We start from the raw sequence: 109,524 nt of genomic DNA, 5'->3' as shown, positions 1-109,524 counted from the left end.
CGACGGCTGACAGGTGAAGGACCAGGGAGTTGTTTTGGGGGCAAAAGGGGGTGGGGCCTCCATCCCCTCCTCCTCTCCCCACCTCTTCAGCAGGCAAAATTTACCTGCAGACTCACCTGCACCGCAGTGCCCCCTCCCCAGCACCTGGGCGCCGGGTGACCCCAACGGACGTCGGAAGGGTCTCCAGCCTGCTGCTTTGGGGTTTTTTTCAATTGCCTTGTCAACTTGGAACGTCACTAAATGGACCGTTGTAAGTCAAGGAAAAGCTTCGTTCATTTCAACGTTCCTGCCTAATATGGCAAATGTCAGACTCCATGAATTATTCTTTCCTGAGCTGAAGTGGAGGATGGGCTTTGGTAGTTCTGCAAATTGTGGCCGTCAACTCCCAGAATCCCCAGCCAAAACACTCATGCATGCATGTACACAGAACAACCACTTTTTCTACTTTTAATTATTTATTTTAATTAATAAATAGCGACAAATTATTTTTAGCAAGACCAGTTGGGCCTCCATCTGCAAGAATTTGCTGTTTTTTAGAAACACTTCCCGGTAGGACTTAGAAGGGTCGACCACAACGCCTCTGTCGGCTGACCGCAAAAGTCGTGCCGACAGGATGTGGTTTCTACACTGCACCAAGTCGCACGGCAAGTCACACCCTTACCGGAATTAAACAAGGTTGACGTGGCACTTAGCTTAAGCTATGGTTAGGGGCATCCGGATGAGAGTCAGGCAGTGAGCAAAATTGATCATTGGCCTAATAAAAACAGACATGTAATTTGTCAACTTATATTAGGGCCTGACCAGGTGTGGGGTGGGGAGGAGGGTGTATGAGTGGCAGGACGTACCCTGCACTTGCCTGAATAAAACTTTTTGTGCGAGTACAGAGTTCTTGCACTCATGCGTGAAACTCCACTTGCATGAGACGCAGGCAGTTGCGTTCACACATGAAACTCCACTCAAGAATGAGGCAGACTCTTGCACTCGGACACGAAACTCCACACTTGCGCAACAGGCAGGCACTTGCGTTCATGCACAAAACTCCATTCTCACGAGAGGCAGAGACTTGTGTCATACACAAAACTCTTGGCCTTGCGCACAAAACTCCACTCAGAAACAAACGGAGGTTCGCACATGTGCATGTGCTTGCCTACTGCTTGAATGAGTCGAACTTTACATGCCCTCGCTTGCTCATTTCTCCCATGGCCCGGTTTCGAACAAGCCGTAGCCCTAGTAGATAGTGGACTGCGGCCCGGGGTGTGTGGGGAACACTGAGTTATATGATAGGTAAAAGAAATCCCTGCTGATTTCACTCCTAGTCGTTGCCAAATATAGAGGGCGGTGACATCTCTGTTTTAAGGCCATTGAGCCAGTGCTGTCCAAAGATATTTCCACCGTCATGTGGCCAACACGACATCATGGTGCTCTGTTACCTACCCACCAAAGTGGTACCTATTGATCTCCTCGCATTTATATGCTTTTGAACAGGTAGCTTGGCAGGAGCTGAGGTGAGGACGGGAACTAGCCCTGACCCTCAGCGCTCGGGTCTTGAACCAGGGCTGCAGGTTTCCAGCAAACCTGCCATTGAGCCACAGTGCCACCATACTTTTATGGTTTTAAATGGGTTTTATTATTTATATGGTTTTAACAATTCGGCTATGGAATAAGTTTTTTACTTGTTATTTTAGTTTGTATTTATGTGTATTTTTAAGTGCCTGTGAACCGCCCTGAGTCCCTAGGGAGATAGGGCGGTATATAAATGTGAACAATAAATAAATAAATAAATAAATACTTACGTGATAATGAAGTAGAGTTAAATACTTGATGGAGTATAATGGGATGGCGTTGCTTTGTATACATGTGTAACCGGTCATGATCAGTAGTGGATTTCAATTTAGTTTGCTACCGGTTTGCTTGTGTGCGTGCACATGCTAGCGCGCCTGACGCTTCTGCGCATGCACAGAAGCATCTGGGCGGGTGGGCGGAGCCTCCCGCCACCACTGCTACTGGTTCACCTGATCTGGGGCGAACCGGTAGTAACCTGCCACCGGTCATGACACTTTGTCACCAATGAGCAATTCTCTTTAGTTTCACTTTTGTAAATTGGCATAGGTTTTCCTGCTTGAGCAGGGGTTTGGAATAGATGACCTCTGAGGTCCCTTGTGACATTATAATTCTGCAAGGGTCACTTGGCTTGAGCCGATGGTTGGACTAGGGTCCTTTCAGGGTCTGTTTTTCTCTTATTCTAAATGGTATCTGGGCTCCTGCTTGAGCAAGGGGTTAGACCAGAAGACCTCCAAGGTCCCTTCCAACTCATTTATTCTGTAAGGGTCTCCTGCTTGAGGAGGGGGTTGGACTAGATGACCTCCAAGGTCCCTTCCAACTGTCATTCTGTAATTGTGTAAAAACTCCCCAAATGTCGGCAGGAAAGCCGAGGGCCAGAGAAGAGGTCTCCTGGTTGTCACTTTGGTGCCAACACAATTCCCAGTGGATCTCAAGAGTAGAAAAAGCAAAGGTCACACCTTCCACACTGTTGCCAATTAACCGAGGGAATAAAGAGCAGCATGTTCCCTGGGAGCTTTGGAGAACCAGGCCGGCGTTTTCCCCATGGCACCAAGAAGAGTCAACAACCTTGAACCTGGGGGGGACGGCCTGGGCTCAGCCAAAACACTCACGCAAGTACGTACGCAGAGCCTCCAGCGTCTGTGGAGAGGTTCCATCATCCACATCACGGTTGTCCACAAAATGCTTTTTTCTAAAACAAAACCTTAACAACTGGCTTTGCTTGATTTTATTTTGTCGTTCGAAAGGGTTCGCTTCTTCATTTCTCGTCCTGGAACTGAGGATGGGTCAGTCTAGAGAAAAGAACAGGAGGTGGATGACAACAATGACAACGTGATAATAGTCGTCCAGGATTTGAGGCGCTGCCCCAAAGAAGGAGGTGAGGGGGGGGGTTTCCACTTGTTTTTCAAAGCACCGGAAGGCAGGATGAGAAACTAACTGAGGAGAGAAGCAACCTGGAATTAAGGAGAATCTTCCTAACAGGGAGGACAATTACCAGTGGAACTGCTTGCCACCAGAAGTTGTGGCTTGCTCCATCAATGGAGGTTTTAAAGAAGAGATTGGACAGTCACTTGTCCGGAATGATCTCGCTAGGGTCTCCCGCTTGAGCAGGGGGTTGGACTAAATGACCTCCAAGGTCTCTTCCAGCTCTATTCTGATAGAGGGGAGAGAGAGGGAGGGTGGAAGGGTGGGAGAGAGAAAGAAAGATAATAATGAATAGATAGATGGATAGATGAGGGATGGATGATAGATAGATAGATAATAATGAATAGAGAGATGGATGGATAGATGGATACATACATACATATTCCCCATCTCCATGTCTGTCCCCTCAGACCCATTTAAGAAGTAGACACCCCCCTTGGCTGCCCTTTTTCCAGACTCCGCAATGGCGATTTGAGTACAGATCAGAGGGTAGTTCGTGCTTGGAGTGCCCCACCCTTTCCTCCTATGCAAAGGGCTGATTTGGCTTTTGGCCCTAGGCTTTGACCCTTTGACCTTTGAGCCCAGATGGCTGCCCCCCCAATCCTTTTACCTTGGTGGGCTGTCCAAAGTGACCACAAAGATCAATTTTTGTCCAGGACATTCAGTCCCTAACTTCCCTTTTCAAGACCCCTCCCCTCCAGTTGCTGAACAGGACCCCCCACCTGCCCCACTTTGCTGATGGGTGTCCTCTTCTGCTCTTCCCCCCCATCGTCTCCCCCCCCAGGAGAATGGAGGTGTTTAGAGAGCCGAGCTCTTTGTCTAAGGTGTCCAAAGGAGGATAATTTTAGAGCCGCCATCAAGCAGTCTGTGCAAAGGAGAAGCCGAACAAAAGCCAGCAGAGGAGGAATTTTTAGGATATCAGCCCTAAAATAGATGGGGAGGAGAAAAGGATGTGCCAGGAGTGGGATTAAAGGAATGAGAGGCATGAATAGAATGAAAGGAATGGAAGGAAGGAAGGAAGGAAGAAAAGAGAAAGAGAAAGAATGAAAGAAAGAAAGAGAGAGAGAGAGAGAGAGAAAGAAAGAAAAGAATGAAAAAAGAGAAAGGAAAAAGAAAGGGAGGGAGGGAGGGAGGGAGTGTGGGACGGAGAGAAAGAAAGAAAGAGAAAAAAGTAAAAAGGGAGAAAGGGAAAAAGAAGAAAGAAAGAAAAGAAAGTGAGGGAGAGAGAGAGAGAGAGAGAGAAAGAAAAAAAAGATAGCCAGAGGGTGGGAGGGAGGAAGGGAAGAAGGGAGAGAGAGAGAAAGAAAGAAAAAGAAAGGAGAAAGAGAGAGAGAGAGAAAAGTAAAAAGAGGGCAAAAGAAGAAAGAAAAAAGAGAAAGAAAGGGAAGGAGGGAGAGAGGAAGAGAGATAAGTAGGGAAAGAAGAAAGAGCGGGAAGGAGGAGGAGGAGGAGGATGAACAGGACCAGAGGATGGATGGAAAGGGAGAAGGAGGGGGAAGAAGAGAGGAAGAGGAGGAAGAGGAACTTGAAAACCAACACAGCTACAACCATAGGACAACCCTGCTTAACGACCCCTGATGTTTTGCTTAATGACTGTTGGCTGAGCCCTGCAGGGGCCGGCCCCCATGATGGTCATTCAGCAAGAACTACCCTTCCATCAATTGAGGCAAAGAGTCGACAGCTGGCTTCTTCTTTCGTTTTCTTCAGCCTCCGAGAACCGAGGACTTGGGCAATGCTGTCGAATGCCTTTTTTCCAGCTGAGCCTTTCGGGCCCTTTTGGCTTCTCGCGCTCATTCATTTTCAGACTTTCCACTTCATTCATTTAAATAACAAAATTGACACATTCGGATGGGTTCCACACCCCCTCCTCATTGGTAGTATTTCCCCTCCCCCATTGGAGAGAGGGCTGGTTTGAGGTCCCCCCCCCTCTAGTTATTCATCGCTTCGATGGAGGATGGAAAAATTGCTTATCAACCTGCAGACAATTCCAGAGTTGGGAAATCAACATCCAGAATGATTCTCGCCAGGACGTTTCGCTCAGCAGGTTATACGACGCTGTAAAATGAGCCTCGATAAAATATCAGCTTATCGTCGGGATCTCTGAGTCAGCAGCATGGGCTGGCTGCAGAACAAGGCTGAGACAGTTTGAACCGGCCTCACCTGAAGGAGCGTTTCCAAAGCATTTAAAACAAGAGACTTGTCTAGTTGGAAGCGACCTCATCCAGTCCAACCCTCTGCCAAAGCAGGAGACCTTTACAGAATCATAGAATGACACAATTGGAAGGGGCCTTGGAGATAATCTATTCCAAACCGCTGCTCAGGCAGCAACCCTATATCATTTGAGAAGAGAGAGAGAGAGGGAGGGAGGGAGGGAGGGAAAGAGAGGGGGGAGGGAGGGAGAACATAATCAGTACTAGAAGGGACTGGGGTTTGAAGGGAGGAGGAGGAGGAGGAGGAGGAGGAGGAGGAGGAGGAGAAAGACAACCCCCTCCCTTCTAGTACTGATAATGTTCTTTAGTTTGAGTAATGAAACATCTGCAAGAAAAGAATCAAAATCAAAGAGCCGCCAAGGTCATTGCCACCCTGAGCTCCGAATAATCTCCTTTATTGCGGACTGGTTTAACACCAGTTAAACAAAGGGAGAAAGGGAGAGAGAGAAGCAGAGAGAGAGGGAGGGAGGGAAGGAGGGAGGGAGAGAGAGGGAGACCGCCATGTTGTGCACACTCACCACTCCCCCTCCCCCTCCCCCTCCCACAAAACTCCGCCTGGGGAGACCTCGGCGGCCCGCGAACCATCGGGCCAAGAAAGCCGAAAGAAGTCGCGGCCAATCTCGCTCCCTTTCGCTGGAAACGCGGCCGCGCCTGCGCGCTCGGGCTCGTGGCGCTCTCCAAGGTGCTGAAAGCGCCGCCGTCTCCCAGTTTTCTTTCGTGTGTGTGTGTGTGTGTGTGTGTGTGTTGGGAGCGAGGGAGATGCCAGGGCGGCCCCTCTCTCCCCTCCCCAGCCGGGAAAGGCGAGCTCCACCCCCTCCACACACACACACCCCGCGCCGGGGCGGTGCCCATTCAGCGCCTTCCCGGAAGACCAAGTGGGGGGAGGAGGGAAGGGGAGGCCGCGGCTTGTACCTGGTGGGAGGTGTCTGCCCCGGTGTCCCCCACCCACCCAAGGCTGGAGAGTGAGTTCGGTCAATTCCTGTCAGTCGAATGCCCCCTCCCTGTCTCCCAGAAACGGAAATCTCGGAATAATAAAGTGGGAGGGGACCTTGGAGGTCTTCTAGTCCAACCCCCTGCTCAAATCTTCACGAATCATAGGTGGACAGAGCTGGAAGGAAGCTCAGAGATCGTATAGCTCTAGTCCAATCCCCTGCTCAAGCAGGGGGCCTGATTAGATGATCTCCAAGGTCCATTCCAACACTGTTATTGTATAATTCTGTAAGATTTCCCACTTGAGCAGCGGGTTGGACTAGATGACCTCCAAGATCTGGAGGCTAAAACATATGAAAAACGGTTGCAGGAACTGGGTATGTCTAGTTTAATAAAAAGAAGGACTAGGGGAGACATGATAGCAGTCTTCCAATATCTCAGGGGTTGCCACAAAGAAGAGGGAGTCGGGCTGTTCTCCAAAGCACCTGAGGGTAGAACAAGAAGCAATGAGTGGAAACTGATCAAAGAAAGAAGCAACTTAGAACTAAGGAGAAATTTCCTGACAGTTAGAACAATTAATAAGTGGAACGACTTGCCTTCAGAAGTTGTGAATGCTCCAACACTGGAAATTTTTAAGAAAATGTTGGATAACCATCTGACTGAGATGGTGTAGGGTTTCCTGCCTGGGCAGGGGGTTGGACTAGAAGGCCTCCAAGGTCCCTTCCAACTCTGTTGTTATGTTATGTTATGTTATTTCCACACAATCTAAGATCTTTTTTATTACTTCACCTTCACCGTCTCTCTAACTTGCAATTTTGTGCAAATGCAAGTCTTGCTACTGTTATTACATGGATAATTAAATACATTTCTTCTTTGCTATATCTTTCTGGCAAAATACCCAATAAGAAAATTTCTGGCTTTAATTCTATGGATTTGTGTAGCGTTTCCTTTAACCATGTCTGTATTCTAAACCAATACTTTTTTGCTTCTATACATGTCCACCACATATGATAATATGACCCTGGCAAATTTGAGCATTTCCAACATTTAGTTGATTTATCTTTAAACATTTTTGCTAGTCTTTCTGATGGCATGTGCCATCTATAAAACATTTTATATAGGTTTTCCTTCTATGCCGTTGCCACTGTCAATTTATAATTCCTTTCCCATAGTTGTTGCCATTTCTCTAATTTTATTGCATATCCAAAATTTTTCACCCACGTTATCATTATCTTTTTACTTCTTCATCTTCTAGTCTAACTTGCAATAAGTAATTATACAATATTTAATCATTTTTTCATCCTTTCCAGTCAGTATCTGATCCAACTCTGATTTCCCTAAATTAAAACCATATTGTTTCAAGTCTTTATTATATCTTGATTGTATTTGCAATCTTGTGTACCAATCAGTCTCAATCCCTTATTTTTCTAATTCTTGCTTCTGTTTTAACTCTCCCTTCTCAGTTAAAATGTCTTTATAACATACAATTTTGTTCATATTAATCATATTCGGTTGTGTCAACGCTTCTATTGTTGAAAGCCACATTGGTATTTCCATGTAGTGTTTTTCTTTCACTCTCTCCCCTATTGTTAACACAATGTCTCTGAAAGTATCCATGTATCCTATTTTTGCCATACCATAAGAAAGCATGCCAACCTAGTTGCAAATCATGTCCTTCCAAAGTCAATTATCTTGTATTTCTCAATAAAATCCATTCTTTAATCCAGGTTAACATTGCTGCTTCGTGATAAAGTTCCCAGTTTGGTAGGCCAAATCCTCCTCTAGTCTTAGTCTTGAAGCAGTTTAATATTAATTCTTGCTTTTTTTCCTTGCCATATATATTTCCACATCATTTTATTCAAAGTCTCAAAATATTTCTTCTTCAATCTTATCGGAATTGTTTGATAGAAGAACAAAATTCTCGGCAGTATATTCATTTTAATTAATGCTATTCTTCCCCTTAACGATAGTTGCAGATTTTTCCATTTTTCCAAATCTATTTCAGTTTGGTTCCACAATTTTATAGTAGTTATCTTCCTTCAGTGTAATACATCTTGAAGTTAATTGAATGCCCAGATATCTCACTTTCTTCACTATCTAAATATCTAAGTTCTGCATTAGTTGCTTCTTTTGTTTTTCTCTCATGTTTTTGACTATGATTTTAGTTTTTTCTTTATTTTTTTCAATCCTGCTATCTCTCCATATCCCTCTATTTGTTGCATTAACTTTAAACCCATTTCCATTGGTTTTTCTTTAATGAATACTAAATCATCCGCAAATGCTTGTAGCTTGTATTCTTCTTTTTTAATTTCCATTCCTTTTATTTCTTTATCTTTTCTTATTTTTCTATTTAAAATCTCTAACGTCAAGATAAATAACAATGGAGATAATGGACATCCTTGTCTAGTTCCTTTTCTGATATCTACTTTTTCTTCATTTCGCCATTTATTATTACCTTTGCCGATTGATCTTTATATATAGTCTTAACCATGTTTACAAATCTATCCCCAAAATCCATCTTTTGTAATTCTGTAATCATAAATTCCCAATTCACATTATCAAATGCTTTCTGCGCATCTATAAATAACAACGCCATTTGTTTTTCTGGATGAGCTTCGTAATATTCCAATGTATCCAATATGAGGAAGGAAGAAAAATAATAGATCTCAAAAAAAAACAGCATGGATGCACAAAGAACTATCTGACAAATTGAAAGACAAAAAGGACACATATAAAAAGTGGAAAGAGGGGCAAATAACTAAGGCAGAATATCAGCAAATAGCCCAAGCCTGTAAAAATGAAGTGAGGAAAGCTAAGGCTCACAATGAACAAAGGCTAGTGACAGAAGTAAAAAATAACAAAAAAAGCTTCTTCCAACATATTAAAAACAAGAAAAAAGTCAAGGAAACAATTGGCCCATTGCTGGGAGAAAGTGGCAAGAAGATGACAAGCAACAGGGAGAAAGCAGATCTACTTAACATATTTTGCATCTGTCTTTACACAAAAGGAAAAAACAATCCAACCTATCAAAAACAGCACCACAAAAAACAGATTAGAAACACAAGTTAAACTAGGGAAGAAAATGGTAAGTGAACACCTGTCTACCCTAGACGAGTTCAAATCACCAGGACCGGATGGATTACACCCCAAGGTTCTGAAGGAACTGGCAGACGAGATCTCAGAGCCACTGAACTATATCTTTCAAAGATCCTGGAGCACAGGGGAACTGCCAGAGGACTGGAAAAGAGCTGATGTAGTTCCCATCTTCAAAAAAGGAAAAAAAACAGATCCAGGAAACTACAGACCTATCAGCCTAACCTCAATACCAGGGAAGATTCTGGAAAAGATAATCAAACAAAATAATAACTAAAAGCCAACATGGGTTTGTCGAAAACAGATCATGCCAGACTAATCTTACTGCATTCTTTGACAAAGTGACAAAATTAGTGGACCAGAGGAATGCTATCGATATAATTTACTTGGACTTCAGTAAAGCATTTGATAAAGTAGACCATAACCTACTACTAGATAAAGTAGAAAAATGTGGGTTAGACAGCACCACCACCAGATGGATTCATAACTGGCTGACCAACCGCACTCAATGTGTAGTCCTCAATGGAACTATATCCACATGGAGGGAAGTATGCAGTGGAGTACCCCAAGGCTCTGTTTTAGGCCCAGTACTCTTCAACATCTTCATCAATGAATTGGACGAGGGGATAGATGGGGAACTCATCAAATTTGCAGATGACACCAAGCTGACAGGAATAGCCAACACTCCAGAAGATAGGCTCAAGTTACAGAAAGATCTTGACAGACTTGAACATTGGGCGCTATCTAACAAAATAAAATTCAACAGTGAAAAAAGTAAGGTTCTACATTTAGGCAAAAAAAAATGCACAGGTACCATATATGTGGTACCTTGCTCAATAGTAGTAACTGTGAGAGGGATCTTGGAGTCCTAGTGGACAACCATTTAGTTGTGAGCCAGCAGTGTGCAGCAGCTGCCAAAAAAGCCAACACAATTCGGGGCTGCATAAACAGAGGGATAGAATCAAGATCACGTGAAGTGTTAATGCCACTTTATAATGCCTTGGTAAGGCCAGTCTTGGAATATTACATCCAGTTTTGGTTGCCACGATGTAAAAAAGATGTTGAGACTCTAGAAAGAGTGCAGAGAAGAGCAACAAAGATGATTAGGGGACTGGAGGCTAAAACATATGAAGAATGGTTGCAGGAACTGGATATGTCTACTTTAATGAAAAGAAGGACTAGGGGAGACATGATAGCAGTCTTCCAATATCTCAGGGGTTGCCACAAAGAAGAGGGAGTCGGGCTGTTCTCCAAAGCACCTGAGAGTAGAACAAGAAGCAATGGGTGGAAACTAATCAAGGAGAGAAGCAACCTAGAACTAAGGAGAAATTTCCTGACAGTTGGAACAATTAATCAGTGGAACAACTTGCCTGCAGAAATTGTGAATGCTCCAACACTGGAAATTTTTAAGAAAATGTTGGATAACCATCTGACTGAGATGGTGTAGGGTTTCCTGCCTGGGCAGGGGGTTGGACTAGAAGGTCCCTTCCAACTCTGATATTATATTATATTAATATGATTTATATATTATCTCTAATTTGTCTTTTAGGTAGAAAACCATTTTGATCTAAATGTATAAATTTATTCAACAACCTCTTCAGTTTTTCCGCCGTAATTGATGCAAATATTTACCTACTCACATTGGGGGTGGCACCCTGGACCTGATTTTTGTCTCTGGTCAGTGGTTGAGAGATCTGGACTTAAAGGAAATAGTCATTGAACCTTTGTCATGGTCAGATCACTCTCTTCTTCGTCTGGACTTTCTGACCGCCATTCACCGCCGCAGGGAGACGGAGCCGACACGTTGGTTCCGTCCCAGGCGCCTGATGGACCCGGAGGGGTTCCGGACGGAGCTTGGGCCATTTCCTGAGGGTCTGGCTCACGGCTCGGCTGAGGAACTTGTTGCGGCCTGGGAACGGGCCGCGGCGGGGGCCTTAGACCGGGTCGTGCCTTTGCGGCCTCTGACCCGGCGCAGGTCCCAACCGGCTCCTTGGTTCTCTGAGGAGCTGAGAGGGATGAAGCGCCGGAGAAGACGCCTAGAGAGTTCCTGGAGGTCTAGCCGTTCAGAAGCTGATCGGACACTAGTGAAGTCCTATACTAGGGCTTACCTAGTGGCAATGAGGGAGGCGAGGCGTAGCTACGCCTCCTCCCTCATTGCATCGGCAGATAACCGCCCAGCCGCCCTGTTTCGGGTGACCCGCTCCCTCCTACACCAGGGGGAGCGGGATGACCCGTTACAGGGACGTGCTGAGGAGTTTAACGGTTATCTATACGATAAAATCGTTCAGCGTCGGGATGGTTTGGACCAAGACTGCGTGATACGGGTGAGACGGCTGAGGGTGGTCTTGGTGACATTTTATGGGATGAGTTTGACCCTGTCGCTCCCGAGGACATGGACAGGTTGTTGGGGAGGCTGAATGCCACCACGTGTTTACTGGACCCGTGCCCCTCCTGGTTGGTGCTGGCCACGCAGGAGGTGACACGAGGCTGGCTCCAGGCGATTACGAGCGCTTCTTTGGTGGAGGGTGTCTTTCCGGCCGCCTTGAAAGAGGCGGTGGTGAGGCCCCTCCTCAAGAAGCCTTCCCTGGACCCGGCTGTTTTAGGTAATTATCGTCCGGTCTCCAACCTTCGCTTCACGGCGAAGGTTGTAGAGAGTATGGTGGCATATCAGTTTCCCTTGCACCTGGATGAAACTGTCTATCTAGACCCGTTCCAGTCCGGTTTCCGACCGGTTACAGCACGGAGACGGCTTTGGTCGCGTTGGTGGATGATCTCTGGAGGGCCAGGGATAGGGGTTGTTCCTCTGCCCTGGTCCTATTAGACCTCTCAGCGGCTTTCGATACCATCGACCATGGTATCCTGCTGCGCCGGTTGGAGGGATTGGGAGTGGGAGGCACCGTTATCGGTGGTTCTCCTCCTATCTCTCCGACCGTCGCAGTCGGTGTTGACAGGGGCAGAGGTCGGCCCGAGGCGCCTCACTTGTGGGGTGCCGCAGGGATCGATCTCTCGCCTTCTGTTCAACATCTATATGAAGCCGCTGGGTGAGATCATCAGTGGGTTCGTGTGAGGTACCAGCTGTACGCGGATGACACCCAGCTGTACTTTTCCACACCGGACCACCCCAACGAAGCCATCGAAGTGCTGTCCCGGTGTCTGGAGGCCCTACGGGTCTGGATGGGGGGAAACACGCTCAAGCTCATCACCTCCAAGACAGAGTGGCTGTGGATGCCGGCCCCGGTACAGTCAGCTAAATCATGGCTGACCATCGGTGGCAGTCATTGGCCCCGATGGAGAGGGTGCGCAACTTAGCGTCCTCCTGGATGAACGGCTGTCTCTAGAAGATCATTTGACAGCCGCTCCAGGAGAGCGTTCTACCAGGTTCGCCTGGTACGCCAGTTGCGCCTTTCTGGACCGGGAGGCCCTATGCACGGTCACTCACGCCTCGTGACGTCGCCTGGATTACTGCAACGCTCTCTACATGGGGCTCCCCTTGAAGGGCATCCGAGGCTACAGTTAGTCCAGAACGCGGCTGCGCTGGTGATAGATGGAGCCCTCGTGGCTCCCGTATAACACCTATCCTGCGCAGTCTGCACTGGCTACCTGTGGCTTTCCGGGTGCGCTTCAAGGTTTTGGTGACCACCTTTAAAGCGCTCCATGGCATAGGGCCGGGTTATCTACGGGACCGCCTACTGCGACCAGATACCTCTCACCGACCCGTGCGCTCTCACAGAGAGGGACTCCTCAGGGTGCCGTCAGCTAGGCAGTGTCGTCTGGCGACGCCCAGGGGAAGGGCCTTCTCTGTGGGGGCTCCCGCCCTTTGGAACGAACTCCCCCCAGGACTCCGTCAACTTCCGGACCTTCGAACCTTCCGTCGCGAGCTGAAGACGCATTTATTCATCTGTGCAGGACTGGCTTAGTTTTTTAGATTTTAAATTTAGAGGGGTTTTTTAAATTGATTTTAATATCTATATTTTTATTTTTAATTAATTGGGCAGTAGAATAAGTTTTTTAATGATTGTTTTAATTTGTATATTGATGTTTTTATATGCCTGTGAACCGCCCTGAGTCCTTTGGGAGATAGGGCGGTATATAAATTCAAACAATAAATAAATAAATAAATAAATAAATAATCTGCGTTTAATAATGAAATTGGTCTATAATTTTTTATTTGTTGCAGGTCTGATTCTCTCTTAGGTATAAGAGTTATATATGCCTCCATCCATGATTTGGGTGCCTTGGATTCTATTAGTAAATCATTGAATACTTGTAACATTTTATCACTTAATATATTTTGCAATTCTTTATACAATTCTGCTGGTAATCCATCTGGCCCCGGAGTTTTTCCATTTTTCTGTCAATTGTCATCAGCCAAGGATTCCATGCATGGCCACAGCATTTCACTGATCCACTAATTTTATCACTTTGTGAAAGTAGACAATTGTCTGGCTTCTTTCTGCTTTTGACAAACCCATGTTGGCTTCTGGTTAGAACCTGGATTGTTTCTTGTAGTTCTTCATTTGCCCAGTAGGTGGCAGAAAAGACTTTTTGTAATCCTGGCTCTTCAACACAATCCAAAGAGAAGACAATGGATAGATGGAAGAAGGGATGGAGGGATGGATGGATGTGTGGATGGATGGATGGATGTGTGGATGGATGAATGATGGATGGATGGATGGATGGATGGATGGAGAGATGGAGGGAGGGAGAGAGGGAGGGAGGGAGGGAGGGAAGGAGGGACAAAGAGATGGAGGGATGGATGTGTGGATGGATGAATGATGGATGGATGGATGGATGGAGAGATGGAGGGAGGGAGAGATGGAGGGAGGGAGGGAGGGAGGGAAGGAGGGACAAAGAGATGGAGGGATGGATGTGTGGATGGATGAATGATGGATGGATGGATGGATGTGTAGATGGATGGATGGAGAAAAGGATGGAGGGAGGGAGCGAGGGATGGATGGATATGTGGATGGATGGATGGAGAGATGGAGGGAGGGAGAGAGAGATGGAGGGAAGGAGGGAGCAAGGGATGAATGGGTGGGTGGGTGGAGGGAGGGAGAGATGGATGGAGGGAGAGATGGAGGGAAGGAGGGAGCGAGGATGGATGGATGTGTGGATGGATGGATGGAGAGAGGAGGAGGAGAGATGGAGGAAGAGACAAGGATGAATGGATAGGGAGGAGGAGGAGGAGGAGATGGATGGAGGGAGAGATGGAGGGAAGGAGGGAGCGAGGGATGGATGGATGTGTGGATGGATGGATGGAGAGATGGAGGGAGGGAGAGATGGAGGGAAGGAGGGAGCAAGGGATGAATGGATGGGTGGAGGGAGGGAGGGAGGGAGAGATTGATGGAGGGAGAGATGGAGGGAAGGAGAAAGCGAGGGATGGATGGATGTGTGGATGGATGGATGATGGATGGATGATGGATGGATGGAGAGATGCATGAATGGAGTTATGGATGGATGGATGGATGGATGGATGGATGGAAGATAGAATGAAAGATTCAATCAGTTGGAAGGAGTGCTGGAGGTCTTCAACCCCTGTTGAAACAGGAGACCCTTAAAGAATGACAGAATCATGGAGGGGACCTCAGAGGTCATCTACTCCAACCCCCCTGCCTGAGCAGGGACCCTGTACCATTCCAGAGAAGTGGCTGTCCAGTCTCTGCTTCAAAACCTCCAGTGACAGAGCACCCACAACTTCCAGTGGCAAGCAGTTCCACTGGTGAATTGTCTTCCCTGTCAGGAAATTTCTCATTCATTCCAGGTTGCATCGGTTAGTTTCCATCAATTGTTTCTCGTCCAGCCTTCTGATGCTTTGAAAAACAAGCGGACCCCCTCTTCTTTGGGGCAGTGCCCCTCCCAACTCTCCTCCCCATCCCCGCTGCTCCTTCTTTTCTCTAGACTGGCCAAACCCCAATCCTGCGACCGTCTGTCATATCTTTGAGCCTCCAGGCCTTTAATCATTTTAGTCTCTCAAAAGGGAGAAACTGACGTAGTACCACGGTTCACCCGGCTTTTGGGAATGTCCGGCTCCCGGCCAGGCAGCCGCCAGGGTCTCTGGGGAGAGATGCCACCAGCAGGCCTGGAAAGGGCCTGTAGCAGGCCGACGGCGGTCACAGAAGAAAGCCTGGGCCCTGGGGTTGGTGCCAGGCGCCCCCACGGTCCGAGCAAGCCCGCCAGATGCTTTATTCATGGAAGTATTTATAGCAGATTTTCCACTCCGGTGGAATATCAAATATCTGGAACAAGAGAACGGCAGCTATGGAACGCCCCGTGCCGGCAGCAGTCGAGCGAGGAAACCCGGCTGGCTCGGTCCCAAAGTGGGCGTGACTCATCCAGAAAACACCTGTGTGCAGGGTGGAGCTCTCTCATCCATCCCTCTCCCTCTCTCTCTCTCTCTCTCTCTCCATGTCTCATCTATCTATCTATCTATCTATCTATCTATCTATCTATCTATCTATCTATCTATCTATCTATCTCTATTTCTTTTTTTCTGTCTGTGTCTGTCTGTCTGTCTGTCTGTCTGTCTGTCTGTCTGTCTCTATCTATCTATCTATCTATCTATCTATCTTATATTCCTTCTATCTATCTATCTATCTATCTATCTATCTATCTATCTATCTATCTATCTCTATCTAGTTCTATCTATCTGTCTGTCTGTCTATCATCTCTCTCTCTCTTATCTATATCTATCTATCTATCTATCTATCTATCTATCTATCTATCTATCTATCTATCTATCTATCATCCATCCATCTTTCATCTATCTATCTATCTATCTATCTATCTATCTATCTATCTATCTATCTCTATTTCTTTTTTTCTGTCTGTGTCTGTCTGTGTCTGTCTGTCTGTCTGTCTGTCTCTATCTATCCATCTATCTATCTATCTATCTATCCATCTATCCATCTCTCATCCATCCATATCTATCCTATCTATCTATCTATCTATCTATCTATCTATCTATCTATCTATCTATCTATCATCTATCATCCATCCATCTCTCATCCATCTATCCATATCTATCTATCTATCTATCTATCTATCTATCTATCTATCTATCTATCTATCTATCTATCTATCTATCTATCATTCATCCATCTATCATCTATATCTATCTATCTATCTATCTATCTATCTATCTATCTATCTATCTATCTATCTATCTTTCTCTTTCTCTCTCTGTATCATCCATCCATCTCTCATCCATCTATCCATCTCTCTCTATCTATCCATCCATCTCTCATCCATATCTATCTACCTACCTATTATCTATCTATCTATCTATCTATCTATCTATCTATCTATCTATCTATCTATCTATCTATCTATCTATCTATCATCTATCTATCTATTATCTATCCATCCATCCATCCATCCATCCATCCATCCATCCATCATCTCTCTCTTTCTGCCTCCCTCCCTCTCTCATCTATATCTATTAATCAGAATGGAGCTACAAGGGACCTGTGCAGTCATCTGGTCCAACCCCTGCTCAAGTAGCAGCCCCTCGGCCGTTTCAGACCAATGTCTCTCCAGTCTCTTCTTAAAAACCTCCAGTGATGAAGCACCCACAAGTTCCAGTGTCAAGCAGTTCCACTGGTTAAGTGTCCTCCCTGTTAGGAAATTCCTCCTTCGTTCCAGGTTGCTTCCCACCTTGGTGAATTTCCATCCATTGCTTCTCGTCCGGCTTTCCGCTGCTTTGGAGAGTAGATGGCACCCCTCTTCTTTAGGGCAGCCTCCCAAATCCTGGAACCCGGACTAGCCATATTCCCTGCCCTGTCAGGCATAACAACCCTGCGAGGTAGGCAAAGCTGGGAGTGAGGCTGGATTGGAAGGCTGCCTTCCCTTTGCAGGTTTTGGGGTTCTGCTTTCCCCTCCCAAACTGTTAGAAGGGACCCCTTCTGGCAAGAGACACCCAGCCCCCACGGGGAGATTCCTGGGCCAGCCACGTGGTTGGCTGGAAGGCTGTCATCAGCCAGATTTCCAGGCAGAGAGGGAGGGGCGGATGGGTGGATGGAAAGAGCCTTTCCTGCTCGCCCCCCCCTCTGGGTGACGCCATCCAACCGGTGCAGAGATAAGGCATAAGGCACGTGTGTGTGTGTGTGTGTGTGTGTGTATGTGTATGCGCGCGCAGAGGGGGGGGGGAACGTCCCAGTCGCTGGCACGGATCCTGCACTTCCCCAGGGAGCTGGGCTCTCTTTTCGGCCTCTTGGAGCAGAGAGTTGGACTAGAAGACCTCCAAGGTCCCTTCCAACTCTTTGATTCTGTAAGGGTCTCCTGCTTGAACATGACCTCAAAGGACTTTCCATTATTCTATGATTCTGTCTTCTATGATTCTTTCCATTATTCTATGATTCTCAAGGAGGGGGTTGAGCTAGATGACCTTTAAGGTCCCTTTCAACTCTGTCACTCCATGATTCTGTGAGGGTCTCCTGCTTGAGTAGCGGGTTGGATTAGATAAGCTCCAAGGTCCCCTCCAGCTCTTCAAATTCTGTAAGTGTCCCTTGTTTGAGGAGGTGGTTGGACTAGAAAACCTCAAAAGTCCCTTCCCACTTTATAATTCTCTCAGGGCCTCCTGCTTATTATTATTTTTTAATGATTTCTTTTATTTGTTATTATATTATATTACACTGCATTGCTATATTCTAATCTATTCGGCACTCTATTCTATTACATTAAATTACTATAGTAAACCATACTCTATTATACTGGTATTGTATTGTATTGTATTACATTAATTAAAGAACCTTTTTCCAACAGTGACCACTGCATGATTGATTTTCGTCTCAATATACGTCCATACTTAAATCGTCATAACAATAGTATTCCCAACTACAACTTCAAAAAAAGCCAATTACGACCTTATAAACAACGATCTTTCATTTCTGGACTGGCAAAATCTATTTGCAACCTGCATAACCGCTGAAGACCACTATAGAGTCTTCCTACTTGAGATCAATAGAGTCATTAAACTATATGTACCACAAATGACTACCATGATCAGGAAAAGCAAACTACCCATATCAATAAAAAAGCTTCAATCAAAAAAAAAATCCCTCTGGAAAAGAAACAAAAAAGGCTATGTTGCAAATTTCAAAATCCGCTACAGAAACATATGCAACCAAATAAAAACTGAATGCACAAATTACCACACCAAGCAAGAAGAGAACCTTCTGCGCCCAAATTCCAATCGTGCCTTTTATAATTTTGTTAACAATAAACTTAAAGACTCAAGATCCATCCCACCACTAAAAGATTCTAACAACAAAGAACGCAATGACAAAACAGTTAAAGCCAACCTCTTCAACATATTCTTTGGCTCAGTTTTTGTTAACTCCGATAACACATATCCGACATTCCACAAACGTACCAGCAATGATTATGATGACTTAACTCATATAGATTTCACAGAAGATAACGTTGGAAAAGCTCTTCATAACTTAAAACCATCGCTATCTATTGGACCCGATGGACTATGTGCATACTTCTTAAAAAAACTTTCCATTAATATAGCAGAACCCCTAAGCATTATCTTTGATAAAGCTTTCACTACCAGTTCCCTTCCCAAACTTTGATCACTAGCCACAGTCATCCCTATCTTCAAAAAAGGAGACCCCAGCTTAGTCGAAAATTACAGACCGATCTCTCTTTGCTGCGTCACCTGCAAAGTCATGGAATCAATCATCAACCAATCCATTACCTCACACTTAGAAACTAACAACCTACTCTCCAATAAACAATTTGGTTTCAGGAAAAGATTATCATGCAACTTACAACTTCTTCACTGTAAAAACATATGGACTACTAATCTCGATCAAGGCAAAACAGTAGATGCAATCTACATAGACTTCTGCAAAGCTTTTGACTCAGTAGTACACGATAAACTTCTCCTAAAACTAACATCCTATGGCATCTCAGGACCCCTTCACAAATGGATATCTGCTTTTCTGTTTAACAGACAACAAGTGGTCAAAATTGGCAATGCTTTATCAAATCCTGTTCCTGTCAAGAGTGGCGTTCCTCAAGGCAGCGTCCTTGGACCAACACTCTTTATTCTATACATTAATGATCTTTGTGACCATATCTCAAGTAATTGTGTTCTCTTTGCTGACGATGTCAAACTATTTAACACCACAGACAATACTTCTATCATTCAAAAAGACCTTGATCATCTAACCGCTTGGTCTAAAACTTGGCAACTCCAAATCTCAACCAGCAAATGCTCAGTCTTACATATAGGAAAAAAGAACCCAAACACTAAGTACATACTTGATGGACATTACCTTACAGATGACTCCCACCCTGTTAAAGACCTTGGAGTTTTCATGTCAAATGATCTAAGTGCCAAAGCCCACTGCAACTACATAGCAAAAAAAGCTCTAAGAGTTGTAAACCTAATCTTGCGTAGCTTCTTTTCCAAAAACACCACACTACTAACCAGAGCATATAAAACATTTGCTAGACCAATTCTAAAATACAGCTCGCCTGTTTGGAACCCTCACCACATCTCTGACATCAATACAATTGAGCGAGTCCAGAAATATTTTACAAGAAGAGTTCTCCACTCCTCTGAAAACAACAGAATACCTTATCCCACCAGACTTGAAATCCTAAGCTTAGAAAACTTGGAACTCCGTCGCCTTCGACAAGACCTAAGTTTAACTCACAGAATCATCTATTGTTATGTCCTTTCTGGTAAAGACTACTTCAGCTTTAATTGCAATAATACTAGAGCAACCAATAGATTTAAATTTAATGTTAACCGCTTTAATCTAGATTGCAGAAAATATGACTTCTGTAACAGAATCATCAGTGCTTGGAATACTTTACCTGACTCTGTGGTCTCTTCTCATAATCCTAAAAGCTTTAACCAAAAACTTTCTACTATTGACCTCACCCCATTCCTAAGAGGACCATAAGGGGCATGCATAAGCGCACAAACGTGCCTACCGTTCCTGTCCTATTGTTTTTCTTTTCTTCTTCCTATATACATATATGCTTATACCTCATTATTATTATTATTATTATTATTATTATTATTATTATTATTATTATTATTATTATTATTATTATTATTATTATTTATTTGATTTTTATACCACCCTTCTCCCGAAGGACTCAGGGCGGTGTACAGGCAAGATAAAACCAACAATACAATATACAGGTTAAAATACAATTTAAAAAACTTATTTAAATTAGCCTGGAGATTAAAATTTACCATACACTAAAAACCCCGTTTAAAAATTAATAAATTTAACATTAAAATTCCAATTTAAGCCAGCCCCGCGCGGATAAAGAGATGTGTCTTCAGTTCGCGACGGAATGTCTGAAGGTCAGGTATTTGGCGTAAACCCGGGGGAAGCTCGTTCCAGAGTGTGGGAGCCCCCACAGAGAAGGCCCTTCCCCTGGGGGTCGCCAGCCGGCATTGTTTGGCGGACGGCACCCTGAGAAGTCCCTCTCTATGGGAGAGTACGGGTCGGTGGGAGGCGTGTGGTAACAGCAGGCGGTCCCGTAAGTACCCAGGTCCTAAGCCATGGAGCGCTTTAAAGGTTGTAACCAACACCTTAAAGTGCACTCGGAAGGCCACAGGCAGCCAGTGCAGTCTGTGCAGGAGTGGTGTTACATGGGAGCTACGCGTAGCTCCCTCTATCACCCGCGCAGCTGCATTCTGGACTAACTGAAGCCTCCGAGCGCACTTCAAGGGGAGCCCCAAGTAGAGAGCATTACAGTAATCCAAGCGAGAGGTAACGAGCGCATGAGTGACTGTGCATAAGGCATCCCGATCAAGGAAGGGACGCAACTGCCGAACCAGGCGAACCTGGTGGAAGGCCCTCCTGGAGACGACCGTCAAATGGTCTTCAAACGACAGCCGATCATCCAGGAGGATACCTAAGTTGCGCACCCTATCCTTTGGGGCCAGTAACTCGCCTCCGACAGCCAGCTGCGGCTGCAGCTGACTGAATCGGGGTGCCGGCATCCACAGCCACTCCATCTTGGAGGGATTAAGCTTGAGCCTGTTTCTCCCCATCCAGACCCGTACGGCTTCCAAACACCGGGACAGCACTTCAACAACTTCATTGGGGTGGCCCGGGGTGGAAAAGTACAGCTGGGTGTCATCAGCGTACTGCTGGTATCTCACCCCGAAACCACTGATGATCTCACCCAACGGCTTCATGCAGATGTTGAACAGCAGGGGCGAGAGAATCGACCCCTGTGGGACCCCACAAGTGAGGCCCCTCGCGGTCGACCTCTGCCCCCCTGTCAACACCGTCTGCGACCGGTCGGAGAGATAAGAGGAGAACCACCGATATACGGTGCCTCCCACTCCCAATCCCCCCAACCGGCGCAGCAGGATACCATGGTCGATGGTATCGAACGCCGCCGAGAGATCTAATAGGACCAGGGCAGAGGAATAACCCCTGTCCCTGGCCCTCCAGAGATCATCCACCAATGCGACCAAAGCTCTCTCCGTGCTGTATCCGGGTCGGAAGCCGGACTGGAACGGGTCTAGATAGACGTCTTCATCCAGGTATTGGGGAAGCTGTCGCGCCACGGCACTCTCTACAACCTTCGCAACAAAGCGAAGGTTGGAGACTGGACGATAATTACCCAAAATAGCTGGGTCCAGGGAGGGCTTCTTAAGGAGGGGTCTCACCACCGCCTCTTTCAAGGCGGCAGGGAAAACCCCTTCCAACAAAGAAGCGTTGATAATCCTCTGGAGCCAGCCTCGTGTCACTGGCTGAGTGGCCAGTACCAGCCAGGAAGGGCACGGGTCCAGTAAACATGTCGTGCCGTGAAGCCTCCCCAACAACCTGTCCACGTCCTCCGGAGCCACAGGGTCAAACTCATCCCAAATGGGCTCAACAAGACGTGCCTCCTCTCCCTCGCTTGGATCATCCCAAATTTGGTCCAGACCGTCCCTCAGCTGAGCGATTTTATCGTATAGATAACCACTAAACTCCTCGGCACGTCCTGCAAGGTCATCCGCACTTCCTGATGTAGGAGAGGCGGGTCACCCAGCAGGGTGGCCGGGCGGTTATCTGCCGACACAATGAGGGTGGGCGTAGAACGCCTCGCTTCCTCATTGCCACTAGGTAGGTCCTAGAATAGGACCTAACTAGTGTCCGATCAACCGGGCGACTGGACCTCCAGGTGCTCTCTAGGCGTCTTCTCCGGCGTTTCATCTCCCTCAGCCCCTCGGAGAACCAAGGGGCCGGACGAGATCTACGCCGGGTCAGAGGCCGCAAAGGCACGACACGGTCCAAGGCCCCGGCCGCGGCCTGTTCCCAGGCCACGACCAGTTCCTCAGTCGTGCCGTGGGCCAGATCCTCAGGGAATGGCCCAAGCTCCGTCAGGAACCTCTCAGGGTCCATCAGGCGCCTGGGACGGAACCACCGTGTAGGTTCCATCTCCCTGCGATGGTGAATGGCGGTTCAGAAGTCTAGGCGAAGGAGAAAATGATCCGACCATGACATTAGTTCTGTTACTAAATCATCCAACACCAGATCATTTAACCACTGTCCAGAGATATAAATCAGATTCAGCGTGCCTCCCCCCGTGTGCGTAGGGCCATCATTTACTCGAATCAGGTCCAAGGCCGTCATGGAAGCCTGGAACTCCCGAGCTGCCATCGATGACAAGCCAACTGATGGCAGGTTGAAATCCCCCATGACTATAAGTCTGGGGGTCTCAACAGCCACAGCAGCAAGTACCTCCAACAGTTCAGGCAGGGCTGTGGTCACGCAGCAAGGAGCCAGGTACGCGATCACCAAGCCCAACTGATTCCTATAGCCCCACCGCACATAGAGGGATTCACAGCTGGCAATCTGAGGAACAGTGGTCTCCCTCGGCTCTAGATCTTCCTTAATAACAACTGCCACCCCCCCACCCCTACCTTGGACCCTCGGCTGATGAAATGCTCGGAAACCTGGAGGGCACATCTCAACAAGGGGGACCCCCCCCTCTGGGCCCAACCAGGTCTCCGTAATGCCCATATTTATATTTACTCATATATATGTTTATATATTATATAATCTTTTTGTATGGTACCTACATATATTGTTGTGACAAAATAAATAAATAAATAAATAAATAAATAAATAAACAAACAAACAAACATTTATTTATGGCGGAAGCAAGGGGCCGTATCGTTTTTTGGGAGCACGTACTCGCTGTTTAAAAGCGATTACGTGCTCCGGCCCCTCAGTCTTTACCCGTTCCCCAGGCGGCCAAGATCCTCAGAGCCTGGGCCTTCGGTTGATGTTGTGTAATGCCCGGTCCGTGGTTAATAAGGCCCCCCTGATTTGCGATCTTATTCAGGGGGAATCTGCGGACTTTATGGGCATTACGGAGACCTGGTTAGGCATGGAAGGGGGTGTTCCCCTGGTTGAACTATGCCCTCCGGGTTTCCGAGCATTCCATCAACCGAGGGCCCAAGGTAGGGGGGGTGGGGTGGCGGTTGTTGTTAGGGAAAGCCTAGAGCCGAGGGAGGCCACTGTACCTCAGATAGCCGGTTGTGAATCCCTCCTTGTGAAGTGGGGCCATAGGAATCAGATGGGTTTGTTGATCACGTACCTGGCTCCCTGCTGCGTGACTACAGCCCTACCCGAGTTGTTGGAGGTGCTTGCCGGAGTGGCGGTTGAGATCCCCAGACTTATGGTCATGGGTGAATTCAACTTGCCGTCGGCCGGCTTGGCATCAACGGTGGCTCGGGAGTTCCAGACTTCCATGACGGCCTTGGACCTGATTCAAGTAACTGATGGCCCTACGCACAGTGGGAGAGGCACACTGGACCTGATTTATATCTCTGGACAGTGGCGAAATGATCTGGAATTAAGAGATTTAGTAACAGAACCTGTGTCATGGTCAGATCATTTCCTCCTTCGCCTGGACTTTCGGACCGTCACTCTCCACCGCAGGGAGACGGAACCAATATGTTGGTTCCGTCCCAGGCGCTGATGGACCCGGAGAGGTTCCTGACAGAGCTTGGGCCGTTCCCTGAGGATCTGGCCCACGGCACGGCGGAAGAACTAGTTGTGGCCTGGGAACAGGCCGCGGCCGGGGCCTTGGACCGTGTCGTGCCTTTGCGGCCTCTGACCCGGTGTAGATTTCAACTGGCCCCTTGGTTTTCTGAGGGGCTGAGAGAGATGAAACGCCGGAGAAGATGCCTAGAGAGTACCTGGAGGTCCAGCCGTTCCGAGGCTGACCGGACACTAGTTAGGTCTTATTCTAAGACCTACCTAGTGGCACTGAGGGAGGCGAAGCGTTCTTACGCTTCCACCCTCATTCCGTCGGCAGATAACTGCTCGGCCGCCCTGTTTCGGGTGACCCGTTCTCTCCTTCATCAGGAGGGACGGGATGACCTCTTGCAGGGATGTGCTGAGGAGTTTAGTGGTTATCTATACGATAAAATCGTTCAGCTTCGGGACAGTTTGGATCAAAATTGCGATGATTCAAGCGAGAGGACGGAGACACGTCTTGTTGAGATCGTTTGGGATGAGTTTGACCCTGTGGCTCTCGAGGACGTGAACAGGTTATTGGGGAGGTTGCATGCCACCACATGTTTACTGGACCCATGTCCCTCCTGGTTGGTGCTGGCCACACAGGAGGTGACACGAGGCTGGCTCCAGGGACTTATCAATGCTTCTTTATTGGAAGGGGTTTTCCCTGCCGCCTTGAAAGAGGCGGTGGTGAGACCCCTCCTCAAGAAGCCTTCCCTGGACTCAGCTATTTTGGGAAATTATCGTCCAGTCTCCAATCTTCGCTTTGTTGCGAAGGTCGTAGAGAGTGTGGTGGCATGGCAACTACCCCGATACCTGGATGAAGCTGTCTATCTAGACCCGTTCCAGTCCGGCTTCCGGTCCGGATACAGTACGGAGACAGCTTTGGTCGCGTTGGTGGATGACCTCTGGAGGGCCAGGGATAGGGGTTGTTCCTCTGCCCTGGTCCTATTAGATCTCTCATCGGCTTTTGATACCATCGACTATGGTATCTTGCTGCGCCGGTTGGAGGGGTTGGGAGTGGAAGGCACCGCTCATCGGTGGTTCTCCTCCTGTCTCTCTGACCGGACGCAGACGGTGTTGACAGGGGGGCAGAGATCGACCGCGAGGCGCCTCACTTGTGGGGTGCCACAGGGGTCGATTCTCTCGCCTCTCCTGTTCAACATCTATATGAAGCCGCTGGGCGAGGTCATCAGTGGCTTTGGGGTGAGATACCAACTGTACGCTGATGACACGCAGCTGTACTTTTCCACCCCGGGCCACCCCAACGAAGCTGTCGAAGTGCTGTCCCGGTGCTTGGAAGCCATACGGGTCTGGATGGGGAGAAACAGGCTCAAGCTCAATCCCTCCAAGACGGAGTGGCTGTGGATGCCGGCACCCCGGTACAGCCAGCTGTAACCACAGCTGGTTGTTGGGGGCGAGTCATTGGCCCCAATGGAAAGGGTGCGCAACTTGGGTGTTCTCCTGGATGGACGGCTGTCGTTTGAAGATCATTTGACGGCCGTCTCCAGGAGAGCCTTTTACCAGGTTCGCCAGTTGCGCCCCTTTCTTGACCGGGATGCCTTATGCACGGTCACTCATGCCCTCGTGACATCTCGTCTGGATTACTGCAATGCTCTCTACATGGGGCTTCCCTTGAGGTGCACTCGGAGGCTTCAGTTAGTTCAGAATGCAGCTGCGCGGGTGATAGAGGGAGCCTCACGTGGCTCCCATGTAACACCGCTCCTGCACAGACTGCACTGGCTACCTGTGGTCTTTCGGGTGCACTTTAAGGTTCTGGTTACCACCTTTAAAGCGCTCCATGGCTTAGGGCCTGGGTACTTACGGGACCGCCTGCTGTTACCTCATGCCTCCCGCCGATCTGTACGCTCGCACAGAGAGGGACTTCTCAGGGTGCCGTCCGCCAAGCAATGTCGGCTGGCGGCCCCCAGGGGAAGGGCCTTCTCTGTCGGAGCTCCTACCCTCTGGAACGAACTCCCACCTAGTTTACGTCAACTGCCTGACCTTCAGACCTTCCGCCGTGAGCTGAAAACTCATTTATTTATTCGAGCGGGACTGGCTTAAAGTTTTTAATTTTTAATTCCTATTTTAAATATTAATTAAATTGGGGTAGGAATTTTTATACGATTTTTAAGGGTTTTTAAGTTTATCATTTTAAATTCTTGGCCGTTTGTAGAATATGTCTTTTAATTTTCTGTTTTTAATTGTATATGGTTATTGTTTTAAATTGGCTGTACACCGCCCTGAGTCCTTCGGGAGAAGGGCGGTATAAAAATCTAATAAAATAAATAAATAAATAAAATAATTACTATATTCTATTCTTACATTAGATTACATTACTTTACTATTACATTATATTGCATTTCTATATTCTATTCTATTCAGCATTCTATTCTATAAGATTGCTATAGTATACCGTACTATATTATACCGGCATTAGATTAGATTAGATTAAATTAGATTAGATTGTTATATTACATTACTATATTATATTGCATCATCTCATCTCATCTCATCTCATGTTAAATATTTTTTATTTTATAAATTTTATGCCACCCATCCCCCTTATAAGGTGCCCCGGGCAGCTTAGCGATTGTAAAAGAAATTTAAAAAGAGATTATAACAACCCAGAGTTCACATATTATTAAGAATTACTACAGGTGGGAACACTCCCCACTATTCATTTAGTGACACTTCAAAGTGACAATGGCCCTTCAAATCTGTCCGACGACCGTTTTTCACCTTTATGACTGATGCAACGTCCCCACCGTCCATATCCGGACCCTAGGCATGCGACTTCGATTTATGGCGGTCGTGGAATTCCGTGTGTGTCCCCTGCGATCTCCTTCACCCACCTTCCTGACAAGCAAGTCCAATGGGGAGGAAGCCCGATTCGCTTAACGACTGTATGGCCGATTTCCCAACGACGCTGATTTGCTTAACAACTGGGACAAGGACAGGTGTAAAACAGGGGAAAATCCATTTAAGGACAGTCCCGCTTGGAAATTTAGGGTCGTAAGTCGAGGACTCCCGTGATATAGAGACGAAGCTATCGAAGTGCTGTCCCGGTGTCTGGAGGCCGTACGGGTCTGGATGGGGAGAAACAGGCTCAAGCTCAATCCCTCCAAGACGGAGTGGCTGTGGATGCCGGCACCCCGGTACAGTTGCGGGCGAGTCATTGGCCTCAATGGAAAGGGTGCGCAACTTGGGTGTTCTCCTGGATGGAACGGCTGTCTTTCGAAGAACATCTGACGGCCGTCTCCAGGAAAGCTTTTTATCAGGTTCGCCTGGTTCGCCAGTTGCGCCCCTTCCTAGACCGGGATGCCCTATGCACGGTCACTCATGCTCTCGTGACATCTCGTCTGGATTACTGCAATGCTCTCTACATGGGGCTCCCCCTGAAGAGCACCCGGAGGCTCCAGTTAGTCCAGAATGCGGCTGCGCGGGTGATAGAGGGAGCCCCTCGTGGCTCTCATGTGATACTTCTCCTGTGCAGACTGCACTGGCTACCTGTGGCCTTTCGGGTGCGCTTCAAGGTTTTGGTAACTATCTTCAAAGCGCTCCATGGCATAGGGCCGGGTTACCTACGGGACCGTCTGCTGCCACCGATTGCCTCCCACCGACCCGTGTGCTCTCACAGGGAGGGACTCCTTAGGGTGCCGTCAGCCAGGCAGTGCCGACTGGCGACACCCAGGGGAAGGGCCTTTTCTGTGGGGGCTCCCATCCTCTGGAACGAACTTCCCCCAGGACTTCGCCAACTTCCTGACCTTCGAACCTTTCGCCGCGAGCTTAAGACACATCTGTTTATTTGCGCAGGACTGGACTAGAATTTTAAATTTTAAATTTTAAATTTGGTTTTAATGGGGTTTTATTAATTTTATTGTAATTTTAATATTTGGCCTTATTTAATAAGTTTTTTAATTGATGTTTTATCTTGTATTTATATTTGTGTTTTTTATCAGGCTGTAAACCGCCCTGAGTCTCTCGGGAGATAGGGCGGTTAAAAATGTGATTAAATAAATAAAATAAAATAATAAACGGTTCCGGACCGGGTTTCTGGGGTTCCCCACAGGCAGACGCCCCTTGTGAGGTCAGAAGGGACTTAGAGGTCTTCTAGTCCACCCCCAGGCATCCTCAGAGCAACCCAGCCCATGCTTCCCGACAAAATACACCCTCTCCCCAAATTCCAGTCCCCTCTTTCTTACTTCTGCGTCCCCGCCCATTTGGGGGGAAGCCCTTGACAATTGTCACTTTGAGTTGTTTGTTTGTGTGTGTGTGTGTGTTTGAGTGGCGAGTGCGAGAAACACCCTTCCTGTCAGTCAATTCCTGGGGAAGGAGAGACTCGTGGGAGCCTTCCGGAAAAAAGGGGAGGGACCCACCTACATCTCCTTCAAGGACACCATCAGGGTCCGGCAATTCGGGAATGGGGAGGACAAGGTGGGTGAATCACAGAGGAAGGGCATCCCTCCCCTCGGGACTCCCCCCACTCCAAGGTGACGAAGCGGCTGGCTGGCTTCCCATCGCATGACACACACCTCCCTCCTCAAAGGGACGGAGAGCGGAACATCCTGGTTCCCTGGGATCTCCGACCCTCACACAATCACAGAGTGGGAAGGAAGGTCATCTAGTCCAACCCCCTCCTCAAAAAGGAGACCCTTATGGAATTAGAAGAGCTGGAAGGGACCTTGGAGGTCATCTAGTCCAACCCCCCTGCGCAAGCAGGAAACCCTTAGAGAATCCTAGAGCTGGAAGGGACCTTGGAGGTCATCTAGGCTGACCCCTGTTCAAGCAGGAGAACCTTACAGAATCATAGAATGATGGAAGGTGTACCTTGGAGGTCTTCTACTCCAACCCCCTCCTCAAACAGGGGACCCTTACAGAATTTGTAAGGGACCTCGAAGGTCATCCAGTCCAACCCCCTGCTGAAGCAGAAGATCCTTACAGAATCATAGAATGAAAAGTCCTTGGAGGTCATCTAATCCAACCCCCTTCCCAAGACCCTTACAGAATCACAAGAGTGTGAAGGGACCTCGAAGGTCATCTAGAGATGACAAAACAAAATCTAGAGAAAAAAATTCTTGGCGTCTAGTTGTGTTGGTGTGTAACGCCTTGTAGCTGTGGAGCCTCACACGTGGCCCAGCCAGGACGCAACCAAGACAGAGGAAGGAAACGCGAGGTGCGGCTTCCCGTCTCCAACACTCTGGAACAACGACACACAACTCCTCTGGTTGTGTTGGGCGGATCCTATGGCAAGGCTGAAGATCTGGGGAGGGGGGGGGGCTTCGAGGGTCCCTCCACGGAGAGATGGATTCCCCCACTCAAAAATTAGGGTGTGGGGAGGGGTGGGGATGGGCTCCTTCTTTCCTGCCTCCTCAAATGGCAACAGGTTCTTTTGTCTTCCTTTGCCACAAAAACTGCAACACCACAAAAACCGCAACGACACAAACGAACACACATAGCAGTTCACTGAATAATGGGAGAGAACCCCTCATTTCCACGTCCTGATTCTGAGAGGGAGGCGGTGTGTGTATGCGTGTGTGTGTGTTGGAACCCTTACAGAATTATATAATAACAGAGCTGGAAGAGACCTTGGAGGTCATCTAGCTCAACCCCCTACTGAAGCAGAAGTTCCTTACAGATTAAGAGGTTTGGAAGGGACCATGGAGGCCATCTAGTCCAACCCCCTGCCCAAGCAGGAGACCCTCATTGAGTAAGAGATTTGGAAGGGACCTTGGAGATCATCTGGCCCACCCCTCGCCCAAGGAGGAGACCCTTACAGAATCATAGAATCACAGAGTTGGAAGGGATCTAAGAGGTCATCTAGTGATTCTTGCCACCTCCTACATCAATATGTCTCTCTCAGGAAGACGGGGTGGGGGGTGGGGGGTGGGGGGTGCGAACATAGGACCCTCCCAAACCAAGCCTGGCCTTATTCAGGACAGATGGGGATGGGAGAGGTGGGAGGTTTTATGACGGGCCAAAGACCGCCCAATTCCCACTCCTGAGAGCAGTGCTGCCCCTGTGGGGTAGATGTTTGGGGTTCCCGGAGCCATTGGAGACCCCCCCATGCCAACCCCGCCAGCCTTGCCGTGCCTTAGTGGGCAGCCACTCTGAGCCCCCCCACCACACTCGGGCACCGGCGAGGGAGGGGGAAGTGGCAGGATCTGTCATGATGCCATGAGGGCGCCCAGACCCCTGTGGGGGTGTCATTCAGCAGCAGGAAGGATCGGACTTTCTTCCTCCTTTTCCTCCCCCTCCCCACCCCACCCAACTTCTGGGGACCCTCAAAACGAACGAAGGGGGGAAAGACACAGGGGCCCGTCTAGATGCCCGGAGGGTACCCCGACCCCTCTGGGATCGGGCAGGATCGGACCCTCCTCGTTCTCCTCCTCTTCCCCCGGGCCCCCTCCCCACCCGCCTTTCCTGGCCCTAGGAAAACGCAGGATTTCCTGCCATTCGGTGAGGAGTTGAAGAGAGCCGAGCCATGGGGAATTGGCCCGGGGGTCCCGCGCAGCCCGGCGCCCGCGGGCGCACCCTCTGCTCCCGGCACCGGCCCTCCACCTCGGAGGAGAGCGACCCCGGCGGCAAAAGCAGGTCTGGAGACCCGGGGGGGAGGGGGCGTGCATTTTTCCAGAATCGGGACCCCTAAAGAGGCTTTGGGGCTTTGCTGGATGGAGGGAGACTCCCCCCTCACCCCCGTCCCACTTCTGCAGTGGGTCTCCCTTTAGGGGGCCAGGATTGCAAAAAAGCCCACCCCACGGAGTTGCTTTGGTAGGGGGGCGGCGGCAGAGGAGGCTTTAAACCCACGGGGGAGGGGAGGAGCTGTTACCCCAGAAAGGGGGAGAGTGGGCTTGAAATCCATGGGGAGGGGTGCAAGAGGGGACTTAACCCACAGGGGGTAAAAGAAACTATGATCTGTTGGGCAAAAAATTTCGAGCATAATATAGAATTAGAAAAGTGGGACAAATTATGGGACAGAAATTATAAATTAACCATGGCAGTAGCCTATAAACTCTGTATAAAATGTTCCATCAATGGCCACCAGCAAGACTGGCCAAAATGTTCCCAAATTTATCACCTAAACGTTGGACATGTGGTTACAGATTAGGCACATACTATCACATGTGGTGGATGTGCCCCAAGATAAAAAAAAATTTTTTTGGCATAAAATTAAAAATTGGTTGGAGGAAATCACACTACGAAAAATCGAATTTAAGCCGGAGCTTTTCTTATTAGGAATAATTAACCCAAAAATAGAGAAATCTTCGCAATATCTAATACTACATATCTTAACGGCAGCAAGGATTATCGTTGCGTATGGGTGGAAACAAAATAACGTACCAATAGAGGAAATAGTAATTCAAAAATTTTTACAATGAGCAGAAATGGATAAAATGACACTGGAAATTATGGAAAGGGAAGAGTCGAATTATTACAGAGTGTGGAACAAACTATATGAATAGTTAGAAAAAAGGAATCAAAACAATAATTTGTAATGTTAAACTAATAGGGTCAAAATTAGGAATCGTAAATTATGCTGTCAATTTGACAGTAATGATCATGTAAATAAATATAATGTAAATGTAAGTACTTAGACGAACGATTGAACAAAAATAGAGAATGTATATCTATGTTGGTACAGAAAGCTGTAAAATAATATATAATGTAATGTTACGTTTGTCATGTTTTTTAGTGTGTTTTTGACTTTGTCTTTTTCCTTATTCTGTTTTTAAAAGTCAAAAGCTTAATAAAAAATAGTTTAAAAAAAAAAACCCCACAGGGGAGCAGGGGGCTCCCCCAAAGGCTAAAATCAGCTATGGTTGAACTCCAGCGGAACCAGGGCTCAGACATGCTTGGGAATGCCCCCACACAATTCCCCTGCGAGGGGGGGGGCTCAATCCCCTCACAGGGACCCCCCCCAACCCTTCCTCCTCCTCCTTCCCGCCCAACGGGGTGGGTGGGGTGGGGTGGCGTTTCCTTTAGTGCTGACCTCAAAGAAAACTTCCTGGCAGGGATATTGGGGGGGGGGGAGGTTGCCAGGGGGTAGTTGAGGCCCAGGAAGGCCAGTTGTGGTGGGGAAGGGTCCCCACTCGCCTTTCCCCCCCCTTCCGAGCAGGAGGGGTAGGGAGGACCCATGCTCCTTGATCCTCAGGTCGGCCTGCCTGTCATCTGAGGCAGCCCCTCCTCATTTTGGAACCTGGAATGAAGACCACCTCCCATTAGGGTAGACCTTATATTTGAAGGGACCTCGAAGGCCATCTAGCCCAATCTCTTCCTGCTCGAGCAGGAGACCCTCGCAGAAGCCTAGAACAAACGTACCCCAGTTCGTTTAGTGACCGTTTAAAGTTACCACCACGCTGGGGAAAAAAGGGACTTAGCTGCCTGAAACCCCCCCCCTCCCTTGGGAAGAGGAAATGCTCCCCCCTTATGGGGTCTCCTGGGGGGAGGTCTCTGTTCCCAGGGCACCTTTGTGGGGGCTGCTGAAACTCCAGCCCCCTCCCTCACCTTGTCCCAGCCTGGCCCCATGCCCCGACATCAGTCTTCAAAATGGCACAAACTGGGCACTGCTGGGTCCCCCATCCACTGGGCTGCCAAAGGGCCGGGCAGAGTGGCAGCCAGCCGGTGTCTTCTTGGGGGTCTCAGTTGCCCAAATGCTCCTTCCACCCCCTCAACCCATCCTGGCACCATGCTCCAATGCCAGCCTTGGAGACGGCATGGACCTCTTCCGCTGGCACCTCCATCCATTGGGATGCCATGTGGGCTGGGCAGCCAGCCGGGGGCTCCTTGTGGGTCACTTTGGGCCAAATAAACCTTTGAGGGAGCTGTTGCCTTGTCCCATCCATTGGCACCATGTCCCAATGCCAGCTGTTTAGAGGGCATGGGTAGGGCACCATCCATTGTTCTGCCCAGGGGATGCTGGGCAGGATGGCATCTTTCTCCCCCTCCCATTTGGGGGGTCTCGCTGTACCAACCTCCCCTCCTCTCTCTGCTGCCCTCCCTTCCCCACAGCTTGCCGGCTGAGCGCCCCGCCGACCCTCCCCGCTACGCCCGGATCAAGAACTGGCAGACGGGCACCATTCTCTATGACACGCTCAGCGCCCAAGCCAGGCAGGTGAGGGAGTCCGCGATGGTGGGGAGGGATGTTGGCAGTGGGAAGGGGAAAATGGGGTTCTTTCCGCCCCCCCCCCCATTCCTGCCTTCTTGCCCGCCATGGAGATGCCCCCTTTGCCCCTTCCAGGAGGTGCCATGCAGTGCCAGACGCTGTCTGGGCTCCGCCATGCTCCCAAAACAGATGCTGTCTGGGCCAGATAGTGCCCGCTCAGAGGAAGAGCTGCTGCCTCTGGCCCGGGACTTCATCACCCTCTACTACAGCTCCATGAAGCGGTAAGTCCTGGGCACCCCTGAAAACATGCACCCCTTGACTTTGCCCACAACCCTCCACCATCTTCCACTTTTGGGCCGCGGCTTCACCCACAGAAATAGAGGAGAGGGTGCAGGAGAGAACACCGGTGGCAACAGGATGTCTCTGCTGCCAGAGTTGGCCTTGGAGCTATGGTGCCCGCCCTGCGGGGTGGGAGCCTGGATCCAGGCACCTCATTTTCCCAGAGGGCACCCAGTCCTCTTTCCCTGCAGGCTGGGATCTGTGCCCACCAGCCCAAAACCTGGCACCCCAATTTCCAGGGGGCATCCCCCATTCTCTGTCTCTGCATCCTGCCCTCATCCGCCAGGCTTTTGGGGTGCCAAGCGGGCACCCAGAACAAAGCAAATGAAAAAGTTTGAAACAGCAGAACGTCCCACCGCTCCCCATTAGGATCCCGAGCATCAAACAAGCCCCCGTCCCCAAATCGTGTGAACCAAAGGGGCACGGAGGCCCCCCAGGTGAGGGGGTTCTTCTGTTGCTCAGAGGCCCCTGCCTGGCACAGGAAGCCTCCTGCTCTTGTTTGGGCCGGACGTCTTATCGGAGCTCCTTCCTCTCCCAGCCCGACGTCTCTTCCGGACCCCTCCCCACCCCTCCCAGCCTGGGACGTCCCACGTGGGTCTTTGGCCTCCCCTCCCTTTGTAAAAACATTCAGTCTGGAAAATCTTATCTCACCGGGCATGGAAAGAGAAATAAATAATGAATGGGGCACACCAAGGCCCATCGTCCCTGCCCTGAGTTGGCCAATAAAGACAATTTTCAGGGGTAGCGAAAGGCCAAACTTTCCATGCCAATCTGTTTTGGAAACCCCCCCAAAGACCCCAAAGAGGGTCCAGAGACGTCCCCCACGGCAGGGCCATTCTCCTACGGTAAGCCCCTCCCTCCAGGACAGGCCCCTCCCCCTATTTCTCCAGGGTGGGGGTGCAGGGGGCTGAGGACTTTCCCCTCCCCCCCCCCATCTCCATCACTGGAGTTTAACAGCTTGGATACAGCTCTTAATACAAGGAGTCCTAGACTTATGACAGTTCGCTTAGGGACTGTTCAGCATGACCACCGTGCTCTGAAAAAAGGACCCAGGACCGTTTTGCACACTTACGACTGTCGTCGCGGGATTGACATTCGGACGCTTCTGATTTATGACGGCTGTAGCGTTCCCGAGTGTCACACGAAGTCAAATGGGGAAGCTGAATTTGCTTAATGATGGGATAGCTGATTGAAGGGCCGCGGGGATTCACTTAACAACGGGGGCAAGGAAAGTCCCATAATGGGGCAAAACTTTGCAAAAGTCTCCCTTAGCGACATCAATTTGGGACTGTAAGTCGAGAACGACCCGTAAGGACTCCTGCCTTGGGCGGGGGCTGGGCTCCGAGGTCCTTTCAGCCTGGTGATTTCAGGAGGGGGGGGGGTGCCAGTAACCTCTTAGCTGTGATTTCTGACTTACAAAAACTAACTGGCTTTGCCTATCAGTTTGCAGTTCCCTGTGACTGAGGATACCACTAGTCCTCGACTTACAACCATTCACTTAGCGACCGTTCCAAGTGACAACAGCACGGGGGGAAAAACCAACTTAGAAGAGTCCTCAGTGACGGTCACAACATCCCCGTGCTTGCAGGATCAAAATTCCGACCCTTGGCAACTGACTCATACTTACAACGAGCGCAGTGTCCCCTTTGGTGACCTTCTGCCAACCCACCTTGCAACTACCTTAACAATGCAAGTGATTCACTTAAGAAACTTGGTGCATGAGGTGGTAACAGGGTGAAGGTCCTTCACAAATGTCTCGCTTAGCTAGTTTTGAGCTTGATTATGGTCATACGTCGAGGACTACCTATGTACTATGTACTATGTACCGACTTGGTTTCAGAGTTCCTGTGGCACACTAGACTCCAATTGTAAAGCCAGAAGGGACCTCAAAGATCTTCTAATCCAGGGTCCACAATCTGTGGGCTGCGGCCCAATACCAGGCTGTGGCCTATTCGCATCTGGGTCTCAAACGCGCGAGCATTGCACGGGGCTGTGATTCCACTCGGGTGAAGGTCACAGGGGCTCGCCACTCCACTTGCATCAACGTTGAAGCACGAGCGTTGCAGGTGCTTGCGGTCCCACACATGTGAGTGTCACAGATGCTCATGGTCCCACATGCATGAGTGCCGCAGGGGCTCACGGTCCCTCTCGCGCAAGTAATAATAATAATAATAATAATAATATTTTAATTTGTATACCGCCCTTCTCCCGAAGGACTCAGGGCGGTGAACAGGCAGATAAAATATAAATACACACAATAATTTAAAACAACCCTTAAAAAACTAATTTAAATGCCCAAAATGTTAAAAAACATACTCCCCTGTAAAATAACACAATTTTAAAAACCCATCCAATAAAAATAAAAATCAGGCTAGTGCTGGCCTGCATCTCCCACAAAATCATCCCTCCTTTCCCCCACCCCGGGCCGCCAACCCAGAAAGTTTGGGGAACTGTGTTCAAGTCCCCCTGCAGGAATACTCAGATTACCCCACCCTCCCAGCGATTGGCTGCCCAACTGTTCTTCGATGCTGACGAGCATCATTGCGGTCGTAAGTCAAAGACTCCCTGTACAAGCCGACGGGTGGGCACTTCATCTCCGGTGTTTCAGCTGCTTTCCAGTCTGGTTGGGCGTTCACCCAGCTGCACGGAGGGGGTGGGGTGTCCTTGGACTATCATAGCCCACCTGGCAGGGATGGTAGAAGCCGGCCAGTTGGAATCCTTGGCTCAGAAGCCGGGAAAGAGCAGCCGATGCTGGCCAGCTGGGCACTCTCCCAACCTTGTACAGCCGTTGTCTTGAGATGACAATGCAGAGAAGCGCCGTATGGAAACCTCTGTGGTCCTCTCTTTCCTCCCCAGGGCCGAGTCCCAGGCCCACCACCAACGACTCCAGGAGGTGGAGCAACAGATTGCCACCACCGGCACTTACCAGCTGGTGGAGGCCGAGTTGGTCTTCGGTGCTAAGCATGCATGGCGCAATGCGGCACGCTGCCTGGGCCGCATCCAGTGGAACAAGCTGCAGGTTCGTCGGGAGTGGCTGGATCAGAATTGTTCACCTTGCTGGGCTCCCACGGGCAGAGCCAACCCAACTGCAGGAAGACCTGTGTCTGTGATAAAGGCTCCCCGATTCCAGCTGGCAAGGGGATATCAGGCTGAAGGCTCTTGCCCTCTTCCTGAGCAATTCTTCCAGGATCACCCTCCCCTTTCTTGCCTGGATCCATCTCTCAGGGGTCCCCACTACGGAGAACTTCCAAGTCTTGGGCCCACTTGATACCCACCGGCGGGCAAAAGACGGGGCATCCCTGCTCCCCATTTGACTCTCCTTCCCCCTAGGTCTTTGACGCACGGGACATCACCAACGCCCAGGAGATGTACACTTTCCTGTGCACTCACATCAACTACGCCACCAACCGCGGGAACCTCCGGTGAGCCCTGCAGGCGCAGACTGACAGTTGTGTCGGAAGGGCCCCCTTGCAAACCCTGAGGTTTCTCCCTCGCTTCCTTCCTGCCAGGTCGGCCATCACCATTTTCCCCCCGAGGGTAGCGGGACGAGGGGATTTCCGGATCTGGAACCAGCAGCTCATCCGTTACGCTGGGTACAAGCAGCCCGATGGCTCCGTCTTAGGAGATCCGGCCAACGTGGAGATCACCGAGGTGAGCAGGGCAGGTAGTCCTCGACTTATGACCAAAATCGAGCCCAATTTTTCTTGTTCGTTGAGTATTGTCCCATTTCACGACCTTTCTTGCCACAGCTGTTCAGTGAATCCCTGCTGTTGTTAAGTGAGTCACATGGTTGTTAAATGAATCTGGCTTCTGCACTCAATTTTACTTGTTGGAAGGTCCCGAAACAGGATCGTGTGATCCCGGGACGCTGCAACCATCATAAATACGAGTCAGTTTTCAGTGTCCGAATTTGGATCACATGACCACACAGACATTACAATGGTCATTAAGTGTGAAAAACATTGTGTGAAAAGTTGAGGTAGTCCTCCACTGACAGCAGTTCATTTAGTGACCATTCAAAGTTACAACAAAACTGAACGATGTGGCTTTGGACCATTTTTCATACTTACGATCATGGCAGCATTATGTAACAACTCCAGCAAGAAAAGTCGACCAAGGGGGTCATATTCACTGAACAATTGTCTCATTTAATGACTCAATTGTGGTTGTAAATCCACCTGTACTGAAAATCAATGACGAGACAGGCTCAACCCTGCGTCCTCAAATCCTACCCTCCCTTTAACTTGTGTCTGAATGAGTGGAGGGCTCCTTCTGGGCCCTGGAAGGGGCCCGGACCCTCCATCCATCTCCATCCAGGTTCAAACACAGGAGCACCCTCACCCCCTTTCGTAGTCCCCGCTGCAAGACTGCCACCTTGGCCCACAGGGTCTCCCTGTAGGGTCTGCATGTGGGGAGGGGCTCAGGACTGCTGGCAAAGCTGGCGAGGGGAGGGTGAGCTGAGCCGACTCTTGGGGGCCGTTTCCCCACTGTGGTTCTCTTTGCACCCCCCAAGCTCTGCATCCAGTATGGCTGGCGTCCCCCCTACAGCCGTTTTGATGTGCTCCCGCTGCTGCTACAGGCTCCGGATGAGGACCCCGAACTCTTTGTCCTGCCCCCTGAGCTGGTGTTGGAGGTGCCCATCACCCACCCCACGTGAGTCCAACTGGGCTGACCTGGACCCCAAGATCAGGGGGGCAAAATGGTGCCTGGGGAGTCTCGGACGCGCCCAAGAGCACAGGGATCAGGTTCCTTCGATGAGAGCCACCTCACAGATTGGTGGACCTCTTGGGCTCCCTTGTCCAATGCCCTCTAGATCTAGACGACCCACCCCTTTTGGCACAGCCAATGGCCCACATGCTGCCAACAGCAGAGCTGTGGTCGAGGGCACCAGGTTGGAAGAGTCTACGGGCACGAATTCTCTTCTCCCACTCGTGTGGTGGTTGCACAAAGGACATTTCCAGGGATTCCCAAACCTCCCAACAATTCCCCCTTTGTACACTGGTCTTACTCAGCTGTTGCACGTCCCGTCTGCTCCAGGTTGCCGTGGTTTGAAGAACTCAGCCTCCGCTGGTATGCCCTCCCGGCTGTGGCCAACATGCTACTGGAGATTGGTGGTCTGGAGTTCCCGGCTGCCCCGTTCAGCGGCTGGTACGTGGGCTGTGAGATTGGCATGCGGGATTTTTGCGATGCCCACCGCTACAACCTCTTGCAGGTAGGGGCTCTTTCCAATGCCCCCTCTGGGATCCTGAGAAAAGAGGGAGGAGGGGGAAGGAGACCCCCCCTTTCAGACAGTCTCCGCCCTATATTGGTAGTCCTCGCCTTATGACCACAATGGAGCCCCACGGTTTTTGCCATATGTGAAGTGAGTTTTGACCCTTTTGTGAAGTGAGCGAGAAATACATGAGGTGAGTTTTGTTAAGTGGGACATAGGTGACGTGAGTCTGATGAGTTTTCTAGACACCGTCATTAAGCAGAACCTTCCCCTCCCGTTAGTCCCCCGGTTGTTAAGTGAATCTGGCTTCCCTGTTCACTTTGTTTGGAGAAAGGGGACGGCACAACCCTGAGATGTTGCTACGGTCATAAGTATGAACCAATTGCCAAGCATCCAGTTTTTGACCGTGTGTCTGTGGGGAATGCCACAATGGTCATAATTGTGAAAAACAGACACTTTTTTCAGTGCCATTGTAACTTCGGATGGTCGCTAAATGAATCATTGGAAGTCGAGGACAACCTGTAATCGGGGGGGGGGGGGTGTTTGGTTCACCTGGCCGGGGTCTCCAACCCTGGGCATCAAGTGGTCTCTAATAGAAACTAAGACCTCGCAGAGAACTGGGGGGGGGGCACTTAGACTTGCCCGGGGGCTCCAAAGCTTCTCAGAGCTCCCCCATAAGCAAGGAGAAGCACCTTCAGCAGCCCCCTTTCACGGATCTATGGGGTCCTGGCACCTAACTGGGAGCCAATTTGGTTTAATGGTTCCAGAATCAGGTAGAAAGCAATAGACTGGGAGTTCTAGTTCTGCCTTAGGCCTGGAAGATAGATGGGCGACTTTGGGCAATCACCAGGAGACAGTGAGTTCTAGTCCCGCCTTAGGCATGGAAGCCAGCCCCGTGACTTTGGAATAGTCCCTCTTTCGGAGCAACCTACCTCACAGGGTTGTTGTTATGGGGAAAGGAGGAGGAGGAAGGTCTGTTGGATAGGTTGGCCACCTCGAGTTGTTTATAAAAATGTTAAAAACGGGTTCAAAATAAAGAAAACAAACAAATCCAGGCGCCCCTTCCCAATACCTAGCAACCTCTCTCTGCAAATGGAGCTGCAGGCCATCCTGGACAGACACCCCCACTCCCCCACCACCCCCTAAAAGTCTGCTCCTGCTTCCCCAGATTCCTGCCCCGCATAACTGGAGCATTTCTTGCAGGGTGTGGCTGAGAAGATGGGGCTGGACACGGGCACCACCCTCTCCCTCTGGAAGGACAAGGCGGCCGTAGAGATGAACGTGGCTGTGCTGCACAGCTTCCAGGTAGGGGGGCTGCCAAGACAGAGAGCCCTTGACTTCAGGTGGCGCCGAGCGGCGCATTTGGGTTACCCCGCGAGGCCCTGCTTTTTTCCTTGCTGGCTTTAAGTGGAAACCCTGCATTCGTTAAGCGAGTCGCAGAGTTCTTCAGCCAAATCTGGCTTTCCCCGTGGATTTTTGACTGGCCGTTGCAAAGGTTGCAAAAGGAGATTGCAGAACACTGCGGCCATCGTAAAGACGAGCCCGGTGGCCGAGCGTCCGAGTGGGGATTGTGGGGACGCGGCAATGGTTTTCAGCTCCGAGTCCCTTCTTTCGGGGAGGGCCGTCCTAACTTTGAACGGTCACTAAATGGATGGTTGTAAGTTGAGGACTGCCTGTGCTTTTGGGGAGGGAATGGCTGGATGAGCTGAGGGGGCAGAGAGTTGGGGGGAGGGGGGCAGAGCTTGACCAGTGGAGGGCTGCCCCACATCCCCACCTGAGTTGGGCTTCTGCCAGGGTGGGTGGGGTCCCTTCTTTTTATTTATTTATTTATTTTTGAATTTATATCCCGCCCTTCTCCGAAGACTCAGGGCGGCTTACATTCTGATTTGGGGGGGCCTCTTTCTTGGCCAAGGGGGCAAAGACACACACGGGGTGGGGGGCTTTTATGCTGCAGGTGGAGATTTACAATAGGTGTTGACAATAAGGCTACCCAATGCGGTTGTGGGGGGTGTCTCCCTCCCCCCCTGCTGTCTCCCCCTCTCCCCCCAGCTCAGCCCACATCAACCACTCTTGGGGTCTCGTACCTGGATTTCCCTCCCCCCCCCCAAATGGACCTTCTTGATCATCTCTTTAGGGTCCAGGGCAGGAGTGAAATCTAAAAATTTTCCCTACAGGTTCTGTGGGCGTGGCTTAATTGGTGGGCGTGGCTTGGTGGTCAGATGACTGGGTGGGCGTGGCCAATAACAATAAATAAAATAACAATAACAATAAATAATAAAAATAATAAAACAAAATATACAAAACAATAAGTAGTACCAAAAACCATCTTTCACACTTTACACACACACAACACAGCACAACACAACTGACACACACAAACAATGTAAAAGCAGCTTCACTTCACTCAAAATGGTCCTTGCAACAAGCAGGAACCTCACATAGCCACAAAAAGCTCAAAAACAACTTTCACACTTTACACACACACAACACAACTGACTCACACACACACATACACACACACACAAAATGCCAGATACAGCTTTGTGAGATTTTGTGTGTTTGTGTAGTTAGAGTGAAAACTACAGAAACACACCAAATCTCAGAAAGCTGCACAAAGATTTTATTTTATTATTTTATTTTATTTATATTTTTTAGATCGGGGTCTCCAAACTTAGTAACTTTAAGGTTTGTGGACTTCAATTCCCAGAGTTCCTCAGCCAGCAAAGCAGGCAGGTTAGTTGCTCACTGAGGAAATAGATTAGCTAGCAACTGATTCTGTCTCCCTGCTGAAACTGCTCCTTTCGGGCTGGGAAAGCCATGCGTTAGATCAGAAATTAGGTAAGTGCCTTAGAATCTCTTAAAAGGTTTCCTTTTTTTCTTAAAAAAAATATTTTTTAAGGTTCTGCTGATGAGGAACTCAGGTGAGATCACCAGAGGAGCCTTTTAAAACTTTTTAAAAAAAAAGAGGTTAAAGGTTCTGCCGATCTCAACTGAGCAGCGGGAGCCTCAAAGGCTTTTTACTTTTAAAGGCATGTTTTCGGCTGAAGAAAAACTGCTTTTAAAAGTTAAAAAAAAAAACCTCTGCTGATGGTGTGGCTCAGCAGAGGCAGGGGGGCGGGGCCAGGGATTTTGGCCACCGGTTCTCCGACCAGCAGCCGCCATCGCTTCCGTATCAGGCGAGCCGATCCGAACCGGGATCATTTCACCCTTGGTCCGGGGAAAAGCTGCTACCACCACCCGCCCAGCCAGCCAGGTCTCTCTGCCCAGTCCTGGGGCTTGCCTGGAGCTCGCCTCCTCTAGCTCTTCCACCCCCTTTTTCCAGGGAAGACCCTGACCCCAGCTGCTTGCTTCACTCAGACAAAAGGTCTTCCTCCCTCCCTCCCTCCCTCCCTCCCTCCCTTAGCTTTGTGTGATCTGTGGGAGGGGCAGGAACAACCCCTTCCTTTCACCCTTGGGGGGGAGTCCAGGGGGCTTCGGGGGTGTGGTGGATGATGGCTGATGGGACCCTGCCCTCGGTCCTTCTCCGCAGCTGGCCAAAGTGACCATCGTGGACCACCACGCAGTGGCCGAGTCCTTCATGAAGCACCTGGAGAATGAGCAGCGCATCCGGGGAGGCTGCCCAGCCGACTGGCTCTGGCTGGTGCCCCCCATCTCCGGCAGCCTCACCCCTGTCTTCCACCAGGAGCTGGTCAACTACCAGCTCTCCCCCGGATTCCGATACCAGGTGGGTCTTCCCTCCCTTCCCCCCCAGTTCACTGATAGGGAGGGGGGCTGTGCTTCCTTCATAGCCCTTGGGGCTTTTATTGGCTGTTTGTTGATTGCCACCCGGGACTGTATCGGTTAATTAATTCAACATTTTGGAGGGTACACACACACACATACACACACACACCTGGGAAAGAAAGAGCGTGGGGGGGGGGCTTTAACTTAGAACTTGGTTGTCTCCCACCCATGTTCAGAAAGACTCTTGTGGGATGGAAAAATGGAAAATGGCCCAGAAGCTGAGTTATGAGGGGAGCGAGGAGGGAGGAGAAGGAGAAGGAGAAAGGACAAGAGGGGAGAAAGAGGCAGAGAAGGAGAAAGGAGGAGAAAGGAGAAAGAAGGAAAACAAAGGAGGAGAGGACAAGAGGGGGGAAGAAAAAGGTAAAAGAAAGAAGAAAGGAGAAAGGAGAAGAAGGAAAAAGGACAAGGAAAGGGCAAGAGGAGAGAAGGAGGAGAAAGGAGAAGGAGAAAGCAGGAGAGGACAAAAGGGAAGGAGGAGGAGAAAGGAGGAGGACAAGGAGATGGCAAGAGGGGAGGAGGAGGTGGAGAAGGAGAAAGGAGGAGAGGACCAGAGTGGAGGAGGAGGAGAAGGAAAAAGAAAGAAGGAGAAGAGGAAGAAGAAAGGAGAAAGAAGGAGGAGGAGAAAAATAAAGGAGAAGAAAGGAGAAGGCGAAACAGGGAGAAAGAAAGAGGAGAAAGAGGACAAGAGGGGAGAAGGAGGAAGAGGAGGAGATGTCCGATAGTTGTAAGTGTGAAGACCTATCCTAGGTCACTTTTCCTGGGCCATAACTTCCCACAGTCCCTAAATGAATGGTTCTGTTGAAAGTCAAGGCCTTCCCGAGTCTCTGGGACCCCAAGGACAGCTAGGAAGCCCATCAGGAGGAGGCCTTCAGCTCCTCCCTCTTCCCCCAGGTGGGGGCTCAGACCTCCCCCCGCGCTCCCTCCCCTGAAGAGACCCTCTCTCCCCACAGGCTGACCCCTGGAAGTCCTACATCCCCAAAGGGACCACCATCACCCGCAAGAAGACCTTTAAAGAAATCGCCAAGTAAGCCCTCTTCCTTCCTCGGGTTCTCCAAACCCAGGAGGTCTACCAGAGGAGAAGACCTGCCCCATTGGTCTCGTGACCTCCATCCGGAGTAAGAGGTGGAATGGACCTGAGAGGTCCAGCCCTCCGCAACCCTTCTCTCCTTTCTCTCACCAGCGCCGTCAAGATCTCCGCCAAGCTGATGGGTCACGTGATGGCCCAACGGGTCAAAGCCACCATCCTCTATGCCTCGGAGACGGGCAAGTCCAAGGCCTATGCCTTCAGCTTGAAGGAGCTCTTCCAGTCAGCCTTCGCCCCCAAGGTGAGCCTGCCATGACCCTTCTTGTTTGGGGAAGCTCCACAGGACGCTTCCAGCTCTCCTCAGAGAATTAGGTGAAAGAAGGTGGAAGACATGTGGATTAGGACCTTCCTGGCATTGTGGGGGAAGTCCTGGGGCTGGAGAAGCTATGTGATCTGGGTTCAGGGAGTCCACACCTGGGTCAGGCATGGTCTCTGACCCAGTGGACTTGCATGTCCATCATTGTGGGAGAACCTTCAGAGAATGCAAGACCAGGTCGCGTTATAACAAGGGCTTTCTGGTCAACTGGTTGACATGAGTGAGGAACCTGGAGTGAAGCTCCCAATTCTTCCAGACTGGGTCATGGTTCCTTCCTACATGGTTCTTCTATCTGGTCCAGGAGAACATCTCACTGGGGACGCCCATGCAGGGCATAAGGAAGGAGAACAGCCCTTCCTTTCCTCAGATGGTCAACCTCCTTCATCTCAGAAACCCACAGCAGATACCCTCAACAACTGGAGGTCCAGATCGGTGGCGGCTGGAGATGGAAGATGTTTTCGTTTTCATCTCGTGTTTCCGCGTCTCTCACCCTATAGGTGATGTGCCTCGATGAATACGACGTGGTGTCCTTGGAGCATGAGACCCTCGTTCTGGTGGTCACTAGCACCTTTGGCAATGGGGACCCACCTGAAAACGGAGAGGTAATGACCTTAACCTGGGCCGAAGTGGATGGACCATCTGGACAAGGTTCTCCCAATCTTGGTGACTGGATGATGCATGGACTTCAACTCCCAGAACTCCCTGGCCAGCCCCCAGATCAATGTTCCTTCATCTTGGCGCCTAGAAGATGCGTAGACTTCAACTCCCAGAATTCCCCAGCCAACACGAGAATTGAAGTCCATACATCTTCCAGTCACCAAGATGGAGGAACACTGTTCTGAAGGCTGGCTGGGGAATTCTGGGAGTTAAAGTCCACTCATCTTCAAGTCACCAAGGTTGAGACATGCTCCTCTGGAGGCTTTGGGTTATCTTCTCTAGAAGATACAGTGGTCCTCTCTGGCTCCATGTCTATGGAGAGTCTCAATCCTCCAGTTCATGGTTGCCCCATGGTTGCAGCTGGACTTTCTTTGGTTCTTCCTTTGGAAACATTTTGCTTCTCATCCGAGGAGCTTCCGAAGTTCTGAAGAAGGTTGAAGTACTGAAGAAGCTTCTGAGATGAGAAACGAAATGTTCTCAAGGGGGAAAAAACCCAAGAAAATCCAGAAACTTTTTGGAAAATCCTTTGAGGTCCTCTCCTGGTTCCTTGGAATGTGAAAATTCTTCTCCCTGAGATTGAAGTTCCTCACAAATGAGAAGATAAGTGGACATTAACCCATCAGGCCTCCTAGCCAAGGCAGCCTGGGGTATGTTGAGTGGTCACCTCCATCTTTTGACCAGGCGGCCTCTTATTCCTTCCATCTTCCTCCTCCCGGTGTGCTGGGGATAATGGTGGTTGGATGGATAGATGCCAACAGAAGAGTTTTGCGCCCTCTAGTAGGACAAGGTCCTACACCAGTCTTATCCTTCAGCAAGTCCTGGCCAGTTGGGTTCTTCCTTGTACCAAAGGAGACCCTCAAATCTGCCTCAGATACATAGAACATAGAATAAGAGAGTTGGGAGGGACCTTCAAGGTCTTCTAGTCCAACCCCCTGCTCAAGCAGGAGACCCTGTACTATTTCAGACAACAGGTTGTCCAATCTCTTCTTGAAAGCCTCCAGTGATGAATCACCCATAACTTCTGGAGACAAGTTTTCCACTGATTAATTGATCTGGGATTATAGAATAATATTGTTAGAGGGGACCTTGGAGGTCTTCTAGTCCAACCCCCTGCCCAAGCGAGAAGACCCTGTACCCTTCCAGATAAATGGTTGTCTAGTCTCTTCTTGAAAGCTTTCAGTGATGGAGCACCCACAACATCTGGAGATGTTCCACTAGTTAATTGTTCTCACTGTTAGGAAGTTTCTCCTTTGTTCTAGGTTGCTTCTCTCCTTGGTTGGTTCTTTTTCGTTCCAGAGTTTCTCCAAGGCGTTGATGGAGATGTCCTGTCCTTATCTTGGAACTGTTGAGCCGGAGTTTCAGAAGTAAGCCTTGCCACCTCTTCTCTATCTCCTAGTTAGGTCTTGAGGCCTTTTCTGAACCAGCCATGGATTAAGCTGCTGAAGCTTGGTTGGAGGTCCTTCATCTTGGACCTTCTCCTCTAGGAGACCTCCCCAGTTCTGGCCATCATCTGGGCAGGGAACCCTCTGTAGAAAAGGTCTTCAAAGATTGATTGTGTATGGAATCATCATGTTGAACAACTGTACATTGTGGGAAGTCCCAATGAAGGCACATTCTGGAAAGAATGATGTTGGAGTTCTTTGAGGGCCTGAAGGAACTTTCTGGCATCTGGCTGGTGGGGAGTCCTTGTGAGTCAACCACCACGGGATTATACCAGGAACCACACAAAGACCATCCCATGTTGTAGCAGATCAGTGGCATTAGAGCACCCTCCCCAAAGGTGGTGGACCTTCATCCACGGTTAGAATAGAATAGAATAGAATAGAATTTTTATTGGCCAAGTGTGATTGGACACACAAGGAATTTGTCTTGGTGCATATGCTCTCAGTGTACATAAAAGAAAAGATACGTTCATCAAGGTACAACATTTACAACACAATTGATGGTCAATATATCAATATAAATCATAAGGATTGCCAGCAACAAGTTATAGTCATACAGTCATAAGTGGAAAGAGATTGGTGATGGGAACTATGAGAAGATTAATAGTAGTGCAGATTCAGTAAATAGTCTGACAGTGTTGAGGGAATTATTTGTTTAGCAGAGTGATGGCGTTTGGGAAAAAACTGTTCTTGTGTCTAGTTGTTCTGGTGTGCAATGCTCTATAGCGTCGTTTTGAGGGTAGGAGTTGAAACAGTTTATGTCCAGGATGCGAGGGATCTGCAAATATTTTCACGGCCCTCTTCTTGATTCGTTATGAGACTTGAAGTCCAGCATACGTGGGAGATACAAGACTGGGAAGGTAGTTTATGAGACTACAGTTCCCATAACTTACTTTCTGAAACATCTGGGGCAGCCCCTAAGATGGAGTCTTATTCCCCACTTACCGTAAGTGCAATGGGTGTTTGGAAAATTGCTCCAGATGTTGGCATCCTCTGGCCTCTGAGCATCAGAAGCCATGCTCTGACCCCATTTCTGGAGCCCCAAAGATTATGATCCATGTGGCTTACATCTACCAATATTTACGGTATTAAACTTTATTCCTTCCTTTTCTTCCTCCTTTCACCTTCCTCTTTCCCTCCCTCCCTCCCATCGTCTCTCTTTCGTCCCTCCCTCCCCCTTCCTTCCTTTCTTCCTCGATCTCTCATCCCTCTCCCCCCACCCATTTCTTTGTTCCTTCCTCAATGTCTCCCACCCTTCCTTCCCTTGCTCCTTCCCTCTTTTTTCCTCCCTCCTTCCTATTCCCACCTTTCCTTCCCTTGCTCCTTCCCTCTTTTTTCCTCCCTCCTTCCTATTCCCACCTTTCCTTCCTTCCCTTCCGCTCCTCACTCCTTCTTTCCCTCATTCTTCTCCCTCCCTCCCACCCTTCCCTCTCTCCGTACACTGTGTTGCTTTTCTTCCTTCCTTTCCCACTCCCTTCCTTCCCTCTTACTTCTTCCCTCCTCTCCCTCTTCTTCCTTTTTTCCCTCCTCCCTCTCTCCTCCCTCCCTCCCTCCCTCCCTCCCTTCCTGCCACCCTTCCTTCCTTCTCACCCTCCCTGTTTTCTTCCTTCCTTCCTTCTTTCCTCCCTCTCCATCTCCCTCCCTCCCTCCTCTCCCTCCCTCCCTTCCTTCTCATCCTCCCTGTTCTCTTCCTTCTTTCTTCCCTCCCTCAGGAGCTACAAGATGCGCTTCAACAGCATCTCCCAGTCGGATCCCTCGGTGGCCTTTTGGAAGAGGAAGCGCCGGGAGTCCAGCAACACCGACTGTGCTGGGGCCCTCGGGACCCTCAGGTGGGTTCCGGGCAACCAGGCAGGAGCCAGGACCAAAGCCCGGGTCTTGCTGGGGGGTGGGGCTGAGACTCGAAGGGCTTTCCATAGGGATGGGAGGGAGTTGATATATAGTTGCTGGTGTGTGTGTGTGTGTGTCATGACCCTCAGTTCCCTCACCCCCACCCCCAGTTCCTCCCTCTGCCATTCTGGCTCCAAGGCCAGTTCTGGAAAAGAGGTTGGAAAAGGAGAAGGCTCTCTCTCTCTCTCTCTCTCTCTCTCCTTCTTGATTGACAGTCCTTTGCTCCACCCCTCAGGCCCCCCCACTCTTTTGGGGGACCCCTTGCGTTCTTCCCAGCCATTTTGAATTCCACCAATAATCAAAAGCATTAAAACATAGCGTAGTAGGTCCGTGGCTGCTGAAATATTAATTTTATCCCTATCATTGCAACTAGTCCTCTACTTACAACCATGATGGAGCCCCCAATTCATGTGGCTGAGTTTGCTCCCATTTTGTGATCTTTTCACGCCACGGTGGTTAAGTTAATTGCTCCAGTTGTAAGTGAGCGGCGCGGTCATTAAGCAAATCGGGCTTCCCCATGGACTTGGCCAGTCAGAAGGTCGCCAAAGAGGACGGCCTGACCCTGAGACCTTGTGGCCATCATAAATCTGAGTCACTTCCCAAGCTTCTGAACTTTGATTAGATGTCACAATGGTCCTGAGTGTGTGAAAAAAAAAAACACCACTATTTCAGAGCCATTGTCACTTGGAACAGTCACTAAACAAACAGTCGTAAGCCGAGGACTCCCCGTATACCTTTTACAGCCAGCAAGGGAAGGCGAAGTCTACTTGATAGCTGGCATGCAGAACAAATGTTGGTTTATGAGGTCCATCTGGGGGCAGACACTCACGGGTTTCATCCTGACTAATGATAGCTTATCTCAACCTTTCCGGCTTTTTGAATGGTTCCCTGTGCGCGGCAGGCACAGAAATGAAGCACACATCCACGCTCTTGTCTGCTGCTCACACAAGGGGAGATGGCACGTAAGATGCGTGCTCACCTGCCACTTTGGTTTCCGAACGGCGCAAGGGGCCCACTAGCGTGTTGTGGACCAGGGGTTTTGTGGACCCCTGATTTATCCAACTGTACTGATCTCCGATGAAGAGAAACATCCCTTCTGGAGGAGGAAGGAGGTGCTGAGATTGCCCTCTTGTTATCCAGGCATCACTTGCCGTTCTGTGAAACCTGCCCCTCTTCCTGCCCTGCTCAGTGACCGTCATATGTTGGGAAGGGCCTCAGGTTCCCTGTCTTCAAGGGCCCTCCTAGCTGGGTTGGCAGAAATGGGGGGCACAGAAAACTCCTCCTCCTCCTTGGGTGGAAGTTCAGAATTGTCCAAGCTGTGGGGTGGGAGAAGAGACGCGCCTTGACCGAATTTGGTCCTGGGCAAAGAGTCCCCCCTTCCCACAGCTTCAACCGAGCCCCAGAGGGAAGAAGATGCTCAGGACTGTGTTTCTCTCCTCAGGTTCTCCGTCTTTGGGCTGGGATCCCGCGCATACCCCCATTTTTGTGCCTTCGCCCACGCAGTGGACACCCGGCTGGAGGAACTGGGCGGCGAGCGTATCCTGCCGTTGGGTGAAGGGGACGAACTCTGCGGCCAGGAGGAGTCCTTTCGCACCTGGGCCTCCAGCGTCTTCAAGGTGGGTGTGGGGCAGTGACGGGATCGGGGCCCCCAACCCTGCAAAAGCGAATCCCCTTCTCTCAGAGGTCCTCCTGCTCAGAAACAGCCAAGTGTTCATGCAAACACTTGGGCTCCTCCCCGTCTCCTTAGGAAAGGCATCACCGCCACCTGGTGGCCAGCTGGAAAAGTGTGTGCAGGTAGTCCTCGGATTACAACCCAATTCCCGTTGCTAAGTGAGACATTTGTGAGGCGAGTTTTGTCCTGTTTCTACGACCTTTTTTGCCGCAGTAGTTACGCGCATCCCTGCAGTTGTTCCGTTAGCCACATGGTCGTTAAGTGGAACATCATTTGCAACCTTTGGCTACTGTGGTTAAACAAATGCCCACAGTTGCTAAGTTAGCAACATGGTCACTAAGCAAATCCGGCTTCCCCCATTGACTTCGCTTAACAGAAGGTCACAAAAGGGGGATCACATGTCCCTGAGTCACAGCGACTGTCATAAATAAGCTAATTGCCCAGTGTCTGAATGTTGTTTGTGTGACCATCGGGATGCCACGATGGTTGGAAGTGTGGAAATGGTCCTGTCATTTTTTTCAGTGCCGTTGTAACTTTGTGAACAGTCACTAAACAAACTGTTGTAAGTTGAGGACTACCTGTATCCTGCCCGGGAAGATGCACCTGGCGGGGGGGAGGTTGCCGCAGGTGCCCCTCCCTGACCTCTTCCAAATTCTTCCTGCAGGCTGCCTGCGAAACCTTCTGCGTAGAGTCCGACTCCGTCTCCACCGAGGTTTTCTCCAACCGCTGCAGCTGGAAGCGCAACCGGCACCGGGTCCTGGCCCAACCCAGTGCCACCTTTGACCTCCTGGCAGGTAGAGGAGGGGGAGGGTCAGAGCAGCCCCCTCCCTCCCCCTTATTCGGTCTGGCCAATTGGCCGGGCTTTGGCCAATGCAGCTGAGCACGTACCTTGGTGATGTTCCCAATCTCCAGGTCCACAACCCAATATCGGGCCGTGGCTCATTGCAAAAACGGGCCGCACAAGCAGGAGGCAAGCAAACGGGCACACGGAGCCTTCCCCTCTGCCCCCCTCCTTTTCTGCCCCCAAAAGATCCTATTTGATGCACCAGCTTTCCTGCTCCAGGGTTGCTCATCTCCACTCCCTCCTCAAATACGCTGGTGGGGCTTTCTGACCAGAAATGGTGCTCCCCTCTTTTTAGGAATGCCTGGCTTCAGCGTGGGGAGACCTCTGGGTGGAGGGAGATGCAGACCCCTCCCCACTTGTGTGGCTGAACAGTCTCTTTCTCTCTTTCAGATCTGACAAAGATGCACAAACGCAAAGTGTTTCCATGCTACGTCATTTCAGTCAAGAACCTGCAGAGCGCTGATTCTGGGTGAGAGTCCTCGGGGTGGGGTGGGGTGGGAGGTGCCCGCCTTCTGCAGGTAGGGGAGTGGGTGGAAGGGTCTCTCCTGAATTCCATAGCCCCCCTCCCCTCCCCTCTCCTGGTTTCATCTCCCCATGGCTGAGCTCAACTCTATGGAGATACAAGTAGTTCTCAACTTCTGCACGCTTGTGTCGCTAAGAGAGACATTTCTTCAGCGGGTTTTGCCCCATTTGCCATGGTCATTAAATGAATCCCTGCAGTGGTTTTAAATTAGTCACATGGTCATGAAGCAAATCCAGCTTCCCCGTTGACTCAGTTCATCCGAAGATCGCAAAAGGGGAATCACCTGAGCCTGGTTCTAAATCTGAGTCGTCGGACAAACGTCTGAATTTGTCTCAGGCAATCCCAATGGTCATAAGGATGAAAAACGGTCTTTTTCAGGAAACAAACTTTGGTAGGTCGAGGGTTACCTGAATTTTTGGTGACTGAGGCCCAAGTAGTGATTACCAAACACAATTCAGTTCTGAACACACTTTTTTTTTAATTTGCATTTATATCCCGCCCTTCTCCGAAGACTCAGGGCAGCTTACAATGTGTTAGCAATAGTCTTCATCCTATTTGTATATTTATATACAAAGTCAACTTATTGCCCCCCCCAACAATCTGGGTCGTCATTTTATCTACCTTGTAAAGGATGGAAGGCTGAGTCAACCTTGGGCCTGGTGGGACTCGAACCTGCAGTAATTGCAAGCAGCTGCTGTTAATAACAGACTTTCTTAGCAATCTGAGCCACCAGAGGCCCTATTTATTTTATTAAAACAGCTGAGAATCAATTCATTCTCAGCTTAGTCCAAAACAACAACTTCTTAACAGTTCTTCAGCCTTATCACCAACCTTTGTTGTCTTTGGCAACCTGCCAAAGGCTTTTCTTGACAACGCCCCCCCAAAGTTCAAGAAATGCTGACAAGAAGATTTGGAATCAACATTGCTTTTCCATAAAGAACCCAATGGCTCGTTGCTGCTCTTTTAAGCCTTATGGGGGTGACCAATCATCTCCTGGCCTTACTCCTGAATCGTCCTTTGTGCTTCAGCTGCTCTTGCCTTCTGGCACTCTTTGCTGTCTGCCTCTGGAGTCCGCGCATCGCTCCCAGATGGCCCTGGCCCCATCTCTGCCTCCGACGCAGAGCCCTCGGCCGGGCCTTCCTCTGACTCCAGGACTGGTCCATTGTCCCCCACCCCCCCCCAGCCTCCTCACTGTCCAGACTCTGCTGCCAGGTCCGCAGGCTGCTGGTGGACCACAACAGTATTTTACCTGCAGACCTAGAGTTGAGGGGACCTCTGAGGCCATGTAGTCCATCCCCGGGGTTTAGGGCAGGAGTCCCAATGCAATCTCCTTCATGGAGCACAGCCCTGGCACCCCTCTTGGCATCGATTCAGATGGCGTGGGGGGCTCCACATTCACTGACGCCTTGCCCCCTCCCACCAGCCGGGCCACCATCCTGGTACGGTTACAGACAGGAAACCAACCAGAGCTGCACTACCAACCTGGCGACCACATCAGCATCTTCCCTGCCAACCGGCCAGAGCTGGTAGACGCATTGATGCAGCTGGTCCAGGACCCCCCGCCAGCCGAGGAACTTGTCGCCGTGGAGACCCTGGAGGCGGGCACCGAGGGTGAGAGCTGGGAAGACAGAGGAGTCGGGGCAGAGCCTCTCGGACCAATTTGCATGCCTGTGCTGAATGCAGGGAAGGCCACAACAGTCTCGCCTACACACAAAAATGGGATGCGAGACCACACGGGTGCCCTGCCTTTGTACCCCCCACCCAGGAGAGGGGGCAGGAGTCCGCCGGGAGTCCTTGACTTAACGACCACAATTGAGACCAAAATTTCAGGTAGTCTTTGATGTACGACCACAATTGGCCCATTCCTTGATTTATGACCACAACTGAGCCCAAAGTTATAGCAAGTCCTTGACTTATGACCAGGATTGAGCCCAAAGGTATGGTTGCTGAGTGAAATAATTGTTCTCAATTTGGTCCCATCTTGCGACCTTTCTTGCCACGGTCGTTTAGCGAATCCCCCCCGTCAGGTTCATTGCATGGTCGTTAAGTGGCTCCCTCATTGACTCTGCTCATCAGATGGTCGCAAAAGGGGATCACGTGACCCCTTGGACACTGCGACAGTCGTAAACACGAATCTGTTGCCAGCTTCCAAATTTTGACACAGGGATACTGCCACAGTCGTAAGTGTGAAAAACAGCCCCAAGTCACTTTTTTCACTGCCGTTGAGACTTCAGTCACTAAATGAGTGGTCTTAAGTCGAGGACCCCCTGTGACTGTTCTGAATTTTGTCCCGTTTTGCCACCCTTCTTGCCACAGTCGTCAGGTTAATTGAAGGGCTTGTCAGTCGGTCGCAAAAGGAGACCATGTGACCGTCATTAATAAGAGTCTGTTGCTGAGCGTCCGAATTCGGACACTGGGATCTTGCAACGGTCGTAAGGGTGAAAAACACTTTTTTTCACTGTCGTTGAAACTTCGAACAGTCCCTAAACAGGCTGTCATATGTCAAGGAGTACCAATGTGAGCTGGAGCCCAGTTTGGGAACTCGTGTCACACTTCGCTCCACCGCCCTCTCTCCCGTCTGCCTCTCTCTCTCCTTCATAGGCGTGAAACGGATGTGGGTGCCCAGCCACCGCCTGCCCCCTTGCACCCTGCGCCAGGCGCTCACCTACTTCCTGGACATCACCACGGCACCCAGCCCACAGCTGCTACAGCTGCTGGCCACCCTGGCTGAACACCGGGGCGAGCGGGAGAAGCTACAACGGCTCAGCCAGGTAGGAATGGAGCTCGAATGGAGAATCACAGAGTTGAAAGGGACCCTGGAGATCATCCAGTCTAACTCCCTGTTCGAGCAGAAGACCCTAGAAGAATGACAGAATCATGGAAGGTACCTCCGAGGTCATCTAGTCCAACCCTCTGCTTGAGCAAGAGACCCTTACAGAATCATAGCATCGCAGAGTTGGAAGGGACTTTGGAGGTCATTTAGTCCAACTCCCTACTGAAGCAGGCGACCATCACAGAATCATAAAATAAGAGTCGAAAGGGGCCTCGGAGGTCATCCTCGTCCAACCCCCTACTGAAGCAGGAGACCCACCCAGAATCATAAGAATTGGAAGGGGCCTTGGAGGCTATCTTGCCAACCCCTTGCTCGAGCAGGTGACCCTTAGGGAACTTCTGAGTTGGAAGGGATCTTGGAGATCTCCTGCTTGGGCAGGGGGTTGAACTAGATGACCTCTAAGGTCCCTCCCCACCTGTGTTATTCTGTTATTCATTCAGAAAGGATTACTCAGGCCTTTAAATTGCCGTCACACAATATCTTGTGCTCTTCTTAACTTTCTTTGTGGCTCGTCTCTTGTGCTTCAGACACTGCAAGGGCTCAGCCTGCTGGGTTAGGTGGTAGGCCAGCATATTACACAAAGGTTAATTCAAATTTCATTTAATTGTACGTAGTCCTTGACTTGCAACCGCAATTGAGCCCAACATTTCCATTGTTAAGCGAGAGAGTTGTGAGCGACTTTTACCCCATTGAGAATCACCGCCATTGTTACATAGTCACACAGTCGTTGAGTGAATTGGCACCTTTGCTCGTAAAAATGTTGCAAGAGGGGATCGCGTGACCCCCGGGACAGTGTGACCATCGTAAATATGACTCAGTTGTCTTCATGTGTGTAATAGGAATCAGCTGCCAAGCGTCCTAATTTAGATCACATGACCCGGGGGTGCTGGAACCGTGGTAAGTCTGAAAACGGTCATAAGTCACTTTTTCACTAGTTGGAACTTTGAACGGTCACTAAGTGAACCGTTGTAAGTCGAGGACTACCTCTATTTTGTCTGAAGGAAGCCAACTCCCTCTTGACCCTTCCAAGTGCCGTTTAGTGCCCACCCCGGTTCAGCCGTGCTTTGCTTTCCCCGATTTTACGCTCCGTCGCTGTCCTGAGTGCGGCTTCTTGTGCCCGCAGGACTCTCTTCTCTACGAGGAGTGGAAGTGGTTCCGGTGCCCGACGATGGTGGAGCTGTTGGAGGAGTTCCCGTCGGTGGCGCTGCCTACCTCGCTACTGCTCACCCAGCTGCCCCTGCTGCAGGCCCGCCAGTACTCTGTCAGCTCTGCGCCCGATGCCCACCCGGGGGAGCTGCACCTCACCGTAGCCGTGCTCAACTATTGCAGTCAGGGTGAGTGGAAAGGAGGACATCGGGGCGCCTCAGAGGGAAGATAGCTGGCGTTTCCATGTCCCACCGCCATGCAGAACGGAGCTATGATAATTCACTGTGGCCAACTTGACACGGGTAACTCACTGTGGCCATCTGGCTATAGGCAACTTTGCTGCAGGGCAACTCACTGTGGGAAACTGGCTGCGAGACAACTTGCAGTGGGACAACGTGCAGCCAATTCACTGTGGAATAAATTGCTGAAGCCAGTTCACCTCAGGAAAACTCGCTATGGGACAAGAGTAACAGTAATATCAAAAAAACCCAATGGAATAGAATCATAAAAGGATGCAACAAGAGGGACTGAATGAAGTATGAATGATAAAAATTATAATAATTTTCTAATTTATTTTAAGAAATGAAATTGAATTGTTCAATTGTTCGGCAGCAAGTTAGCTGGGGCGGGAACTGGTGGGTAGAAGACAATTCCATGGGGCTCATGATGGTGTTTCCATTTTGTCCCCTAGATGGGAAGGGCCCCATGCACTACGGAGTCTGTTCCACATGGCTGTCCCAGCTGTCTCCAGGTGAGATGGTGCCGGCTTTTGTCCGAAGGTAAGGAAGCTCCCCATGGGAATCAGAGTCCTTTGATGTACTTTTTTCTCTCCAACATGTCATGCCTCTTTCCAGGGCAGTTGCACTGAGATACTGTCAAGTGAAAGGGGGGGGGCTGTTTTTGCAGCATTTGCTCCCCCCCACAAGACACAGATAGTCCTCAACTTATGACCACAATTTTATAGAATAGAATAGAATAGAATTTTATTGGCCAAGTGTGATTGGACACACAAGGAATTTGTCTTGGTGCATATGCTCTCAGTGTACATAAAAGAAAAGATACGTTCATCAAGGTACAACATTTACAACACAATTGATGGTCAATATATCAATATAAATCATAAGGATTGCCAGCAAGAAGTTATAGTCATACAGTCATAAGTGGAAAGAGATTGTTTTTTTATTATTATTATAATATTATTATATTATATTATAATATTATTATATTATATTATAATATTATTATATTATATTATAATATTATTATATTATTATATTATATATATATATATATATTATATATATTATATTATTATTATTATGTTGCCAAGTGAGAAATTTGGGCTTTCCCCCATTTTACAACCTTTCTTTCCACATTACTTAAGTGAATCCCTGCGGGTGTTAAATTAGTCACATGGTTGTTAAGTGAATCTGACTTCCCCCACCTTGACTTGGCTCGTCTGATGGTCACAAAAGGGGATCATGGGACACTGCAACAGACATAAACGCGAGTCCATTGTCAACCATCCGACTGTAGATCATGGGGACACTGAAACAGTCATACGTGAGTCAGTTGACAAGTATCCAAATGTAGCTCACGTGACCACGGGGATAGTCAAATCGTCGTAAGTGTGAAAAATGGTCCCAAGTCCTGTTTTTCAGTGCCGCTGTAATTTTGAACCATCGCTAAGTGAATGGTTGTAAGTTGAGGAGCACCTGTACTCCAGAATCCAACTGTAGCCAATGTCGCAGTGATTCTACCCTTCGTCTTTTGTTCTTGCAAGCTGCAATGGCTCCTTGGGAGGAGTAAGCCCAGGGACCTATGGTGAGGTTCCCCCCCTCCTTCTTGGAACCAGGCAATAGGTAACATAGGCTCACAGGGCTGGAAGGAACCTTGGAGGTCTTCTATTCCAACCCACTGCCGAAGACAGGAGTCCTTTCACCATTCCGAGGTTGTTGCAATCTGAGACGTCTGATTCGAGATCCAATGCCATCCCCACCCCATAGGATGGAGGGCAGGGGCTGATCTGTGTTGCCTGGATGGAGGAAAGTGGGGAAGGGGGAGACGGCCTTCCCCCCCTCCACCCCATCCTGCCTCTTTGTCTTCTGCCAGCCGGGAGCTGCTGTGTTTTCCACCTTATCTGGAGCTCATCATCAGATGGGTGACCCAGAAGTGCATTAAGTGCTCTGTAATCCCTTCCGAACCGCAGAGATCAAGCAAAGTCTCTTCAGTGGCCCCCCCCATCCTTGCAACAAGAGAATTTGTGGAGGGCAGTTGACGGAGACCCCAAAATGAAAGTGAATCAGACTATAAAATATAGGAGGCAGTTCTTAAGCAGGAGTTAGATGCGAAGGGGGGGATCCCCAAAGGTTGCAGCCAGGGAAACAAAAGGGGGGCTCTCCTGGGGAGACCCACAGACACTTGGGGTGCCACCTCAGCAGAGGGTGTCACCAATGGGGTGCCAGTAAAGTAAGACTCAATTATAATTAGGGCTACTAGAAGAGACCCCACAAATCATTTGCTTCCTCTCTTGGCCCTAACAGCACCCCAAATTTCCAACTGCCAGAGGACCCCACGGCCCCCTGCATCCTGGTGGGGCCTGGTACTGGCATCGCCCCCTTCCGGGGTTTCTGGCAGCAACGGCAACATGAGATGGAGACAATAGGTGAGTTGGAGGAGAGGGCTACTGGCCCAGGAACAGAGCTGGAAGGGAGCTTGGAGGTCTTCTAATCCAACCCCCTGCTCAAGCAAGAGACCATTACAGAATGACAGAACCACAGAGTTGGTAGGGATCTTGGAAGTCATCTAATCCTACCCCTACTCAGGCAGAACCTATTCAATTTGAGACATGTAACAGTCCAATTTCTTCATAAAAACCTCGTGATGAAGCACTCACAACTTCCAGTGGCAATCAATTCCACTGGTTAATAGCCCTCACTGTGAGAAAGTTTCTCCTTAATTCCCGGTAGCTTCTCCTTGCTTAGTTTCCATCCATTGTTTTTTATCATACCTTCTGGTGCTTTGGTAAATAAGTAGACCCCTCCTCTTTGGGGCAGTCCCTCAAACACTGGAATACTGCTATCATACTGCCAGCTTGGTGTCACCTGCAAATTTGATGAGTTCCCCTTCTATTCCCTCATTTAAGTCATTTATGAAGATATTGAAGAGTACTAAGACTAAGACAGAACCTTTTAGTACCCCACTGCTTATTCCCCTTCATGTAGACATAGTACTGTTAAGGACAACTCGGTGAGTAGTTTGTCAGCCAGATACAATACCATCTGGTGGGGATGCCGTGTGTCCCACACTTTTCTAGTTTTACAAGAAATAGGTTGTGGTCCACTCTGTCGAATGCCTTACTGAAGTCTAACTGTACTACATCCATGGCATTTTGCTGGTCTACTAGTTTAGTCACTTAGTCAAAGAATGAAATAAGGTTGGTTTGGCGTGATCTGTTTTTAACAAACCCGTGCTGGCTTCTAGTAGAAGTAGATTGTAGTCTACTCTGTCGAATGCCTTACTGAAGACTAAGTTGTCATTCCAGGCCTGTCCACCAGTGAGATGACCCTGGTCTTCGGCTGCCGTAGTTCCCGACACGACCACATCTACTGCGAGGAGATCCGAGAGGCGCAGGAGACAGGGGCTCTATGCCACGTCCTCACTGGCTTCTCACGGGACCCAGATTATCCCAAGGTAGCTGAGTGGGACCTCCCTCCACCAGAGGATCCGTCTTATCCCAGCTTCTGTTCATTCTGAATCTCCATTGGCAGGCACAAAAACTTATCCTTGTGGTCTCCAGAGGTGACCCTTTGGTGCCAGGAGGAGGGTTTATGCTCTTGACAGGGTGGCCATCAAGCACAGAGCAAGTCCCCCACTCGCTTTTTGTCTGCCCCCCCCAGACCTATGTACAGGACCTACTGCGGCTGCACCTGGCTGACCATGTTTTCGAAGTCCTGAGCCAGCGGGAGGGCCATGTCTATGTGTGTGGGGATGTCACCATGGCCACGGGGGTCCTGCAGACCATCCAGCAAATCCTGGCACAGGAAGGGAGGATGTCGTTAGTCGAGGCGGGTGATGCCATCAGCGAACTCCGGGTACGCCGGGCGGGGAGGGGGCAGCTGTGGCTCAGCCTTAACGGGGGGGGGGTGATACTCTGCTTTCTCAGGGGCCAACTTGTGTCTCTGTCTTTCAACCCCCCTCCCAGGACCAAAACCGCTACCACGAAGACATCTTTGGCCTGACCTTCCGCACGCAGGAAGTGGCATCACGTATTCGAAGTCTCTCCTTCTCCAAGCAGGGTCGGAAAAGCTGCCTGGTGACAGAACCCTGAGCCCTCCCCCCACAGTGCCTTACATCCCCTCTCCTCTCGGGACCCCCATTAAAGACCTTGTGTGCCCACCTTCGCAGCCATTCTTCCTTTCTGGGGTGGGGATAGGATGGCTGGTCGCAGTATCCTTCTCAGGAAGAGGTTGGCAAAACCATCTCGTCTTCCACATGGGAACCTCGGGGACCACAAATCTGTACCTGATGCCCAGAACCTGGGCACCTCAAAAGGGTCCCTCCCCACAACCGCTACCAAGTGTACAGGGAGTCCTTGACTTACGACCGATTGCTTAATGACTGTTCAAAGTTACTATGGACTTTCTTGGCGGCCACTTATGATACAGTTCTGAACTTTTGGCAGCTGCCTCACCCATCCCCATGGTTACAGAACCAATTTTGGGTGCTATTTGCAGGGTCTCACAATCGCTCGATATCATTTTGGTGTGAATGTCCATCAATTTGGTTAAACTGCCTCACACTGATTCATTTAGTCATCATTATCATCATCATCTCCTTTTAACGACCCCATAATCCCTTGCAGGGTGGAGTCTGGGCAAGTGAATGGAGCTAGAGAGTGTTTTAGTGGCCGGATGCCCTTCCTGTTGTCACTGTGCAGTTTTGTTCAGCAGATACATTCTCAGTGTGCCCAGAGAGAAAAATACCTGCCTCTACCTAGGATCAAACTCACAGCCTCCTGGTCATGAAGTGAGAGCTCCACCTCTAGGCCACCGCATCACTCCAACTGATTTATTGAACGCCCCAAAACAGATCATAAAATCAGGTTGGTCTCATGGGTGACCCATATTGCAACCGTCACAACGGGCAGGCCATTGGAGTTCTCCTCCTGTGGCACAGGTAGTCCTCGGCCTACAATGGTTCACTTAGCAACTGTTCAAAGTTCCAACAGCATCGAAAAAATCGACTTCGGACCGTTTCCCACACTTACGACCTTTGCGGCATCCCTGGGATCAGGTGATCAAAATTCGGACCCTCAGCAACTGGTTCGTATTTATGGTGGCCGCCTTTTGTGACCGTTTGACCAGCAATGTCAAGAGTCAAGCCAGATTCGTTTAACAACCATGTGACTAGCTTCACAAACACAATGATTCACTTAAAAACTGTGGCCAGGAAAGTCATCAACACTCCCTTCCCAAATGTTTCACTTAGCAACAGAAATTTTGCCCTCAATTGTGGTTGTAACTTGAGGACTGGCTCTGCCGGTTATCTGGGTCAGCTTCCTGCTTTTATGACTAGTTAATCCACTGGGGAACAAAACAGGCCGCGCGACGGTGGGCGGGTGATAAGAGGCTTTCTCCCGGAGGCACTTTTGGGAGAAATGTGCAGCAGGAAGGATTTTGGTGGCTTCAAGGGAAACGGATCCTTCCTATAGACCCCCTCCCCAATCCACTCAGCAATCCCAGTATCCAAATTGTACCAACCAAAACGACCCACTGCAATGGCACCACCGAGCCCATCTCCGCCATCGTTTTCCTACCAACCGAGGGTGGCAGCCCATTGCCGTCGCTCAGCACTCTGCCTGCGAACCTGCATCGAGAGAGACCACTCCCCAAAGGACAAAAACAGGGGATTTCTGTGCCCCCGCTTCCTCCCACTCCCATAAAGAGCAACAAGGCCCTTTGTCACTTTGTCACATCTGTAAACATTTATTATCCCCCGCCAAACTCCCCTGCGATGCAACCACCACAGCATGTGTGGTGGAGAGGAGGGGTTGGGTGGACCAGCCCGGGAGGACGGGGATGGGAGGGGAAAGCACAGGGTGAGAGCAGAGCCTCCCCCACCCCTTTCTCTCTTGACCCGAGAGACCCCCATAATACAAATAGCACCGTGCGGGGCCCAAACCAGCCCCAAAGCTTATTCACCCCCCTTAAGAAGCGTACACTGCCCCCCCCACGAAGAGGGGCCAGGAAGCCTCGCCAACGAGGCTGCTTGTCACACACAAGTCCACAGCAAAGGAGGGGCGGCCGTCATCCACGCCTGCCCCGCCAAGTGGGGAGACACCCGGAGACCCCACTTCCAAGCACGTTCTGCCAGCAGGAGGGCTGTCCGGGCAAGCTATCCATGGCACTGCCAACCCTCCAAAACCTGCAAGATGAAAGGAAGGACTTGGGTTGGTGGGGGCAGAGATATCTCGGGAGCTTCCTCCCGCTATTTGCCCCCAATCTTTCCAGCTCTGTGGACTGGCAGTGGCGGCAACGGGGGATAGGTTTCACACATGCAGCATAATCCCAAGCGTGCCCAAATGGAGCTTCGTGTGTTCACCCAACCCGTGCGCGGACTGGTTCCCAATGAGCCGTGAAGCGGTTCCAACAATCTGTAGACTAGTTCCCAATGAGCCATGGATTAGCTGCCAACGAGCCATGGAACAATTGACAATGAGCTACAGAACGATATTGGTCCGTGCACTGGGGATTAGGGATCCTGCTCCATGCTTATCAGCCGCTCCCCAAACCCTCCACATAGGGAAGGTCCATCCCGGGACAGGAGCCCGGGCAGCCAATAGGAAGAGAGAGGGGGGGAGAGGCTGCATATCCCGCCCCAGAGCACGGAAGGAAGAGACACCTACACAGAGGAAGGAAGGAAGGAGTGAGTGGCGGTTCCTGCTAGCTCTTCTCTGGCTCCTGCTGCTGCTGCTGCATCTCGTCCGACTCCTCTTCCCAAACCTCTAGCGAGCGGTCCTGGCTGCGTGAATCAAAGAGACGCCGAGAGGATGCTGCACCGAGAAAGAGAGCACGAGCTCCTTAGCCCGGCATTTCCCTGGGTGCAGGTGGGCCAGCGATGGGGGAGTTCCCAGCCCGTGACACAGGACATGCCTCGCAGACACAGCTGGGGAAAAAGGCACCTTCTATCCCGAGGGGTGGGGGTTTGAATCTTGGGAGGGGAGAACAGAGGCACCGGGAGACGCACACAGGCTAACAATGGGGGCCCGGCCCATCCCCATTTTTGGGGGAGCAGAAGGACCGTGAGTGGTATAGTCCTGGCCTCCAGGCTCTGACCTGTTTGCGCCGAAGGCTGCAGAGCGAGGCGGGCAGCTGCTTGTTGCTGGTGAAGCTGGAATGGGCGAGCAGAGAGAAGGGAGGGTGGTTAAAGATGGTGGGGGTGGTCTCTCAGCCACCCCACTCCCCAGTCCCCGGGGACAAACACAAGCCACTCACCTCATGCATGTAGAGGGCGTGCAGACTCATCTCGGCCGATGCCAACTCGGAGAGCAGAACCGAGCGGCTGAGGGGAGCCTGGCGTGGGGCAGAGGGGGCAGTGCTGTTGGAGAAGGGGCAAAACAGAGTCAGTCTCCCCCTTAAAGCACAAATGGGGAACGGCTGAGCTCTTTCCTCCAGGCCCTCTCCCCTTCCCTGGAATCCCTCAGCCAGCCATGCAAATTTGGTGGACTTCAACTCCCAGAATTCCTTAGAACGGATGCCTGAGGAATTCTGGGAGTTGAAGTTCAGAAGTGGTACAGTGATTGAGAAACCCACCCAGCTGCCCCTCCCTCCTCCAATGGCCTACCTGTTCTCCAAAAGGGGGCTCTGGCTGTTGCAAACCGAGGCCTCCCCAGGACGGCTCCTGTGCCGGGATGGCTGGGAAGAAGACAGGGAGGCCAAGATGCTAGCTGTCACGCTGGCCGTGCTGCCGGGTGGAGCAACCAGCCGACGCTCGGTGAGGACCGGGTGGGTCAGGACGCTGGCCAGGAGGGCATCCGGCTGCAATGGAAAGATGTTCAGCCAGAGACACCAGGCATATCAGCTCCCATCCCATGCTGGTCACAGCTGCCCTGGGCTTACCACAGGGCCTGGACCCTCATCGGAGAGCAGGGAGGCCGCCAAGGGTCCCTCGGCCAGGAGGCGCTGGGCGTGGGAGGCGTCCTGCTGCACCTTCTCCTTCAGGTGCCCGATGAAGAGGGAGCTTTCGGGCGGGGGCTGCCAGTGTGGGTTGGCGATGGCAAAGTGGACCAGGGAGAGCTCCGTCTTGCCGTTCTCGGCCTGCTGGTAGACGGACGCTTCGGTCCGGCCCTGCGACAGCCACTGGTGGGAGAAAGAGAAAGAGAAGAGGAGAGGAGAGAAGAGAAAGAAGAAAAGAGAGATGAGAAAGAGAAGAGAAAAAAGAAGAGAAGAGAGAAAGAGAAGAAAAAGGAGAGAAGAGGAAAGAGGAAAAGGAAGGAGAGAGAGAAGAGAGGAAGCAAGGATAGAGAGGAGTAAAGGGAAGAGAGCTGGATGGGACCTTGGAGGTCTTCTAGTCCAGCACCCTACTCAAGCAGGAGACCCTTACACAATCGTAATATAACAGAGTTGGGGGGGACCTTGGATGTCATCTAATCCAATCCCCCTGCTCAAGCAGGACACCCTTACAGAATCACAGAGTTGAAAGGGACCTTCAGATGACACTTAGAGGCACCCCCACTCCCTCCGCTCACCTGGGGGTTGCCGTGGTTACGGATGTCCAGCTGGGCAAAAGAGCAGATGTCCCCCACGCCCACCACCTCCACCGAGAAATTCCGGAAAAAGTCCACAATTTCCAGTGCTTTGGCCCGCAGGGCGAAGATGAGGAGGAAGGGAGTCACAATGGGACTGAGCAGCTCCTCCAGGATGAAGACCTGAGGATCACAGAAGGTGGGGGAGAGAAGATCTGAGGATCATGGAAGGAGGTGAAGACCTGAGAAACATGGAGGGAGAAGGAGAGCTCTGAGGAACATGGAAGGAGAAGACTTGAAGATCATGGAGGAAGAGAAGGTCTGAGGAACATGGAGGGAAAGAAGATCTGAGGATCATGGAAGGAGGTGAAGATCTGAGGAATATGGAGGGAGAGAAGATCTGAGGAACATGGAAGAAGACCTGAAGATCATGGAGGAAAAGAAGATCTGAGGATCATGGAAGGAGGTGAAGACCTGAGGATCATGGAGGAAAAGGAAGGAGAGAGAGAAGAGAGGAAGCAAGGATAGAGAGGAGTAAAGGGAAGAGAGCTGGATGGGACCTTGGAGGTCTTCTAGTCCAGCACCCTACTCAAGCAGGAGACCCTTACACAATCGTAATATAACAGAGTTGGGGGGGACCTTGGATGTCATCTAATCCAATCCCCCTGCTCAAGCAGGACACCCTTACAGAATCACAGAGTTGAAAGGGACCTTCAGATGACACTTAGAGGCACCCCCACTCCCTCCGCTCACCTGGGGGTTGCCGTGGTTACGGATGTCCAGCTGGGCAAAAGAGCAGATGTCCCCCACGCCCACCACCTCCACCGAGAAATTCCGGAAAGTCCACAATTTCCAGTGCTTTGACTGCAGGGCGAAGATGAGGAGGAAGGGAGTCACAATGGGACTGAGCAGCTCCTCCAGGATGAAGACCTGAGGATCACAGAAGGTGGGGGAGAGAAGATCTGAGGATCATGGAAGGAGGTGAAGACCTGAGAAACATGGAGGGAGAAGGAGAGCTCTGAGGAACATGGAAGGAGAAGACTTGAAGATCATGGAGGAAGAGAAGGTCTGAGGAACATGGAGGGAAAGAAGATCTGAGGATCATGGAAGGAGGTGAAGATCTGAGGAATATGGAGGGAGAGAAGATCTGAGGAACATGGAAGAAGACCTGAAGATCATGGAGGAAAAGAAGATCTGAGGATCATGGAAGGAGGTGAAGACCTGAGGATCATGGAGGGAAAAGGAGAGAAGATCTGAAGAACATGGAAGGAGGTGAAGATCTGAGGATCATGGAAGGAGAGAAGACCTGAAGATCACAGAAGGAGTACAGAAGTTCTGAGGATCATGGAGGGAGGGGAGAGAATGCGAAATAAGTAGGTGGGGGAGTTCCAAAGTGCTGTCCACTCCTGTAGGCCACTCACCGCCTTGTATTGGAAGAGCTGGGCCAGCTCCTCGCGGGTCTCCGACTTGTGAGCGTTGCCTTGCCAGTGGTCGGGGATGTAGTGGATGTGGGCCAACACACACTGGAGTAGCTGCTCCGGGCACCACACCAGGTGCTCGTCCGGGATAAAGGCCCTGCCGAGGGGGAGAGGAACCATCAGCGGCTCCCAAATCACTACCCTGGGAGCAACGTTGCTCGGTCCCAAGGCCTTGTCTGCATCGGCGTCCTGTCGCAAGTGTTTGAGTGGCGGCTGGCACATTTTTCCAGCTTTTGGCGTGTGTGTGTGTGTGTGTGTCTTCCTCACTCCCACAGGGCCCTGCCCGTCTCCCCTCCGCCTGGGTCTGGAGGGGCACTGGAGGTGAGATAGGGAAGGTATTCGACTTGGGACAAAGCCAGACCTTAGCAGAAGTTCAAGATGCATGCTGGGGAACCCCCTGGTTGGACGGTCTTCTAGGCCCAGTGAGGGGCACGGTACAGCGGCTGCCCAGAAGGAGCTGGGGAGGGAGGGAGGGACGAAAGGGAGGAAGGGAGGGGAGGGAGAAAGGAAGAAAGAAAGGAAAGGGAGGGAGGGAGGGAGGGAGGGAGGGAGGAAAGAAGATGAAGAAAGAAAGATAAAGGAAGGAAGGAAAGAAAGATAGGAAGGAACAAAGGGAGGAAGTAAGGGGATGGAGGGCAGGAGAGAGGAAAGAAAGGGAGGAAGGAAGGGGATAGGAAGGGAGGGAGGAGGGGGAGGAACAGGAGGAAGGATGAAAGGAAATAGGGAGGAAGAGAGGAGGAAGGGAGGAGGGAAGAAGGAAGGTGAGGAAGAAAGAATGAAAGGATAAAAAGGGAGAAAAAAAGAAAAAGAAAAAAAGAAAAAAAGAAAGAGAAAAAAAGAAAGAAAGAAAAAGAAAAGAAAGAAAGAAAAAGAAAAGAAAGAAAGAAAAAGAAAAGAAAGAAAGAAAGAAAAAAAGAAAGAAAGAGGGACAGAGGAAGGAAGAAAGGAAGGAAAGGATGGAGGATGAGAGGGAGGGAGGAAGGAAGGAAAGAAAGGAGGGCCTTCTGACTCCTGACCACAAACCAGCAGTTCTCCGAAGACCACTTCAGAAACTATCGGAGGCCCCCCAGCTCCTGTTGTGACTCGTCCTCCCTCCTCTTCTCAGCCGGGCCCCCTCCCATCTCCAACCAGGCCTTTTCTTCATTATCAGACTCGGAGGCTGATAATGAAGATAAACGGCCTGTCATGACTCCAGCCCCCGGCCCTGGCCCCATGCCCAGAGAGGATTCAAGGAATGAAAGGAGAAGCCCAATAAACCTCACTCATACAGCATGTGTTCCTTTGGCTCAGCCTTCAGAGCAGGAAGCCAGCCAGGTGGTGGAATTACCCGGGCCTACTTCCTCTGACCCCTCCCTTTCCCAGACGCTGACAGCAGATCCAGCTGAAGACAATTTAGGGTGGGTGGACCCTCGCTTCCGGAGATCTGAGAGGCGACGCCAGCAGAAGGAAGGGTGGAGCAGGCCTGGATAAATGCTGAGTCGTGGAGCCACACCCCACAGCCTAAATAAAGGACCTGCTTTTGGCATTCCAACCTTGAGTCAACCAAAGTCTTATCTAGTTTGCTGATACTGGACCCTATCGCTGAAGTCACAACTTGGACTCCTGCCTGCCCTGATAAACCTCGAAGGAACTTGGCAAGCTGCAGAGGCTTCGTTGCCAAGTTTGTTACGGACTTCCTTGACTCGTTCGTCGGAGTGGGGGTGGGACACAACATCTCCCTTTTCAGTCCACCTATGTGAGGAAACCTCTAACCCCCATCCCCAAACTGGGCAGCAGCAGACGGACCCCAGCCCCCCCCCCCCCCCGCTTCACCTGGCCAGTGTGACTACCAGTCCCAGCAGTGTGATGGCGGTCAGGATGTGTTGGACAGTCAGCACGTCCTCATCGTAAACGGTCAGGGTGATCAACACGGCCAGGAGGGAGCCAGCGAAGAAGCCGATGTTCCGGGCCACCACGGCCAGCAGAGGGTTGGCGAACGAGTTCATGTATTTGGACGCTGGCTTGTAGCCGCGGCTCAGCCGGGCATGCAGCTCGTGGTCCAGCTCATTGAAGTGGCGGAGGTAGAGCCGGCCATAGAGCGACCAACGCCGAGCGCCAAGGCTCCCAGGCTCCCGCTTCAGCGCTTCGGTGTAGCTGAAGAAGGCGTAGAGGACCTGCCAGACCAGGATGAAGGGACACAGCAACAAATTGGCGATTCCAAGGAGCAGCAGGCTGCGCTCCAGCCGGCGGGCCAGCTCTAGCCGGGCCCCGGCACGCTTGTACTGAGGCTGGAGGTTCCACTTGCCCTGGAAAAGGGACCCTGGCCCCCAGAACAGTAGCAGCTCCAGGTTGTACTTGAGACCCTGGGTCAGGAAGACTCCCCGGCCCAGCAGGGGCAGCTGGAAGCGGACGGGGAGCAGGGACTTGTTGACCATGGCCACCAGGTAGTTCTTGAAGCGAAGGATACGGTGGTGGATGTCCAGCTCGGTCAGCTCCCGCCGGTGGACGCAGAGCTGCTGTTCCTGTTGCAGCGAGATCAGCCGGGCCTGTACCTCCTGCCAGCTGCAGTTGCACAGCTGCTCCTGCGAAGGGAGGGATTTGCAACTAAGACGGCAGGAATATATATATATATATATATATATTTGTTTTCTGAGGTTTTCACGGGTGTTTGTATATAGGTCTTTGGTTGTTCGGGTTTTCTCCCGTGTAAAATTGGAAGTGTCTTGGCGACGTTTCGACGAAGTCTCATTCGTCATCTTCAGGCTTCAGCTTCATGCTTCTGGGAGCAATGTGTGATCGCAGCTGTTTCTTCCTTTTAACTGCTAGTGGGGGTTTGAACTGATTGGGTGGGAGCTTGGCTGTGCTCTGATTGGATGGGGGTTTTTTGTGCTCTGATTGGCTGGGGGTGTGTCCTGTGTTGGTGGGGGCTTGGTTGTGCTCAGTTTAGTCTGTGTTGCAGGGGGATTTGAGCTGGTGAGCTGCATAGCTGTTGTTTGGCTTTGTGGTCGTGCTACATCTTCATAGTGGGTGTCAGTCTGCTGCATGTATGGATTGGAGGGGTTTGAAATGGCTAATGTTGCAGCTGCGGTCTGGCTTCTGGTCCTTGGTCGTGCTTCATGATCAGTGTGGGTTTGGGTCTGCTTTCTGGGTGGATGTGCGGTGGTGACATCCTGTGTGGACCTCGTGAGTGTGGGTCTGGTGTCATTCCTCGTGTTAGGGACTCGTTTGTCAATAAGGGCGGTTTCCAAATGGCTGGTAGGCGGAGGTATCATCTCGTTTGTTCATGCTGTGTGGGCGTTTTTTTATCTCAATGGCTTCTCTGATTATTCTGTTGTTAAAGTGTTCAGTTTTGGCGATAGTTCTGGTCTTTTTAAAGTCAATATCATGTCCTGTGACTTTAAAGTGTTGGACCAGGGAAGAAGTTGGTTCCTCTTTTTTGAATGAGTTCTTGTGTTCTTCAATGCGTGCACTTATTCTTCTGTTGGTTTGTCCAATGTATGTGGTGGGGCAGGCGGTGCATGGGATTTCATATACTCCTTGATTTTCTAACTCAATTTTGTCTTTGGGGTTTCTTAGGATGGTGGATATTTTTCTGTTTGTGCAGAATGCTGTCTTGATGTTGTGTTTGTGGAGGATCTTGCTGATTCTGTCTGTGGTGCCTTTTATATATGGGAGGAGGGCTGTGCCGTTTTCTTGTTCTCTGTCTTGGATTTTAGTGGGGGGTTCTTTTTGGATTAGCTTGGTAATCTTATTTGTTTGGAATCCATTGGATGTTAGTACGTTAGTGAGAGTGTCTAGTTCGGGTTTTAGGTGTTGTTCATCAGTTAAGCATTTTGTTCTGGAGATGAGTGTCTTGGCTACGGAGTTGATCTGTGCTAGGTGGTGGTGTGAGAGTGCGTGCAGATAGCGGTTTGTGTGTGTTTTCTTCTGGTAGATGGTGTGTCCTAGGGAGCCATTGGGTTTTCTGTAGACTAAGACATCCAGGAAGGGAAGTTGGTTATTAACTTCTGTTTCCATGGTGAACTGTATTTTGGGGTGTAGGCTATTGAGGTGTGTGAGGAAGTTCCCACATGGGAAAGAAAAACTTGACTGCTCCCAGAAGCACGAAGCTGAAGCCTGAAGATGACGAATGAGACTTTGTTGAAACGTCGCCAAGACACTTCCAATTTTACGCGGAAGAAAACCCGAATAACCAAAGACCTACATACAAACACCCGCGAAAACTTCAGAAAATATATATATATATATATATATATATATATATGTATGTATATGTATATATATTTATGTATATGTATGTATGTATGTATGTGTATATATATATATATATATATATATATATGTATGTATGTATGTATGTATGTATGTATGTATATATACACACACACAGACATACATACATGTTTTAAATTTTCCTTCCAAAAAGGAAAAAAACAACAAACAGACCTAGAAAACTACAGACTGATCAGCATAACATCAATACCTGGGAAGATTCTTGAAAAAGATAATCAAAAACCAGATCTACAAACGTCTAGAAACTAATAAAGTTACAACTACTAGCCAGCACAGGTTTGTTAAAGATCATGGTAAACCAATCTTATTTCAATCTTTCACAAAGTGACTAAATTAGTAGACCAGCGAAATGCTGCGGATGTAGTAGACTTCAGTAAGGTATTCGACAAAGTAGACAACAATCTAAGTGTACTAGAAGCCAGCGTGGGTTTGTTAAAAACAGATCACGGCAAACCAATCTTCTTTCATTCTTTGACAATGTGACTAAATTAGTAGACCAGTGAAATGCTGTAGAAGTAGTATACCATGTTTCACTGAAAAGACCTATTGCAAAAATAAGCCCTAGTCTTGTTTTTACGCATGCAAGTCCTACCCTAAAAATAAGCCCCAGGGAAGGAGGGTGAGCATGGCCAGTATAGGAGGCGAGAGTTCTGAGGCAGACCGTGTCTGGCAGGAGCTGCAGCGCAGGTGAGTTGAGTACCTGTGCAAGCAGCAGGCAGAAGCAGAGGCAGGGGGAGGCAGGCAATCTGGACGTGCCCATAGGCAACAGGAAAGCTGAGCGGTGGTGGGATGGAGTAGCAGCTGCCTGCTGTGTTCACACGGCCACAGCAGAGGCAAAAGCACAGGGAGGGAGCCAGCTGATCCTGACGTGCAGTGTGCAAGTCGCAGGAAAGCCGAATGGCGGTGGGCCGGAGCAGCTAAGCTCATTTTTGCACCTCTTAGCTTGTCTGCAGCCCACGTGTGTCAGGATCACCTACTTCCGTTCTGCCTGTTGAGATCGCCTGCTCTATACCTTCTGCTCTGCGCAGCCCCAGAGAGTGCTGACCAAGCACCTAGGGTGCGGCACCCCGCCGGGTTGATCAGCCTGAAATTGTGTTTCCCCCAAAAGAAGCCCTAGTGCTTATTTTGGAGCCCAAAAGAAAATAAGACTAGGTCTTACTTTCAGGGAAACATGGTACTTAAACTTCATTAAGGTATTTGGCAGAGTAGACCACAACCTACTTCTTGGAAAATTAGAAAAATTAGATAGACAGCGTCACCACTAGATGGAGTTGTAACTAGCTGACACACCACACTCAGTGAGTAGTCCTTAACGGCATGACATTCACATGGAGGTAAGTAAGCAGTGGGGTACTTCAATATCTTCATCAATGACTCAGGTGAGGGAATAGAAGGGGAACTCATCAAATTTGCAGATGACACTAAGCTGGCAGGAATAGCCAACAATACAGAAGCTCAGGATCCAAAAAGTTCTCGACAGACTTGCCCTACCCAACAACATGAATTTTAATATGGAGAAAAACCAGGTTTTACACCAAAGCGGGAAAAACCAAAGGGACAAGCATAGATTAGGGGAAACCTGGCTCAAAAACAGGAACTGCGAGAGGGACCTTGGAGTCCTAGTGGATGATCCCTTAAACACGAGCCGGCCATGTGTGGCAGCCCGTGAAAAAAGCTAATAGAATCCTCCTTTCTATAAACAAAGGCATAGAATAAAAAATATGGGAAGGATTGTTCCAGTGGTGGGATTCTACAGGTTTGGACCGGTTTGAGAGCTCTCTCTCTCCGGTAGCTCCGACTATCAGCTTGGAGTGAACCGGTTCTCCCTGATGATCAGATGGACACACCCGCTTGCCCCATTATTTTCCTACCTGCATCTCCTCAGCTGATTCGTGCGGCAGAGCTGACTGCTGCGTGAATCAGCTGTGTTACTCCTCCAAAGAAACACGGAAGTGAAGATTTGTTCAAACTGCGCACACGCATGTATGCTCGCCAAACCGGTTGTTAAACCGGGAGGATCCCACCACTGATAGGCACCTCTTTGTAAAGCCTTAGTAAGGCCACGCCTGGAATACAGCATCCAGTTTTGGTCACCATGTTACAAAAAAGATGTTGAGACTTTGGAAAAAGTGCAGAGAAGAGCAACTAAGAGGCCCGGAGACCAAAACATCTGAAGAATGGTTGCAGGATTTAGGAATGGCCAGTCTAGAGAAAAGAAGACTAGGGAGGACATGATAACAGCCTTCCTGTATTTGAGGAGCTGCCCCAAAGAAGACAGGGTCAGCATATTTTCCAAAGGAACAGAAGGCAGGAGAAGAACCAATGGATGGAAACTAACCATGGAGCAAAGCAACCAGGAATGAAGGAGTAACATCCTAATGGTGAGGACGATTAACCAGAGGAACTGCGTGCCACTGGAAGTTGTGGATGCCTCATAAGAAGACTCTGGACAGCCGCTGGTCTCAAATGGTATAACCCCCCCCCACACACACACACACACTCACCGAGGGAATCTTGAGCGCCTTGGTGTAAAAGGACCGGATCTCCCAGTAGCTCAACAGGCTGCAAAGGACCTTCACCAAACGGTAAAGCCAGAAAGTGGCAGCCATGACTAGCAGGAAAATAATACCACTATTGGCCTGGATCCTGGGGGTGGGGAGAGAAGGGGGAGGAGGAGGAGGAGGAAGCAACAGAATCATCAGTCAGTTGTGCAAGGTCTCTCTGGGTTGCACACAAACACAACAACATCTTCTAGGAACAGCCCCAGATACGTGGAAAGGGCTGAGAGGTTGCAGACGGCGGCTTGGACCAGTCCCAGGATCAACAGGCGGGGAGTCTCGTGTTCTCTCTGTAGCAGCTGGGCTGCAGATATTGGGGGGGGGGCTCGCTCTGCACCTGTTGAACAGCAGCCTTGGAGGCAGCAACTCAAGGCTCTTGCCGGGCAACAGCTGCTCCGGTTTCTAAACTAGCCGTTGAACAAACACAGGCCGTCCTTGATGTCTGACTGCCGCAGAGCCCGGAATTCCTGCAGTTCAGCGAGACAAGTTCCTTTTGGCGCCTTACTTTTCTTCGTTAAGTGGATCCCCACCATTTTTAAATTAGGGACCCGGTCGTTAAGCAGATCCGAATTTCAACCTTTGGCTCGGCTCATCGGGGAGGGGTTGCGAAAGGGGCATGCCACAGCCATCCGAAATACAAACCGGTTCCCGAGCACCCGAACATAAATCAAGTGACCTGCAGCAGTTGTACTCATGAAATGAGATTGTAATTCCCTGTTTTCCGTGCTGTTTGTAATGTCGTATGGTCACTAAAGGAATGGTTGTTAAACTGAAGACTCTTTCTGAATAAACGTTTCTAAACTGAGCCGAAGGCAGGTCCTATCACGACCAGTGTCTGCACCCCACTGGCTCAACACCCCGCAGATAGCACAGGGAAACTATCTCCGCAGTCCTCAACTTATGTCAACTGAGCCTCATCTAATGCCTCACCCATTAAGTGAGACATTTCATTTCAAGTGAGTTGTGTCCCATTTCCCCCTTCTTGCACTCACTGTCGAGTGATTCCCTGCGGCCGATAAGTGAGTCACCTGGCTGTTAAGTCAATCCAGCTTCTCCGTCGAATACTTGGATTGTCAGAAAGGGAGACCGTCATAAGTGTGAACCGGCTGCCAAGCGTCTGAAGTTTGATCATCTGATCAGGGGGACGCCGTGGTGGTTGTTGAGTGCAAACAACGGCCCTATGTCTCTTTTTTTTCTTTGGGTGTTGTTTACGATGTCAGACGGTCACTAAATGAACTGCCTGCCTTGGGGCTCAGCCACAGCCGAAAAGGAGAGACTCCACATGCCAAGGCAGCCTACCTTGACTGATAAGCCAGAGAGGCTCGTATGGGCGTGTGTGGATGTGTGTCCCAATGTGCCCTTGCAACGTCAGTTGCTAAGCAAATCATCGTAATTCAAGGATGTTATGTACCTGCATCCTGCAAAGCTAACCCTGAAAAGCAGATTCGGGGTGGATTAGTCCGTAGTTCTTCCCCTCCATCCCCCCCCCAGGTAAGATCAGCAAGCTGTAATAGGAGAGACTCCTCGTGCCGAGGTAGTCTATCTTTGCCGATAAACTAGAAAGGAAGGGCTTGTGCCAAGCTGGCAGGGGTTCCGAAGGCAGCAGGATGGGCGGGCAAAGTGTCTCTTGTCCCCTTTCACTCAGCACCCCCGAAAACAAGACCCTCGCTCCACTCGCAGATACGAGCGATGCCCAGCTCGGCTTCCTCCGCCGACAGCCCACCGTGATGCCCGTTTCAGGTCCTGTTAAAGAACCGGGGCATCCACCAAATTCAGCCCGGAGCCTTACTTCGCCGGCGGCTACTCACCTCTCAGCACACTGGGCAGCCGGCAGGATAGCATCCGGCAGTGTCACCTTGCTCCGGTCGGGCGCAAAGCCCCTTCCTCCTCCGTCGGGGTGGGTGTGATTGACGGGCTGGTTGGCGAAGAGGATGTCATATTCCACGCAGCAGAGCAGGAAGGTGGAGAAAGTGGCCACAAACAGGAACTGCCTAGGGAGAGGGGTGGGGTGGGGCGGCTGTTGGGTCAGGGCGGCCATGGCAGGTGGCAGACGGCTGGCTGAGCGGTGAAGCGGATGGCGAACAGAAAGGCGGCTGGGGACGAGAGGAAGGGCTTGGGGAAATGCCCCACCTCCACCCCACCCTGAGATTGCCACCAGAAGTTGTGCATGCTCAATCACTGGAAGCTTTGAAAGACAGCCCCTTATTTGGAATGGCAGAGGGTCTCCTGCTGGGTTCGACTAGAAGACCTCCAAGGTCCCTTCCAACTCTTACTGTGAATTCTGTTCTATTGTACGCTATTCTATAATTCTGAATATTGTTCTGTTCTATTTCTATTCTATAATTCTGTATTCTATTCTCCGCTCTATTATTATTCTGTTGCTCTATTCCATGTCATTCCATTCGATTCTATTTTGAATACTCTTCTCTTCTAAATTCTCTTCCATTGTTGTGGTCCGTCAGCAGCCTGCGGAGCTGGCAACGGAGTCGGACAGCGATGAGGCTGAGGTGGGGCCAGGGCCATCAGGGAGTGAGATGCAGACTCCAGAGCCTCCAGAGGCTGATAGTAGTGAGGCAGAGGAACAGAAGGAGCCTGTTCCTAATGCACGCGTGAGAAGAGCTGCCAGAAGGCAAGAGCAGCTCAAGCAAAGAGGACAACTCGGGAGCAAGGCCAAGAGATGATTGGCCCCTCCCAGAAGGCTTAAAACAGACCAGCAACGGTGTTTCAGCTTTGCCAGAAAACAACGTTGGTAGCTTCATCTTCTTTTTTTCTTGCTTTTATTTTGTATCGGTGTCTTCTGAACGTTTGCCAAGAAAGACCTTTGGCAGTTTGCCTAATTGGACCAAGGTTTGCAATAGAACTGAGGAATTTGTGCTGGGAGGAATTTGTTTTAATTTGAGTTGAACGATGCTGGGAATGAAGTAATTCTCAGCTGTTTGAATAAAGTTTGTTTGTTTTTACACTGACTGAGTTTCCTACTACCTACCTGGGCCTGGGTCACAACATCCATTCTGAATTCTAGTTTATTTTGAATTCTACATTCTACATCCTAGTCTATCCCAAGAGGCAGGGAGCCTGGCTGGGGAAGGGCACCCCTTTCGCCAAAGGAGCAAGAACGGAGGGCCCGCCGTGTAGGAAGGGAGCACAACTCCCCCATTCCCATAGAGGCTAGCACTCTTCCCAGCTGCCCCCTACCCCCAACCAGAGGGAATCGGGGGATGGCACCCAGTCGGAGCCCTTACACCAGCTCAAAGACGTCAGAAAGCATCATGCAGCCGAAGCCGTTCCTCTGGTGGAAATGATAGATGTGGAGACTGTCAAGGAAAAATATAACCATGTCGGCCACGGGATGCATCCCGCAGTATGACCCACGGGTGGGGGAGGCGGGGTTCACCTGCACAGCGACAGACACTTCGGGGAAGCTTAAGACAGATTCCATGTCTGTCTCCCTGGACGGGTGGTCCTCAATTTATGACCGTAATCCACCCAGCATTGCTAGGTGAGGCAGTGGTTAAGCGAGTTGCACCTGCTTTTATGACCTCGCTTGTCCTGGTCATTAAGTGAGTTAAGGGAGAACGCCTCCTTTAACGACTTTGCTTGTCCCAGTCATTAAGTGAGTTGTGCCAGCCTTTCCCTTTCTTGCCCTCTTTGTTAAATGAATCACTGCAGTTGTTAAGTTAGTAATACGGTTGTTAAGCAAATCTGGCTTCTCCAGTGACTTTGTTTGTGAAAGTGGCAAACGGAGATCATGGGATTTTTGCAACACACTGCAACTGTCATAACTATGAGTCACTTGCCAAGGGCCCAAACTTTGATCCCGTGACTGTTGGGGTGCTGTGACGGTTGTTAAGAGTGAAAAACGGTCCTCAGTCTCTTTTTTCAGTGCTGTTGTAACTTCGGACACTAAACAGACCGTCCTTGGTTTACAAGTTCATTTAGTGACCATTCTGAGTTCCAGCAGCTCTGAAACCCCTGACAGACAACGATCTTCCATCCTTACGACCGCCGCAGCCTCCCCCTGTGATCCAAATCCGGCCATTCGCAGCAACCGACTCGTAGTCAGTACGGTCGTAGCGTGCTGGCCACACGTCATCCCGGCTTCCACGGCCAAGTTGATTGACGAAACCAGGTTCACTCAACCCACTGGGTGACCCGTCGACTGATGACGGCGGCAAGCCAAACGGGCGGCCAATTCACTTAAGAAACATCTCACGGTTGTTAAGCTGAGGATCGGCTGTGACATCGACCTGGAGGAAAGGGGCTTTTTTTTCAAGGGGGAGGGGGATTTTTCCCAAGGATATTTTGGTGAAGAAGTTATCCAGGTTCTTGATGTGGTGCCAGGAATCTGTGGGTGGGAGGAGGAAAAAAATGGGTTCAAGGAGTCTCCCCACGTGCCCCCCATTCCTCCACACTGCCCCCTCCCCAAAATCCCAGGGTACCTTTCAGCCCCTCCGTCACATGGACCAGCAACTCTTCATCATCCTCATCTTCGTAAGCTGGCAAGGGATGATATTCCCCTGAGTGTTCCTGGCTGCCCGCCATGGGGCCGGGTGCACAAAGAGGTACACACAAAAACACACACACAAAGCCCCTCCCCTGAAGAGCTCCGGGCTAGCGAGGCAGTCCTCCTTCAACGGGCGCAAATCGCCAGCCACTCTGCAACATAAAAAGCACACAGTTACAACATACACAACTGACAGCAGACAAAATCCCCGAACAAAAAAATGTGATTTGATACCCGGGATCTCCTTGGCCAGAAAGAGGACAATCACACAAAGGGACACACGGACCCCCGCATCAAGACTACCCCCCCCCAAATTGAAACTGTGCGCAGAAGGCATTTCCTGCTCCCCCTCATGCCAAAGTCCGGTCAACTTGGTGCCGCCCAACCAGGTTAGAACATACAAGGACAGAGTTGGAAGGGAGCTCGGAGATCATCTAGTCCAACCCCTGATCAAACAGGAGACCCTTAGAGAATGACACAGTTGGAAGGGACCATGGAGGTCATCTACCCCAACTCCCCTGTCAGAGAAGTCTCCTTTTTCCATTTTTTTAAACCTTCACTACTTGCTAGCAACTCAAAATGCCCAGCACTCCTAACCCCTCACCCCCAACAACAACTCTGCCAGGTGGGCTGACCGGCAAGACAGAAAGCCTGGCCCAGCCTCCCGTCCACCCACACCCCAAGGCAGGACTCGAACTCATCCCCTCCCAGCCTCCCCCCCCAGCTCCACCTTTCAGGGGCGTCGCAACTCCGAAGCAGCGGTCGTAGGTGCGGAGCAGCGACGGAACCCGCGAAACGCCCCTAACGACGCCTCCTCTGGCCGCTGACATTCCCTCTCTCGCCAACGGGACGCCCCCCGCCCCGTCCGCGGAGCCTCCCCGGGATGGAGAAGGGAAAACAGCCACTCACCGAGCGAGGATCAGACCTGAGTCACGCCGGCCCAGAGCCGCCTCCGACACCGCGGGTTCCGAGGCCACGCCTCCCGGAGGCGGAGACAACTGGGCCACGCCTAGCAGAATTAGTACGCCTGCGCTGATCGTTTTCTGGCACGGAGTAGCGTGGCCCCCACGCCTCACGGGCTTAGTGCGCCTGCGCGTTTCCTCTCGAGGGGCGGAGCCGGCCTTGACTAGCTTCATCAATTCTTAGTACGTCTGCGCAGATCGTCTCATTGTGGGCGGAGCCGGCCAGCACCATTTACTCTTTATTGCGCCTGCGCGGCTCCCCTCCCGAAGGCGGAAGCGTCCTAGAGCATCTCTTGTTTTGCCTGCCTAAGTCGCCTCCAAGGGGCGGAGCCAGCGTGGACTAGCCGCACTATTCTTATTGCGCCTGGGGAAGGCGAAGCCGGCGTGGACCAACCTCACTGATTCTTATTGCGCCTGCGCAGATTGTCTCCTTTGACCGGAGCCTACATGGACTACCCTGACTCTTATTACGCTTGCGCGGGCCGCTTAGTAGAGCAGAGTAGTGTGGTCCCGCCTTGCAGACTCTTATTGCGCCTGCGTGGGTCGCCTCCCGAGGGCGGAGCCAGCGTGGACTAGCCTCAGAGACTCTTATTGCGCCTGTAGAGGTCGCCTCCCGAGGGCGGAGGCGCGCCTTAACGACTCTCATTGCGCCTACGCGGGCAGCCTCTCGGACGCGTAGCCGATAGGGTCTTCGCCCTGCGCCTGCGCAGAGGGCGGAGCCGCCGCCGCCTCCACGCTCAGCGCCTGCGCGGCTGTTTGTTCCCGCGCGGGCTCAACCACGCCCCCTCCTCTCCGCGCGGGGCATTGTGGGCGGTGGCGACGGTTCTGAGGGTGTGAGGGGAGCCGTTTTCGGTCGCCGCTATGTTGCTGGCCCGGCTGGCTCTGCTGCGGCCGGGCCTGGCCGGGGGCCGCTGCTCCCCCTACGGCCGGCGGCTTCCCCGGCCCGAGGCGGCCATGAAGGGCCCCTCGCCGGCCCAGGGCGTTGCCAGGTAACCGCAACGGGGGTCAGGCCGTCTCGCGGGGCATGCCGGGAGTCGTAGTCCCTCCTCTTGCTCCTCTCCTATTGGCTCCGGCCAGGCTTGGCTTTCCCGCTCTGGGCCGCGGTGAAAGAGCAGCTGGGAGGGAAAGTCACTTTCGCCCGCCAAGGGGGGAGGTGAGCCAGCAAAGCCGGCCAGGACTGGCATGGCGCATGCGCGCTGTGTGGTTTTCAACCCAGTGGGGATTCCCCCTCCCCCCTCCGAGTTTTCCTTGGAATTCGGTGCTTGGAAAAGCCCCCAATTTTTTGTTTATCTGCTTGCCCGTCTGGTGTGAAACAGCTCAATAGGTCAGAATAGAACCGGAAGGGACCCTAGAGGTCATCTAATCCAGCCCCCTGCGCCAGCAGGAGACCCTCACAGAATCACAGAGGGACAAGACGCGGAAGGGACCTCGGAAATCATCTAGTCCCGCCCAGTACTCGAGCGCGCAAAATGTTCAGTAAACCATGATTACACAGTGACAGGCCATGCCAATATCTTCAATCATGGTTGCTGAACATTCCCTTAAACCGCCCAGAGTCTCAAATGAGTCTCAAAGCGTGCTTAGTGAGTAAGGGGTGAGACAAGATGACCTCCAAGGTCCTTTCTGTGATTCTACAATTCTGTAAGGGTCTCCTGCTGGAGCAGGGGGTTGGGCTAGAAGACCTCCAAGATCCCTTCCAACTCTTGTCAGTCCTAGGTCACACTTCTAGACTAGGGTGGTGCTTGTTTTCAAGTAAGACAGAGAAGACACTGAGCTAATGCTGCACTTTGGAGATTAGCCTACTTAAATCAACAATCTCTGAGCTGGGTGTTTCCTTGGAAACGTTTCATGACCCAGCTAGGGAACATCATCAGTGCTAGAAGAAGTTGGATTTGCAAGGAGAAGCAGGAGGATTGTGGGGTCCTTGATGCTCCCTGAGCTGTGTGGTTGTCTTGCAGACCTCTCATTGCCCTACTAGGGAACGTCGTCAGTGTTGGAAGGGAGAGGGGTTTACAAAGAGGAGGAGAAGGAACACTGTGGGCTCCTTGGTGCTCCCTGAGCTTTGTTGTTCTCTTGCAGACGTTTCATTCCCCAAACTGGGCAACATTATCTTCCTGTTCCTTTTCTTCCTCTTCCTCCCACCTCCCTACTTTCCAGACTGATTCTGTTTCCTAGTTTGGTCATGAAACGTCAGCAAGAAAACCCACTAACTTCAAAGAGCATCAAGGACATCCTGGTCTTTTTCCTCCCTACTCCTCTTCCTCCTCCTTCCCCCCCCCCTTTCTAGCACTGATGTTGTTCCCTACTTAAGTCATGAAATGTCTGCAAGAAAACCATCCTGCTCAGAAAGCACTAAGGACCCCACCTTCCTTCTCCTCCTCCTCCTCTCCCTTCCAGCACTGATGATGTTACCTATCTAGGTCATGAAATGTCAGCACAATCCTTCTCTTGAAACCCCACAGTACTTCTTTTCCTCTGCCGCCTTCTTAATTTGGGTCACGAAACAACAAAGAAAGAAAACCAGAAAACTCCACACCAAGGACCCCTCTGGGTAGAATGCTTTGACTCCTTCAGAGAGAGAGGCTCTTGCTACCTCTTACCTGCCCCCATTGTGGATTGAGGGTGGGAAGCTTGGTTTGGGGGGTATCCCTGGGCGAGTGGGATGCCCAGGAACCAGAGGGTGGGCAGGCAGGCAGGCAGGCATCCCTTGCAAGCCATCTCTCTTGAGACTGGCAGGCTGTGCCCGTCCTTTTTCACAACTTGTGTATGTGATTGTGTGTGTCTTCCCTTTCTCCTTCTCGCAGGCACTCGGGAAGCCATGCCAGGCAGTCCTGCTTCCGCCGGGTTCCCCGCAGTGCCCCCAAGCTCTCCCCGGCCGTCCTGTTGGTCTTGCCTCGCCACCTGGTCCCGCTGGGCCGGATGGCAGCCTTGTGGGCGGGGCCGGCTTTGGTGGGGCTGGGGGCTGGCTTCAGCAAGAGGGTCTTCTGTCAAGAAGCGCCCAAAGTGGAAACGATCTGCATGCCTGGGGAAAAAGAGCCGGATTTCAACTGGGCCATGTTTTGGAAATTCTTGCGCCCTCAGCTACTGGCAGTGACGGCGGCCATCGTGGTGAGGGTCTTTGCCCCGTGGTTAAGAGCGGGGGGTGGGGGATGGAGGCAAGCCAGCATAGCCTGTCACTCAGAAGGACTCTTAGGTGGGAAGGAAATTCAATTAGAATAGAGTTGGACAGGATCTTAGAGGAGAAGGAAGGAAGGGGAAAGAAAGACGATGGAAAGAATGGGAGAGGAAAGGAAAGGAGAAAGAAGGAAGGAAGGAGAGAAGAAAATGGAAGGAAGGGGAAAAGGAAGGAGAAAAGGAATGTGGGAAGGAAGAGAGAAGAAAGGAAGATTGAAAGAAGAAGGAAAGAGAAAGGAATGGAAGAAGTAAAGGGGGAGAAAAAAGGAAGATGAAAAGAATGAGAGAAGGAAGGTAGGAGAAGAAGGAATTGAAGGAATGAGAGAAGGAAGGAGGGAGGAAGGGAGGAGAAAGAAGGACGATGGGAAAAAATGGGAGAAGAACAGAAAGGAAGGGTTAGGGTTAGAAAGAAGGAAGATGGAAGGAATGGGAGAATGAAGGCAGGAAAGAAGACCAAGGAGCATAAGTGCTGCTGCACACTGCCAGCTCCCCTTCCAGCAATCCTCCTGAACCTCTGGTGGCTCAGTAGACTAAGTCTGTCTGTTATTAACACAGCTGCTTGCAATTACTGCAAGTCCCACCAGGCCCAAGGTTGACTCAGCCTTCCATCCTTTATAAGGTAGGTAAAATGAGGACCCAGATTGTTGGGGGCAATAAAAGTTGACTTTGTATATAATATACAAATGGATGAAGATTATTGCTTAACACAATGTAAGCCGCCCTGAGTCTTCGGAGAAGGGCGGGATATAAATGCAAATTAAAAAAAAAAAAAAGAACCCCACAAGTTTCTCTAAACCCCCGGTGGTGCGTTTTTCCAAGTCTTTCTGTTTCCTGCCCTCCAGTTTGCTTTCGGGGCAGCCATGCTCAACATCCACATCCCGTTGCTGCTGGGCCAGATGGTGAACGTGGTGGCCAAGCACATGCGGGTGGGTGATTACCTGCGCATGGTGCGGGAGCCGGCTCTGCGCCTGCTGACCATCTACGGCCTTCAGGTGATCTTCCTCCTCCTTTTCATCCCTGGGCCGGATTCTATTTTGGTCTAAATCCCCCAAAATCTACCCCACCCCATCAGTGCACAACTCCGGATGGCGACACATAACTTTTTTTTTTTTTGTGGCCTCAGGGTGCGTTAACCTTTGGGTACATCCTGTTGCTGTCCTGGATCGGGGAGAAAGTAGCCGGCAGTATGCGGAAGCAGCTCTTCTCGTCCTTCCTCCGGTAACGGCCGTGGAAATGGGTGGCCAGGTCCAAAGGGGACTGTACATTGAATCAGAATCTGGAAGGGACTTTGGAGGCTTAGTCCAACCTCTTGGACTAGCTTGAGCAGGAAGCCCTGATGGAATCATAGAATAATGGCAGGATCCTTGGAGGCCTTCTAGTCCAACCCCCTGCTTGAGCAGGAGACCCTTACGGAATGATAGAAGGATAGAGTTAGAAGGGACCTTGGAGGTCATTTGGTCCAATCCCTGCTTGAGCAGGAGACCCTGTCAGAACCACAGAGTTGGAAGGGACCTTGGAGGCCCTGTAACCCTGGTTCTCTCCTTCCCCAAGAGAAGATATAGCCTTCTTTGATGCCAATCAGACGGGGCATCTGGTGAATCGCCTGACCGCCGACATCCAGGAATTCAAATCTTCCTTCAAGCTGGTCATCTCTCAGGTTTGGCTCATGGGGGGGGGAGGGCAGAAGGGTCAGGAGGGGTGGGGGCAATCCCGCTGTGATTTAAGGCCCTCTCACACAAACAGGCTTGGGGAGGTTCCCTTCCCTCTAACAGAGCGTCTCTTTTCATGCCGTTGTCTCTCTCTCCACATACCCCCCCCCCCCCAACCTTGCAGGGTCTCCGCAGCCTCACTCAAACCGTGGGCTGTTTCGTTTCTCTTTACCTGATTTCCCCTAAGCTGACTGGGCTGCTTGTGGTGGTGATGCCCTTCTTGGTGGGCATCGGGACCTTTCTCGGCACCTCCCTTCGGAGGCTCTCCCGCAAAGCCCAAGAACAGGTAGGGAATGAGCGTGACCTTCAAGCCATTCAACTGAATGAGCTTCAACTCCCACAATTCCCCAGCCAGAAATATTTTCAAGATATATTTTGTTCACTGCATACCTACCATCTACTAAGAGTTTCCCTATCAATAATATGACGTTATTATGTTAACTTGTGATCTCGTCCGTTCTGTTTCGACACAACCCTCACTTTTCCTACTCCTCCTTTTGGTTAAGTTCTGCATATACAGGTAGTCCTCGACTTAAACCCCACTTTTCTGTTGTTAAGTCAGACGTTTGTGAAGTGAGTCTTGGCCCATTTTACAAACTTTGTTGCTACAATGATTAAGGGAATCCCTGCTGCTGTGAAGTTAGTAATGCGATTGGTTAAGTGAATCTGGCTTCTTTGTCATCAGAGATGCCACAAAAGGGGATCACATGACGCCAGGACACGGCGACTGTTGTAAATATTAGCCAGTTGCCAAGCATCCGAATTCTGATCACAGGGATGGTGCAAAAGTCGTGTGAAAAAAATGGTCCTAAGGCACATTTTTCGGGACCGTCTCATAACTTTGAGTGGTCACTAAATGAACTGTTATAAATCGAGAACTACCTATATTTTTGTCGTAGCTGTGTTCTCTCTGGCTGTAGCCAATTCCCACGCTCAAGCCAGTCACCAAGTGATCTTCCTTCCTTCTTCGCAGGTGTCTAAGGCCACAGCTGTGGCAGACGAGGCCCTGGCGAACGTCCGGACGGTGCGGGCCTTTGCCATGGAACCCAAAGAGGTCCAGTGAGTACCGCAAAGGAGATCCCTCCATGCTCCGCTCTCTCTAAGGACCCTTTTAAGACTTTTAACTTTAAGACTTGTGGATTTCAACTCCCAGAATTCCCCAGCCAGCAATTTTTTTCACTCTGTTGAAGTCAAGATATATTACATTTACTGCATACCACAATCTATTAATGAAGTTTCCCTATCAAAAAATGTGATATATTATGTTCACTGCACACCCACCATCTACTAATAAAGTTACCCTATCAACAAATGCAGTTAAGTACCATATTTTTTAGAGTTTAAGACGCACCTTTCCCCCCCAAAAAAGAGGGTGAAAATCTGGATGCATCTTATACTCCGAATGTAGTCCCGCCCAGCTTTTCAAATGGAGGTTTCAGAGACTGAAAAAAGCATCAAAAACAAAGCTTCAGAAAAGAAGCCCCCAAACAGAGCTTCAGAGGCTTTTTTTCTGAAGCTCTGTTTTGGAGGCTTTCAGAGGCAGAAAAAAAAGCAAGGCACAGAGCTCACAACCAAGGAATCTGTTGCTAAAATTCACCTCTGGGAACAGGTGATTGGGGGTATTCCGGGAGGCTGATCCACCTGCCAATCACCTTTTTTCTTATTTTCCTCCCCCAAAAATAAGGTGCATCTTCTACTCCGAAAAATGTGGTAGTCTATCTACATTTGTTCTTGTCCTTGTCCTATCCATTCTGGTAAACCCTTGCTGGCTGGGGAATTCTGGGAATTGAAGTCCACAGATCTTAAACGTTGCCAAAATTGGGCACCCCTGGCACAGGCTGTGCTGTGACCCTGCCAGAGTTTTCAATTTCCCTGTTTTTTTTCCTCGCAGAGAATATGCAACTGAAGTGGACATTTCCTGCCGCCTCAACATGAACCTGGGTCTGGGCATTGCCTTCTTCCAGGGTCTCTCCAACGTGGCCCTGAACAGTGAGTAGAAGCTCCGTTGCGTCGGCTGGGTTGGACGCCTCCCAGGGCACAGTTGGGATGGCATCTAGAATGTTTCGGGATAGACTCTGTGTCCAGCCTGTTTTAGATGAAGGTCTTCTATGTGGGCAGCTATATACAGGTAGTCCTAGACTTACGACCATAACTGAGCCCAACGTTTCTGTTGTTAAGTGAGTTTTGCGACCTTTCTTGCCTCAGTGCTTAAGTGAACTGCTGCAGTTGCTAAGCTAGTAACCTGGTTGATAAGTGAATCTGGCTTCCCCACTGGACCTCACTTGTCAGAAGGTCGCCTGACCTCGAGACACAGCAAAGGTCATAAATATGAACCGGTGGCCAGGCATCTGAATTTTCATTACATGGCCATGGGGATGCTGCAAAGGTTCTAAGTCATTTTTTTCAGTGCTGTTGTAACTTTGAACAGTCACTAAACGAAGTAAGTCAAGGACTATCTCTAAATCAGAGTTCCCCAACCTTTTTGGGTTGGCAGCCTGGAGCAGGGGGAAGGGGGATGATTTAGTGGTAGGGGCCAAGTTCATGTGTATGTGTGCGCATGAACCCCCGCAACATTGGTGTTGAGGCTCACATGAGTGGGGCTGCGCGCACCCATGATGAAGCTAGTGTGTGGCTGTGAGTGCCCAAGACGACACTCGTGCGTGTTGTGCATGCGCAGGGACTACGCACTGGCCAGCCAGTCGTGTGGCACAATGGTGATTAGCCCGGGGCCTGGTAGTGTTTGTTTTGTTTTTTTTTTATAAAAAAAAGTTTTATTTTTACAATCTTATCAAATAATTCATCCAATGTACAGTTATATACAATTAGTCGGGCCTGCCCAGTCACCACCCCCCTTTTTAACCTTCTTCCCTCTTCTACCTTCTTTTACTTTCCAAACCTTCCTCTCCTTCTCTTATCTACCTCCTCTCCTCCCTCCACCCTACACTCTTCTCCCTCTTCTACCCCTCTTCCTTCCTCTTCTCCTCTTTCCTACCTCCTACTCTCTCTTTTTTCCCTCCCCACCGTTCTAAAATGGCAACTGGTCAGACCCGACCCTACTTTAATTATATTTATACGTCTTCAATAATCCCTGTACATTAACCATCACTCCATCACTAACCTCAACCCCCCAATTCCCTTCCCCTTTACCCCCCACCCCCCACCCCGACTTCCCAGAACAAAATGCAGGGTATCAAAACTAACAATCATAATCTAAAATAATTCCTAAATTATAATCTCTAGTCTCTCACGCTTATTCACACTCTCAATTCCCTCTCCTTCAAAAATATATCTAATACAAATTATTTCCTAAATTTACTCATATGCTATTTGATATTTTTTATCTGATACTTATTTTGAATATAATCAATCCACATTTTCCATTCTAAAATATATTTTTCTTGTGTATAGTCTTTCAAGTAAGCAGAGATTTTGCCATTTCTGCCAGATTTGATACTTTAAGAGTCCATTCTTCAATTGTAGGTAATTCTTCTTTCTTCCAATATTGAGCAATCAAAAGTCTTGCGGCTGTTATTAAGTTCAGAATCAATTTAGTCTCTATAGCTGTACAATCCATAATTATTCCTAGTAAAAAGAACTGCGGGTAAACTTAATCTTCTTTTCAAAATATTCTGCATGATCCACCATACTTTAATCCAAAATGCTTTAACTTTTTGCAAGTCCACCATATATGATAATAAGTAGCATCTTCACAATCACATCTCCAGCATTTAGCCTGTACATTAGGATACATACATGACAATTTTTGGGGTCTAAATGCCATCTATAAAACATCTTATAAAATTTTCTCTCATATTTTGCGCTTGTGTAAATTTAACATTCCTCACCCAAATTCTTTCCCAAGTTTCCAACATTATTGGTTGCTGAAAATTTTGTGCCCACTTAATCATACAATCCTTAACCAAATCAGTCTCTGAATCTATTTCTACTAATACATTATACAACCTCTTAATATGCTGTTGACCTTGATCTCTCATTTGTTTTAACAAATTATCCTCAATTTGCTTAACACCTATTTTTGATCTAATTTCCATCTAGCTTGTAGTTGTCCATATTGGAACCATGTATAATTTTTCCTTCTTCCCCATCTTTTCTCTAGATTTTAATTGTAACTCCCCTTTTCCATACAAAGAAGTTCTTTATAAGTAACTACCTCCATCTTTTGATATATATTTATATTTTCTATCATGTGTCTCGGTTTGCCCATATTGGAATCTTTCCATCTAATTTGTATTGATATTTCCTCCAAACCCTCAATAATGCATTTCTAATTATATTATTTTTAAATATTTTATCAACTTTCTTATCATATAATAAATAGGCATGCCACCCATATAACAAACCATAACCTTCTATATTCAGAACTCTTTCCTCAGTTAAATTAATCCAATCAGTAATTAATGATAAAACAACTGCTTCATAATACAATTTTAAATTAGGCATTTTAAGACCCCCTTTCCTTATATCCTGCATTACTTTTAATTTTATTCTTGGTTTTTGCCCATCCATACAAATTTACTAATCCCTTTTGCCATTCCTGTAATTTAATATCATTCTTAAACACCGGTATCATTTGAAACAAAAACAAAAACCTGGGCAAAACATTCATTTTTATAGCCGCTATTCTTCCCAGCAAAGATAGTTGTAACTTCTTCCAACTCTCCATTTCTTTCCATACCTTCTGCCACAATACCTCATAATTATTTTTGTATAATTTAACATTTGAAGCTGTAATATATATTCCTAAATATTTAACCTTTTTAACGATTTCAAAACCTGAAGTTCTTTCTAACTCTTCTTTTTGTTGTATATTCATATTTTTAGTTATCATCTTTGTCTTTTGCTGATTCACCTTAAATCCAGATACTTTACCATACTGACCAATTATATCTTTTAAACCAGTTACTGAGTATATTGGTTGAGATACAGTAACAACCAGGTCATCTGCAAAAGCTCTTAATCTATAATCTTGATGTTTAACTCTAATTCCCTTTATTCGATCGGAACCACGTATGTTATTCAGAAGAATTTCTAAAGTTAAAATAAAAAGTAATGGGGACAAGGGACATCCCTGTCTCGTCCCTTTCTCAATTTTAAAAGTTTCTGTTAACCCACCATTTACTATTATTTGTGCTGTTTGCTTCTGATATATTGCTTTAATTGCACAAATAAAATAATCCCCAAATTGCATTTTTTCTATTACTTTAAACAAAAACTGCCAATCCAATCTATCAAAAGCTTTTTCAGCATCCAAAAAAAGGAATGCCGCTGATACTTGGTTGTTTCGCTCCAAATATTCAAGTAAATTTACGATTTGCCTCACATTATATCTCATCTGCCTACCCTTAATAAATCCTGACTGATCATTATGAATTATTTGATTCATCACTGGCATTAATCTATTAGCCAATATCTTGGTAAATATCTTGTAATCAGTATTTAAAAGTGATATAGGCCTATAATTCTCTGCTTTAATACCATCTCGATCTTCCTTCGGTATTAACGAAATAAAGGCTGTCCTCCATGAAGGGGGAACATCTCCTCCCATTTGAATTTTATTAAATAACTCTTTAAGTGGTTCAACCATCTCATTTTGTAAATTTTATAATAAACAGCTGTTAAACCATCTGTTCCTGGTGCTTTACCGATTTTAAGTTGTTTAATTGCTAAGAAAATTTCCTCTGAAGTAATTAATTGATTCAATTCTTCTCTTTGATTTTCTGTAAGCTCACAAATATTTTGTTGTTGTAAATATCTTTCTATCTCTGTATCATCAACCATATCCCTAGAATATAACTTACTATAATACTCTAAAATGCTTTTTAATCAAGTTCTTTTGATAAACTTCCTTACCCTATATTCTATTTATCAATCGCTCGTGATTTCTGTTTTTCCTTATTAAATAGGCAAGCCATCTTCCTGGCTTATTGGCATTATTAAACGATTATGTTTTACATATTGTAAATTAATTGCTACTTGATCTGCCATCAACATATTAAACTGACCTCTCAATATATTTATTGATTCTTTTATTTTACTATTTCCTGGGCTATTTATCAATAATTGTTCTTTCTTTTAATTTCCTCTTCCAGTTCCTTTTTCTTTTCTGCAATTTATTTTTGTATTTAATATTCATTTGTATAAGATTTCCTCTCATATAAGCCTTACTGGAGTCCCAAATCATCTCTATAGATGTCTCTTTTTCATATTCATAATAAAAATTCTTTCATTTGTTTTTACATTCATTTACATTTTGTTCATATTTAAACAAATTCTCATTCAACCTCCATGATCTCCTAGCCTCCTTTTCCGATCAAATTCAATCCAAACTGGACTATGATCAGATAAAGTTCTTGAACAAATCTTCGTCTTCTTCACTCTAGAATACAAATCATTAGTAATCAAAATAAAATCAATCCTCGAAAATGATTGGTGCCTATCAGAAAAGAAGGTAAAATCCCTCTCTTCTGTATTATGTTCTCTCCAAATATCTCTTAATTCCAAGTCCTCCATCATTTCAAAAAGCCTTTGGTAATTTCGCCGGCTTGATATCTTCCTTAAGCTTTTTTTGTCTTTTTGAGTATCCAACACACCATTCCAATCACCCATTAATATATATGATTTATAATCCCAAAATACTATTCTTTTATGTAAAAACTTGAAAAAAATTTCTTGTTGTTGATTCGGAGCATAAACTCCTATTAATAATGTCTTCTTTCCCTCCAACAAGAGTTCAATAGCAATGTATCTTCCTTGCTTATCCACCTCAATTAATTTTGCTGATATATCCTTCTTTATATATATAACTAAACCATTTTTTTTCTCCAAAGAGGAGGCAACAAAATGTACTCCCAGTTTTGAATTTATCAAATATTTCTGGTCTAAAGATCTAATATGTGTTTCTTGTAAACAAGTAATGTCATTTTAAATTGTTTCAAATAATGAAATACTTTCCTTCTCTTCTGGTGAATTCAAACCATTAACATTCCAAGATAATAGTTTAATTGCCATTATCGGCCAAAGGAAACTTTTGGAACACTAGCATAAATCACATTTTGCTTTAGGCCTTGCTCCTCCCACTGTTTCCGTTGTAGTAGTTGCCAGTTGTTGTTGTGCCTTCATCTCTTGTTCCTTGCGTTTAGCAGCAGCTCTTGTCAGCCTTTGTTCTTTTGAATCTGGACCCGTCATAGGTATTTCCAACACTTGTAATAAATCTTCTTCCATCGCAATCTGTTCTTGAACCTGCTTCACTTCTCTTTCCTTCACTTCAGTCTCCTTTCTTCTAACATCCAGTGGAGAAAGACTTCCAACTTTAATGCCTCAACATAAAATTCTCTCGCTTTTCCAACTGTATTGAGGCGATGTACTTTCCTGCATAATATACTATTATACCAGTTGGAATATCCCATCTATATTCAATCTGACGTTTTTAAGTTCATTCACCAGGAAGGCAAATTCCTTTCTAGCCCTTAACATTTTGGTGGAATTTCCTTTAATATTAAAATATCCTGACCAGCAATCTGAATCTTCTCCCCTTATATGAGGCTTGCAAAATCTGATTTCTCACTGTTCTATTTGTAAAATAAATAACAACATCCCTTGGCAACTTTTTTGCCTTGCTATCCAAGAATTCACACGATATATTTTATCAATTTGATAAGCCACATCTGCTGGACGAGCTGCTAATATCTCAGCAAATACTTCAGAAAAATTTCCTTAAATCCTCTTCTTTATTCTCTTTCAGACCACAATTCTTAGAGCAAATTCCATATTTCTGTATTGTATCAAAACTATTTCATCATCTGTTTTTCCATTTTACTTTGAAATTCAGCCATTTTATTATCTAATTTTGAATTATGTTGCTTAATTTCTTCAACCTCCCCTTCCAATAAAATCACATTATTTGCCAAACTTTGTACTGCAATTACAAATCCTTCCTTAACTTCTTTATTTCCCACTTGAATTTCTGATATCTGCTCTTTCATTTCCAACATCTCCTCAGTTATTACTTTAAATTTTTCTTGCATAAAGTCTTTTAAATTCTCTTGTACCGCCTCTAAGTTCAATGTTCTAGTCTCCACTGTATGAGCTGGAGAGGCACCAGCTGAGGAGATTCCAGAGCCCTTTGTTACAGTAGACTTTAATTGTTTGGCTGCCATCTTCTATAAAATTATTTATTTATTTCCAACTTAATATTCAGTTTAAATCTTCTTAACCTCTGGGAAACACAGTCCTTTAAAGCTTTTTTAAAGCAATATTTAAAAAGAAAATCTCTCCTAGATTCTAGGCAGCAAAGAGTTAAAGAGTTAAAGCAGCAAGTAACATGCAAATTACCAACTGCAGACAAACGCTGAAAGTATCACTTTCGCTTTCCACTTGTTAGCTTGTTAACAATTCGCCTCCATTTTCTTGCTGTTTTCAAACTTGTTACAAAGTATCGGGGAATCGGCTTGGCTACTTGCATAAAGTTCTCCCACTTTCGTTCTGTCCGGTATAATCCTTTATTGTCCAAAATAAATCTCGGCGTTTGGTCGTGGTGATTGGTTCCGCCCAAGCAGAAGAATCCTCGGATCTGGAGCTCTTCGGGTTGCTGGAGGGAACTTAACCCTTCAAACCCCTTTTTTCTCAGGGGCTTTAGGGAAATTCAACCTCTGCCCTCAGCTCACCCCCTCCTCTTCTCCCGAAGAGAGGGTTTTTCGAACCGCTGGACAGGGGCCTGGTAGTGTTTTTGTGTGTTTTTTATATGTACACCGCCCTGAGTCCTTAGGGAGATAGGGCGGTATAAAAATACGAATAAATAAATAAATTAAATAAATAAATAGTGGCCCACAGGTTGTGGACTCCTGCTCTAAATGGCTGATGTAAATCAGGGGTCTCCAACCCTGAGAAGCAGCCCAGTACTGGGCCACAGCATGTTCAAAATGGGGTTGTAGAAGACATGGGCAAAGGGTCATGCGTGTGAGATTCTTCTCCAAGAGAAAGCGCTTGCTTTCTCGCCTGAAGCTCCACACAATAGAGTTGTACACGCATGCGCCCTTGCCCGCCGCATATGCGGAATCATCCCCTCCACAAAATCAGAAAGTCATTTTCCTTCCTAGGTATTGTGCTTGGCACCATCTTTGTAGGCGGCTCCCTCATGGCTGGACAAGAGATGACGCCTGGCGACCTCATGTCGTTTTTGGTGTCTTCCCAGACTGTACAACGGTAAGACCGTCCCCGTCCCATCCCGTCTGCTGAGGGTGGACCGGCTGGCCGGCCCTTGAGAGCCATCTACTTCTCTTTCTCCACAGCTCCATGGCCAGCATGACGGTGCTCTTTGGACAGGTAGGTGGGCTGGGGAGGTTTTTGGCCATATTATTCAGGTAGTCCTCAATTTACAACAGTTCACTTAATGACCATTGCAATATCCCGGGGTCAACGACCCTGAAAAAAGTTACTTTTTTCACACGACCATTGCAGCTTTCCCACAGTTGCGCGACTTATCTTCGAAAGCTTGACAACCGGTTCATATTTATGAACGTTGCATTGTCCTGGGGTCTTTTGATCCCCTTTTGCGACCTTAGTCCATGGGCAAGCCCGATTCCCTTAACAACCGTGTGGCCAAGTTAACATCTGAAGCGGTTCATTGAAGAAACGTGGCAAGAAAATTCATTGAAATGGGGCAAAGGTCACTTAAGGAACATCTCTGTAAATCTGGGGCGCTCTTGTGGTCACAAAGCTGAGGACCACCTATACGCACAGTATTTGCTCTGGAGCTGGCGTTTCCCAAAAGGGCCTGGGAACGAGACCCCTCTCTTCACTTCTGTAGGTCTTACGGGGCATGAGTGCCGGGGCTCGCGTGTTTGAGTTCATGAACATGTCACCGGAGACCCCTCTGTGTGAGAGACAAATGCTCACCTGCAGCATGCTGAACGGGCATCTTGAGTTCCGGGATGTGACCTTCAGGTGAGACTCAAAGCCGAAAAGTTCAGGGTGTCAGGAACCTCGACACAGGGGTTGCGAGAGACGATAAAAATATCTTAGGCCAGGGCTCCCAACCTTTGTGGCCCAGCGGTAGAAGGAGGGAGAGAAAATGGTACTGTGCAAGTTGTCGCCGCTAGCACAAATGGCGCTTCATCTGTGGGAGATGAAGCTGTGCCCGCGAGTACCCAACACTCAAATGCGGCTGTCTGTGAGTACCCGCCACTCTCGTAAATGGAGCTCCAGCTCGTGCGAACCAGTTGCGAACAGACCATGGCAGAGAAGGAAGGGGAAGGAAGGAAAGACGAAACGAGATAGAAGGAAGGTGTAAGGAATGGGAGGAGGAAGCAAGGAGAAAGATGGAAGGAATGGGAGAAGAACGGAAGGAAGGAGAAAGAAGGAAGTCTAACCCCCTGCTCAGGCAAAAGATCCTTACAGAATCATAGAATGATAGAGTTGGAAGGGATCTTGGAGATCGTTTAGTCCAACTCCCAGCTCAAGCAATCTTATCAGAATAGAGCTGGAAGGGACCTTGGAGGTTCTTTTAGTCCAGGAGTTCCCAACCTCCAGGACATGGACCGGTTTCCGGGCCCCGGCCTATTTGGAACCGGGCCGCACAAGCTACAAGAGAAGTTGTCCATGGTGCCAGAAAGATTTGGGGTAGGGGGTGGGGTATCGCTGCTTTACCCAGAAACGGGGAGGTGAACCTCTGCTGTCACCCGTAGGCCTGCTAACCTCTTTTTAAATATCTCCTCCCCCCATTCTTAGTTATCCCACCAGGCCAGGGTACAAAGTCCTGGAGAACTTCAGCCTCTCCATCCCCGCTAACAAGACGGTGGCCATCGTGGGACAATCCGGCGGTGGTAAGACTCCCTCCCTCCCTCCCTCCTTTGACTGAGGAGGGGGGCTGGATTCTCAGGGCAGAGGCACCAAATCTTTGGAATTGGCATAGCGGTGAAGGGTACCTTTTTTTAAAAAAAATAAGCGGGACCTCCAGTGCGTGATTCAGTTATTCTTCGTGTGTGTGTGTGTGTGAGGGGAAATGTTCCGATCCCTCCGCTGATTCTTATCCCAATCTCGTTCATTGTCCTCTCTGTGTTTGCTTCCTTTCTTCCCTGGGGTTGATTCCTTTGGTGAGCATGGAGTTGCATTCCGCCCCCCCCCCTGCCCCCCCCATGCAGTGAAAGTGAACTTCCTCCAGCAAATGCAGTGATTGGATGAAAGGATCCATCCTCTTCCTCCTCCTCATCCATCTATCCACCTATCATCTATCTTATCCTTCTATCTATTATTCATCCATCTACCTTCCTACTTACCTATCTAATCATCTCCTCCTCCTCCTCCTCTTCTTTCACATACATCCACCCATCTATTTTCTGCTGCTTCTCCTCCTCTTCCTCCACACATGGGGCCCTTTGGACCAGAGGTGGGATTCAGCCGGTCCTCTCCGATTTGGGTGAACTGTTAGCGGTGACTGTGGGAGGCTCCGCCCACCCACCCAGGTGTAATGCATGAGCACTGCGCATGCACAAAAGACTATGTGCAAACGAGGCATGTGCAAGTGAAGCGAGGGTGCGCACACACGCGTTCACATTTGCGAACCGATAGGGAAGGTAAGTGAATCCCACCTCTGCTTTGGACTATGTCATCTTGTGTCTCTCTCTCTCTCTCTCTCTCTCTCTCTCTCCATCCTCCAGGGAAGTCCACTGTGGCGGCTCTGGTGGAGCGCTTCTACGAACCCACCAAGGGGACCATCTTTCTGGACGGGCGGGATATTTGCACCCTGGATGGTTCCTGGCTCCGAGGAGAAGTCATCGGCTTCATTAACCAGGTACGAAGTCAGGAAGCCCAGAATTGAAAGGAAAAGCAACCAACTCATATTGATAGAATAGAATAGAATAGAATAGAATTTTTATTGGCCAAGTGTGATTGGACACACAAGGAATTTGTCTTGGTGCATATGCTCTCAGTGTACATAAAAGAAAAGATACGTTCATCAAGGTACAGTTGATGACAGTTGCAGTATCACCGGGCTCACGTGATCAAAATTCAGACGCTCGGCAACCGACTCGTATTTACAACGGTCGCAGTGTGCCAGGCTCAGTCAAGCTTCTGTCGAGTAAAGTCAAGGGGGAAGGCCGGTTTGCTTAACAACCGCTAGGCTCATTGAATAAGGGCTGCGATTCACTTCATGGAAGCGTGACTAGGTTCGCGTTGGCGATTCACTTAACTGCCGCGATGAGAAAAACCGTACAATGGAACGATGCTCCGTTAACAAACATCTCATGCAGCGACAGACAGTTGTCCTGGGATCTCTCTGGGATGGAGTTGGGCTGACCCTAACACAAACACACACAAACACACATATGCTTGCCTCCCTTTCAGGAGCCGGTGCTTTTCAGCACCACCATCATGGAGAACATCCGTTTCGGCAAGCCTTGCGCCTCAGATTCTGAGATTTATGCGGCTGCCCGGCTGGCCAACGCCGATGAGTTTATCCGCAGCTTTCCGGACGGATACAACACGACTGTGGGTGAGAGAAGCATCTGCCAGTTCGGGGGGGGGGGGCTTCTTCCCTCCCTCTTTCCCCTCCCTCCTTCACATTTCCTTCCTTCTTTCTCTCCTTTCCGACCCATTTTCTTTCTGACTCATTTTCTTTTCTTCCACCATCCATCCTTCCTTCCCTCCCTCCCTTCATTCCTTCCTCTTCTCCTCCTTCCCATTTCCTTTCATCTTTCCTTCCCTCCCATCCTTTCATCTCTCTTTTCTTCCTTCACACCCATTTCCTCCCTCCCCTTTTCTCTTTCCTCTCCTCTCCCTCTTTCTTCCTTCTTCCTCCATCCCTTCCTCCCCTCCCCTCCCCTCTTTTTCCTTTCCCCTTTGTCCTTTCCTCTCCCCTTTTTACCTAAACCAGACAGGTTTCTTTTTGCAGATCAGTTTTGGAATTTGGGTCCACGTAGACTCTCACGCAAAACCTGGAACTTCCCATCCTGCGATGCCTTGTCCTGTGCAAACACACATCCCGTTCTCATGTCAGCCTCTCCGTCTTTTCCCCCCACCCAGGCGAGCGCGGTGTGACTCTGTCGGCGGGACAGAAGCAGCGGGTGGCCATCGCCCGGGCGCTGATCAAGAATCCCAAAGTCCTCATCCTGGATGAGGCCACCAGCGCCTTGGACGCCGAGTCGGAGCACGTGGTCCAGGAGGCCTTGAACCGGGCTGTGGCTGGCCGCACCGTGCTGGTCATCGCCCACCGGCTCAGCACCGTCAAGGAGGCCTCGCTCATTGTGGTGCTGTCCAAGGGCCGCGTGGCAGAGGTGAGTGCTGAGGCTGGGACTGTGCGCGCTAGAAGAAGCAATACAGCCAGTAATGGACTTTCAATAATTCAGTCCCTACAGCACTTAAGAGAAGAACCCTTTTCCACACTTAACAGCCATCGCAGCATCCCCACGGTCACGTGATCAATATTGACTCGTATTTAGGGTGGTCGCAGCGTCCTCGGTCCCCCCCCCCCCACACACACACTTTTGCGACCTTCAAACCAGCAAAAGTCGAGGGCTTCATAACCGGGGTACCAAGTTAACAATTTCAGAGACTCATTTAACAACAGTGACGAGAAAAGTGGTAAAATGGGGCAAGATTCACTTGACAAATGATGTGTGACCATTTTTCACACTTAACCGTCGTTATGGCATCCCTGTGGTCACATGATTTGCATTTGGATGCTTGTATCTCCTGCTCAAACAGGACCCTTACAGACCCATAAAATTCCAGAGTTGGAGGTGACCTCGGAGGTCCTCTAGTCCAACCTCTTCTTGGAGCAGGAGAAACTATCAGCTGAGCTTTCATGGGTTCCAATTTAAAGTAGAATTAAGTCCTGTCGTCGGTTGCAGCTGAGCACTTTCTCTCTGGCCTCTTTCTTCCCAAATAAAACAGTTTTATAGTGTGGCAGTCCAAAGTTTTCCAGCGTTGCGGTCCGGCAGTGGCAGCTTGCAAGGCGGGGGTGGTGGAGAGAGGGGATGTTTCTGTGTAAGCAACGGGCTTGCACGTGAGCTCACACAGTTCTGTTTGCCCAATCAGGCGCGCACAAAAGGAGCTTCCTGTTGCATAGGCAGCCCGATTTCCAAACAGGCTGTGGCCAGGAGTCGGGGAACTGTTTAGAGGGACACCGAGGCCATCAGTGACACTGTCAGCTCCCCATTCAGTGCAACCAAACAAGAGAAATAAGTCTCGATTGTCGGTGGTGGGAGGATCCAGCTCTCCCCTTCCCCTTCAATTTTGGGCTTGTGAATCCAAGAAATCGTTTGCAAGCTTTTTAAATTCGGCTTCCTAGGACCTGCATGTTTTTTTCCTTTTCCAGGCCGGGACCCATTCAGAGCTCTTACGAAAAGGTGGCATCTATGCAGAGCTTTTCCGCCGGCAAGCCAAGGACATCTGAAGGAGGAGGCCACAGTGGTCAGTTTGCTGGATTTGAAGCGTCTTTCCCCCACTTAGTCCCCCTCTGCCCTCCTCCGCTTGGCCTCCAGCCCTACCCGAGCTGGTTGCTCAGGAAAGGCCCAGAGCCTGTTGCTCTGTTGTCAGTTTCAGAGAACGCGGCTTTCCTCTTTCCCCACGGAGAAAGAAGCTGCGTGCAATTTGACACTTGAGGTGTTTTTTTTTCTCCTCCCCCCAAATACAGCCTTTTTGGGTTTGGACCAGTGGTGTGTCACCTTTGCTTTACGTGTGTGTGTTTGTGTGTGTGTCAAAGTCATGCTTTTAAAGGAACGCCGGCTACAGCAAGGCAGATATATTGGTGGGCAGCAGAGTGCTAAAATTTTGAGGCTGGGGTGGCCGGGCTTCTGATTTCTACCCACCGCATTCAGGAGACTTCAAACCCCCTATACGAGGAATGTCGGTGGGGTTGGCCTGGAAATAGCAGAAGACCGGCCCGTGGTGCCTCTGGCAGCCAAAATGGGGTGTGCAGGTGACCCCTGTCTGGCCCGTTTTTGGCCAGGATGGCCTCCTGAAGCACTTTGCCAGCCAAAACAGGGCGCGGAGAACTACAATGCTGATCCAGCCCTCGAAGAAATCATTTGACATCCCTGCCCTAGACGGTTGGTCCTCGATTTACAACATTGTTCAAAGTCATAACGGCACTGGAAGGGGGGGAAAAAGGGACCTCGGACTGTTGCAGAGTCCCGGCCATCGCGCGGGCTGAATATGAACGCTTGGCAACCGACTCCTATTTGTGACGGGGGCAGTGGCCTGGGCTCGCCCGATCCCCTTTTGCGACTGACGAGCAAAGTCAATGGGCCTGGAATCTTCGTAGTTGCTCTTTTCCAAAGTCTGAACATCTTTTTTGCAACGTGGAGACCAGAACCAGATGCCGTATTCTAGGTGTGGTCTTAGGTGGTGAGAAACCCTGACTAAAGACAGGCTTGTCACAAGCCATAATGACTCTTTAGGCCATCCAGCCCACACTTAGCAAGCTTCGTGGCAAAAGGCCACGCAGAACCCTTGTGGACTGCTTTGCGGGAATCAAAGATATATTACATCCGCAAGCATACATACCTCCAATCTATTAACTAGCCAGAAATGAGATAATTTGGCAAGATGTGACTACTCCACAATACGACCATGTTTTCAAAGTACCATATTTTTTGGAGTAGAAGATGCACGTTAGTTTGGGGGAGGAAAAGCGGGGGGGGGGGGAATTCTGCCTTTGCCTACCAGGTATTCATCTGGCTCGCATCCTTAGCCTGGTCAGCTTCAGCACATTAGTTCGCTGGTTGTGAGCGCGATACCTTGGAGTATCAAGCCTCCAAGTAACATGTCCCCAATAAGAACAAGGTAGCCATACTCCAACAAAAAGTCTTTTTATTTTTTTAAAAAAATTTTTTCATAAAAAAGTTTTATTTTTACAATCATATCAAACAGCTCATCCAATGTACAGTTATATACAATTAGTCGGCTTGCCCAGTCACCACCCCCCTTTTTAACACACTTCCCTCTTCTACCTTCTTCTACTTTCCAGACCTTCCTCTCCTCTTATCTACCTCCTCTCCTCCCTCCACCCTACACCTTCCTTCTCCCTCTTCTACCCCTCTTCCTTCCTCTTCTCCCTCTTCTGCTCTTTCCTACCTCCTACTCTCTCCTCTTTTCTCCCTCCCCACCGTTCTAAAATGGTAACTGGGCAGACCCGACCCTCCATTAATTATATTTATACATCTTCAATAATCCCTGTACATTAACCATCACTCCATCCTCTACCCTCAACCCCCCAATTCCCCTCCCCCTTACCCCCCACCCCCACCCCGACTTCCCAGAACAAAATGCAGGGTATCAAAACTAACAATCATAATCCAAAATAAATCCTAAATTATAATCTCTAGTCACTCCACACTTAATCACACTCTCAATTCCCCTCTCCTTCAGAAATATATCTAATACAAAATATTTCCTAAATTTACTCATGCTATTCGATATTTTTTTATCTGATACTTATTTTGAATATAATCAATCCACATTTTCCATTCTAAAATATATTTTTGTTGTGTATAGTCTTTTAAGTAAGCAGAAATTTTTGCCATTTCTGCCAGATTTGATACTTTGAGTGTCCATTCTTCAATTGTAGGTAATTCTTTCTTCCAATATTGAACAATCAAAAGTCTTGCGGCTGTTATTAAGTTCAAAATCAATTTAGTCTCTATAGCTGTACAATCCATAATTATTCCTAGTAGGAAGAACTGTGGGGTAAACTTAATCTTCTTTTTCAGAATGTTCTGCATGATCCACCATACTTTAATCCAAAATGCTTTAACTTTTTTACAAGTCCACCATATATGGTAATAAGTGGCATCTTCACAATCGCATCTCCAACATTTAGCCTGTACATAGATACATACATAGATGACAACTCTTTGGGGTCTAAATGTCATCTATAAAACATCTTATAAAAATTTTCTCTCATATTTTGCGCTTGTGTAAATTTAACATTCCTCACCCAAATTCTTTCCCAAGTTTCCAACATTATTGGTTGCTGAAAATTTTGTGCCCACTTAATCATACCAAAAAAAAAAAAGTCTTTTTATTAAGAACATCAAATTGGCATGGTGTAATTCCAGCTCTGGCCAACCTCTGGAATTACACCCAATACATATATTAAAAGTTATAAACATCCCCTCCAGAGTCACATTTCCCAATCGGCTCACAGTCCGTCAGACCGGTGACTCCAAACTCCACCTTCAGCCATCGGTAGGCATTGTCACTGTTCTCATGGGAAAGAATGCCATCTAGCCATAGCAACCTCCCTTATCTCTCCTACCCCCCCCCCTTCTTGCTACCAGATATGGTGAGCCTGAAGCACCGTTAATCCCCATACTGTGTACTTTAAAATATGGCTATGCTTATGTCAGCTTCAGGGTTGACATGGAGGTCATCTAGTCCAACCCCCTGCTCAAGCAGGAGACCTACCACTATTTCAGTCAAACTGGGCTGTACAATCTCTTCTTTTTTTTAAACAAGTTTTTATTGCTTTTTTAGTTTCCCCCCCCCATACACATACATGATTTATGAACAGAGTATTGACCATATCATGTCTTATACAATTCAATATATTCAAATATATTTTACTTAGTTACAATTTTTGCCAAAATATTCTTTTTTCATAATTTTTATTCATATCCTAATATTTCCTTGCTCATTTCACTGTCACATCTTTCACCCTCAAATTCTAATTTCTCCATTTTTATTGGTATGCATTCTCTTTCATTCTTTTTTTTTAATTGTTTAAATTTTTATCCTAATATATTCAAATATGGAGGGATGCAATGGCTCAGTGGCTAAGACGCTGAGCTTGTTGATCGAAAGGTCGGCAGTTCAGCGGTTCGAATCCCTAGTGCTGCCGTGTAACGGGGTGAGCTTCCGTTACTTGTCCCAGCTTCTGTCAACCTAGCAGTTCAAAAGCACGTAAAAATGCAAGTAGAAAAATAGGAACCACCTTTGGTGGGAGATTCACAGTGTTCCCTGCGCCTTTGGCATTGAGTCATGGCGGCCACATAAGCACAGAGACGTCTCCAGACAGTGCTGGCTCTTCGACTTTGAAACGGAGATGAGCACCCGCCCCCTAGAGTCAGGAACGACTAGCACATGTGTGCGAGGGGAACCTTTTATCTTTTTATATTCAAATATATCTGAGGTTGCCTTTCTTCCATTTCATCTTTTCCTTTTCACAGCAATCCTTTCTTCTTCTCATTCCTCTTCCTCTGTTCTTTCATCCTACCCACTTTCTTCTTTCCTCTCCTGTTCCTTCTCTACTTCCCCTTCCTTTCTCCCCCTCCTCCCTACTTCCTCCCTATCTAACCTTCTCTCCTACTTCCGCCAAGCCGTGAGCTAGGTCCTCAGGAAGTGGCCCAAGCTCTGTCAGAAACCTCTCCGGGTCCATCAGATGCCTGGGACAGAACCAACGAATCAATTCCGTCTTCCTGTGGTGTGGGTTGGCGGTTCTGAAGTCGAGTCAAAGGAGTGAATGATCTGACCATGATGGGATTGATGACTAAATCCCCTAATTCTAGATCATTCAGCCACTGTCCAGAGACAAAAATCAGATCCAGTGTTTTGCCCCCATTGTGAGTGGGACCATTAACTAATTGGGTCAGGTCCAAGGCCGTCATGGAAGCCATGAACTCCCGAGCTGCCACCGATGACTCACTGACTGATGGCAGGTTGAAATCCCCCATAACCATAAGTCTGGGGGTATCAACCGCCGTCCCGGCTATCACCTCCAGCAGCTCGGGCAGGGCTGCTGCCATGCAGCACGGATGCCAGGTACGTGATCAGCATGCCCACCTGCAACCCCTGACCCCACTTCACAAAGAGAGACTCACATCTGGCTATCTGCGGGACAGTGACCTCCCTCGGTTCCAAACCTTCATTAATAATAACTGCCACCCCTCCACCCCTACCTTGGGCCCTTTTGTTAGCAAAAGATGCTTTCTCTCAATTTTCTCCTTTTAATATTTATTTTTTCTTCCAAAAGCAATTTTAAGTCTAGATGGAATATTAATTCTTTTAGGGCTTTTGTTTTAAAAATCCTCTTTGCTGTTTGTTTCCTCTCACTTTAAATTTCTGTGTGCCAATTAGCCACTAATTCAAGCCAGAAAAATTTCTTGAGGTTTTTTTTTTAAAAAAATTCTTAACTGCAAGTTGACCAATTGCTCACCCGGTAACAATACTCTGCTCTGATCTTCACTCCTGCTCAACCTTCTTGTGTGGCCGTCCTGACTTTGGCAGCTTCTAATGGCTGCCTTTCCTCATCGCTGGGTCGAAGGCTGGGTGCCGGTGCTGCAGGGAATTCACAACTTCCCTCTTTGTGCCAGCTGTTGCCTTCCTTCTGCATTGTCTCTCCAAGACAGCTATGGCCCATTAAGGACCCCCAAATCGACAGGAATTTCAGCGCTTTCCCCGGAGCTCCCAGGGTTCACATCGTCTTGCCACGACGCTGGCCATGCTTCCCCTGTCCAATCTCTTCTTGAAAACCTCTAGGGAGGGAGGCACCCACACCGTTTGGGAATGACGTCATTCTGCTCTTCTCACTGTCGGGGTTTCTTAAATTTTAGCTTGGATCTATCCTTGATAGTCTCCCACCTGGTCCTTCTTGTTGCATTGCATCTGGAAAGGGGAGTGTTGTGGCCTGTTGGCCGCTGGCCCCTCCAGCAGCCAAATCAGAGGAGGAGGAGGTGTGGGAGTCAGGGTCAGTATCAAGGCAACCTGAGAGCTCCAAGGGGGAAGAGGGGATGGAGCTGGCAGAGAGACAGAGGTGGAGCCTGGGCCGTCCATCAGCCCCAGATGGTGAGTCAACAGCCCTAGGTCTGAAGATGGCTGAGGAGGAAGAGGAGGAACAGCTGGGTCCAGCGCCTGATGTACAGATGTGCAGAAGACAGAGGAGAGCAGTGGAAATCTATAGGCCGGACGGAAGAGCCACCACCGTTGCTAGCGAAGCCCCACCCGAGCTCTGGAGATAAAAGGCAGAGGACGGAGATGAATAGATGTGGCAGACAACTATTCATCTCCCTGCTGATTGGACTTGTTAGCCTGCAGTGAGAGAAATTTTCTACTGGGGCTGCCAGCACTTCTAATTTTTTTAAAAAATTGATTTAAATTCAGAGGGTTTGTTGTCTTTGGGGAACTGGGTCAGAACAGGGAGACTCACCACATCTTTGGGTCCCCGTGGCTTTCACCTGTCGCTCGTGGTCACCAAGGTTGTGGCCTGAACACAACAAAAAGCCCAAACTACCCAGAAGAACTCCCGTACCAAATTTATACACACAACAGTAAAGAGGGTTTCAAGAAGGGGCTAGAGACCCTTCTCATTGAGTGATTGATTGATGAAAGGTAGTGGCTTCCCCCGTCACTGAATCTAAAGGATCAAGTTATCAGAAGATCAATCCTGGAGAAGTCCTCACTTCTGGAGGATCATTTCTTCCACTGGAGAAGTAGCGGGCTCCTCTTTCCCCAAGGAAACATGCTTTACCCCGGCGGCATTTTCTTGGGGAGTGGCAATTTAGGCCATCATTTTTGGGATGCTTTCCTCCTATGATGTTGACAACACTTAGCCTTCCCGGTGCTCGGTTTCAGTTGGTGGGTTCTTTTGGATCGTTGATCAGCGTCTTCATCCCTCTCCCATTTCACAGCGGATGCCTCTTCAGCCGGCTCGGGGGTGACAGGGGGCGCTTGGGGTGGCTCAGTCGGTGCAGCGGTGTCAGTGTCACCATCCAGCGGGTGTCTGTGAGGAAGAGGGCTACGTCAAGAGGGACACTCACTGCCAGGTTTCCCCAACTTCCCTTTTATCCCGGGATCTTCCCAGCCCCCTCACCCCCAAATCCCCCCTCCCTGTATCTGACACCACCCCAAGGTCCGTGGATGCTCACAGGTCATGCCCCAGATCTCCCTGCCGGCACCCTGCTGGCAGGATCCCCTGAAGCCTCCCAAACCTCAGGTCTAACCAGTTTCTCAGCTACCCACAGGTCCCCTTGTCTGCCCCCCCCGGTCCCCCCACCATCTTCGTTAGCGTCAACATCCAGGGGGCCCCTGCAGGGGAGATGGCTGCATTGGGGGGGGCTAGTACCCCCAGCTGCTCTAACCCTAATTTTAGGTCCCCACCACCATCTTGGTTAACATCACCATCCAGGGGATGCCTGCAGGGGAGATGGCTGCATCGGGGGGGGGGGCTGCCCCCATCTGCCCTCCCTGCTCCTTGGATGAGAAGCTTATTGGATGAGAAGCGAAAGGACTTCAAGGAAAAAAGCACCTTTGGGATATGATCCTAACACTTAGACTAGCTGCCAGGGGCAAAATCCAGCAGGTTCTGGAGAACTCGTAGCGGAAATTTTGTGTAGTTCGGAGAACCGGCAAATGCCACCTCTGGCTGGCCCCAGAATGAGGTGGGAATGGAGATTCTGCAGTATCCTCCTGCTGCCACACTCATGAAGTCACGCCCACGAAGCCACACCATGACCACCAAGCCACGCCCACAGAACCAGTAGTAAAAAAATTTGGATTTCACCACTGCTAGCTTCTCAGTGGTCCCATCAAAGACCAGGAAATCCCTTGGGATTAAGATCACCAGATTCCCTCATAATAAATCTATAGGGAGAGAGGAATCCACATATCTTCCTTTCTGGATTTCCCACCTACCAGGATGGCAACGTCTCAATCTGCACATCTGCGTGGGAAGGACACACAGAACCAAGGACCGGTCTCCTTATAAAACCGAGTCTCTGCACCACATTTTCTTGTAGTCTACCCTCCAGAACAAGCCGCTTCCTTCTTGGGAATAAAATGGATTTCCTTTCTCATAGCACATCTGCTCCACAAACACAACATCAAGACAGCATTCTGCACAAACCGAAAAATATCCACCATCCTAAGAAACCCCAAAGTCAAAATTCAGTTAGAAAATCAAGGAGTATTTGAAATCCCATGCACTGCCTGCAGCACCACATACATCGGACAAACCAACAGAAGAATAAGTGCACTCATTGAAGAACATAAGAACTCAGTCAGAAAAGAGGAACCAACTTCTTTCCTGGTCCAACACCTTAAAGCCACAGGACATAAAATTGACTTTAAAAATACCAGAACTATTGCCAAAACTGAACACTTTAACAACAGAATAATCAAAGAAGCCATCGAGATAGAAAAACGCCCACACAGCATGAATAAACGAGATGATACCTCCCGTCTACCAGCTATTTGGAAACCCGCCCTTATCGACAAACGAGTCCCTAACATGAAGAATGATGCAAGACCCACACTCACGAGTGCCACACAGCATGTCACCACCACACATCCATGTGGAAAGCAGACTCAAACCCACACCGATGATGAAGCATGACCACGGACCAGAAGCCAGACCACAGCTGCATCATTAGCCATTTCAAACCCCTCCAATCCATACATGCAGCAGATTGACACCCACCATGAAGATGTAGCACAACCACAAACGTGAAGCCAAACAACAGCAATGCAGCTCAACAACTAAAATCCCCCTGCAACTCAGACTAACCTGAATACAACCAAGCTCCCCTGCCCAAACAGAACACACCCCCATCCAATCAGAGCACAGCCACCCCACCATCCAATCAGAGCACAGCCAAGCTCCCAACCAATCAGTTCAAACTCCCACTAGCAGTTAAAAAGAAAGAAACAGCTGCGATCACACATTGCTTCTAGAAGCACGAAGCTCTAAACATCAGCCTGAAGATGACGAATGAGACTTCGTTGAAACATCGCCAAGACACTTCCAATTTTACCCAGGAGAAAACCCGAATAACCAAAGACCTATATACAAACACCTGCAAAAACCTCAGAAAACACACACATATATATGTATCTTGGCGACGTTTCACTCATCATCTTCAGGCTGGTGTCTTCGGCTTTGTGCTTCTCGAGCAGAATGGTTGGAGCTGCTGTCTCTCCATAAATACTGGTGGGGAGGTGGGGAGTGTTGCTGTGAGCGGGCTGGTTGGCTCTGTGGTTGCATCTTGATTGGTAGATGGAGTGGGTGTTTGCAGATTGGTCGAGGTGGGAAGTGTTGCTGTGAGCAGTTTGGTTGGCTCTGTGGTTGCAGCCTGATTGGTAGATGGAGTGGGTGTTTGCAGATTGGTCGGCTGTTTCGTAGCATCCTGTGTGGGTGTGGTCCTGGTCTTTTGTTCCTGAGCTTTGGTGTTGTGGCCTCTGAAGTTCTGTGATGTGATGTCTTGAGCTGTGATGCAGCATCCCGGGCCCTGGTTTGGCTCCGAGTCCGAGGTCCTGTCATGTGTTCCTGATGTGTGTCAGCCTGCTTTGTGTGGGGATCGGAGGAGGGCGCAGCAGCCAGTGGTGTCAGCATGGTCTGGCTTCTGGATGTGGTTGTGTTTCGTCTGTGGGATGGGTTTGAATCTGGTGAGAATGATTGGTGGTGGCGTTGTGTGTTGTCCTGGGTCCCGGGTCAATTTTCGTGGCTGGGACTCGTTTGTTGACCAAGGCTGGTTTCCAGATGTCTGGTAGGCGGGAGGTGTCGTCCCATTTGTTCATATTGTCGGGGAGTTTCTCTATTTCAATGGCTTCCATAATTATTCTCTTGTTATAGTGTTCAGTTTTGGAGATTAATTTGATCTTATCTTTGGGGTTTCTTAAGATGTTGGCTATTTTTTGGTCTGTGCAGAAGGCTGTCTTGATGTTGTGTTTGTGGAGAATTTTGCTGATTTTATCTGTGGTGCCTTTGATGTACGGGAGGAAAGCGATGCCGTTGTCTTGTTCTGTGTCTTTGTTCTTGGGTGGTGTCTCCCTTTGGATTAGGATGGTAATTGTGTTTCTTTGGTATCCGTTGGAGATTAATACGTTTGTGAGAGTGTGTAATTTAGTTTTCAGGTGGTCTTTGTCGGCTAGGCGTATGGTTCTGGAGATGAGAGTCTTGGCTACGGAGTTGATCTGTGCAGGGTGGTGATGTGATTGTGTGTTTAAGTAATGGTTGGTGTGTGTTTTTTTCTGGTAGATGGTGTGTCCTAGGGAGCCATTGGGTTTTTTGTAGATTAGGACGTCCAGAAAGGGGAATTGGTTGTTAGCTTCTATTTCCATAGCGAATTGTATTTTGGGGTGTAGGCTGTTGAGATGTGTGAGGAAGTTGTCCAGTTTCTCCTTTCCATGTGGCCAAATTACGAAAGTGTCATCTACGTATCTAAGCCAGAGTTTGGGTTTGAGTTCAGATTTATCCAAAGCGTTGATTTCAAAGTATTCCGTGTATAGGTTTGCGATGACAGGTGAGAGGGGTGATCCCATGGGTGCTCCTTCTATCTGTTTGTATCTTTGTCCATTGTGGATGAAGTATGTGTTGGTTAGGCAGTGGTTGGTCAGATCTAGGAAGTGTTGGGGGGGTTGTATTTGTTTTGGATAGCTGTCAAGGCTTCTTTAATGGGCACGGGTGAAGAGGGATATGACATTGAAGCTCACGAGTAGGTCGCTGGGTTGTAGGTTTTGTTTCTTTATTGTTTCTATGAAGTGGAATGAGTTTTGTACATGTGAGGTGATGGATTCTGCATAGGGCTGAAGTTGTTTGGCAAGAAATTTGACAAGATTCTGTAGAGGTGAGCCTATGGAGCTGACTATGGGTCTGAGTGGTGTTCCTTCTTTGTGTATCTTGGGGAGGCCATAGAGCTTGGGGCATCTGGATGATTTCTCTACACTACAACAAGAGAATAATTATGGAAGCCATCGAAATAGAGAAACACCCCCATAACATGTACAAATGTGACAATACCTCCCGCCTACCAGACATCTGGAAATTAGCCCTAGTCAACAAACAAGTCTCAGCCACGAAAATTGACACTGGACCCAAAATAACACATGACGCCACCACCAATTAAACTCACCAGATTGAAACCCAAACCCATCCCACAGATGAAATACAACCACTATCCAGAGGCCAGACCACGTTGGCACCACCAGCTGCTGCACCCCCTCCGATCCCCACACAAAGCAAACTGACACATGCCATGAACATATGACAAGACCTCAAACTTGGAGCCAAACCAAAACCTGGGATGTCTGGAATGGTAAAGGGTCTCCTGCTTGAGCAAGGGGTTGGACTAGAAGACCTCTAAGGTCCCTTCCAACAGTCACACCTTTTTTTGTAACGTGGCTACCAACCATCATTTATCTACCTATTTCCAGGTGTCCTACCCACATACCCACAAAAGCAAGAGGGATTCACAGAGGGACTGAAGACCTTCATCTGTCTGTCCATGCATCCATCCAATCTATGCATCTATCCCCTATCTCCAGTGGTGGGATTCAGCCAGTTCGCACCACTTCGGGAGAACCGGTTGTTAACTTTCTGAGCAGTTTGGTAAACTGGTTTTTTGGAAGAAATCATTAGGGCAGAGAACCGGTTGTTAAATTATTTGAATCCCACCACTGCCATCTCCCCATTCATGATGTGCCTGCCTATATCCGTGATGCCAGAAGTGGCACGCACAGCCATTTTTCCGGGCATGTGAGCCGTTGCCAAGCTCACCCCAGCTGGTGTTCAGGTCTCTGGTGCGCTTGCACATAATTCAGAGGACCCAGCTAGTATTCAGAGCTCTCCTGCGCATGTGCGCATTTGCGTGTGCGTGAGATGACTGGTGCGCAGTGCATGCATGCGCACAGCGTTTGTGTATGTGGGTGTGAAAGTTGCACATGCAGATGGTGAAATTGTGCACATAGCGCATGTGTTCTGTCCTCCCCTCAGTCCGGGAGGCACAAGTGAGGACTTAATTAGCCAGCAATTCAGTCCATGGCAGCTATCAGCTCTGGCAACAAACTAGCGAGCGTCTGCCAAGTTTCTCTGTTATCTTTTCTTGATGCCGGCGAGTCAACCAGGAACAAACAGTACTTCAGCTCAAGTTCTCTCTAAGCAATTGATTTGTTCACCATAGTAGTATAGCAGCCCCTGCTGCTTTTATACCCTGTGGGGTGTGGCTCTATGACTCAGCTCTTCCTAGGCCTGCCCCACCTCTGCTTCTGTTGTTCCCACCTCTCCCATCAACAAAAACATGGATCCAACCAGGACTGATTGTTCTCAGCTGGGTCTGGGAGCATTGCCTGAGGGGGGGGGAGATACAGGAGACAGAGGCCTCGTTATTTCTTCCACCTGGCCTGCCTTTGGCTCCTGGAGCTGAGCCAGAGAGGCTGGCCCTGCAGAAGGGAGCCCTGACGGCCCTTCCCCCTCATTCTCCGAGTCACTCTCTGGCAGGGGGCCAGACCCGGGGAAGCGGGGTGGCTGGAGCCACAACAGCATGCTAGTGTGCATGTATGAAAGCTGTGTGCATGTGCAGGTATGATTGCGCACACAGCACATGGAGAGGAGCCACGCATTACCGCAGATGGCATGCAAGCGTGTGCAGCGCGCAAAATGCGTTCCTTGTCAGCACTCTGTAAAGTGTGTAAAGTAAAACGTTTGCCACAACTGGCCTTTATCATCTAGATCAGGGGTGTCAAACGTGTGTCGTCACGTGATGTATCGGGACTTATCCCCTTCATTAAAATGGGCGTGGGCAGAGCTAGCATGTTACGCATCTGGCCCGTGGGCCGCAAGTTGGACACCTGATCTAGATCCAGCTATCCATCCATCCTATCTCCCCATCGTGTCTATCATCCAGCCATCCACGTATCCATCCAATATCTTAATCTATCCTGTCAATTTATCCATCTCCCCATCCATCATGTATCTATCATCCATCCAGCTTATCTATCCCTATCTCCCCATCCATCATGTCTATCAACATCTATCCATCCATCTCCCCATCCATATTCCGTCATATCCGTCAGAATATTCACGAACTGAGCCGTGGTAACAAGGTCAGCCAATGTGGGCTGTTTTGGAAACCGAAACTTAAAGGAGTCTGGACATGGCTTAGCTCTATGCTCAGCTCTAAAACGAAACTAGTCTGCTCTGAACTAAAAGCAACCTCTCCTCTCTACCACGTTGGAAGAATCTGCTATTGGTATTGTTCATTTACTCATGTTTTATTATGTACAGTATATAAAGAAGTTAATGAATCCTGCTGAATCAGTTATCTGTGTGTGCTT

At 49.1% G+C, this 109,524-nt stretch overlaps 3 protein-coding genes across 7 annotated transcripts; 2 read left to right on the top strand and 1 right to left on the bottom strand.

The window, feature by feature from the left end:
• Positions 1 to 30,229: 30,229 nt before the first annotated feature.
• Positions 30,230 to 59,401, top strand: NOS3 (nitric oxide synthase 3). Of its 3 annotated transcripts, XM_058179303.1 has the most exons (26): positions 30,231 to 30,811; positions 33,227 to 33,329; positions 33,456 to 33,601; positions 36,516 to 36,678; positions 36,990 to 37,081; positions 37,169 to 37,310; positions 38,173 to 38,312; positions 38,697 to 38,871; positions 40,075 to 40,176; positions 42,401 to 42,595; positions 43,605 to 43,678; positions 43,835 to 43,979; positions 44,552 to 44,656; positions 46,008 to 46,075; positions 47,866 to 47,982; positions 49,482 to 49,656; positions 50,377 to 50,506; positions 50,947 to 51,025; positions 52,503 to 52,690; positions 53,681 to 53,850; positions 55,036 to 55,246; positions 55,750 to 55,837; positions 57,602 to 57,723; positions 58,603 to 58,751; positions 58,958 to 59,152; positions 59,263 to 59,401. In XM_058179303.1, exons 1-26 carry the CDS (start codon positions 30,702 to 30,704, stop codon positions 59,386 to 59,388), a joined length of 3,510 nt encoding a protein of 1,169 aa, XP_058035286.1. In that variant the 5' UTR covers positions 30,231 to 30,701; the 3' UTR covers positions 59,389 to 59,401. The 3 variants fall into 3 exon arrangements, with proteins under 3 accessions (XP_058035285.1, XP_058035286.1, XP_058035287.1); XM_058179302.1 differs by having other exon boundaries at positions 30,230 to 30,811; positions 58,958 to 59,389; XM_058179304.1 differs by lacking the exon at positions 30,231 to 30,811 and having other exon boundaries at positions 33,227 to 33,325; positions 58,958 to 59,389.
• Positions 59,402 to 59,442: 41 nt separating this feature from the next.
• Positions 59,443 to 77,734, bottom strand: ATG9B (autophagy related 9B). 3 transcript variants are annotated; one of them, XM_058179321.1, is made up of 15 exons: positions 77,526 to 77,734; positions 76,552 to 76,768; positions 76,414 to 76,457; positions 75,355 to 75,419; positions 73,921 to 74,103; positions 72,059 to 72,200; positions 67,095 to 67,843; positions 65,226 to 65,379; positions 63,808 to 63,987; positions 63,179 to 63,418; positions 62,904 to 63,097; positions 62,555 to 62,657; positions 62,396 to 62,450; positions 61,966 to 62,112; positions 59,444 to 61,484 (listed from the first exon to the last, which is right to left on the bottom strand). In XM_058179321.1, exons 2-14 carry the CDS (start codon positions 76,652 to 76,654, stop codon positions 62,003 to 62,005), a joined length of 2,322 nt encoding a protein of 773 aa, XP_058035304.1. In that variant the 5' UTR covers positions 76,655 to 76,768; positions 77,526 to 77,734; the 3' UTR covers positions 59,444 to 61,484; positions 61,966 to 62,002. The 3 variants fall into 3 exon arrangements, with proteins under 3 accessions (XP_058035306.1, XP_058035304.1, XP_058035305.1); XM_058179322.1 differs by lacking the exon at positions 77,526 to 77,734 and adding an exon at positions 77,347 to 77,499; XM_058179323.1 differs by lacking the exon at positions 63,808 to 63,987 and having other exon boundaries at positions 59,443 to 61,484.
• A 582-nt stretch (positions 77,735 to 78,316) lies between these two features.
• Positions 78,317 to 97,135, top strand: ABCB8 (ATP binding cassette subfamily B member 8). The gene is made up of 16 exons (XM_058179330.1): positions 78,317 to 78,567; positions 80,383 to 80,686; positions 81,595 to 81,744; positions 81,876 to 81,970; positions 82,304 to 82,409; positions 82,586 to 82,747; positions 83,435 to 83,520; positions 84,353 to 84,450; positions 91,578 to 91,683; positions 91,770 to 91,803; positions 92,288 to 92,424; positions 93,208 to 93,302; positions 94,137 to 94,270; positions 94,825 to 94,972; positions 95,503 to 95,753; positions 96,797 to 97,135. The coding sequence occupies exons 1-16, from the start codon at positions 78,440 to 78,442 to the stop codon at positions 96,872 to 96,874; spliced, it is 2,112 nt and encodes a 703-aa protein (XP_058035313.1). The 5' UTR covers positions 78,317 to 78,439; the 3' UTR covers positions 96,875 to 97,135.
• The last annotated feature ends 12,389 nt before the right edge of the window (positions 97,136 to 109,524 follow it).

Source organism: Ahaetulla prasina, chromosome 4 (assembly GCF_028640845.1).
Source record: "Ahaetulla prasina isolate Xishuangbanna chromosome 4, ASM2864084v1, whole genome shotgun sequence".
Taxonomy (NCBI): Eukaryota; Metazoa; Chordata; class Lepidosauria; order Squamata; family Colubridae; genus Ahaetulla; species Ahaetulla prasina.
The sequence above is the reverse complement of the archived record's forward strand: the minus strand, read 5'-3'. Positions and strand labels throughout refer to the sequence as shown.

What these genes read in the sequence shown, in the direction of transcription:
- NOS3 (XM_058179302.1), top strand. Translation starts at nt 30,702, where the DNA reads ATGGGGAATTGGCCCGGGGGTCCCGCGCAGCCCGGCGCCCGCGGGCGC. An exon ending in GACCCCGGCGGCAAAAGCAG is followed by an intron (nt 30,812 to 33,226) that starts GTCTGGAGACCC and finishes CCTTCCCCACAG; the next exon opens with CTTGCCGGCTGAGCGCCCCG. An exon ending in CCCCCGGATTCCGATACCAG is followed by an intron (nt 42,596 to 43,604) that starts GTGGGTCTTCCC and finishes CTCTCCCCACAG; the next exon opens with GCTGACCCCTGGAAGTCCTA.
- ATG9B (XM_058179321.1), bottom strand. Translation starts at nt 76,654, where the DNA reads ATGGCGGGCAGCCAGGAACACTCAGGGGAATATCATCCCTTGCCAGCT. An exon ending in TCTGACGTCTTTGAGCTGGT is followed by an intron (nt 74,104 to 75,354) that starts GTAAGGGCTCCG and finishes CCCTCTCCCTAG; the next exon opens with GCAGTTCCTGTTTGTGGCCA. An exon ending in GCTGCCCAGTGTGCTGAGAG is followed by an intron (nt 72,201 to 73,920) that starts GTGAGTAGCCGC and finishes CCCCACCCCCAG; the next exon opens with GATCCAGGCCAATAGTGGTA.
- ABCB8 (XM_058179330.1), top strand. Translation starts at nt 78,440, where the DNA reads ATGTTGCTGGCCCGGCTGGCTCTGCTGCGGCCGGGCCTGGCCGGGGGC. An exon ending in TGACCATCTACGGCCTTCAG is followed by an intron (nt 81,745 to 81,875) that starts GTGATCTTCCTC and finishes TTGTGGCCTCAG; the next exon opens with GGTGCGTTAACCTTTGGGTA. An exon ending in CTCTTCTCGTCCTTCCTCCG is followed by an intron (nt 81,971 to 82,303) that starts GTAACGGCCGTG and finishes TCCTTCCCCAAG; the next exon opens with AGAAGATATAGCCTTCTTTG.